Genomic DNA, 135,961 nt, shown 5'->3' with positions numbered 1-135,961 from the left:
CACTGTCCACTGAATACTGTGAATCCCCATATTTGGTCATTTTAAGGAGTTAAATACTTTATGATATGTTCACACAATTATCTTTAAGGCTATAATACCTTCTAACAAGACTACGGGGTCTAAAGCCATGCTAGCAGATCTGTGAGGTTTAGTTAGACACAGAGGAGCTTTTCAGTAAATGCAAACATCATGATGTTAAACAGGAATAATCCTTAACATGCTTATCATTTAAATTTAGCATGTTAGCATGCTAACATTTGGAAATCATTGCTATGGAGTTGTGCTGCTAGCAGGACTAAAAGCTCATTAAATTATCTAAAACTGCACTGTCGCAAGGTTTCAAACACAGCTGTTTTTCGGATTTCATAAAAAGTTGACATTTTGGAGACATATAATTTGCCAGATCTCTCATGTAACACAGTACATGAATTGTCTCCTCATTGCTCTTTGGACAGTCACATTTTGAGGTTGTGCTGCATTATTGTCTCCATGAACGCCTTTCAGCAGGAGATGCAATCATCTGCACGCATATTCTCTGTCTCCATGGAAACACAGAGGAGGAGTGGGCCAACAGGAGGGGGAGCAAGATGATGTCCAGGAGGCGTTGCCGAGCCTCATGTGGGTCCCTGAGATGAAACAATGGCAGGAAGAGAGTGGGCTGCTTTACAGGCCCTCCATGCTCTCTGACGCTGCCTCTCTCTTTGGTTTTTTCTGCCTCTTTCTGTTGATCTGCACGTTTCCCCCTCACATTCTCCCCCTTTCTCTCTCTCTCCCACACACACACACAGGTACACACACACACACACCCTTGGAATGAGCAGGACTGTCTGCAAGAATGCTGAGAGGACAATGAAAACAAAAACAGGATGCAGAGAGAATTTATCTGTCCAGGAGGAGCGATCTTTCCACCTCAAAACTGCAACTAGACACAATGCAGAGGTGGATTGAATGAGTCAGGCTGCCTTTGCAGTATGTCAGGAATTGGATATCCATGAATAAATAACTTCTGCTGCATCACTGTGTCAGCAGCAGGAGTGATTTATTTTTAAGTGCAACATGAAAGTCATGAGAAGTGAAAGCTGATTATGTGTGTAATACACACGCACACTGATTATATGCAAACCTCATACTAACATCTTAAACAAAATGGACATTAAACTTCCATTAGTTATTTGAAGTGTATTTATTCAATTTACTAAATCCACTCAAAGCTAGATCCATAAGTAATATAAACATTTCAATCACACACCAACCATAACGAAACAAGAGTCTACTGCATGCTGGCTCTGTGAGGCTGCAAAGAGGTGCTCACAGACCAAAGTGTTTGACAAATTAAAATTTTTACCTGATGGTGATGGTGTCCAGGGGATCACCAGTAGGATTCATCCTTTGGGGGGCCACAGATGCCTGTAAAAAATTTAACCTCATTCTGTCCAGTCGGTGTTGGGATATTTTAGTCCAGATCAACGTGGTGAACCGACCGGCATGACCATCCCTGGAGCCATACTGCCAGCATGGCTAAAAATAACCAATAAACACAGCTGTAATTGTGTTCAGGGAAGTGGTAGTCTATATTTGAATCAGCTGGGACTTTGCATGGGTGTGTTACATTTTAGAATAGTTGATACAGTGCTGATTGTGAATGGGAACCTGGGAATAGCATTCAATAATATTTTATGCAATGTGGAAAGAAACAGTTTTAGACATAAGAAACCAGTCCTAAATAAGAATTTGGGTGTTAATATTGTTGATATTTCTATCTTTGCTGTATTGTATATAGTGTACTTATTTTTTACAATAGGTGCTTGCACAAGTTAGATGGTGTTAGTGGGAGCTTTTTTTTTTTTTTTTTTTAAAAAAAAGAAATCATTGAGGACAAATGCAAAGTGGAATCTTCCCATCTTCCCAAACCCGGCCACGTCCCACCCCCAATCCTGATCAACAATTTGTGCATTACAACATACAATGTCTGTATATAAGTCAAATTGTTTCTTGTTTCTGTACATTGCCAACAAGAATACACCAGTGCAAGGGCTGGAATGAATATTGAACATTTCATGTAGTAGGTTACTTTAGTGAATCAGCAAATCAAGCAGGGCTGATACAAAAAAATAAGTAAGCATTCACTTATCAGTACAGTGCAAGGAAGAAGATACATAAATGAAACTGTATCTGGCATTCTCATATTTGGATGTCGACAAATGACCTTTTAAAAAAGAAGATTATGGGCTGCCAATGGAAGTAAAGTCAAGCTTAATCCAAATATTTCTCAGACTTTTTTCAGTTAAAGTGGTTGTTTTTGAGCTGTGAGTTGACTGTTAGTGTGAAAAATAAAAGCACAGGTGGAGAAACATGTTGTAGGATCAGATGCTGCTCATTATGGCACTGTTGTAGTGGAGGCCGGCGTGGTGACGTCAGGCGCAAGGTGAGAGGGACAGCGTGGTGAGCGGAAGCGAGCGGCCTCTCCCCAGTCATCCATCAAGGCAGGGCGAGCTTCTCCCCTGCCATCTGTTTGTTGTCACCGTTCACAGCCGGACTCATCACTGCTGCACTACATGGAGAAATCCTCCGTTCACGATCAGTCGAGCCCTCTCGCGCCGGGCCTGCCGACGGTGTTTTTCCAGGTGAGTAATCTGATTCAGTTCGTGGGTCTCTTTGTTTTCAGTTAGCTAGCTAATATTTTACAATTTGTTAAAAAAACGTGGATTTTCTGATCAAAAACACCGATGTAATCTTGCACAAGATGGAGTGTGTACCAGAGACAGAGAGGAAACCAGCACGAATGTGCAGTTTTTTTGAGTTTATTGTGTAATTTTGCCCTTTCTCTTTGTGTTTCTCTTCTCCGGACGGGAAGCGTTTCTGGTTGCTAGGGTATCAGGATCTGTTGCTATGGGCGTTTTTTTTCCTGACCGCACGTGCAGCCGTGTTCAGCGCGTGTTTACTGCTCCACAATAACGTTTATGTAGCTAAAAGTGTTTCTGTAGATTTCACTGGAGATTACTGCTGTAATACAATGTTTGATGGATATAGTGGCCTTTTGTGGCCCATACTGGTATTTAAAAACTATTATTTTTCAGCTATTTAAAAAATCTAACTAAGAAAGCACGACATGTTTCAGTTGAACAGTCCAATCTAATGGACGAACTATGTCATGGAGACACTGTTTATAAAATACTTCCAACATATCTTTGGAATTTCTATACCACAATGTTTTGTTATTTATTTGGTTGATGTATGTTAATACTGAGATATATATATATATATATATATATATATATATATATATATATATATATATATATATATATATATATATATATATATCTGCAATAAGCCAATATATGTTGGCCTGGCTGATTTATTGGTCTAGTTCACACACAAAGACACTTTTAAAATACATGTCAGTGAATGGATAAAGATCGTGCATGTGTTTGCTGTAGTAATGACATGTTATGCTTGACTATTACTGTTAAGGGCTGTCAATTTCAGATTATTTCAAAATAAAGAAAAACAGTATGTATGAAATGGTTTCAGAGTGGCATCCGTGATGTGTGAGGAAGCTCCAGATTTGGTCAGGCTTTTAGAAATAATTGTTGTAGAATTAGTGGTTGTAACCACAGATTTTTTCAGTTCACTGTCATTAATGTACATTGACAAGAACAGAAGGCCAAAAGGATCGTTTTAGGTCAATTAGAATATGCCACCTTGTTTTAGTACTAGTATAATACTTAACAAGCCAGGGCAAAGAGTGTGTGCTTCCGAGTCTAAATAATAAGAGTGCAAAGTACTGCTGTCCTTGTAATCCACTTTTGCTCCATATGGCGAGAGAAGTGAAGGTATTTCAGCTTTCCTTGCTAGAAGCTTAAGCTCTGCACAGCTCAGGTAGGCAGCTGCAGTGAGTCACTTTGCAAGAGGACACATTGCTTGTTTTGCTTGACGTAATAAGTTTCCAAAAGAGAGTATTTGGCTTCACACAGACACACAGAGAATTATTTTGAGGATATGATACAATAAATAATAATAAATGATAGGTCAACACTGATGTCCTCCTGACTGATGTAGTTGTGGCCAGTAGCTAATGCTGAGAAAGGACACGCAGTGTTTGTGAAATGGTGGAAGAGATATGGTCAAGGAAGTTAGTTTAACCTTATCATTAGGATAGATATGGTTACATGCCATAGATCGTGTTTCAATCATTTATCATGGGTGTTATGATCATGCAAGTGTAGGGTTTCAAATTTAGGTCAGATGTTGTCCTGTGGAGACAATGCTCACTGCGTGCTTTATTTTCTGCTCTTCATTATCAGTAAGTAAGCAGCACATTTATAAGGTACTTTATATGTCAACTAAGGTGTGGCAGTGATGTACTGCATAGGTGTTGGCTGGTAGGGACAGTGCAAGGAATTCATAATCACGTGTCACGTTGTCTTTTTAGAGAATATGATGATCAGAGCAAAGGTGGTTATTATATTTCTAAACTCTCCAGGCCTGCATATCTTTCATACCAACCTGTAGTAAACAAGTCTGAAATATAGAAGCTGAGTCTCTGCACGTGTGGCAGTAGACAGTGTTGTTATTATTGAACACTGAGCACTGAGCACTTTTGTGTTTTTTCACTCACAAGCAAATTAAAACGTCCCATACATACTACTTCTTAATGAGCTCATCTGGTAATACTCTATAAATGTATCTCCCTGAAAACAATGTCAGGACCCCTGCCTCAGGTCCAATCAGGCCATTAGACAATTTCTGAGTATCAATAATGCACAATGATAGGATGTCCTCTGCAAAATTATTCTGGATAGATAAATGAGTTGTGGATTTTGAAGGGGTTTTTTTGTCTTTGCTTTCTGTCAGAGCCTTGCACAGGGACATTTTGAACGGTATGTCGATATGTTTATATGACCAGGTAATTGAAGCTTCCTCCAACTCATTTCCCATCTGTGCTTTCAGAACACGTTCAGCTACACCGCCCAGATGAATTAATGTGCCAACTTTTGCAGCCATAAGTAGTGATGAGCGGAAACACCCTCGTCACTGTGTGTGCAAAACAGGAATTTGATCGCTACAACACAGTCCTGCCCATTTGTATGTATGAAATGAATGTGCATGTGCATGACCTATTTTTTCATGCCAACTTTTTTTTTTTCGATTTGTGACTAAGCTGGTCAATACAGATTTGCACTTTTTTGCGCCGTATGTTTACTGGTTTGTGTGGAATGGTGTTGTGGTCACTGGATTGAAAATTAACTTGCATCAGCTGCATCAAATGAACTTCAGCATTTGATGACACAGTGCATCCGAATGCATTAACCTCATCCACCTTTCTGTGTGCTTATGTGTCTTTCCACGTGTGAGCATATCCTGCATACTGGCATGCAACCAGGTTTTTAATTTTATGTGTGTGAGTTACTGGTATGAGTGACAGGCTGTGTCTTGTTAGTCAAACCATCTGGAAGTGTTGATGAGTCCGTCTCAGCCTGGTTCACGTTTTCTTCTTTCCTCTCTAATTGACTTTTTAAACATTTATCAGATTCTCTGTTGTTTTGCTTCATAGAATTAGGCTACAAATACAGACCTACAGTTGTACAAGAGACAACATAGATCACATTTCCTCCATTCTTCTCACATCCTCCTTCCTCTAATGCAATCCACCCTCCACCCTCTTCCATCATCAGCCCTCTTCTCTCTTTGTTATTTTTCTCTCTCCTGTATACTAGTCTGCTGCATTTTCCTGCCCCACTCCCCTCTCCCTCTCTTCACACAACCTCTGTGCTCTTCTTGCCAAGAGGTGGATGAGCAGGGCATGCGACAAAGCCGTCACATGCCATCTGCGGGGTCACACAGAGACATGTCATCACGTTCGCAAACTCCTCTTCCAGGCATGTCAGTGAGCCAAGGAGGATTGGCAGAGAAGGCAGGAAAGGGCTTGGCTTAGAGGGAGTGACCGTCAGAGATGATTTAAGAGAAAGAAAGAAACATTTTAAGGAGGGATGGGTTAAGAGAGGTTTGGTTTAAGGGTATGTCATGAAGTTGCAGGAGAGCAGATATGGTGGTTTTACTGGACTTAACCAGGAGGAAAATCAAGATGAAAGGGAAGAGAATGACTGAGGAACAAAAGGCACAACAGTGGGGAGATCGCAAAAACTTGTAGTCTGAAACAGTGGAGAAAAGAGGAGAGAAACAGAGAGAGCTGATGAGAAAGGCAGAATCCCAAGAGGGATCCCCGTGGTCTCCCTAATCTGTGTTGATCTGGTTAGAGACAAACTGAGTGGAAGAAGTAACTGGGCAAACTGCCAGAGAGCTGAGACACCAGCAGCACAGAGCATAGACTGCACTAATCCCACCAGATCCCTTACACTGTGCAACACAGCAGAGCTTAATTTGATCTCAGCCAAACCAAATGAAAATGTTAATTGATTCTGTATATACTGCCTGACTGGGTCTAATTTATGTTATGACATTGGAGCATTATTATGCAGGAACAATTTTGTGCAAAAAAACTCATCCAGGAACTGATTAGATTGACTGACTGATAGGCATAAAGCAGGTTTTGGTCCTTTTTTGTCCTTTAGTATGTATTTAGTGATGAGGACATATGTCAACGCAGGTGGCCACCCTCATCCATGGCCATGCACCCTTTTTGTGGACTTCATGAGCAAACCCACATTGAGAATTTACTGTGGATCAATTGAAACCTGTTCTACAATTCTACAGATTAAACAAACTTTGGCGCTATTCAAAATAAATTGAGGACACTTAACACTTTCCTTTTCGCAATGTTGCAGTGGTTCTAAAAACTTTTGCCCTGAACATCGTCTAAAGTGTCACATTATGAGATATACCACCCAGTAGCTCATGTACGTATAGGTTTCTCATAATCTTAAGATTACCCAGCACTGCTGTGGTGCAAAGTCCAATCCTTAGTGCTGAGCTTTGCAAGCTCTCTCCTAATGAGAAATTTAGTAAATCACATTGAAATTATGATATTATAATAAACCCAGCATCTGTCTTATCTAAGTTTGTACACCAACCCACCAGCTGGAGGACAGTCAGAGCCACCAAATTTCACTAAGGGGATACAGGAGAGGGTGACCTTCTCTGCCTGTAGGTCACTGTAAAAGTGCTCTTTTCAAATGGCAAATCGAAAGTTTTTTTTCCTCACACATTCACTCTTTCTGTCAAGTGTTGCAAATAAAAAGAACTACAATGCAAGGCAAAGCTATAAGCTATATTGAGCTATATAAAGGCATTTATAGAGAAATAAGGATTAAAAATAAATACAACTGCATTCCTTCAGTAAACTTCAAAGTGCAATTTTAGGTAGATTAAAATTTTGATGATTTTAAATAATAATTTAATTTAAGAATAACAACAGGCCTAGAATTAAAAGTACTCGCAGTTGCAAGTCTCAGAGCTTTTGGCAATTTGTTCCCATTAATGCATAATGACAAAACTTTAAGTTTTATCGTGTTTTAGCTCTTGAGCCAGTTTGCAGACTCCCGCCACGGTTCATACTATAAAAGAAAGTCAGATCTAAATTTTTCGCTTAAACCATGTCAAACCAGATTATGTCCAGAAGATAATGGAATACACTGGGTGTTTGTGTCTGCCTTGTGTTCCTCCCTTATATAAGCCTGATCCAAAGTCCAAGAGCCGCTGTTTTGGTATGAGACCTTGCTGCTGTTCACTGATATTCAACCCAGCTGTAAATAAGTGACAGTAAATTTGATCATTGCCTTCAGTTACTGATGAAAACCATAACGACAAAAGACCAGAGGTCAAGTTAGGAAAACAGATTCCTGTGTCTGAGTTTGAGTGAATCAGTAAATGAATATGTGAACATGTTGCCACTAACGTAAAGGATGTTTTCTAGTTTTCTTGTCCCACTGGTGGAAATGATGGAGCTCTGGTCTAACTTTATTCAAACAGTTAGTCAAATGGGGCCAGCTGGTCAGTCAGTCAGTCAGGCATGCAGCTGTTGTGTCCTCTACCTGATCCATTCTGCTCCAGCCCACGTCCATCCAACCAGCCATTCAGACGGCCTCTTCCCTCTGTCTGTGTCCCTGCCCCGGTCAGTCATTCAACCACTCAGCTCCTCTCCCTCCGCGGCCCCCCTTCATGCAGACCTCCTTTCCTGCCTCAGGATGCGATGTAGTGACGTGCCTGCCAGTGAGACTGTCCTTGTTCTAATGTGTTTGTGTGCTGAAGAGATTACAAGGAAACAGCTTGCCAGGGGCAGGCAGCTGCTGTTTCCTACAGCTCGCAGCAGTGTGGGGGGACAACAGCAGGATGCCGTGGGGGAGAAGTGGCTCGGCAGCCCTGCTGCTGCTCTCGGGCAGAACCATCGCACGGGCCAAGGCCAGGTAGGATCAGGCCTCTGCTGCCGTTGTGGACTCAGGGGCTGCTGGGACTTGAAGCTCATGTATGGATTAAGATACGGACTAAGTAGGCGAAACACTGTTGAAGGGAGGTATCCACCTGATGACCCCCAGAGACGTGTTAGGAATCACTGCTCTTTGGCATGTATAGAGGCAGATTAGGGCTCCAAGGTTCTTCACTGAGAATGAATCCTCTTTTTGAGCACAAGTATCTTGTGTTTAAATTAACTCCACCACTATTAGGCTAAGATGGGGTTCTCTGAGTGCTGAGCCAGGTGTTTTGCTCTTTGTTTCTTGGACAAAGTTAGGGACGATGAAGATTTACTGTGATTCAAAGCCATGTCTCTCTGTGTGTTGCTATATGCTCTCTCCTCCATGCTGTGACAGGGGTTGAGAAGAAATACTTTCTCAAGGCTGTATAAGCAAACTGTTGCATTCTCTGCAAGCTAAGAGGCTTGGAATGGCATTTGGTGGGAAGGATTAAACACCGTGTTGCTTGGATTACTGTATTCCTTGACCAGAGTTTTCGGTTGGGGTTACTTTATGTTAGTTCCCACCGTGCTGAGTATGAATGCAAAACAACAACTTGACATTTTGTCTATTCTTCTCTCAGAGTGGGTGATTTCCTGTTGATTCTTTCTTCTCATTTGGGGCCCATTCAAAGGAAACAATCCCAACACCCTGACATTTTCAGTAGTCCCTGTTTTTGATCGTCCATATTTCAAAGTGGAGCATGTGTTTTGTTTTGTGGCTGAGCGTTATAACTTGCAGACAAGGTGAAGAGTATTATTAGCAGGGTTAAAAACAGGACAATGCTGCTTTTCCTCTTGGTTCTTGAGGCCAAACAATAAAGGCCGGGAAAAATAGATTCAAAGCTTTCTTTATTTCTCTTTATGACCTGTCCTCTGATGGTACTCAATAGTGAGGTTGCTGACACACTCAATTTTAGGTTATTTAAGGTATTATAATCTGAGTTGTTATGAGTCTGGCACAAGAGTTTGAAACCTTTATTCCAGATATATTTTAAGACAGAAAGCAGAGTAGTATGACAAGCTTTGGAGATTGAAGTAACCGATTAGACTCTTCCTTGTAAACTGCACAGCAGGTTTTGGTAAAGTTACCAACATTGTTCCTCAAGCTTTTATTCAATCAGACAAATCTAAATCAGGCACTAGCAGATTAACCTGGGTGTCTGGTTCTGCTTACATCCTCTCCTGATTTGTAGGCTGTCATCAGCATGACAACAGAGGATGACTGAATGGATTTGGTTAGGTGGCGGGGGGGGGGGGGGGGGGGGGGGGGGGGGGGGGGGTGTTCCAGTGCTGCTCACAAGACAATGCTGACAGACCTGTTGCACTTGAGGAACTTGAGACTTTTTCTGCTGCTGTCAGTTTTTCACTCTGCCTCACGCTCATACACATACTACTGACACTTATTTATGTCAGCTGTTGAGTCAAGCTCAGGTATGAGGTTGAACTTGGATGGTAGTTGTGACAGCGTGAATTGTACAATAAGCTGCTGTCCTCTGCATATAAGGCATGATTGTATTCAGCATACCACATCAATAGTTTCCACACCGCAAGTATGTACTATTTGATTTGAGATTGCCTGTTTGCAATGCAAACTCAACCGCAGAGTTTGGGGAAGAAAATATCTTCCTCCTTTGATCCATTTGATTAACTTAATTCTCAGCTCATACAGTAAGAGCAAAGAGGTGATAATATGCCTCATCTGTTCAACAAAGAATCCTTGATTAATTGGCTCAAGTAAGGTTTTGTAGCTTTCACTATAAGGCCAATAAAGCACCACAGAAATACAGTACATGTGAGTGGACATGGCTCCATTGTTTACATCCATTTACTTTACTGGATTAACACAAGGACTGTTACTGTCGTGTGACGGGCAAGGTATTTTTTAGCTAGTTTCAAATATTCAAATATTCTTGTTTGAACCGGAGTGGAAGTTGATGGCCATCAGGCATGTGGGCAGGGCGTGTCACCTGAGAGTGGCGTGGGAGGCGACAGGTGTGAATGATGTGTCGATGTTCGGGTAGGCGTCACTCCCTCCTGCATTCCAGCTCCACTCAGCTCACAAACACGCAGCCACACACCTCCAAGCCTCCAACCTCACGTCCTGTCACTGCACAGAGAAACTGGAGCTGCGGACAGATTTACGTCGCACTCACATGGTGTCCAACCACAAGGACTGGATAAAGCTAGGTTTTGTGCTGGACTGTTATTCCTCGATTCCTTTAGTACTGTGGATATGGGAGGCAGAGAGGAGGTAGTTGTGAGCAGGTTCGAGTCCACCATGCAGTTTTCACGCACCAGGTTGAACCGTTTCAGGATCCGTCCTACCCAAAGCCCAGCGAGGAGCAAGCGCGTGAAGCCATCTTCCCGCAAGAAAACAGCCAGGTATGTGCGATGAGAGGGGGTTTGAGTTGGAGCTGGATCAGCAGGATTCATACATATTTGGGTGAAAGTTAGAATGTTGTCTGTGCTAGAAGTGAAGTTGTATAGATGGCACAACTTCAACTGTAGATGACCTGACAGTGAAGTGCAACACTATAAAAATAAACATGTCATTTAGACCCCTGCAGATGTGGTACATGTCGTTTACAGCCCATCATTTGTGGGATAGAAACAGGTTTCTCGTATGAACTTGAGTCATTTTAATATAATTTAAATCTACCTTGAATTTTTGTTGCATTCACTAAAGTTCATTTAGCTGCTGAGCTGCTGGATCCAGAGTGCACTGCTGTGTGGCAGCCGTCTGCAGACCTCTGATCTCTCAAGCTTCGTGTATTTTATCCATAAGAGCAGCAGTTTGTGAACGCATGTTATGGCTTTGGGCAACTGTGTGCAAGTTTCATAGTGAGCCAGATGTTGTATGAAAATAAGAGCATATATTATGTCTATATTTCTTATTAAGAATGCATATTGCAAAATGCATTTGTAGTTTTTTCCCCAAATCTTTCCCAAATCTTAAATTATTGGGTGATGTTGAGCACTGATCAAATAGTAGATTTATTTTTTTTCTACCTTAAATCTGTTTGGAACTGATGGAGATCATTGTTTTCTCTGTCTATAATCCCACATCACTTCTTATAAGAGACATTCATACAACCACTTTCTATTTAGGTTTGACCAAATTTTAATTGCACTCTTAGAGACTCTTAGAGAGTTTATAAACGCAATGTTGATACAGTCCTCATGTGAATAAAAATCAACATTGAAAGGGGATGCATCTAGGGTTGAAACTAGTCAATTTACAGACAATTAGTCAGCATTGTTGGGATAATTGATGAATTTTTTAAAGTAATTTTTCAAATGTTCACTGGTTTAAGGTGTGAGGATCTTCTGCTTTTCTTTGATTTCTATCATTGGATTTTGATCTGCTGGTCAGAATAAACCAGCAATTTGAACGTGAAACATCAGGATCTGGTATTTTTGGGCAAATCCGCACTGAAATTATATAGACTGACCACTTGACTGCTTAATCAGAAAAATCATCGACAGATTTGTCTTGAAGTAATTTCATGGTCTTGATATGTTGAGGGATGATGTTTTTTTTGGGAAAATCTCAGACAAACTGTCACTTCACACATTCACTGGCACTGATTCTCCTTAGTATGTATGTGTATGTTGTACAATAACTCTGTGAGAAGATAGAAATGTGTAGTATATGACCCTTTTTTTCTATTTTCTGTTTCTTTGAGGCTTTCAATGAAGTTAAGTATCTATTGACGCTCACAACTGGTGTCATCACAGCCCCCCACCCCTCCCTAACGAAACTGGTTTAACATAGCAAAGCACTGATCTGGAACATACCTGATCTGATTTGACTACGGCTTAAGTAGTTGGTGTGGGTATGTATGATGAACATCTTGATAAAGGCATCATAGCTGAAGCATGACAGGTGTTTTTCCCTCTGACACACTGGGCAACTATCATTTCATTGTCACTGTTCTTCACGTTGGCATGGCCAGTGCTACCTGGCATTCCTCAGAAATGGACAAGTACAGTTCGGTATGTCCTTTGAGATTTGCTGACTAGAAGAATGCAATTGAACTGCACAGAGTGCGTCAGCTGACCACTTCCTGTGTCTGTGGTCACATTTTAGTGCTCCAGGGTGTGAGTGTATCTGCAGCTGAGTGTGTCCCATTGTTGTTACAGAACAGTAGCCTCTGTTGTTGAGTCCTTCACAGGAAACGGTGGCTGCATTTTCCCTGCTTGAGTTTAGAAAGGAATTTAAGATGATTTATGATTCCTTCACTCAAAATGTATGTCAGAGTGATGTCCTGCATTGTTAGTGGGTTATATTCTTCAGTCTATTTCAGTATATAAAGGGGCATTACCTAGTGGTAACACTATCTTACATTCTTACAGTGACATCTAGTGGATATGTAGGGTACTATGCCTCCGGGCCACATTTTGCAGGAACAATAGAGACCCCCCTTTGTGTCCGCTCTCGCCATCTCTCTCCTCACTCCGGCCCTCCCTCCATCCCTCTCCTTTTGTCTCTCCTCGCTGGACTCTCCCGGCTGCTTCATCCACCCTGCATCGCCTCTGTCTCCACCATTCCTCCTGTGTTTGTATGTGTCTTTGTGTTTTTGCTCATTTGTTTGCATGCACGCGTGTGATTTCTTTACGTGTGTGTATGTCTGCACCAGAAATCCCAGCCCCACCGAGATGAGCGTGGAGCCCTGGGCCAGCCCGCAGGACCAGGCAGCCGCTGAGCACGCACACAGCACGCACACGCCATCCTCCCAGGATCAGGAGCAGCACCCCGACAAACTCTGCCTGGACTCGTTCTGGAGTGAGGTGGAGACCATCAGACAGGGGAGTGGCTACACAGACCTCGACTGCACCAGGAGAGACTCCAGACAGTCAGAAGGTAAAAGCTGCAAATCCTGCACTGATTGGTTAAGAATGAATAGAAGGATTGTAGACAGAAGTCATCACAGGTTTAAGTAGTAGAATTACAAACCATTAGCGTTTTACACAGCTGCCACTGAGATACTCCAGGAAACGATGCATTTGCCATGGCAACATATCAGGTTTCTCTCATGCAGCAAAGTAGAGCTCATCACCATGACAGCACTATCAAACACTCTGTGGCAGGGAGTGTTTTATGTGCACAAGACAAACGGCCATTCATAGAGGCTGACTTGATTGGAATGCTCTTTAATTACGTCCATTAATTAATTAATTCTAACCTTTAATAGATCCTTTTGATGTTATAATAAACAGAAGCACTGTTTTGTGTGTGTGTGTGTGTGTCTGTGTGTGTGTGTGTGTGTGTGTGCCTTGTAATTATGCTAAGAGGGTAAACAAAATTATGTTCCTCCTTATTAAATTTGAACCACTTACTGCTGTACTCAGCATTGCACCATCTCCTCATAAGTTCAGACTTAACCTGGTTCTAATGCAAGTGTTCACAAAGTGGAGAATTACGCATCATTAAATTAAACCTGGTTGCAGCTCAAAAATAGTTCTTACATAGAGATAAGCTGCTACTAAACATTTGCACTCATTAACTGCCAGGTGTAATAGTAGCTAACTGAATCAACTGACAAAGCCAACGTATGACCCATTTAAACAGGTAAAGATATGAGATGCATTGTGGTTTGCACATCTGATCAGACGTTTCATCAAAGTGCTGTTTAATAATGGCTGGGAAGATTTGAAATTACATTTCACAAAAATCACACAGCATACTTCAGATCACAAGACTTAACACCTTGTTTTGCTAAATTACTTAACAACATCAGTTATGTTAGCATAATCGTTTATTTCCCACTCATTCTGAATTGTATGAATACTACTCACTCTGGAACACACTTCATTCCATCCACGCAAGTATAAATACATAACAAAATCATACCCAGTTCCACTGGAGACGGGACTATATAATTTACCCCGCTTAAACTTATATTATTATGTGACAGCCTCTGAGGCTACACTGACTTTCTGTTCACAGTCGCTTGCTTTTAATTGGACTGTGCTACATATGTTTGCTAGCAACTAATTAACACAGTCTTTACTATCTAAGATATTTCTTAAGTTTTCATCTCATAAATCACTGTTTGAAACCAGCATGAGTGACTACAGACTGTACAGATTGAGGAAGGACTTAATGTACACACTTAGTGATGGATTAATGATTAGCTTTGGCAACCCAGTCCATTCATCTAGTCAAAATTTCATAAATTATATTTTATCAAAATTCTGATTTAGTATTGTATCATCCCTGTGTATTTACATGTGTCTACTCCATGTCTGTGTCTCAGAGGGCGAACAGGAAGAGCAGTGGTTGGCTGATGCTGGTTTGTCGAACCTCATCAGTGAGGACAGCGAGGATGTAGACAACGCGGTGCTGCTGTCCACTCTGACCCGGACCCAGGCCGAGGCCGTCCAGCGTCGGTTAGATTCCTACACGCTGTCCCTCCGCAAGAGGAATAAACCAGCACCGCGTGACGTCCGTGACGTCTTCAACTCCCCCATCACTCAGGTCAGGATTTCAATCCCTGAATCCCGGCAGGTGTAAGGGAAGTCGTCCTGTAACTCACCACGACCTCTGACATCTTGGTGGAGGAGGAAAAGCTAGCTTTCTATGCGTTCAAGTGATCCACAAATCTAAAAAAATTTAAGTAGAAAATATGAGAGCAATGTGTAACAACTTTTGCATCCACCCAAAAGAAAATGCAAAGGCACTTTGTGCTGTAAATTGATGGGTTTCTAAATTTAAATGCAGTTCATAATGCAGAGTAACGTGCATACATATACACATTACATGACGCATTACACATTGCACATGGATCTTCATCTTCCAGTCTCAGGATTACTGTTTGCAGCAAGCAGAGCCCATCTGAGTCAGTGGTGCATGCAGTAAAATACAAGATACCCATTTCCCTGGTGACTGTCAGGACTCAGTGAGGGACTTTCTATTGTGCCAGTGTATTGTGCTGTCATGTTCCATGCAGAGAGGCTGACCTGTGACAATAAAGGCAAATCACATGTTAAAGGCCATGCTTTGTCCTCCCTGTCTGTCTCAGCAGTCCTTGAGAAGGGAATAGAGACACTGTTCCTTTGATCCTTATCAGTCCTTTTTCAAAGGAAACGCTCTTTGTATCCATGACCATCTCCTCAATGGGCATTGTACAGCACGACTTCTAGTCCCACCAGTGGAGAAAATATTACATGAATGATATCAAGGTTTTGTCAGAAAGTGTTGTATATTTCTGTCACATGTCAATAAATGCACTCTATCTCTACAGAACCTTCTGCCTGAGTCCCAGCATAGTGAAGACCTTGCCCACAACAGCATGGCATCGGTTGCCAAGACACCGCTATCAGGTAAGAGCTACATACAGTCGTATTATTACAGTGAGAGAGAATTAAACTAGCAAGTAACTCAAGGAAATAACACAGAAGTGCAAGTACACTCATCGTCTATTAAAAACAGGTAGACTACACTTTCAGAAATGCAAAAAGCAATGAGTGCAATCATTTTAGCAATGAGTCAAATAAGACTTAACTGTTACTGAATAGAGCAACCACTCGTGTACATCCATCACTTCCATCGTTCAACTACACCTTAACTGCCTTACATGTCTTTAAAAAACACAGCTGAAGAAGTCAGGTGGGCGGCAGAATTGTGAGGATTGTCTGTCAGGATCAGGCCAGCGCCCTGTTATCTACCTTCTAATTGGTTCAGCTTAATCCCCTCAGATAACTCCTTTTCTCTACATGCTGCTGCTGGAGAAAGTCCCTGTCCTCACAGTGCTTTGTACAGAGAAATCAGTCCTCCCAAATAGTGCCTGCTGTCCTGACAGGTTCTTTCAATCTTCAGTTTCAACAGTGAAAACAGGCAGCAAGTTGCCATTTGATAGACAAACAACAGTGAAACATACACATCTTAGACAGAAAAGGGAGTGACATACTGTTACAGATCAAGTAACAGTAAATAGTTACACTTGTATTATTTTGGTCTTACTTTTTTCATGTGAGCAGTTGGGAGCGTGTGAGTATATTTCCTCTTTATTTGTGGAATGTTTGTCTTCCTCTTGTTCCCTCACGTTTCGTGCATTCAGATAAAGTTTTTTGTGACATCTCTAAAGTGGACTTCCTCAGGTGAACTAATAGATTAGTGATTGTGTGTTTCCCGCTCAGCTGTGACGCCAGAGCATCAGCGAGGTGCTCCAAAAGAGGAATTCTTCATCACCGACGTGGCTTACTGCGAACAGGCTGTCATCTTCCTCAAACAGGCCAAACTTCAGCAAAACAACAGCCAGCGCAGGAAAGAGGATGGCACCCTGCCTGTAAGCACCAGCACTTCCCCCTCTCTTGCTCTTTTTCCAGAGTGACTGTGGAGCTTTAAAAACGTTATTTCCCCACATTCATTTCTTGTGGTTGGTGTGACAGAAGATCTGAAATCTATTTCTATCTAAGAAAGAGGATTTGAATCACATAGTTTTGTGGAAGGCAGGACACATGCAGTGCACGATGAATAATAAAGCCTATTAAAAGTTTCTCTTGTGTACCAGGATGCGATTAATGACAAAGTTAGAATTAAAATTAACTGATCTGAACTCAAATCTCTGCAATTTTGGGGCTTTGGAGATCACACTACATTTTAGTCTCCGTTTGGACCAAAATATTTGAGTTTTGGGTCAATTCGGGTTTGAATTTTCATGTAAACCTGTTAACACACACACTCAAACGTATTTGTACTTGTAAGCCAGTTCTAATGAGCCCCTCTGTTGGTTAGATAACAGGGTTAAGCGGAATAAAGGACTGAGGGAATTAGCTGAAAACAAAAGAAGAGTTGTTGTGTCACAGTCCAGCTGATTTAGTTTTCTGTTTCACAGCAAAAAGGAAGAATTAGTGGTTTTGAAACATGTTAGTTATACATGCATGGATGCCGTTGCCACGTTTTATTAAAGAGTATTATTCAAGAGGATGATAAACTGATGCACAGCACATTACAATGAGCATTATGTAAATTATTTGACACTGTTGCTATTTTCTCATCCTTTCTTCTCGTCCCGGCTCTTTATCCCATTCTCTCTCTCTGCCTCTTCACCTCCACTTCCCACCTCTCAACTCTAATCCCCCTCTCCTCACTCTCCTCTTCCTCCGCTCTCACCTTCTCAGCGGGTGATCTGCCCCAAGTGCCGTCTAGGAGTGACTCGTATTCAGGATCTGTCCCACACTGACATGAAGAAGGTGCGTCAGTTGGCTCTCATCGACATGACGGCGCTGTGCGACCTCTTAGAGCTGGAGGTCAAAAGACACAAAACCAGCAAGAGGAAAATCCCAGGTATGGCAGCACAGACACACAGAAACACTGTTGATGCCTAGTATCTTTTTGCAGACAATAGCATTTTGACTTTTTTTTTGACAGTTCTCACACTTTGTCATTCTTTGTTTTGCACAAACTGTTTAATTAATTGCATCAAGACTTACAAACTGAGCATCTTTTAAATCCTAATACACTCCTTCCTCTTGACTAAATATTTTGCATCTGTTTCTCTGTGCATTTTTGCACTGAATATTAGACTGTAGTGACATATTCTTTGGTTGAACATTAATCAACCATAACTAATGGGATTTTTTTTCAAAATTCTTTCAAGATTTGACACACTGCAATTGCTCATATACACAGAATTACACGAGCAATGACATGGCAGTATGGATGTAGGCATACATGTCAGGAAAATGTCTCCCTTATGTAACTGTGGCTAAATGTCAGTGTGAGGCAGAGAGCAACTGATTGACACTTTGGTCTTTCACAGAGAGCACGCTGTTTGGGGTGCCGCTGGCCACGCTGCTGGAGAACGATCAGAAAATCAAGTCCAACACCTCAACTCCTCTCTTCATGCAGGCCGTAAGAACCCGAAACGTACATGTGTTATATCACCTTAAAATACATTGTTCATCATTTATAAGGAAGAGAACTCCCAGCACTTTTCATATGGACTATCTGTGCTGTGTGTGGGCTTGAGGTGTAAAATTTAGCCAAAAATCAAAACAGCTTCTGACATCACTTGAATTTCTGAATTTGCCTATAATATGTCAGATCTGCTTTTAATTCCTGGTTTGACACAAGATGACAGTTGGACCATATCTTTTATCTTTTTGACCATATTTTGCATAGTGCTCGTTCAGCACATTTCTGCCTTTGTTTAATCTACAAACGCCATCTTCAGATAGAGCACATAAAACCATCTGAATGTGAAAAGCTGTGACCACACCCTGTATCTAGCAGCAGTTACTGAGAACAACCAGCAGAGGTGAGCAAGAGATTCGTATCTACTGATGCCTGACTCTCTGCTGATGTCTCTCTCTCTGTCTCTCCTCTCTCTCTCTCTGCAGTTGTTGTCATTTTTGGAGAAGAAAGGAGTCGATTCGGAGGGGATCCTGCGGGTTCCAGGATCTCAGTCCAGAATCAAGGTACAATATTTGGATCCAAACCCTTTTTCTGTCTCACAACGTTGGCACTACACCACATCATTTTATCACAAAATTTGCACATCACAAAAAAACTTTTTATTTCTTATGATTGAAGCAAAGAAATGAAAAAAAAAATGTGTCATGACCCTAAAGGGCAGCCAAACTATTGCCACTGTGAAATGTCAGAAGTGCTTGAACAGCAGTGAGGAAAATTAAACTGCTTCACTGAGTTTGACTATAGTTGACATTTAGAAAAACAAGTTCCAGTTGGACAAAATCAATGTAGCTTTTTTAGCGGCTGCTGCCTGATACACCTTATGCTGCTGTATTTAAGTCAGCACATGCTCATTAGATTGGGAATCAATTAAATCAAAGCAGACAGAAGAGGGCGCCATTTGGCTCTTAAGGAGAAAGACAGGACAAATTACAAGGATAGATAAACTAAATGTGATATTTTTGGACTCATTTTCTCATCTTGACTCTATGGTGATCATTATTGCAGTCTGTATCATTCCCAAAACCATTTTTACTGAATAAAACTAAAATTAAAAGTTTAACTATCAATGTACTGTAGATGTGATGTGCATTTTCTCTTTTGCCCCAAGCTCATGACCTCTGCATATTCTACCATTTTGTCCCTTTTAGCAGAGCTCAGTATATTTTCTTACACAAATAGAGGCAGGATTCAACAGGAGTCTATGCACTCAATCCAAAGTTCAAAAAACATAAGAAACCTGTGACTGTCTCTGTTAGCAACAGGGTCGAATAAGAATCAGTAGCATGAGGTAATCGTGCTTATATACTCGCCTAAGGTACAAATAGAGTCTGAAAGCATTGTCAGGTAATTAGTTTGACCTCATACCTGTGCTGATAACATCCACAGTCATGAAGAGTTAATTTAACTCTAATGAGTCTTAAATAGATGCCCCAGAGCAGTATCAGCTCTGTGAGTGACAAACAACTCTCCATATCAAGACTTCATCATTTAAAATAACTGTAACTGGAATGTAACATTTACAAACACTGAAAACTTTATATAGAAGATACAGACTCATGAAAACCATTGTCCATCTTCAGACAGGCACAATCCACACATACATGTTTCCGTGTTGATAAGCTTAGCCAATAAATGTTACTACAGTCATTAATTGCAAAGCCTTGGAAGTGTTAATTTGTGTCCTTTGTTCTGAAAACTTCTCATTGTTTTCCATCTGCAGCTGCTGCAGCAGAACTTAGAGACCAACTTCTACTCAGGGCAGGTCAGCTGGGATGAGGTGAGTCCAAACGACGCTGCCGCGCTGCTCAAGAAGTTCATCCGGGAACTGCCCGCTCCTCTGCTCACCGCCGAGTACCTCAACACCTTCAGCGCCGTCAGAGGTCGGTGGACACTGCTTGACAATTCTTATTGGTTTTACTTTCAGCTTTTTAACACCGGCAGCTGTAGCTCCAGTTCCCAATTGGAAAAATATATTACACAACTCCTCTATAGTTGCATAACAACCAGACCTTTGTACAGTGTGTCAGTGTGCAGATGTAGTGCAGTGAGCAGGTGCGTTACTGAAGTGACTGACTGTATCTGGAAAGTTGCACATTTACTGTTTAAAATAGACATACACAACAATTCCTCTCCTCCTCCTCTGCACAACTTCAACAGTCTGCTGCCCACTTTTCCAGACAATTCAGCAGGGTGCACATCATAATTACCTAAGTCTCTTTACCGTGATGACAGCGCTGTGTGACGCTTATCTCTTCTGCTCCGGCTGAGGAATCCACATTAAGATGAACAAGTTGATAGCCTTTTAAAAGGCGTCCCTCCACTGCCACAAATATGTGCAGCAAGGTGACAAAGCAGAGTGGAAGATCTGCTATTTTCACATTAGTTTCGCCTCAATAAAAGACTGGATTGATATTAATTTAATCTGATTGATGACTCACTGATGTGTAGTTTGTGAGGAGAGTCGGTGCAAAGTGATAAACGACGTGCGACCACAGAGACATAAGCTAACAGACCTAATGGCCACCTGTCACAATGTCATTAATCTTTAGGTTTCCCATTATTCTTAGCCAAATACAGAGGAAATGAAAAGTGTGTGTGTGTGTGCATGTGTGTGTGTGTTAAACCTGTCTTACCTTTGCTTCCTCCTTCTTCAGACATTACAGAGCTGAAGCAGAAACTCCACATGTTGAACCTGCTCATCCTGCTGCTGCCTGAGCCCAACAGGAACACACTGAAGGTACGCACACACACACACACACACACACACTTTTCACAGCACTTCTGCAATGCACTTCATGAAGCAGAGACAAAAATAGTTGTCATGCTCTGACAAAGATGTACAAATTTCATGTTTGCACATTTGAAATAGACTGAGCACGAACTGATCACGTGGCACTTAATACTCCTACTGCACCTAATGTCAGAGGCAAACATTGTACTTTTACTCCACTACATTTATTTTAATTAAATTTACAAATAAGGATTTTACACGCAAAACAGCTTTTAAAAATATGATGCATTGTTGTAGATTTATCTACCCAGAAATACATCAGACATTTAAAATGAACTCCACCTTCACTAATTAAAACAAACAAACAAAATGCTCCTTGCACATTAATGCATGAGTAAAGACAATCTAATAGTATCATGTATGAAAGTATAGCACTCACAGGAATCATTTTTCTGTGTATGAATACTTTTGCTTTTGGTACTTTAAGTACATTTTGTTTATAATCCTTTATATGTACTTTGACTTCACTACATTAATAATTAGTATTATTACAGCATGGTATTGCTGCTTTTGCATTAAGGTAAAGGAAGAAACTCATTGTTCTCCAGGCACAACATAGATTTAAAACTGGCCTTAATTAGAATCAAAATTGAAAAAAAGGGATGTTCAGGCATAAAACCACAACAGGAATGTTACAGAATCTATAAATGATTAAACTGCCTTATCTTTAAAGCTGTATTTAGCATTCTTCCCTACATCCGTCATGCTTTTCTCAGGGTTGTCAGAAATGCATCCCAGTTTGTGCTTTCATGAAACTTGACATACCAAAGCACTGTTTCATAATGCATTACTATATTGTTCTGCTCTTAATCCACATTTCAAACACTCTGTTCTGTTATATAATGGCTTGCATTAACCATGACTCACTTTCACCGTCACAAGTGTGCAGTCAGCTCTGCTTATAGCATTCAGGAGCATAAAACCCACCTGAACTAATTACTCTGACTCCAGTGGAGGCAGCTGAAACTTCCTGTGCATTAACACACTTCTCAGCAGAGGTGTTGCAGATGATTCAGTCACTGTGATAATTCACTTTACTCCATTTTGTGCTTCCCTGTAAATGGCCTTTCAACATTTACAGACCGTTCAGATGGAAGCAAGAGAGCGTCTTTCAACTCTATAAAATCTGGAATGTTTGACTCCACAAATAGCTGAATGCCTTTGATTTGACGTGCCTGTATGCATGTCTCCATGTGTGTGTCCTTCAGGCTCTCCTTGAGTTCCTCAGTAAGGTGGTTTCCAAGGAGAAGAGGAACAGGATGAACCTGTGGGCCGTAGCAACCATCATGGCTCCCAACCTCTTCCTCCACAAGGCCGTCCCCAGCAGACTGACTGAGGGGGCAGAGAAAGGACACGCAGAGAAAGCAGCTGATGTTATGAGGCTCCTCATCCGCTACCAGGACCTGCTCTGGACGGTAGGACCAGCAAAAGCTGTTACAATATTTTGACTTCTTGACAAAAAGTTGTTATCATAAATTCCCCTTATTCATTAAATATATTTCTTGGCATGAAAATATAACCGTCACAAATGTTGTATCATGTTGTTTTTCTCTTCAGATCCCCAATTTCCTCATGAGCCAGGTGCGTAAGCTGAATGAGAACAGTAACCGGCGTTACCAGTTCTACGATCGCCGCATCAAGAACCTGCTGAGGAAGATCCACACAGACAGCCGGGAAAAACCTGATAAAAACACCTCAGAGGTGAGCTGCTTTGGCAAACACGTGCTGTACAGTACACTGGCAAAAAGCAGTGTCTGATTTTGGAAAAAAACATATACAATACAAATACAGCCATAAATTATTATGACAAATCTGAATTCTTGTGGTAATTTTATCTGTGGAACAAATACTAATGTTGATATAATGGTGAAAAGCAAATACTGGCAATAATATATCCACATTAGAGTCATAATAAGGCTCAATATCCACATTTTAATACATGCTGAATGCATATGATTAATCTTATCATCTGCAAAAAGCTCCTCAAATACTGATTATATGTGGAAAAACTGTTAGAAAGGTAACTTCCTGTTCCCTTTGACTGTGTTTCTGTCCTGCAGCTATGCCGTACGGTAAAGATCCAGGTCGGGGATCAGGTGAGCGGCACCATGGAGTATCAGCTCAGCATCAACTCCCGAGCCTCAGACCTGCTCACCCAGTTTCACCGGCAGTCCCTCCGCAGCCCCGATAATGGAAAAGGCAAAATACGAAGGTACGATACTGCACAAAGCTGAGCTGACTCCATGCTGACCTCAACCGTCTATTCAAAATGATCGTAAACATACAGACCAGGGCCACCCGGCACTCGATGTAGACGATGGTAACGTAGCATACGTGCCTGTTGCTACTCACAAAGCATGAAGAGAAATATTAAAACAATAATATGAAGGGTATTGACACCAAGAAATCATGAAATCATGAACCTCAAATCAGTTTGATTCCATTTCCAAAAAACAAATGATTTCACCCGTTTCAAGAAGACGTCTGATAACAACGTGTGGCCTTAATTTGGTTACATAATGATAATAGCAGTTATTTTTCAGCTTTTTTTCTGGGATTGGTGTCATTTTTGTCAGCTGAAGAATATTTAAAAATGACATATTATGTGTTGAACCAACCTTGACGGGAAAAAGGATGATACATCTGTGTAACATGTCTTTCAACAGAAACGGCTCTGTGGCGTATCCAGACTGCGCCCTGTACGAAGTGGGAGGGAATATTGGTAAGTGGAGGCGTCTGCACCGTTGTCTCTGGTCGGAGCAGTGCTGACATTTGCATGTCTTTCTGCTCACTGAGCTGATGAGGGTAGCGAGGTCTTATGTAATGAACTGTGCATGCGGCAAACAGACACGAGCAATGCATCTGCGGTTATCAGAGCAGACAAATGCTTATTACACACGTCTGTGCTGTCACAGGAGAGTTGACACGGCAAACAGTTTAAAAAAAAAAACTTGTTCAGTGAGTTCAGCTTTGTGGTGTTAAAATTCTGAATCTGGAGGTTAGAACATGAGATTATTGTTTGATACAAACCTCAACTCATACTAGAGCTGAAAAAAATTGGCAAATAATAATCTATATAGTATTTTGTGCTTTTTTCTGTTTCATGTGGCTGAAGACTGAATCTTTGACATTTAAAGACGTCAGTTTGGACACCAAATGATGGACATTTTTCATGATCTCCTGACATTCAATAGGTTAAATAATCCATTGATTAGCTAAGACAATAATCTGTAGATTAATCAGCAAGAAAAATAATCATTAGCTGCAGCCATAATTTACATTGAAAATAAACCCTATTTTCTTTTATCTCACTCAGCTGCAGAACATTCCAACAACAGAACTTTTTAGGAACTTGTTTTGTGTGCTTGCTGCAGGTGAGCACTGCCTGGACCCCGACACACACCTTCTGGATCTGTACAACAGTAACCATGGAGGAGAGTGGGTCATCAAGCTGAAACCCAACGCCAGCAGAGGGCTGTGAAGGGTGGACGGACAGATCGGGGAACAGCTCGCTGAAGAAGGACAAGGGCAGAGCCTAAAAAAACATCAAGTCCACACAGTCTGCTTTTCTTGTCCTTTTCATCCTTGGAGCAACGAGGGAGAAGGAGACAGATGGAGGAAGCAGAAGCAGATAGATGGAGAATCTGCCAGGAGCAGAGCCTACAAACTGTCTGTGATCAGATGGACATACATTGCCCTCTTTCTCCTTCTCTCTCTCCATCTTTCTCCCTTCACGCCATCACTCCTGTCCCGTGTTACCGCAGGGCTGCGACGCTGCAAGCAAAACGCTGCTGACGTGACTCATTACTTCCGACAGAGAACCTGCTGCATAGAAAACAGAGGAGAGAGAGCGGCCGGGCAGCTTGGTTCACCATCTTTTTTTATGTCCAACCATGAGCGAGCAGATGGGGATGCAGAGCACCTCTGGCTATAGAGAGTTCCACCCCTTTCTCAGGCCAGGCAGGGTTTTTTCTCTCGTGGCTTTCATTCATCGGTCTTAACAAAAAGCTGAAACATGATCCAGGAGCTTTCTACCCATATTATTGGTGTCTAAACCTGCACTGGACAATGAATTTAAATTTTCATACAAGAGAAAACAACATTTTTTTTGAGACTGAAGGTGCATTCTTAATCTTGGATACACAAACACTCAGCCAGTGATTGAGCTGTAGAGATTTTGATTGCATAGATACAGTAGACTCAAAACTAACAAAAGATTATTTAGTATCAAGCTCACATTTTGCCTGCCTTCAGTGAGTGCGTTCATGTGCATCTAAGTAACCAGGGTCCTCAGAGACAATAGTCAAATATTCAGCGATGGAAACCAACTCAAGAGCAGGCGGACGCAGTGTTAGGAGCTCAATCCGCTGCTACTCTCCCCGTATGCAGTCTTGTGTCAGGCTTAAACTCAGTTCCCCGTATACATGGCAGAGAAATCTGGAGGAGAAATCTACCCGGGGAATTCAGATGTGTCTAATCCCCCTACCCCAGTCACAGGCACCAGGTTTCTCACTTACGTGACGTTAAATAAAATCAGCTTCCTGGAGAAAGACGACAGTAACTGAGCCACTTAATGTAAAGATCACTGACTCCATTCAGCTGAGGATAGGGACAGAAAACTCTAGTATCATGTTCTGCTTTTATTAATTAAATGTTGATGATTAAAAGCTAACAATGAGAGAAAACACTGAAAACTGAGTGTTGCCTGGGATCCTTCTCATTTGCATATTATCTCCTGCTCGCACCGTCTCTCCATTGACAGTTTTCCAGCTCTGACATATTGATCACAAAGTGAGCAAAGACTTCTCTGTGTGGACTCCTTCCTTCATTTGTGCCATCCAAAGAGGGAAAGAGACCCAGATGGACTGATATCCCCTTATCTGTGAACCAATGCGATCCCCTGGGCCTTATAAAACTCCATGGACTTCCAAAGACCCCTGACCTGTTCACAACGGTGTTCAAAGAGACTTTTTTTTTCCTTTTTGATACCATGGGATTTGGTGTCACAACCTCAAGGACAGTTACCGCACCTCTAAAGGGAGTTGTTAAGGACACACAGTGAAGCTGGTCTTCAGTTCTCATTTTTAAACACGTGAATGGAGCCGAAAGTGCTGAAGTGACTCTTGGGGTAACCTGAGATTATTATTATTTATATGAATGTAATGCCATTGTTGCTTCTGTATTTGATAAGTATTCTGTAGGCTAGAGAGACTTTAGGATAAAGTGGAGTGCTGCACTCAGTGTACCAGTATGTTGTGTTAAGTCACCCAGACTAAGTGTGGGAATTTGCAGTGTTCTTGTACATATTTCTTCATGCTAAGTTGTTTTTTTGATGGATTTGTTTCTTCTAAGCAGTACAGTAAGATCAGTCTCATGTGTAAATATCGCTCATCCATACACTCTGCTGTGAAGAGGCACTGAAGTCACTGCAGTAGGACTGTTTTGTGGTGATTGTGTGAAGTATTCCAAACACATGCAAGCAGCAAACGAATGTGTTGAGCATTTTGCGCCGATCGTCAGATGTGAATCACTTACCCCTCGCTTTCGGAGCCATGTTGGTGCTCCGCGGCCATTTTGTGGTAAGCGTTTTGCACACTCCACTCAATAGATGGAGTAATGACAGCCGGCCCGGCACCAACATCCATCAACACCCTCTGCTCCGTCTCTGTCACCTCCCAATAATGGACCATAATGGCCGTGTGGTGCATGCATCAGAAACACGCAGAGGAATCACATTTCTTTGATAAAGGAGAAGGTAATAAATGGCTGTTATAAATTCTGCTGCCTGGACCCGACAACAGCAGAGGTGTGTGTGTGTGTTCATGCATGTGTGTGATGAGCTTCATTACACAAGTCCAATTGGCCTGTCCCAGGGTCCCAGGCACAGTTCAGTGCCTCGGCACAAAGCGAGCTGATGAAAACTGCCTTCTGCTGACAATCAGGAGAACTAGGTCATCCCAGAGGGCACGCAGTCCAAACGCCCCGAGGAGCCGAGCACACGGCCACGAATTGTCTAAACACACATGACACACACCGCGGACACGCTGAACAACGTGATGCGGGGGGTACAGGTTCACACACCGCACCACTTTTCTCTTGACTCTGTGTTTGTATATATGTGAATGTGTTTGTGTGTGAGAGAAAAAGAGGAAGCTTCCTTTGGGGTAGGCATCTCTGAAACAGTGTTAATTACCCAGGGAGGCTAAAATGATGGACAGCTACAGGATCATTTGTGTCAGTGTGGTTGTGGACCTCTTATTGTCTTCATCAATTTCCAGCTTTTACTGCGGTGAAGATGTCAGAATGTATATTTATGCCCTTTACACAAGTCATTGTTTTTAATACTTCTGTGAAAATACCTTAGTCTTTGCTGTAGAAAGAAAAACTTTTGAAAAATGTCCTTTTTTTTGTCAATAAATGTGAATCTAATATTGTGCTAAACATGATTTATTTTTTCAATATGGGGTAACGGGTGTGGTAGAAAGATGATTATCAACAAAAGCATCATCCATCATCCATGTGAAGCTACTCTGGCATCGCAGTAAGAAGCAAACATGCACACATATATGTGAAATACTCTGCAGAGAGGTATCGGTTTATTCTGCTGCTGTAATCAATAGAGAGATTAACCTTGTAATGTGTGCAGGTGAAGAGGCCGGTGCTGCTCAGTTCCTTGATTAATCATCGCCTTCGTTCCTGGAAAAAACCATTTGCAACTAACTGCCTCATCAACTTTGATTATTCAAGGTCTCGGCGTGTCCAAATGGCCACTTGAAAGACAAAAGAAAGAAAAGCGATGTGTGATATGGAATTCGTTGCTTTTTTTTCACATTTAGAGTTTAGAGCTGTGCAGCTTGTGTTTTTTAGAACGTGCACCATGTTGGGAAATCCAAAAATACGAATTAATTGGCAATTACATAGCTGATTACAAATGAGTTCTGGCAAGATTTAAGAACATTTTTGTTTATTGAGGATAAAATTAATCAGCATTTTTTTTTTATATTAACCGATAATTCTCACCACACTATAAATAATGTAAAATCCTTCAAATGGTTCATCATATTCTCCCTCAGTATAAGAAGAGATATTTATGTTTCTGTCAGCTTCGTCATACCCAGACTTTCTCTCCGCACAGAACACATGAATCCCACCTTTTTTCAGCGGTTTTCTGAGTTAATACTGCTTGTTTGGTTCTTTTTTCCAGCCTCATTCGCTCATTCCTGACAACAAAAACATCACTAAGCAAACCAAACTGCACCCCCCTCCCCAGACTGCAGCAGCCAGGCTGCCAGACGCAGGCCCCTTTAGCCTACTGCAGATCTAAATTACTGTAATCAGTGGATGAAAAGCAATCAGCAGCCTTGTATGAGCTGCTGGCAGAACGCCTGACCCCCGGCTCTCTCCACCAATCAGACCACTGTGTCCCATTCACAGCTAATCACGACCCGCACTCAGAGCTCACCGCTTCCCTCACATTTGATGGAGGAAGCGCTCTTCTCCTCCTTTTGTCTTTTTGTGCCGGGCTGACCGGAGTCGACTGGATTGATGAGGGATGACGGTGCGAGATGAAGCTCTTTCCTGTGCTTACATGGTGGCGGCCTCGGCTTCCCTCCTGGCAGCAGCTGCAGAGGCTCCGACCACTGATGACACAATGCGCACAAAAGTTTCACTCTCAGATTTAGACTCTAATCTGTGCTGCTAATGATGTGTTCAAGTGAGGCAGGAAGCGGATGGAAAAACAACATGTTCTGGTATAAATTTAACAGATTTACAGGACTCGACATGAGGTAATCACTGATGGAAATGATGTGACCGGATGATTGGAGGGTTTGAGCCAGAAGGCTTCAAGCTGGTTCTGTTACATATTCTCATGTCAAAGTGTAATTTACTGTGATTTAGATAACATTTTTTTTTTATCTATTTTTTATCATATATTAAACAAATATCTCATTTCACATATAATCCAATTGGTTTCTTAGACCGATACTGGTAATGATATTTGAGTTTAAAAAATCTGATAATGACATATTGTTCAATGTTCATTTTCTTTACACAACCTGTCACTTAAATTAACATTTTGAAAAAACAATGTTTTGTTGTTTTTTGGACAAGAAATGTCCTGAGCATCCTGCTTTTTACAGCACAGTATAAAAATAAACCGTTCATCAATCATTACATCATTTCTGTGCTTCTGATTTATTGTTCAAGTTCTGTTACATTTGTTATTTATATATTATATTTATACATGGGTGTATTACATATAAACATGTACAATATATGTACATGTATAGACATAGATACATCTCATATACAGTACATTTCCAGAAAATGAAGTGTCAAGAAAATACTCTGTTGTTCTTTAATGTTCTGGAGTTTTGTTGCTTTTAAAGCCCCTGAAAATGTATGCTTTTCTCAATAACATTAAATATTCCGCAACAATAAAGGCTCAAGTTTGGTAAGAAAAACCATCCTGAGACATTATTTATCATGAGTTTAACGCCTCAAACCTCAGCGAACCCGCTGTGGTTTGATCAGATCTGATTGACTTGGAAACATGGGAACACAACCTACAGCTGACATCATGTTTAATTCAGTTGTTGACAACCAAAGCTGCTCTCACTTTAACAGAAAATGTTGTGTTCGTGGTTGTGATCATGTGGGCCTCCATCGCTCCTGAAGCTGATCGAGAAAATGTGTTTCACCTGAGAGCACAGGGAGCTCTGGAGCCATTCCTTTATCGATGAAGAGGCTGGTGTGCCGACAGTATTATCTTCTTCTAGTATTTCTTATGTCTTAAAACATGCCTGCATGGGATTTTTAAAAGCTGAGTGGATAAAATGTGTAAAACCGGGCCCTGACCAACTTTTGTGTATAACAGAAGAGAAGGTGAAAATAGGGGCTGTGGAGGGAGAAAAGAAAGCTTATCTGCCACAAACAAGGACGCCGCCGTCTTTGTCACACGACTCACCCCCTCTCCCTTCTTATCTAGACTCTCCCTTTCTTACCCTGCGCCTCCCCGCCTCACTCTTTCCCACCCTCTGCTCGCCGCCAGGGGTGGATCCCAGCATTTATCTCTACCATCCAGCCCCAGTGTCTCCTAGCAACCGCACACGGATCATTTAACTGCCCCCTGCATCCTCTGTTTTATCCATCCCGTTACATGCAGTGTGCAAACTGCCTTTATTCACATTTTTTCTGCATTTATTTTCACCTCTTGGGCCCTAAAACTACCCTCTGAGCCTGCTTGTTGGTGGGTTTTTTTTTTTAGTGTAGCACTCGTCTTTCTGGTTTGGAGCACTCAAACCGTATCAGTGCCACACTTGAGGCAGACAGACAGGCAGGAGAGGCTGTTCTGTCAGGACGTGTCACTCCAGGATCCAGCAGGTGCACAAGACACACACTAACACACACTAACACACAATCAATGGGGAAGACGGGACTTGGCCCTCAGTCTGAAAGGCCCTCGCAGAATCAATTAGCATTTAAATTAATGAAGCGCGTAATGAAGAGAGCGCTATCTTTCCCGCAGAAAGCCGACAGACAGGCGGATGGCTGATTGTGAATCTGCATCAGGAAGACTCTCTGAAAGGAACATCAAAGATATTCAAATAGCCACTTCTTTTTTTGTCGAAGGAAAGTGCCAAATTAAAAGCAGAGCTGCTTTAAATAAACCTACAATATGTATGTAGCGTTAATATAATCACATTTCCATATAAAAAGTGCCATTAATAAAACACATAATTAAAGATAAAATGATTGCATGGAAAAGGCCGTCTTTATCTTTCAATACCCATCAGTGCAAATATGCTTAAAGGAGGCTGCTTCCGGTGCAGATAACCCCAACAGATTTACTGATTTCAGCCATTCAGAATAAAGTTCTCAATTTAGAAGAGATTATATTGAAATTTGCTCAAAAACTACCAAATGAATATTATGATGAGGAGGTAGGGTGGACCAGATCAGAGAAGATCAGAGAAGACACAAAATATAAATACATCAATAAATAATACAGATAGTTGGATGATTAAATTAAAATAAACATCTGTCCTTTAACTTCAATTCAGTTGGTAAAAATGAGAAAAGGCTTTTTTATTTTTTCCTCTGGCCTCCTAAAATGAATGAACAGATTACATAATTTGATACTGATATATTCATATTTAACTGATTTTAAGATATCTAGCTTAACTACCGCAGTAGCTAGCTGTAGCTACTGGCCACCCGTATATACTGTGTACTGCTGTAGTTCCTCTGTAAACTCATGTGACTTAGCATTAGCGTGTAGCACTTTAACGAGTGAGCTAATGCTAACACAGCTGGCAACTTGGTAGCTAGCTCGCTCCACACACATCGGATGTTTTTTATTTATGACTATTTGTCGTCTCTTCAGTGAAACGTCCATTAGCCTACACTTTTTGTCTTGTTTTCTTTTTTTACACCGCCTTTTCCACCCCAGTCAAGTAAGAATTTTTTTCCTTTATGATATTTTGAGGGATATTTTCCAGATTTTCCCACTTTTTTTCCTTTTTTTCGCATGCAAATGGTAAATGTGCATAAAAGCAGGAGGGTGGAAATGCGCTGAGCGGTTTCAGGTAAACTAGCTGGCTTCACAGTTCTGTCCATCGTGCCAGCAAGCTGATGTTATATTGACAAACCTTGGACCAATCAGTGCTCTGGATATACACCTCATTATCATAATACATGCATGAGGAAAGTGAGAAAGTTTGCTGAAGGCAAATAAAAAAAATAAAATTGTGCCGAAACCAGATATAGAATAAACTGAGTTAATGATGAGCTAAGTTTTTATTTACTTTATCTACTGATGAAGTTGATCAGATGGTTGGGGGTTAAAGGAAAAGTAAACATTTTTATATTTCTCCATGTTAATTAATCAGCTATTTGTTGATGTATTCAGTCTTCGGGTTGAGGGCAGGAAAAATGCTGTTTGAGGCTGCAGCTGCTTTTGTGTTTGTGGCAGCTGATGATGTTTGTGAAACACACACACACATACACACACACACACACAGTGGTGACATTTCAGACTGACAGCATGTCTTACACTGAACAAATCTGTATTCACAAACTGATGCTTTCATACTTCAGAAAGGATATGGTGGGTTTCTGTGTGTGTGTGTATGTGTGTGTATGTGTGTGTGTGTGTGTGTGTGTGTGTGTGTGTGTGTGTGTGTGTGTCTGCATGCCTGCGCACACATGCTGACAGCAGCTACTGAGCGGCACACAAACCTTATCACTACAACACAGTGACAAAGAGAGCTTTTTGCCCAGAGCATCAAAAACCCCACTGAGAGAGGGAGGAGGGCTGTTCTTCCCTTCCTCGACATCACCCCCCCACCCCTCACCCCACGTGTCACTACCATCAAGACACCCACCAACAGCATTACACACACATCAAACACCCCCCAGTTTGACTGTACATCATTATGTGAGATGACATTTGTTTTCTTTTAATTGTTTGCTTCCACGACGTCTTTATCTGTCACCTCGAACTAGACCTTTGTGTCCTCTGTGTCTGAGGTGGAGAGCTGAAGAAGAAAGAACATGGAGGGAGGGAAAGAGAGGAGAGGAAAGAACAGGAAGTGAGAAACAGAAAGGACGTGGAGGGAGAGAGGAGAGGAAGGAAAGCAAGGATAAGAAAGAAAGGAAAGGATAGAAGAGAACTAAAAGAAACAAAGCAGTGAAAGGAGAGGAAGAAAGGAGAGAAGGAAATGAGAGTTGAGTGAAGATGAAGAAGAAGAAGAAGGGACACACACACCTCCCTGTCCTTCAGGTGTGCCCTCAGATGTCTAACAGCTCCTTTGCACCATTATCGTGACCGTGCACGGGCAAATCCGACATCCAATGAAGAACCACAAACTCAGCACACGCCCACCGACACGGCACGTCATCACTGCCGTTTCCTTTGCTTTACGCCATGCGTAGTGTGGAGAAACACCCATGATGCACCGCTGCACCCTCCGGGGGGCTTTTCCTGACCACAGCATGAGGAAGGAGGAGAGAGGGAGAGAGACGTGGGCAGACAGTAGTAATGATGACAGTGGGACGCCGGAGGTTAGAAAGCCAGCCGCAACTGAGTGTGTGTGTGTGTGTGTGTGTGTGTGTGTGTGTGTGTGTTGCGGTGAGGGTGGGGGACACCCCTGTGATCTCAGTGTGTCAGAGGATGATGATGCTGCTGTTGTGACAGAGAGACGGGACAGAGCGCTTCATTCAGCTGCAGACAGACTGTGACAGGGCCGACAGCAGACGCACACAGAGGCTTACACACAACACAGCGAGCAGAACACACACTCTGAATAACACGAGCGGGGTCTGCAGGCTGGACGCCAGACTGATAAAGGGGCACTGGGCTAGTTTGAGCCCACTGCTGTGGAGCTGAATTTTAACAGGAAGCTTGTGTTGCAGCTGGAGGCGCCTCTTTAAAGTCTGCCTGTCATCAGTTGGTTGATTTTGCAGAATATGTGAGTTTCTCTTTATCATAAATCTGTCCTTGTGTTTGCACATATATGCTCATATATGCACATTTATAATAGCAATGATAATAAGCTTTATTTGTACAGCACTTTTCATGCAGGAAATGCACCTCAAAGTGCTTTACAACATAGAAATCACATGCACCGAGTGCTTTTTTTTCTCACTTATCCCCACTGGTTTCTGGTCGTGCAGACAGGTTTGGTTTAATTTGTTCGGGTTTTGACATAATTGTCTGTCAGATTTCTGCCTGCGGCCCAGCAGGTCTGTGGAGGCAGGAATCTGACAACAGATGAAGCCAAAACTACTAAAGAGGAAGTGCTTTGCTTTTTGTAAGGTGGGTGAACCGAGTGAAGAGACCATAGTTTCTGTTGTTGCACGGCTTTGTAATGTAGCGAGGTGTTCCCATTATTCTGTCCATCCTTTGTAGGATGTGTTTTTTGTGGATGGCGGGCGCCTGTCAGCAGCTGTTGATGCAGTACCATTTCCTGCTGCTAGTCTGCAGTGTTGCCTCAAGCCTCCTTTTCTCAAAGTCAATCATTCTCTCTGTCTGCACACACACACACACACACACAGACACACACACACACACACACACACACTCACATTCTCTTTCCTCCTTTTCTCTCTCTCTCAGCTCTGCCTCCCAATTATTGTGACCATGGCAACTATCTTGGAATATGGCCGGTGAATACATTCACTATTACCAGGTCACTGCCTTGCAGCCTATCTGTCCCCCTATTGACACACACACACACACGCGCCCGCACATACACACACACACACACACACACACACACACACACACTGTCTCCCCACACCCAGACTCTTTCTAGCCGCTGTCGCCTCTAATCATTGGCCGTGGAGGAGACACAAAGCTTTAAAAAAAAAGAGAGGAGAAAAATAACCATGGCAACAAATTTGAGGCAATTTCAGTAATAATATGAATTAGATGCCCAGTTGAATTATGTTGGGCAGGGAAGAAAAAGCTCTCAGCTCTGCCTCTGAAGTGACAGGAAGAAGAAAATGCTGCAGTGCCAGTGTTTGTGTTTACGTTTGCAGCTTCATGAGTAAAATGTGAGTTTGATGTTGTTTCCAAGACGCTCTGATGGCATTGTTTCTATTTAAAGCTGGATGCCACATTATGCTGGCCAAAATAGGACACACACACACACACACACACACACACACACACACACACACAAACACACACAGTCACTCATACAGAATGAATGTCTGAGCATAAATGGCAGCTGGCAAAACAGGTTTAGCCATGCATGAAATTCAACATGAATTCCCACTCGGCTGGAGCTCGATGCCCTGATGCGGCGCTGCCTGCGACCCGTGTCCACGTCCCCAGACACCCCTTCACACAGTGGAGTGGAGAGCCACGTCACTCCGCGAGGCGGACATAATCTCAGAGCGTTTGAGAAGAGAGGATGATCTAACACGACAGTATATCACAGATCAGATCTGATCTCAGATAGCATGTTTGTTTGTTTTTTTAATCTGAAATACATTTTCTCCATAATGTTTTCTAAATGAACTGTTCATAATGTATTTTTTTCCTGTACTCAAAAACTAAAAACTTAAATTTTACCTGAGGTTACAATCCAACATGTTTGCAGACATCTAAAGTTTGGGTGTGGTTGACGTGTTTCTGGAGTTTGTCCTGTAGATGCAACATGTTTTTTTTTCACTTTTTTAAATTGATCTGGTCCTCCTGTTCCCTTTCACAGAGTTTGCAAACATCACTAAAGAAAGAAATGTTGCGAATGGGTTGAAATGTTTAATGTTTCTAAAAAAAAAAAAATAAATAGAGGGAATTTGTCTCTTTAATCATTTGCCGATCTCAAAGAGAGATTATCTCAATTTTATTACTGGAAAAGACACCTGATTTAACTCCATATAAGTTATGATCCACAGCTCAGAACAAATTAAAAATAATAATTGAAATATTCTGTAAGATGTCACATGTCTGTACCCAAACTGAAAAAAATCCACCACATCTGCTGCACACATCAAACACACCTCATCCACAATTTCTCCTGCTCTTTTGTTAAAAGATGCAGGTGAGAAACTGAGTCTCGCAGAGAGCAATTCAGCAATGAGACTGAGGCTCTGTGAAAGGTATCTGCTTTACATGAGTTAGGATGGTGAAATAACAGTGAAGCAGGTGACCTGAGAGCATTCTTCGAGCAGGGATATGGATGAAGGGCTGAGAGCTGCCATTTCAAACCCTGCTGGATTATCTGAAAGATGCTTTGCCATAAAACTGAAATGACTCAGCTCAGGTTATATTTCTCACAGCACGGCTACGAGATGCTGTAGAGCTGAAAGCTGAACCTGACGGATCACTGGAACTGAATGGACTTAAATGGACAAAACTGTAACACAAAATGTTGTAATCCTGTTAATTAAAGACACAGTTACACAGTTTTCCCGTTTTCTCTGAAGCACTGGATGCAAATCTTGAAACTTGAATCAGTTTTCTGTAATTTGAGCTGTTAGAAAGAGGAGAAATCAAAAAAATTAATAAGTCTTCCTGTTTGATGCTTGCAGAAAAGGACAGGAAGTCGCTACAGGTTATAGCACGGATCGTTTTTTTTTCCCCCTTTTTTGTCTGGGCCAAGGCAAAGTGCTTTTGTTCAACCTGCCAGTGTGTCATTTACACAGAGCCCTGCAAACCGCTGCCCCCCTGTGCCGTTTAAATCACGCTGTGAGCTGCGCTGCCTTGGGGTCAAAATTGTCCTTTTTGTAACTGCAAGAGCAAACGGTTCTTTTTAACAGCACCTCGCTTCTCTCACCTTCCCTTTAAATACACAGCACGTTAATATGCGTCTGGAAACAAACATTTTTAGAAACAGTAGAACTCTGAAGCCCGTTTTAAGAGTAAAGAAAGGTGTAAAAACTGAACAATCAAAGGGGGACACTGTCTGAGCCTGTGAAATCCAGTGTGCAACTCCATCTGTAACAAGATCATCTTCTCCTCCTCAACAGCCTATAATTTCCAGCTGCTGTTCAGCATATTCAAAACGGGGCACTCAAATGGAGCTGGGTCTTTTCACCCTTCAGAAAGCACCAGCTGTAGGAGACAGCATTGACAGAAAGTGGAGGAAAGAGGGGAAAAAAAGAAGAGGAGAGAGTGAAGGGGGGAGCTATTAATCTCCCCCCTTCATTCACGATTCTACAATGAATTGCAGCTGTGGCTGCAGATAAAAACTGAGCTTTTTTTCCGCTTTATTCTCGGGTGATTATCTGCAGTCAGGTGCTTGGGTGGAGGTATGATCACAACAGAGCAGAGGGAGAGAGGACACCGCCAGGGAGAAAAAGAAGAGGAGGAGGAGGAGGATGGAGACAGGAAGAGGAGGAGGAGAAGGGGCAAGCGGGGGAAAAGGGAGGATGAAGTTAAAATAAGAGGACAATGGAAGAAGGTGAGAAGAAAAGGTGGCGGAGAGGAAAGAGGAGATATGAAGGAGACGATGAGAGTAAGGAGGCAAGGACACAAGAGGCACAACTGTCAATGGCTGCAGATGATAGCGAGGACCTGAAAGAGAGAAATAAAACCTCTGACAGGAAGGCGAGGTCACTAAACCAACCAGGGCCGCAACTAACCTTTATTTTCACTGCTGATGAAGCTGGAAGCAGAGAGCGTTTGGGCTTGAAAAATGGCCTGACGCCATCATGTGATTATCATTATTCTGATTCATTAAAGGAGCAGACTGTGCACATGATGGTGATTTCGCCCCGCTGCACATAAACATAACAAGTTTAGGTTTTTTAAATGCAGGTAAACCTGCTAAAACTAGCTGATTGACCCATTTTCCAACGCCAGTAGATGAGTTCGCTTTTTCTCTTGTGTCACCTTCAACATCACGAACATGCAGGAACACAGAGAACAATAGAAACCAATATTTTTTTCTATCTTTTACCTCAGTCTTACTTTCAAACTCAACACAGACCGAGCGATGTTTGAGTGTTTTGAGTCTCCTGTGTATTTGTGCTCCAACATCCGCAACGTCAATGCGGAAACGTGGCAAAAATTAGCACGTCCGCCCGCTTGTCACCTTGTTTCCATCACTGCCGATGGGAGCCGGAACTGATAAATAACCATGACGACTGCTGAGTCATTTGACCTGGGAGTGAAGGCGATTCTACCGTTTCCCACTGAAGACAAAATCCAGATGTTAGTGGGTTTTTTGTCCAGTGTGAAAGAGTCTACAGCCATGCTAGCAGCTCTGTGTCCTGTGGATGCACTGAGCTAAATGCTAACACCAGCATGCTAACATGTTTATGATAACAAAGCTAACAAGCTGTATTATGTTTACCATGATCACTGTGCTGGTTATAATGTTAGCATGCTAGCATATGCTTATTAGCACTAAACACAAAGTACAGCTGAGACTGAGGGGAACATCATCAGTTTTGAAGGTGGAGGTGGTGGACCAATCAACGCTGGCCCTGGCATGGCTGAAAACAAAGAGCTGGAAGAAGCAGGAAACACACACTGATTGGAGGTACAAACTAAAGCAACGCCGCTGGGAGATACCACTACACACAGGGTGAAGGGGGGTGGAGGGGCCACATTACAGGAGAATACAGAGAGCTGTGAGACTGAAATGCAATAAGGCAGCAGTGAGAGGTGGATTGTGTGGGGGGAGAGAGAGGAGCTGCAGATATGGAGGTGTTTAATATTGTTTGCTGTTTATCTCAACTAAACACAGCCGCACAATAGAGATGTTATCTCACCCTTCCGAAGGGGGAGAAACATTTCAGATCACAGTGGAGGCGTGATAAGCTACATTCAAGATTGAATTAGGGAGAGGTGTGATCTGATAGCTTGACTTCTGCTACTGCAGATATGACCAGAAGAATATTTACTGGTTTTGGTAGGAATTCCTCAACATGGACACGACCTTACGGGCCTGTTTTTATTCTTAAAGACAGCAATTTGATATCCTACGTCAAAATCTAAACACAAAAGAGAGGCACAATGTCACTATTAGCAGAGACACTGTAATCCTGTTGTGTGTGCTCTATTGTCTTTATAAAGGCCACAAACAGACTGCATCCTCACATACAGTACATTGTGATTGCAACCATTATTGGCCCAAACTGCAATTTTTAATTCTAAATAAAATAATTTACTGTATCCTTTTAACAGTTTTGAGATAAAGTACAGATTTTGGATATGAAGTCATCCTTGAGCACAGCAGTGCCTGCTTGCTGTAATACCACATGAAGATGATGTAGTAACATTATTAAATAAATTAATTGTCTACCTCAACTAGCCAAGATGTCTTCCTTCTCTGCAAACTGATTTTCATACCACTCCGCTATGAACTGGAATTAATGGCTAGCTGGACGTTAGGAAATTAGCATCTTGCTTGTTGAAAATGGATGGCAGTAATGTAAGTATGTAAATTCTAGATAATGGGCTAGAATGTGCAAACACGCTGGTATGGTCCTTCAAATTCTGTTAAATTTGGCCCTCAACACTCTCATGGTAATTAAACCAAACGCTGTGTCCACCAATGCCACAGTGCTAGCAATTGTGTGAAATGTGTCATCTGGAGACCAAAACAGGAGGCTGCGGTCAGACAGCAGAGAGGCTGCTGACAGGACCTGATTAGTGTTTCTGTCAAAAGCCCAAAGATAGAGGGGATGGAGAAAAATGAGCGTGGAAATGGAGACGTTCTGCTTTGCATATCGCAGGTTGCCGTTATTTTAAGCACATGACTCAAAGTAATCACCAACACTGACCTCTTTCTCTACATGCCGGTTGTTTCATTGATACTTCCAGCAGGGAGTGGCTGCAGGACGGCATGTTTGCAACCAAAGGTGAACACAGAAAATGTTGCTGTAATAATCTGGAGAACGTAAAACCTTTGTATGGCACGGCAAAGATAGTAAATCAAGATGCATTCAGGAACTATAATAGAAGGATTGACAAATAATTTTTCTCATATTAAACATGTATGATCAATAATGGCTTCTATAGCAATAAAAACTTGACCTTTAGTGGACTCTTGTGAGAAAATCCCTGAATATCAGTGTGTTTCCCATCCGGCCAGATTGCCCTCTGCAGCCGTGCATGTGTTCCTCAATGTTCTGCTTAAACAGTACAAGAGGAGATCAGAAAGCAATCAGTGGTGAGTTGTAGACACACAGGGAGAGAGCCCGAGGGCTGCTGTTGAGAGGAGTGAGAGAAGTTGAGTATATTGACAGGTTTGTATGAGACGTGTTTCTGCAGTCGCCCTCGGGGTCGCGGCTCTCTGTAGCACAACTCAGGCAGAAAACAACAGGCTAGATTAGCTTTTAGTCTCTCAGTGGAAGTGAATGAAAGATGCATTTGAGAGACTAACAGAAACATAAGTGAGTGGGACGTTACGCTGTACTGTTTTGATGGTATTTTTAAAAAATACATTTTCTCAATTAGCCTCTTACTATGAGAACGGTTTCCAACATAAACACTAGTTTTTGCAAAGGTTTTGGCTATTTCACATGACAGATATCTGTATTTCAAGGTTTCTCTGCGCCTCTCTAATGAAAACAGGTGATGTCGTGTAATTCAGTAAACCAATCAGAATTTAGCAATGTTTGAATCAGAATCTGAGCACATTTCACTGGTTATTTGGTCACTGACAATGAAACTGTGTACAACCACAGCCACATAGTCCTGTTGGTCAAATAAAATTTGTGTTTTTGACTTTGTTGTGTATTTTGTGGGAATATTTAATGTTTTAGAGGAATACTGAGATTTGAAGGTTTCCAAGGCTTTGAAAATGGACTATAATAGAATAATAAACGTGTGGGTCCATCAAACTCTGTACACTTCATTTTTAGATCAAATTCAGGAGGCAAAAAAAAGCTGAAGACCTAAATTAAACAGCTAAAAACATCAAGGATCCAAAATCAATGACAGAAAACCACATTAAGAAAGGTTATTGCTTTTATTAATAAGAGCTCTTTTTGTTACCTTGCAGGCCAGCAATGTTTAAAACCACTGAACTTTATTTTTTAATTCTAGTGGAGCTCAAGTTTCCGTAAATACCAAATCTGTGAGGCTGAATTTGGGGGGAATGTGTATAAAATAATTAATAAGACAAGTAGAATATAAACATTTGGTGGATGTATACAGCATCAATGAATAAACTGCTGAAAATGTGCTAAAATGTGATTCAGTGGAACAAGATACAGTTCGCCATATTCTATATATTTGTTACTGTCAGCAGCGTCTATCAGTACTCTCTGAGTTCTGTATTATAAATGTGGGCATATTTTCAGATTTTTTAGTCACTGTAGATTTTAGCAAACGTTAGTCAAACAGAAGTAAACAGTGTATTTGTTTGGAACTATTTTCAGCCACATTTGGAGCATTTAAAGCAGCAGGAAGAGTGTGGGATTGACTGGAACTAAACTATGCAATGAAGGAAAACATCAGCCTGTGTAGCAGTGAGGCTCCTTGAAGTGTTTATAATAGATAATAGTGGAGGTGTATGTATCAGACAGTTATCCTACCCGTTAGTAAGATCAATTCATTGCTGGTTTTGGTCTTTCATGGGATTTGTTGGTAAGAAGAAAATCATCACCAGATGCATCCTTTAAAGCAGGATTTCAGATGGGGTAAAATATGTGACGCTGATTGATCACACCATCTTTTCAGCACATTTTGTCATATTCATTCTTTACCGGTTACTTTACTGGGCTCCTGTATCTATTACCAGCACCACCTGAGGGGTTGGGCTCTATAAGAAGTGTCGCAGGTAGAAGTGGTTGAGATTGAACTGAAGATCGGAACGATGCAGCGTGTCTCTCTGTTCCACGGCTGTATTGACCTGCTGTCTAAATATAGAGCCAGTCACTGGCCTGGTGTTGCAGAACGATTATAGCTCTTGAAAGACAAAAACACCTTTTGTAGCCGGGCTTCTGTATTTGTGCAACGTCTCGCACATCCACCCAGAAATCAATAGTAACATCCATTCTCCTGGTGTGTGTCGTGCATTTTGCGTGTGTTCCTGTGGGTGTGTATATGTGGGTCCTGTGGCTGAGATCATGATAAGTGCTGGAGTATTTTTTTTCCTGCTCTTGATTGTGCCGCTGACAATAGCAGTTAATGACAGCCCAGAGTGGCTGCACGGTTCGACTGTGGGGGATGGGAGCACACGGAGGGAAAAACCCATTTTCAAAAAGCATACATGGTTTTTATTCATAAACCTGTATGCAACATGGCCAGCGGTTGCCTTTATTAAGCTCAGAGCACTCTCCATGAGCGCTGCGAGTTTCAATTAAATCAAAGCTGTTTGAAGGCCTGCCGACATCATGGGGACAGAACAAAAAGCTTTCAGCAGGTTGTGAATGTAGTCAATTGCAACAAGATGTGCATTTCAATGAATCATTCAGGCTGGATGGGGAGAGGAAATGGATGGGTTATACTAACAAAAACACAGGGATACGTTAGAATAAACAAAGCAGCAATGCTAATGTGAAAAAGGGATTCCCTGGGCTGTACGTGTTTCATCTCAACGTCAAGTTCAAAGAAATGAAGCAGTTTATGCTCCTATAAGAACACTTATTAAGAAAGTGAAAATGATTTGGGCTTTTGAATGATATGAAAAGATTTTCGCTGATATATTGCTGTAATCAATATGCTGCTAGGTTTTGTCTTTCTGTACCTAAACACATGAAGGGTTTCACCTTTCATTCACATTTTTCATTGATGTCAAAAAAATGTCAATGACAGATGATAGGAAGTGTCGCTTGTGTGATTTGAATGAGGGAGAGAATGAAATTGACTTTTGATTCTGTCCCGCTCAACATATCAGACGGGTAAATGTAGACCTCATGTGGTTTCATGTAGCTCATATTTATTTAAGTAATAACATTTGGGAATTACATTTATTTGCTTTCTGGATAGGAGCCAGATGTGAAGATCAATATCACTTACGTCTGTCTGTTAAATATAAAGCTACAGCCAGCAGCCACTTAGCTTGGCTTAGCATAAAGACTGGAAACAGAAGGAAATAGCCAACCCGGCTTGTCAGAAGCTAACAGGTCCAGCTTTGTGATGATGAATGTTTATATATATAGTTGCATACATAGTTTATTTATCTAAAGAAGTGGCGGTTAACACTTAATCCTTCAGTTTATCAGAAAAATTTTAAAATCATCAAATTTGGAGATACTTGGTTTTCAATGGATGGGGAGGGTATGAAAATTTGTAATCTGGTAATCAAATGTAGTTAAGTAAAAAGTTCAATTATTGCCTCTAGGATGCGGTGGAGTAGAAGTATAAAGTTGTATAAGAAGGAAATACTCAAGTAAAGTACAAATATCTCAAACTTGTGCTTAAGTTAATGTACTTAGTGACATTCCACCACTGCTGTTTTGCCATCTACTCATTAATTCATTGATACATGAAAGCAAATGTATAGAGTGAAAACATGATTGGCTAGTATATGACACTGGTCCATGTGTCCAAACTGAGCTTTTCAGGCAGGTCGCCCTGATGGCAGACTCCCTGCGACTCCTGACTGTGTGGAGTGCTGCTGCAGGATGAAACAGCGAGAACCTTTCAGCTCTCAGTCAAAGTGTCAGAGTGACTCAAATGTGTGTGTCGGGGGGGGTCCCTGTGAGAGCTGACAACATGTCTCTGCCCTCCTGACATAAAACTTTAATGAGAACAAAACTATTACACATCAGTTAACCAGCCACTGAGGTCTGCTCCAGTATTGACTGTGCTCTGGGTGACAAGACCACACACACACACACACACACACACACACACTTAACAGGTACACATGTGCACATATTCAGACACACACACGCTGTTGTACATGCATTTGCACTTATGCACACACACACACACACACACACACATCAATACTGCCAGTGGAAGGAGTTCTACTGTAGCATTGTAGTAGATTAGGTGTGATAGATATTGATGATTTTCCATCGGTTCAAGTCCTGATCAATACGGGAGACATGTTCCTTTGCTTTACCACTCACTTGCACCTCCAAATTATGTCTGAGATCAACTGAGAATAAAAGCGTTCAAAGTCATTAGAATGTAATTTAAATCAATGATTGGTTCTGCTGTTCCCGCAGTTTATTTTATTCGCCCTGAGGCAGGCGTCAGATGTGCACCAGATACCCTCCATCAGCTGCAGAATCTCAACTGGAAAAAAACAGAGAAAAACACGCATGTCCAGAGCTGACTTTGTTGATGGCTGACTCTTTTTTTTTCCATTATTTACTGGCAGTGTGTGAAAAATCGATGGCATAGCTTTGTGCCAGCCCCGGGCCGTGCAGGTCCCCGCGGACTGGCTCAGTTTATTGTGCTCAAAAAAAGGCAATTACAATGTTAATGTGTCGCAGCAGGAGAGTGAACCCGACCCGCGCCGGGTGGAGCAGGACGGGAGAGGTTGATGGAGAGAGCGGAGTCACTGTGGGTTAACAGCAAAGCGGCGTCAGGGGAGCGTTTCATATCAAACACACACGGAGGCAGGCAGGAACAAACGCACCTCACCAAACTGCTCAGACTCTTTCGGGGTAGAAAATTACCCCAATTAGTATTGTTATTAATTGAATTGCCTGTTATTGGCCTTGATCACTCAGATAGATAGATAGATAGATAGATAGATAGATAGAAGAATTTGTCAGTGTGGTTCTCAGGCGGACGCCATCATGCAGGACTAATACAAACCCCTCTCCGTGGAAGTCTCTGGGGAGCCCATAATAAGCCATTAAACAGGCGCATTAGGAGTAATGAAAAGGCTCTTAGTGGTTTACCACTGCGGGCCACCTGGATGTTCACTCTCTGTGCGCAAGTGGGCGGCGGCTGTGATTGTCTGATGGCTCGGCTGAGAGGAGGGAAAACAGTGGAGATGAATGTGATGATGTTTGCATGAAGAACAGGCTGTTTTCGGTTATAATTTCCATTCTAAAGTGGACAATAACAGATGGGGGAAACAGCTCTATTGTGGTCGCAGCCAGTGTTTAGACAACTTCTAGATACAGGCAAGTGTTTGTGCATGAGAGGTTTGTGGCTGCTATGGTATAAACAGTTTAAATAGGACGGGGTTGAGTGAAAGTAGACCCTTGAATTGAACCATCCATTATGTTTTTTCCTTCAAATGTTTCCAGAGCCAAGAACGAGCCTTCAGGCGCAACGTGGACGCGTTTTAGGGCTGATTTTCCCTTTAAAGAAGCTGAACGCTGTCCGTGGTCCTGAAATCTGGACTCCATGGCCAGGCTCCGAAATGTTTTTCTCTCTGCTTTCAAAACGATTTGCACAAAACTGTCTAGCGCAGGCATCACGCAGTCTAGTCGATAACACAGACAGGCTGCTACCTGTGATTGTGATGCAAATGTTAATGGACTCTGAGGTCCTCTGATTAGCCTGATGTGGGCTAATTTCCCTCCTCTGCAGTCCCCAGAGAGCCCAGAGTGCCTTTCCACTGTCCCTTATTAATTGAGGAGTGTTGGGATGGTGTTTCTCTGCCTCGCCGGGCTGGCGGAGGGACGCAGCAGCCAGCCAGTCAAGGGTTAAATGATGATGATGATGATAATGATGATGCAGGATGGGTGCTTCTGGTACGGTGCAATATTAACAGAATGCACATTGCATCATCTTTAAATAAATCATCAAAAGGCCCGCAGGACGTATGGATCAGGCCTTTTTTGACAAATCTTGTTTTTATCCTTTTTATATGCTGCGTTTTACCTCATGATAATCACATGAAAGCAGCCTGCAGACCCCGTTTTTGCAGGTCTGTGCAGGCTTCGTTATCAGAATGCTCTTTCCAGGAGAAATTTTCCCCCGTAATCGAGAAAACTGGGCTTTTATTTTTGTGATTCGAGGAAAAGATGGGGGTTGGGGGTGGTTGGGAGGCGTGGCGGGGGTTACATGAAGGCGGAGAACCTTGTGCCAGCTCACCCATGTGTGTAATGTGAAAAAGGAGAGCCGGAGGTGAAATACTGAGGAGGAAGAGAAGAGGAGGAGGAGGAGGAGGAGGGGAAATGTGTGTGGGGGTGGGTCCACTGGAGGAAACGAATTTTAGGACACAGTGAGATCACAGTGTAATTCTTTTGGTTTTACTTTCTATCACCAGGGGAAAAAAAACAGAATGGGTGGACATCAAACCTGCGGGTCAAACACAGAAACAGCGACACAGATAAAGAGCTTTGATTGGTCCTATCTGAATCGACAGGGACGAGGGTCCTCCTGGGACGTGGCACCCTGACCCCCTGATGACTCCCAGGGTGGCTGATGATAAACTGAGAAAATCACTTTCCTCCTCTTTGCGCATGACGCATCTCCCACAGATCACACACACGATTAAACGTGCGAAATGATTTCCAACACTGCCTGGAAAGAGTCTGAACGTGTATCGTGGATTATTGTCACATGTGTGTGATGCAGGTCTGAATCCTCAAAACCTGCTAAATCAGTCACTATTTCACACCTTTTCACATCAGTATGGGCAGAAACGTGCATTCTAGCCCACGTGGTGAAACAGAGGCCTCAAACGAGTCCTGAGAGATGTGTCGTCCTCGTGCACGAGCCCGTGTGCGCGTGCAAGCGTGTGATTCACCTTATGATCGTAATGAGCCTAAATCTTATTGTGCACTCAGTCTAAATACCCGCAGATTCGTGACAAACCAAATATTTTCCATTCTCAGTGTTGGTGTTGTTGTTATCGTGCGTACAGCAGGTCCTGGGAGGGCGTGCAGCCGCTGTAACCTGCTGGCTGCCGGTGTCACGGCTGCTCTCTTCATCCTGCAGCGCACTCCATCAGACAGCGCGGATCAGACGAGGGCTGCAGCCCACTGATAACAGCCTCTGTCATTAACTCTTTCATTCAGGGCTGCGGGAAAGCAGCCATTTTCGTTCCCACAACCGAAAATTTAACACACACACACACATGCGTAAAAGGCGCGCAGCTGGAGCGCGTCAGCGTGAGCGATTTGATCGCGTTTTAGGATTTAAAGCCCCTCGTTTAAAATCAGGTTTAGGATTAAACAAAGGCCCGACGCAGCTCGGCCTGTACTCTCCATCTGAACCTGTCAGTGGCATCATGGCATCGCGATGCAGCTTTGTTTCATCTTGAATTTAGATTATTCGATTCTGCTTAAAAAATAAAGCAGATTATTCTCTGATCACATTTTCTCTGTCTGCTTTGGATGCATTTTTCATCTACCATTAGTGCAAAATCTACTAAAGGGGTCAATTTTTCTACTTTTAAGAGTCACACATTTATTTATCTTTAAACAATATTTGATATCATCAGCACAGACAGGCGTATCTGCGCTCTTTTATCCTCGTTTAAACCTCTGACACACATTCACACTAGGCCTCTCGTACTGATTGAAGTGGCTGCTGTTTGATCACCAGTTTACTCTTCTGTCGCATCGCTGCTCTTATCAGGTTACAGCCTATTCAAGAAACCAGGTCCGCAGCTTTCAATACGACACATTACTGTTTTTTTGTCAAGTGCAGAGCAAATAGCCTGGATGTGTGCAGCAGCAGCCCGCGTTACAGTAAACTGTGTGTTCAGGTTCAGGCTGCTCTGGTGTGCCGAGCGAGGCCGCGGCTTTGTACCCTGGTGATGAACTCTGATACTGCAGCCTGAGGAAACACTGAAATGGTGGACACAAAGTACAAGTGACAAGGCAATGTCAGCAGACTGTTTACAGCACTTTGGGCGCCGGTTACTAAAACAACCAGGATACATTCATGGAAAACAAAATCTTTTTTTTTTTTTTTTTTTTACTTTTCAGAAAGTGTGAACAAGACACATAAAATGTGACAGTGATATTAAGAACAATAGATTAATATTTATCAGTTTATTGTTCAGACTAATTCTGTACAAACCGGATATTTTACTTTTACTACATTTTTAGTTTATGATTTGTTTGATTGGAAAACAAGCGGAAGTACTCTCGACTTCCAAAGAATAAAAATAAAAGCATAACGCATCCAGACTCCAGAGCAAATCAGGATGCAGTTTCACTTGAGGTAACAAATATTCTTTTTAAAACCGGCCGGTCTAGTTTTTTAATTAATAAATCTAGTAGTATGCAGATTTTTCTGAACGGAAACACCGCCGTGGCTCAGGCATCATCTTCACAGACACAATCAAAGTCACTGAATGAGCGAGTGAGTGAATGAAGGAGCGTCCTGAATGAAGACTTCACTGAAAATAGAGCCGGCGGAATAAAAGTAGATCAGTTTTCATTCCTGAAAATGTGATTAGCGACAACTTTCAAAGCCTGCATTCAAAAAAACGTGTGATCTAAAGTTCTAGATCTTACCATCATTAAGCAAAGACAAATGCACGACAGTATTTTTTCCCTCATCAACAAACGCAACACGGTTTTTAAACCCGGTCCTTGTAATCCCGGAAACAACTTCGGGCACTATGTTGATGCTCCACGTCCTCTTCTCGTTAAAAAAGAAATTAAGACTTCTTAAAAAAAACAAACAAACAAAGAACCAAACAAAGAAAAAACAAATCCTAGTTTTGTATGTTATATAATCTGGTCCAGAGTTTTGGGTTTTCGTCAAATTCCAGCCTCCTTTTATACGCGTAAAGTTATGCAAGATTTGAGGCCCCCGGAATGTCATTGGATGTTAGGATGAGGTATTATAGATTATGGGTTGGGGAAGGGATGGTGGGGGTACTACAAGCACCTCCCCTAGAAATGCAGCAAATCTCTCGTTTTCTCCTGGTGGGGCACTGGGAGGGCTGGAGACGTGCTTTGCATTGGCAGGCTGATGAGGACACGTGTCTCCTCCCTGCCTCCCCCCCGGGCTCCACGGTACCGCATTGGCATCAGTAAAGGCACCTGAAAACCGACAAGCAGCTCCTGGAAACGCTGCCTGCCACCTTATAACCCAAAAGAAAACGATATTACAGGCCATACAGAAACCTGTGGCTCGCCTTTTTTCCCGTGCGTAAAGCTTTTGCGCACACAGCCACACTGCCTCTGACACTGAATAGGTGCGCTACTCGTCGAGCATCAGAGCGCAGTGCCAAGATGCAGAAACGGAGCAGCGACGTCTGAAGGTGACATGAACCTGGGGATAATCAAGAGCAGCAGGCGTACACTGAGCAAGAAGTGGAGATAGCAACTGAAAACCGACGGTGTCTTCAAACCAAACTTGCGCTTTTGCTTGTGGCTTTATCTAATGCGGAGAATCAAGAGCTGCCATCCAAAGTAGCCTCAAATTTTCACTGACTGGAGGAGAGAGAAGAAAACCCCGCTAATTAAGCTGCAGGCAGATTCAGGAGAGGGACGAAAAATGGCGACGTTAATCAGAAGCAAGATTTCTAATAAACTGTCTAATGCAGCCACCGCTGTTTCCAACAAATCCCAGGCGAAGGTGAGCGGGATGTTCGCCAAGATGGGGTTCCAGGCCGCCACCGACGAGGAGGCTCTGGGCTTCGCCGCCTGCGATGACCTGGACTACGACCACCGGCAAGGCATGCAGATGGACATTTTGACATCCGATGAGGTGGGAGGAGAGGGGAGCGGGGACGGAGGCGTGTTGGAGGGGGACAGCCACTACCAGAGGGACGGCACCGGTCCACCGCACTCAGCCTCCAAAGACGGAGGCTCGCCGAACGAGTTGTCCGAAGTGAGACCAAAAATCACCGCTTGGGAGGCGGGCTGGAACGTCACGAACGCCATCCAGGTAAAGACGCACTTCGCGGAACATGAACGGGCGGCTCCGGTGCTCGGTTCTAATTGGCTGAGTCGCGTCCGGAACAGCTGCGAAATTCTCACACTTACGAGCGCATAAAAGGTTGATCAAAAGCACAGCAAATAAAAATCAGCAGCTTCTGTCCCTTTGAAGCAACTTCGTCAAGTTGCTGTTATTAATGTAAATATAATAACCCTAAAAACCTTTCGCTTAAAAATGGAACCCGTTTTTATGTACTTTTATTGGAGGAGTGCAGAGATTTCAGAGCTGCTAAAGCGTCAAGATGAGCTGAAAAAAAGGGAGGCAGTTGATTTGATGCCCTGTGCCCCCCTCCTCTTCCTCCTTCCCTCAACACACATTCTTTGTCTGTATAGTGATGTCAAGTGTCACCGATGCACGTCCCTGATACTGCTCACCTCATACTCCGCATGCCAATGAATGAATGAATCTATGAAGACAAACGCCATCATTTTGTAGACTTTGAGCACAGAGACGATTTTTTTTTTCAATTTACTTGGATTACTTGGGTTTTTTTAAAGACACGGAAATTAACTGCAGCTATAATTATAAATGTTATGTATGGAAATGGGCTAAGATGTCTGGACCCACAGGCCTACATTTTTACGCAACATATTAAAAAGGGGAATTCAGTAAAATATTACGCAAAATTGTCTTTGCATTTGCAGACAGAAATAAGTAGCAGAAAAGATACAGATTTCTTGTTATACATTAAATATCCAGTTACGCACAAAGAGCCGTCTGTGCGCGCGGCTGTTTCATCCAAAGCGCGGTGATGGAGACGGAGGATTTACTCGAGAGTGGAGTCTGTGTGTGTAGCCTATGCGACAAAAATCCCTAGACGCAATCCTTTTCATGCCTTATCACGGCCGCGGTCACGGCAGTCACCGTGACGTCAGAGTGTGTCTCCTCCAGCTCGTGGTGACGTCAGAGGCGGGCGGATGCGCTCAGAGCGAAGTGGAAAACCCACAGCGTGAATCCACTGAAGGGGGAGGCCGAGCGCAGCCGAAAGCCCGCGTTAAAATACGATTTGGTTTATTCAAATGCGAAGATGTGATTAATACGTTATGATAAAGCTGCATCAATTTAACCAGTTCACAATGTGTTTCTGCCTTCTTTTTGTGTTTCTAGGGGATGTTCGTTCTTGGGTTGCCCTACGCCATCCTGCACGGAGGATACCTTGGACTCTTTCTCATTATTTTCGCCGCCGTGGTGTGCTGTTACACGGGCAAAATCCTCATTTCCTGCCTGTACGAGGAGGACGAAGACGGGCAGCTCGTCCGTGTGAGGGACTCCTATGTGGACATTGCCAACGCCTGCTGCGCGCCCAGATTCCCGTCTTTAGGTGGCCATATCGTGAATGTAGCCCAAATCATAGAGCTAGTCATGACTTGCATCCTGTACGTGGTGGTCAGCGGTAATCTCTTGTACAACAGCTTCCCCAACATGCCAGTTTCCCAGAAGTCGTGGGCCATCATCGCCACCGCCGCCCTGCTCCCCTGCGCCTTCCTCAAGAACCTGAAAGCCGTCTCCAAGTTCAGCCTTCTGTGCACGATGGCCCACTTTGTCATCAACGTTCTGGTGATAGCTTACTGCCTCTCCAGGGCGAGGGACTGGGCCTGGGACAAGGTCAAGTTTTACATCGATGTCAAGAAGTTCCCCATCTCCATTGGGATTATCGTGTTCAGCTACACCTCGCAGATCTTCCTGCCGTCCCTGGAGGGGAACATGCAGAAGCCGAGCGAGTTCCACTGCATGATGAACTGGACTCACATCGCTGCCTGCATTCTCAAGGGCCTGTTCGCCCTGGTGGCCTACTTGACCTGGGCTGACGAAACCAAGGAGGTCATCACAGACAACCTGCCCCCAACCATCCGAGCTGTCGTCAATATCTTCCTCGTGGCCAAAGCTTTGCTGTCGTATCCGCTGCCGTTTTTCGCCGCCGTCGAGGTATTAGAGAAATCGTTTTTCCAGGACGGGGGACGTGCCTACTTTCCAGATTGCTACGGAGGCGACGGACGCCTAAAATCCTGGGGACTCACTCTCCGATGTACCCTTGTTGTGTTCACCTTGCTCATGGCGATCTATGTGCCACATTTCGCTCTCCTCATGGGTCTCACCGGCAGCCTAACAGGCGCGGGCCTGTGCTTTCTGCTTCCCAGTCTCTTCCACCTCAAGCTTTTATGGAGAAAGCTGCTTTGGCACCAGGTTTTCTTCGACGTCGCCATCTTTGTAATAGGAGGTATATGCAGCATATCTGGTTTTATCCACTCGATGGAGGGGCTCATAGAGGCTTTCAAGTATAACATAGAAGATTAGATGCATCGCTGAAACTAGATGTTAACTGCGAATCCCCATTTAGTGAAAAAATAAATAAATTAATAAATAAAACACACAACTTTGCCGGCAAGCGCAGCCCCCTTTGCTTAATTCATGCGTAAAACACGCGCGCAGAATACACGCGGACATTTTCGCAGTCATACAGTCTTGCATCAGTTCAGTAAAATTGCGCGCATACACACACGCATACACACACACACACGCACGCACACACACACACACACACACACACACACACACACACACACACACACACACACACACACACAGAGGGAATCCAATGCATACACACAGCACACTATATGGACAGTACATGTTGTAAAAATATGCGAACAAACGTACATATACATATTTTCCAGTGGAGTGAACGTTTACAATATTGACCTTAAACAAATTTGCAAAAAGGGCAGTCTGTCTTTTCGTCGCTCTTGTGGTGCTTCCCCACGAGACTTCACTTCATGTAACGCTCCAGTTTGTGATGGACAGGGCATAATGTGATTTAATCATGATTAAGATAAGTTTATTTTAAAGGGGGAAAAAAGTTAGGAAATGCCACTTTCTTCTATTGGTAATTTGCAATATGATTATGGGCAATGAATGTGGTGTTAAATGCAGAAAAAGCCTGCGGACGCACAAGACGGAAAAATAACACAACGGCAATAACCAGCAGTAAAAACACATATAGAATACGTTTCGTCAGACATGAGGAAATTGGACCTTCCCGGAGCAGTTTAAATACTGGAAATGCAAAATATCAAAGTACACAGCAGCTATACAAACTATGCATTGAATGTATGTTATTTCAGACACACAGAACATAATGAAGCTGGGAAGTGGAAATTAAAAACAAATCCTGCAAATTTCGATTCTTCTGCGTGAAAGTGTTAATACTTTGATATTCTTTCCAATATTTGAAATTTGTTTTATTGAGCTTTCAAATCGGCAATAACAAAATTCGCCTAAAATGCTAAAAAAAACCCTTAATCCTGGCCCAAATTTCATCTAGATGGGGACCCCGAATTGAAATCCTGCACACTCAATTTACCATAAAGCTTTTCATTACAATTACATGGCCTGTTCTGAAATTAATTTGAAAGTCTCGAAAATTCGGTGTCTGAAAACCTAAAAAAAAGAGAGATCATTCAAGAGGAAAATGTGCATACAGACATTTTTCATTCTGTGCAATCCAATGGGTCCTGTGGAAATGTTATAAAACCGTATGTGTAGTGTGTTATTGTGGTTTCAAAAAGATGGAATGTATATCTCAAAGTCGTTATCATATATCGTGAAATTAATATTAAAGAATAAAGAAATAAGTGAAATTATATTGTAAAAATGTGTGTGGTTTTATGTAAAACGACAAACGGTCAGAACATGTATTTTTTTCTCTATAATAAAAGACAGAAAATGGAGGAAATAGTCGCATTCATATTTATTTTTAAATCGAAATTGACGTTAATTGAGACCGTTTAAAGTCTGCAAAGCCTCGTGGCTTAGAAAAAAATAATTTAATGTGTGTGTCTCGGTGTTGGGGTGGGGGTCGATGCAGGCCTACTGTCTACTAAAAATACTACTATTTTTTCTAGACCGTGTTCTGTGTAGAGAAATCCATGCATGTTGCTCACCGGGCCTTGCACTGCTGCGTGCTCAGATGAAGAGCAGCTCCACAGATGTTCTGCTGCAGGCATCAGGCCTTGTGGTCGACCTGTTCATCCACTGTGTTGATCTCCCGCGCAGACAACATCTGGACAAACCGTTTCTTCTCTGCGCGGGCTAATCTCCAGCTGTTGAACCATCAAGTTACCTGGTGCAAACGAATGCACGGAGTTACTGAGTGCACTTTAAAGGGCCAGTTCACATGCAGCGATCCTGCAGGCAGGACAACTTAAAAACTTAAAAAACTAGAATTATTTGTAATGCGATCACCGGTTTAAAGCGAAGCACGCGCATGTAACCTTTGACAGGTGATGCTGCATGAATGTCACTGCACAATATCTTAGATCATTTAGCCCTGAATTTATCCTGGTCCAATATCCACAAAAAAGCTCATCTGGAATAATGCTACCATTTCCCCCGAGTGCACACCAAAATTTATGTTACAATATATTTTCTATCAAAGCCAACACTGTGTAGACGCATCTGAATAAAACTAAAAAATAGTTTCACACACAAGACTATGAACCAAGAGGAGGAATTGACCTAAGTAATAAGACGTATTTCCTACTATAATTATCTCCCTGTCACTAAACATGTCTTTGGCGCCACCCAGCGGACAGGAGAGTAAATGGTTAAAAGCAAATCAGCACTATGCAACATGCGTGAGTGAGTGAGGTTAGAATTTCTTGGTTGGATAACTTTACACCTTTTACTGGCCTAAAAGGCAACAGCTTTAAGCCTTGCATAATATCTTTACTTTACCCACTGATCTTTAATTGTCTCTCAAATAAAATTGTGGCTCACTTCTTTAATTGTTCATAAGTGTTAAGTGTTGTGCTGACTACTACACACTTAACGACAACCATTTTAAAGCAGGATTACCAAAATTATCTGAAATACTGCAGTAAGACAATGTTGTGTTACCCAGCAAAGTTATTCAGAGAACTCACATCTGTTTCCACTTCTTAAAAGTATGCTCACTTTAATTCATGCTGATCAATTTCAGTTTACACCCATTTTTGATGCAACCTTCTGGATACACACATCCTTTAAATTTTTCACTTATTTAAAAAAAAACAAAAACAACCCCCCCCCCCCACACACACTTACTACTAAAGATAAAGACACTGACTTCTTTACATTTCAACATTTTATTGTGACAGAAATTCACTGCACTGAACAGATATTAACAGTCAGTAGAATTAGTACTGACTAAAATCTGCAGCATGCTCCCAATTCAATCTAGTGGTGTGCTAGCGCCCTCTAGTGGCCAGGTTAAACGGTACTTGGATGAAAATGGGAGCATCTCACTCATAGACATCAGTGCAAAGTCTTGTAAGCAAGTACTTAGAGCTTGAAATGCACAGAAACATAAGTCTTCTCCCCAACAGAACACATATACAGCCTCTTTCTAAAGTGACATATTCCACGAAAGATAATTTATTTTTTATTTCAAGTAATGGCATTTCAAAAAACTTGACTCAATAAAATTTCATAATTACACAAAAACAGTGAAATATTTACAGGCAAAAGAATGCCACTGGTAAGACAAGGAAATGTGGTAAGAAGATAAAAGATAAGAAAAAGGTAATCCTGTGGCTCAAGATGCCTGCAGACCTGCAGACAAAAAACACTGACATCAAGGGATTTTGTTGTCAACATAGCAGTACAAGCAGATTCTGAAGGTGTTCATGTTTCACACCTTTGTACAGCTGGTATTCTGTATTACTCCACCCTAACATGCTCGGTGGAGGTGGAGAGGCTCATTGTCTGGGCTCCTCATTGTTCAGGGTTGTGGGCTTCTTTGTGGAGGACTCAACCACCCAGGGGTGGGACAGGACTCCCTGGATGGGCAGTCTGTGCATAGGGTTGTGCTTCAGTAGCCTGGCAACTAAATCTTTTGCTCCAGCACTGATATTGGCCTGTGCAGGGTAAGTGTACTCCACCTGGATGACAAATACAGAACAGTACAAAGATTAAACTTTCAGCAGCAAATATATGACAAACTGTAGTGCAGGCCTGCAGACTCAAATGGGATGAAAAAGGTGACAGTTCTGAAATGGTCCAAGCGGTGTCCTGCGTTAAGTGCAGGTCCTCCAGATGGAGCTTTTCACCTGCTAAGAAGCCACACATGTAATTTTATGTACAAGTTTTGTTATTTATTTTTTGATTGTTGGGCAGGCACAATGTCAGGATTTCAATTCTGGATGGCTGAAGTAATTTTGTTTGGGCTGTTTAATTACAGAAGTTAAAACAGTTTGCCTTCCTTTGATTTCCAACTAGTAGTCTCACTGGTATAGAAATGACTGATATGCTGTGGAAGCTGAGAAGCGCATATGGTTGATTAAGGCACTTTATAAAGTTTTTCTAAAACACTTTCATGCAGATAGCTTTTATTCATGATAGTTTGTATCTATTACATGTAGACATTCTGTTCAAACTGTGCAAAAATAATGTTTGCTGTGGATTGCATCCATTTGGAATTCTGGAATTTTCAGCTCCAACTTCCATTTTTCCTACATTGTTCTCTATGTTCATCTAGTCTCAAAATTCAAGTTTCTTTATTGTCACTGAGCATGACATGTCAATGAAATTTGCATTGCAACCCCCATGTTAGAAACAAGATAATAAGAAAGATAAGAAAGAATAAAATTAAGATAACTAGAATAAAATAAACCAACATGCAATAAAAATATTCGTAAATGCAATTAAAAATACCAGAATGAAAATATACTAAGGCAATAAAATATACTAAACAATAAAATATACCAGTTGTCTCAATAGGCAATGCATTTGTAGTAGCCTGTAACTTAAAATAGCCTGCTGTGATTTGTCCAGACTGCACATAATATTAGTGTAAGAAATGTTTTCTTTTGATTATAAAGTTGATTATAAAGGGAAACTTTTTGTATTTATTGTGCATGTAATGTTCATTTTAGTAATTAAAAATAAAAGTTAAGAAAACATGTTTTGCTCTAATCATTTAGGATGGACCAGTTGTACAAGTGGGTGGGCTCAGGCACCACTTGTTGTTGGGGTGTCTAGCTATCCTTTGCTCACCCTCGATATCCTGCGGTAGGTCTCCTCGTGACTTTTTGATTCAAAGGGGGGCCTTCCAACTAGGAACTCATAGCAAAGGACGCCCAGACTCCACAGGTCCACCTTTTCGTCATGAGTTTTCCCCTCAATCATCTCCGGAGGCAAGTAGTCCAGTGTTCCACACAGCGTGGATCTCCTGAGCAAGAAAACAGAGATGGATAACGTTAGTTTGTAAGCTCTCAGTGACGTAGAAAGGCAAAAAAAAAAAAAAAAAAAAAAAAATTCGAGAGGAAAAAAAAAAAGGAATTTCCTAACCTGAGCACAGACATTGAAGCCAAAGTAGTGAATTGCAAATACAGGCCAAAACATTATTCCTCTCCAAATATTGCAATACCATAGTTTTGCTTAAAGGCTCTATAGATACAATACTTAATTAAAAGCTTAAAATCAAAAAGGTGCAGTTTGTACAAAAGCATATGCACATACCTGGAGGAAGGTGTGTGAACAGACCAGCCAAAATCAGCAATTTTCAGCTCTCCATTGGCCCCTAGCAACAGGTTCTCTGGTTTGATATCCCTGTGGATCACATTCTTGGAGTGGCAATAGTTGAGGGCATCTGCCAGCTCCATGATGTACTATGATGGCACATAAAACAGTGAAAACAAGACATGAATCATTCGTTCGACAGCACCATCTTAATTTTGAAATGGTAAACTCAAGGAACTACAGTGAACATTAACATGTTCGTGGAATTAGTTCACACCTTAGGAGAAGAATGATCACTTTCATTAAAATTATACATGTGTTTAAGCTGGTCATGTTAACTGCTCAGAAAAGGTCTTGAATTGGCAGACTTACTGTGGCACTTCTGTCCTCGGAAAAACTTCCACAGCGCTGCAGTTCACCGTACAGTTCACCTTTAGGTGCAAACTCAAGGATGAGATACACACGAGACGGGTCATGGAAGTAACCATAGAGACGCAGGATATTGGGGTGTCTGTGGAACGCCGGTGAGAATTTTTATGAGATTTTTTTTTTTCAGATCCAACATCCCAATGATACTTGAAAAAAAACATAAACATTTGTGTTAACCAATGTCTCAGCAGCTGCTCTGTGGAGGAGGACCACAGTCTCAGTTCACACTCATGTAACATGCACTCACCCTTGACTAAGCTTTCCAAAAGTAAGATTTTAACTTATGACAAAGAGAAGATGAAGGAAGAAAAAGTAACATAAAATAAGCATGATTCTGCTTGTCCATGAATTACACAGATGCAATAAATTACCTGAGGTGAGATTGGATTTCTACTTCTCTCCTCAGTTGGTGCTCCACCCCGGCCTTCTCCAGCTGCTTCTTGAAGAGCACCTTGAGGGCCAAGATGAACTTGCTCTGCCGCTCTCTGGCCAAGTAGACATTGCCAAATTTACCCTTTCCTAAGGGACGGCCAATTTCGAAATTTTCCAGGCTCCATCGCTTGCTGTGTGAGCAGAAATGTGCACAGTTACAGACAACAATGGTGACAAAATGTGCAATCTTGATGATAATGATAATGATGATAAAGTAGAATCACACTTATTAGTCATACCTTGATGCAGAGGAGTTTGAGGAATCCTTCTCGGCAGGTTTGTCTAATAGATATAAAGGATTTTCTTTAGCCTTCACAACACACATACAAACACACTAGTGATAATTTTGTCCAATTTTGTATTACTCTTACTCTGTGGTTTCTCTGGCTTCGCGGATTCTGATGGTGGTTTGGCCGACTCTGGGTTCACCTTGGGCACATATGTCTTTGGCTGGTTTTGCTGGGAGGGACGCTTGGGCTGTGGTGCAGGATTTCCTTTCTGAGTAGCAGGATTTCCTTTCTGAGTAGCTGGGTTCACATTCTGATCAGCGTTGTATGTGGACTTGACAGCAACAGAGACATGAGACACTGGTTTCTGATGGCTCACAGGACGCTGAAGGCGCTGAGGTCCATTTGAAAGACCTAGGACACGCTGATGCTGAGCTGGTTTAACAACGTCCACCTGTGGCTGTTGTGACACAGGAACCCGCTTTGGTCCATCACAGTTGTACTGCAATCATAGGGAAAAAAACAAACGCTGATTATACTGGCGGTTAAAGGATTTTTAGATCTGACAGAAACAGAGTTCCAACTTCTATGTGCTTTGGCCCCTCACCAAATCACTAGCTGGGTAAAGACTGATTTCTAATTTGACGACTAGGTAACTAACTACCAACTACATCTTAATTATGTCATTATCATTCTCAGCTGCATGTTTATTATTCTGCCTGTGTGTGTGCCGACTCATAGTTGTGTGTCTGATGTAAGAAAAAAGAACATCTCATACTGCTGTTGCACTCGAAGCAGTTCAGCATATTTGATGAAGTTGATGTACTTGGATGATTGTTGCAATTTTTAGGTTGTATCCATACGGTTGGTTGAACACATTTATTGTAAGCCACTTTGGATTAAAATGTCAGCTAAATAAATGCAATGTAATGATGTTGATACTACAAAAGTAGGGGCTGAACAATTAATTGAAATATGGCCAAGTACAATATCCAAATTGCAGGAACTGTAGTTTTAAAGGCAAATTTTGTTACAACATAACAATACAAATGAAGCATTGTGGCGCTACAGAGATGCCCAAGGCTACAGATCATACTTCAAATAAATCAAAGTTGAAAGTCACATCGGCATCAAAATACAATGACAAAGGTCAGAAAAAGTGAACACACAATCTGTGACAGCAGTGGTTTTATATTTGACAATTTTATTTACCTTCATTTCAGGCCTTTGAAGTTTCAGGTCCTTTGTCTGCTTCAGCTTGGCAGCAGAGTCCATATTCTGAGAAAACCAAGTGGAGGGTGTTTCTTTAATTTTTAATCAACATAATATTGGGGTTGAACAAAAAAAGGTGTTCGTTAGTAACGCAAAGATAGAATTTACTGAGTCGTTTTGGTCACTCTAGATTAATTATCTTTGGCTATATGAACAGTAGCGTTATCGCCACAGAACTAAGAGTGTAACATAGCAGTGATGAGCCCTTGTACATTTCACAGCAGGAATTAACAAATAACTGGGTAAGAAATATAAAAACTACACGCATTAGCCTTCAAAGGAGAATCAACGTTAACAGTCTCGTGGTTAGCAGTATCGTGACGAGAACGTTAACTTCAGAGCTTACGTTTGATACCATCAACTATGGCAAAACAGCACATGCAGCACAATAATGTTGATAATTATTAGAGAAGACAACTTACCTAAATATGTTATTGCACAATGACCGAGAGCAACCACTGACCGATAGTTTATGCAGAATTTAAACAGAGTAGCTCTCGAGCTTACTCCTTAGCTAGCAGCTAGCATACGTCGACCAGTTGAAGGAACCGTTAGCGTCTAAATGTCTACTTTTACAGCGAGTTGAATTTTCTAACAACGCAGTTACAGAACCCCCTTCCAAAGCCGGCCCGGTATTGTGAAAAGGTAAATACTGAAACTTAAAAATCAAAGCAAACTACAATGTGCGAATTCCACCTCAAATGTGGCTGGCTAACACTTGTCCTAAACACTGCTTATTTGATTTCAAACGTCCCTGCATTCAAAACCTTTAAATACACCACAGGCTCCGATTGGCTGAGGGAATGCTCTTTACTCGCTCATCATTGGCTTAGGTGAATGACGTAAAGGAAATCCTCCAAAGCAGCAGGGGGCAGCAGCAGCATCCCTGAGCCCTCTGGTCTTTAACATGAAATCAAATCAACAACACGATCATTTACACGTTCTGCATATATTAAAAGTAGAATAAAAACACACTTATGCATATAGGGATTCAGCCAGGCCGTGGAGGGATTCAGTTCTAAACACAGTCACACGAAGAAACCGATACAGCAGCAGCAAGGCCTGGATTATAAGAATTTAGGATGCCGATCAACACTCCTGTTGTGGAAAGGCTACAACAGGTCTGGAGGCCCTAAACCTGAATGAAACAAGACATGACAGACTCATCAGTCTGCTGGACATCAAATGTTGACAGATTCATTTATAGTCTAGATATTTCATACTAGTTGAAATGATACCCTGAACCAAACTTAAGTCCACTTCTTGTATGATGTGTGAAGTTAAACAAGCTATTATAAACATACTATTTTCACTTTAACCCATTGATGAATTATATTTGTTCTGATAGAAAGCTGTTAAATACACCCATCTGCAAAAGTCATATTTGTGTGGTCTTCAACTGGGTCAACCATAAGACACTGAACAAGCAGTCTTTCCTTCACAAGACTGTAACATGTATTTACTCACTGCTCTTTTTTTCTTTTTTTTGATAGAGCAATCTTGAAAAAACATTTCCATGTTGCCAAGCTAAAAAATTGACAAAATGCACTTAACACCCCCATTATCTACATACACATAAAAAACAAGAATGGCACACATAACACAGGTAATAATTGAAATAACTTTATTTTCAATCATTCACATCACACTTTTATTTCAGCCAGTAAAACCGCAACATTTAACTCACTGTGGCCCTAAACTTCTAATTTCTGTCAAGAGAATGAATTTAGTAGTCATACTAAATATGACATTGCAAGTCCAGCATTTGGCCACAGTGTGGCAGCATGCAGCATCAATGCATGATCAACGTTAAAAGAATGCAGTCGAATCGGGCCACACCTACAGAAGGTGTTTCAGTGTGTAGACTCTGGTTCAACAGAGGAGCACTGCAAGACCGTTTAGCTACCAATGACTTCTGGAATGCATACATTCAGTGAGCATCTCATGACTGAATCTACCAAAGGCAATCGAGCAGAATCACATGCACTGGACAGTTCATAGTCCATGTTGCGCCTTGAAAAAAAAATAAAATAAAACTATTTGCACAAAGATCCACTACGTTTAATATTGTCTAAATTATATTGAATGCCAGAACAAAAACCAATTTATTTTTCTGAATACATTTGATTTCCATTGTAACAGCAACCTTTTTTATTTAAAAAATTACTGGCAAAAATGTTCAGTTTAACAGGTAAAAATACTTTATTTTATTGTCACATTCTGCAGTTGGTGAAACCTTTTTTTCTCCAGGCACAAAATAAACAAATTAGAATTTCTAACTAAGGATGTGATATCACAATTCACTACTTCATAACCAACAATTTCTCTAAATAAATAATCCTGTTACAAGTACAAAAATATATATATATTAAAAGAAACTAAAGTTTTCACCATCACCACACTGCTGTGTTACATGAAGACCTTCTCAAATGCAAACTGTAACCATTTAACCTGTCCAACAGTGATACCAAAATATTCACAGGTTACCAGCACCCTCAGATTGTGTAGCAGCTTTTCTTTTTTTTAATTCTGTAAGTGCAAATAGAAGTTGATGCGTAGGTCTCAGCCTTTACGCTGAGAGGACATGCTGTGAGGACTGTTTTAACTGGGGAACGGTAGTCTTGTGTGCATTGATAAAACTGTTTGACTTCAGCAAACATGTTCAGGTACAGAATGTAACTACAAGTTTTTACCGTTTTGCTCATCTCCACGCATCCAATTTCCAACCTAAGTTATACTAATGTAGCTTTTGAGAAGGTCTTCTACTGAATATAAATATGGCAATTATCTTGATCCCGTCATTTCACTTAAACATTTTAATAACAATATTAGTTATCACATATTAACAAAATGCAGTTTTATTCAGGCTCACATACGTTGCCTGGTACAGAGTGTCATGTTATTAGAGGTCCCGCAAGAGAACATTGTTGAGGAGACAACCTTTTTACAAAATTAACCTGACAGTGAAACATTTCACTGTGCCACTGTCGATGGCTGTGTTAACGCAACCATTTACTTTCTGACACCTAAAACCACTTCCACATACCCCTGACATGCATTGCACTTGACCCACGCCTCAAAAGGCACCGTTTTCTGCCATCATATTACAACCATGTCTACATATCTCACCATAACGGTCTTGCTCATAGCAGCTCATGCCAGAGGAGACTTGCTGGCATTCTGAGGTCTGGCAAAGGTACTTTTAAGGGTCTGGACACAAAGTGGTGTGTCTGCTTTGGCACTTTTCTTGTGATTTCAGTTCATCCAGTGCCTCTGATACCTCTTTGATAATTCTACATGTTTCCAAACCCACAGATAACAGTGGTCTTGATCCTGAACGTGCCACCCACTTTTCTTCCCCAAGTCTCTCATCACTGCAGTCCTGTCAGGCAGCATCACCTGAAAACTCTCCACAGAATCCTTTTATGTTGCTGCTTGGTGTTAAAAATATATCTAATGTAGATAGTAAAGTATGTGAGATGGATGAATTATGCCCTTACATAAGACAAAAAAAAAAAAACCAGAGCACCAAAACAACACTAGAGCACCATAAAGGGAGACTGGTTGTACCGGTGTGCAGTTTCTGTCAGACTCTGCTGGAAAAGAGAGGTGGGTGTCATTTCTCAGTGACCGCAGCAGCCATGGGCGTACGTATGGTCCCGCGTGCTGTGGCTGCCAGCTCCTCAATTTCTGCATTCAGTCGCCTGATTACCCACTCCATGGCTTCACGGCCCTGATCAAAAACAAACATAAAGCATTTGTGAAGAAAATATAAAGAGAATTAGATCAAGCTGAACTGGAGGAAGGATAAGAATTATCTGTCGCCATTAAAAGAGAGCAGTGGTTGCCAACTTTGGGGTCAGGACCCTTCCAAGGAAAAAAGAATCCAGGGTTTGAACTCTCTGAAGATCTCTTAGTTCACTTCTCAGAACATACAGAATGTTCCTTGATTCCTTAATAGCAAAAGAGAGTTTATATTCAGGCTTGTACATGACGCCTGGTACAGAGTGTCTTCTTAAAGCTGAGGTCCTGAAAACACTGACTACATTCACATGCACACTAATTGTCCAATGTTATTCAGAATATGACAATGATCTGAATGTTATACAGATCATGCAGACAAGCCTTGTTCTGATTGTAGCATTCTCCAGATAAGATGTGGCATATGCTGATATTATTCGGGTTTTAGGAGCATTTTTTGGATATGTTTACACTGCACCTCGAATATGTGTCACTGGGGGGTTTACTGCAGTTTGCAACACACAGCCTCTTGGCTATTTACAGTCAGCTCTGTGCATTGTCTAGCCAACAGTTTGCAGGGCTGAGGTAGAGATGCATGCACAAAAGAAAAGTCCACATTTCTGGTTGGACAGAAACTGACCTACTTTTAAAGATTATGAAAATTTGGATGGTATCTGCACAAATATTGTAATGCGGAACTTTTCAAGAAGTGGGTTAAACAAATAAAAGAGGGAGGATGTGCTTGTTAATTGGAGTATGCAAAGCTGAATGTAAATGGAAAAGTACGTGGAATATTCATGTTCATTAGCTATATAAACAGCTTAGTAGAAATACTGTTTTTTTTTTTTGAACAATCGGAAAAACTGACAGTTTTGTGCATGTAATGCAAGCATGACAGCAAGTCAGATAAAACACCATATGAATGATGCATTTAAGTTAACCTTAACAAAGAAAAATAATTATTTCCATTACATAAAATATTTATTTTTTTCCTGACTTTTCTTTAAACTTGTGGGGGTTTTTTCTTGAGAAATAATGGATATGTTTCATGGTTTCAGGCACTGATAAGTTACTCTTTGTCTGCAATGCTCACAACTTGGCAGAAATCTGATTATGAATGTCCTGATGCAACAAATTCACATGTTTTTGATGTACCAAGATCCAAAGAACATCCAGCCTAGATGTTTCGTTTAACATTTGTAAGGTTGGGAACCACTGGAAAATGAACCTCACAAATGCTTTGGGTCCTATTTGAAAGCCAGTTCTGAGTAATCACTTACCTTTCCAGCATTAGTAGAGATGGTGCTGGCCATAACTCCTTCCAAGTAACTGCTGAGACTGACTCCTTTCACAGAGATGATTGCCTCCTGAGTCAGTACTGTTCTAGAATTTAAAAGGATTTTAAAAATCATGGTCAAAAGGCCTGAATGCTTTAGATATGAATATCATTTTATTTAAAATTCCTGCCACTGTATGTAAAACTTACTTCTCATGATCCTCAGGGTGTGGTTTGTACGTTAACCTTTCATCCACAGACACCATGTTTGTGAAAGTGATCTATAGAGGAAATAGCACAAGAAATAGTTAATGTTAAGATATGAAATGCCTTACATCACAGTGAGAGCATGTGAATGCAGCATTATGAAAGTTCATTGTTGAAACATGAGCTATCGACCTGTGGGACAAGCAAGACTTCATTCCACCGTTTGGCACACTAAGCCAACACTAAGTGTTCAGACAAATGGAAGTCACGAAAAAGTGGATCTAGACAGCATATGGTTGCTTTGGGTTGACACATCCAAAATAGAATATGTTTTGTAAACAGATGAGAGGGTTTCATAAGAGTATGTAGGTTAAAAAAAACAGGTAAAAATCTGCCTTTAATAGTTGCCTCATGCTGTAACTATAGGCAGAAACCAAAAGGGCAGGTGTTATGTCACCAGTACTCACATTTGAGGACTGAAGTTCGAAAATCTTCTCTTTGGGATCCACAACCGAGTGCTCCTGCACATATGTGTATGTCCGTGTGTTACCAATGATCTGATGGCGAAGATAGAAACATGCTTTACTACAAACTGAAATAAACAACTATAACCTTTTTTTTGCAGGCATTGCTTAATTTCAAATGGTGCCTTTAATTATTGATTGATTTACTAATCGATTTATTTTTGCCCCCTTTGTAGTTTGGCGTCCCCAAAAAGTACACAAAGCTTCTTCTTTACGCAATTAAAACACAAATCATCCACTGGCTTGAATTCATCCAGACATTTGAAAAATTATTAAAATGACATTTTAGCTCATTTTCAGACTCAGTCTGCCTAATCCACATTTAGCTTCCTCGGGCAGACCTCTGGGAACAATTTTATGAACTTCATGAACATTAAAAATAAAGATTTTCTGTCATTTAGCAAACATAAAAGAGTTATTATTTTCTTTATCGTAACATTTAACATCTATAGCTCTGATGAGGCCCTGAAGACAGCCCTTTCATGTTCATGTGCCTTATGATTAGGGTCATAATTGTCAGGTTAAATAAAAATGTGAAGATTAATACCTGGTTTTGCTTAGAGAGTACAGAGGTAAACCAAGAGGAAGACATCTTCATGATACAGCCAGTTTACACGTGCAGACTGAGGCTCAGGGGTGATTTGCTTTGAGACAATCTGATTAACGGTTACCTTCATATGCTATCAATCACTGGGACAACCTGTGTCATAGACCGCCCTTGGAATTAAAGGGGCTATTCATAGACGTCGTCACTGCCTACAGGCCTGTCCTCAGACATCTAAGCAAAGGTCAGTGCTGGAGAACAGCAGCTGATTGGCCAATGTTTACACAGGCTGAAACATGACTGAGTGGCAGGATTTTATCTCTCTCCAGCCTTATCATGACGGAGTTCAGACAGTCAAAGAAACAGGGGAAAAGTTCAAATGGCATGCTGCAGAAATCCAGAGGCCGCCTCCGCCACTGCTTTGGATTCTAGTGCCCTCTAGTTTCAACTCAGTCAACAGGGATGGAAAGTTACATCACATGCTGTCATGGGTTACATCTCAGCCATGACAGAAATGGGACTACTGTGTTCTGTACAACACGAGCCATGGCACACAGCCATAAACTTGCCTGGGCTCCTGTCAGCAACCACCTCTGCTGCTACTACCCCTGGACAGAAATAGCCCTGCAGGGTTAGGGTCACGCTCGTGCACACTTGACCCAGGCTATAACTGGATTATTGTGTCATGTTCTATGACTTTTAAAGTAATTTTAAAGCCATTTTATCAGCAAAATATGAGATGGTTGTGTGTTTTTTCACCATGCTGCATTGATTAACAACGTCAAAGAGAAGCACGAGCACAAACTTGCACTTCAGGTCATGTGCTGATTTTAAATATTACCAAAGGTCAACAACAAGGTTGCTGCAGCAAATTTGTTGACAGTGATGGCAGACTGCAGACCAAAAATGCTGACACTGGGTTTTCAAACTTACAGATTTCACTATAGATGGAAGACCCCACTCAGTGCTGAGTAGTCTTTTACTATGGAGGCGTCCCTGTTTGTCGATGCCTCTGTCCAAAACATCCACTCCGATCACACTGGGGTTCATGGGGTTGGGGTACTTCTGCATAGCAGCCTTGGTCACCGTCTCCCAAGGATGACTGTAGAAGGACAGCCAACAAACAAAAATATTATTCTGACATTACAAAAACAAAAGCCATACGCATGCACACGCTGATGAACTGACATCCTGATAGTCAGCTGCAATTTTTGCAAACATGTCTTTTGGATTAAATCATGCCATCTTTATGATGTTGAGACAAAAGTGAAAACAAAAAAAACCTGATATTCAAAGTCAAAGTCAGCTTTATTGTCAATTCTGCAGTATGTACAGGACAAACAGAGAATCGAAATTGTGTTACTCTTCAACCTTTTGTGACAGGACATATATTAAAAAGAGATAAATAAAAACTGTACAATCTAAATTAAAAACTGTACAATCTAAGTAAGAATTATATATTCAACTGAACTTGCTTTTTGTATTTTCATAACGAACACATATCTGCTAAGAACTTAGTACCATACGTTCTCAGTTTTTAAACAAACTACTTTTGTGAAGGGGTGGAATGTCACTGAGTACATCTACTGAAGTACTGTATTTCAGTTCAATTTTGAAGTATTTGTCCTTTACATTAGTATTTCCCTTTCATAGTACTTTGAACTTCTTCTTCTCCACCACACTTCAGAGGGGATTGCTGTACTTTTTATTCTATTACATTTATCTGACAGCTGTAGTTACTTTACAACTATAATTATTTCATATAATTTATAGCATAATCTTAAAAAATATGATGTATTGTTACAGATCTAACTATCCTACAGTATATAAGATAGTTATAATAAGTCCCACTCTGACAACTACAAGAGTAAGTTACTACTTACACATGAACGCTTTAGAGGTAGTGTCCCATTAATATAAATAATAATAGCATACCACTTACTGGGGCCATGTTTTAATTAAGTAACATTCACAATTCTGGACCTATGAATGGCTGTCCACATCTCCAATTTCTTTCAAATACGAACGCGTGAACGAGGTAAAACGAAATGTCATTTATTCTCGTTAATATCAGGCTAACGTTACTGTTCGAATAGCACTGAGGAGTAAAGATGGCGGTCTTCCGAGTGGAAATACAAGGCGAACGCAGCCGAGTGGTGAACGGTTGCCACGGAGACACGTGAACGCGCGGTGTAGTGCAGTGACGCGGCCAGACGCGGCAAGATGTAGGGTAAAGGTCGCGCGCTGGGGGCTGGTTACGCAATTTGACAGCTTTTTACAGCAACTTGACACTGGCGCTCTTGTAATCACCTACGCATTAAGGCTCGTTTTAAAAATATGTACGTTTAAAATATGTACGTTTTTTGTGCGTACAGTGATTCTTGCAGTGTGGTAATCATTACAGCAAAAGGCAGCGACGGCGTTACACGGAGGGAAATCTTACTATGTAACGTTATTAGCTTCTACTACTAGCATCCTAGCTAGTAACACTAAAATTACAGTTGACAGCTTTCTCTGGTAAACGTTTTCTGTCATAAACCATACATACATTGTTCACAGGATTAAATACGAGGCCAGTTGGCGTTAACGCTACTAAGCTAGACACTGAACCTCTGACAGTCGGACCATCTCTAAAAACATCGTCGGAATACAAAAACAAAGTTATGTAGCTAAACAGGCTACGTACTTGAATATGTGCTCTGATGTCCAGATCTTCATGATTTAACTAGCTGACCGATGCTGGGGATGCCGGAAAGTGAAGGGGTGAATTAGCCGGTAAGGAGCTACAACCACTGTGACTGAAATAGGCGAACCACGTTCAAAGACAAGCGCAAGTCCCCTCCCACTGTACCAGAGGAGTCACATGAGGAGGATTAGTGACGCACTTCCGCTAGTAAGTAAACGCCGCATGAGTCTGCTGACACTAGAGACAGCTGACCGAAAAATCTCTTATATTTAATTTGATGACCGACCTAACTGAAAATAGAAACCGTATGAATATAGCCGTTCACTTTAACGTCTGTCATGCAATATATTCCACATTTGGCTATTTACCGTTCAATGGGCATATCGGCCATTTAACCTTTGATGTTACACAATTCAGCTCCGTCAAGGTTGAAAGTCCTCTGCAACCTTGGAAGAGTGCGAGACAGAGGAGTGTTGACACATGATCAACTCTGGTTATCTCACATTATTATTTCATCAGTATTGCTCTAAAATATGTGTTTGTGGGCTATTTAGGTGCAGTACTTAATGGGCCTTTCTCTCTCTCTCTCTCTCTCTCTCTCTCTCTCTCTCTCTCTGCAGTTATTACCTGTCAGAGGAGATCATAATTAATATGACAGAAGTTACAGAAACCAGCTTTGAAGGTCAGGACTTGAAATGAAAAACAAGTTTCTGCTGAAGAAAGTTATGTTTATTGTCTCAGACTTTATGATCATGAATGACTTATAAAAACAAGTTTACTTATGGACTCTTAAAATATGAAACAAGAAAAAACACTCTTTGGCTGAGCCTTTGAACCGGTCACACTCAAAAGACATATGCAACCTGTGAAAAGGGGTCAGAAGTAGACATTGCATAATTTAAAGGTTAAATTAGGGCAATTAGAGCTAATCTTTAAGCATCATTGTCATTCTTACATCCTAACAAATAACAAAGTTTTTTTTAAATAACATTTTTACATGTCACAAAATCAAGCACAGGTGTAAACAATAACTTCTTGTCTGCTGAAAGCTATCTGTTGAGTGAGCGCTGGCTTCTTGACCTCACTGCCACCTTGTAACTTTAAGCCTATTGCGCTGCGTCTGCCACCATAACCTATATTCACATGTGGCTTACATACAGCGTGATCTCCTTTATCCCTGTAAATGAGTCTAGTCAACTTTACTGCAGTAGAGCAGAGGCATCTCCACGTCATGCGTGCTTATCTCAGAGTGCAGACACCCTGGCCAAGTTATGTATAATCTCTATGTTCCAGACTTGTAACAGCGGGAGGAAACTGTGACAGCCTTGAACGGTATCATTATCACTGTGCTGTCAGAGTACTGTCCATCACTGCAGCTGAGTTGAATAGTTTAACTACAAATTACTAAACTGAATGAAGTTGGAAAACATTTTGCTATTTTTAGTGCTGTAATGACTCTAAGACTCTCTGGTTTTACTGTTTTTACCGTCACCGTCATAACTTAGAGACAAAACACTCAATGCAACATTTACTTTAGGTCATAAAAAAAGATATTTCACAAGGAGTGTTAACATCACAATTTCATTCTTATGGATTATATAGAGCTGCCATAACAAAACCTTTCATATATACATGCAAAATTTTCATGATTTAAAAATATTAGTATAATAGTATAAAAGGAAAATCTCTTATTTTTTAAAAACAAATATACAAGCTTATGAAATCATTTGAAGAAAACATAAAAGACAATAAGCACTATTGTTTAAATGTCACAGCACCTTTTATCAAGTTAAGTCTATCTAAATCAACCAAATGCATAAATTAAACAACAGAATAATAGTTCCTTTTCAGATCCACAATCCAACATTTCAGCATCCTTGCAACAAGGTGTCAAACCTACACGCCACACTGTATGCCCTATGTCTTCTACTCATCTACAGTGTCTTTGCTTGTTTCCGGCACTGTTTCCTTTTTAACTTCCACCTGAGACTGAACTTTTGTTGTCAGTAGTGATGAGCCTTCCTCCTCTTCCTCATCCTCTGCTTCCCAACCTAGATCAGCAGTGGCATCTTGGTACTGCTGGTACTCCGACACCAGGTCGTTGAGGTTGCTCTCTGCCTCAGTGAACTCCAGTTCATCCATACCTTCCCCCGTATACCAGTGGAGAAAAGCCTTGCGTCTGAACATCAGGGTGAACTGCTCGCCCACACGGCGGAATATCTCCTGAATGGCCGTGTTATTCCCGATGAAGGTAGAGGCCATTTTGAGGCCTCGGGGTGGGATGTCACACACAGCCACCTTGACGTTATGGGGGATCCAGTCCACAAAGTAGTTGCTGTTTTTCTGTTGCACTGCAAGCATCTGTTCGTCCACCTCTTTGGTAGACATCCGGCCTCGGAACATGCCCGCAACCGTGAGGTAGCGCCCCCGCCTTGGGTCGCACGCTGTCATCATGTTGCGAGCATCAAACATCTGCTGGGTGAGCTCAGGCACGGTGAGGGCTCGATACTGCTGGCTGCCGCGGGCCGTCAGAGGTGCAAAGCCTGGCATGAAGAAGTGGAGGCGAGGGAAAGGCACCATGTTGACAGCCAGCTTCCTCAGGTCTGCGTTGAGCTGTCCAGGGAATCTCAGAGAGGTGGTGACCCCGCTCATGGTCATGCAGACCAAGTGATTGAGGTCCCCATAAGTCGGCGTGGTCAGCTTCAGCGTGCGGAAACAGATGTCGTAGAGGGCCTCATTGTCGATGCAGAAGGTCTCGTCCGTGTTCTCCAAGAGCTGGTGGACTGACAGGGTGGCATTGTAGGGCTCCACCACTGTGTCAGACACTTTCGGGGAGGGCATGATGCTGAAGCTGTTCATGATGCGGTCGGGGTACTCCTCTCGGATCTTGTTGATGATGAGGGTTCCCATGCCAGAGCCGGTGCCACCCCCCAGTGAGTGAACCAGCTGGAAGCCCTGCAGGCAATCACAGCTTTCACTCTCGTTCCTCACCCTGTCAATCACCTGCTCCACCAGCTCCGCTCCCTCTGTGTAGTGGCCCTTCGCCCAGTTATTCCCAGCCCCTGAGTTCCCTGTAACACCGAAATAAAAGAGCAAAGGTTAATCTAATTCTACCACTTGTGAACAGAATTAGTATTAATTATAGTATGAGACAAAAGTTGTGCCGCTTCATTACAGATGGGACACTGCTTTGCATAAAGATTCACAATTCTATGCTGCCAATAAATATTGTCACACTTTTCTTTGCTTAAATGCCTGCATCTCCAATTTAGGTGATTTTTTGTTTTCAATTTGACGTACTACATGCTCTAAACTTCTAACTAACTCTCACAGATCTATGAAACATTTTCAATAGCACTGGATAAAATAGAAAATGCGCTATAAGAAGGCTGAAATTTTAAAAATACTCAATTTTCACCCGACGTGGACATGATCCAACATAGATGCAGGATTTATTCGAACAGCAGTTGGGAGGCATTTGTTTCCAAAGCACCAGATATTGCAGCACCACAAGTTTTTATCGTTTATAGTTTCCTTTTCCACATAACAATAAAAAATGTCTTCATATCATCACATAAAAGCAGGATATTCTTAGCAGGTATTCCCCAGCATGACTGTTTTGTTATTTGTCTCACCATGGATGAAGTTGTCTGGCCTAAAAAGGGCTCCGATGCGGCTTCCTCTTATACTGTCCATTGTGCCCGGCTCCAGGTCAACAAGCAGGGCCCTCGGGACATATTTACCACCTGCAAGCAGAATGAAAATCTTTTAGCCAAGTTCGCATCCTGAACTTAAACATGCCCTCATTTGGTGTCAACGTTTAAGAGAGGTAATATTTGGAGAGAGAATAGTTGGGTAATGAGTAAATATGTTCATGAAATAAGCTGAATTAGAAAGAAAACTGCAGCTGTTAAAGCAACAATTTGTGGTCTATGTACAGTAACCTCTGTTACCATGTGCCTCATTGAAGTAGACATTGACCCTCTCCAGCTGGAGGTCGCTCTCTCCCTCATAGAGGCCTGTTGCATTGAGTCCATGTTCTTCACTGATCACTTCCCAAAACTAGACAAAGGCAAAGAAGGAAATCATCACTGTAATACTGACAGAACCGCTGGTGTTTACTGAAAGACGTCAATTGTAGCCAAAGCTTTATAAGGTTAGCTGTTTAGCTGAGATAACAGAATTATCTACACAGATGATATTTTCATCTGACAATTATCTTAAGATGTTTTTTCACCTTTTACCTAAAGGATGTCAAATGGTTGCTTTCTCATGTACACATCTATGGAGATTTGCTTATGCACTTGGGCATAATTGTTTTAACTGTGTGTACCTCTTCAGTCAGTGTTTGGCTGCCAAATCTATTCTTACACTGACTTTCTCACGGATGTTAAAATGCATCCCTGCTTATTGATCTCTGAGCTGAGGCATTTTATGATGACTAGATTAAGAATCCCGGCTCCAGGATTAAATGACAAAGATACTCAACAGAATAATAACTGCTTGATTTTTAGACCGCCACATTCTCTGGCTTTAAAAAGCATAATGTGTCACTTCAGCTGTTTTATCTTGTAGTTCCTCTCTCTTGTTTTGTGTTAGCCATGATAAAAATGTCCCACCCCTGCCAGTCTCGCTTTGGCCCTTATCTTCTCCCAGAATGCTTGACAGGGAACACCCTGTGTCACTCACAACTGTTGGTGGCACCACACAAGGAAACAGTGCAGGGCAAAATGTGCATCATCATTGAAATACAGTAAAATAAAATGCATTTTTGTAAAATTTACATAATTGATGTCACTTGAATATTTTAGTTAAAACTTTTCCTAATTTAGTCTCAGATAAACACAATAATGAATACATTTTATTTGAAATGGTGACTGAAGCTTATATTTCTGTCGTCTCAAAACGACATAGTAGGGGGCCATTAATATGAGAGTCCCAACAGAGGCTACTACACATTATAGCTTTAACAGTGAAATAAGGATTTTATTTTATTACCTTTGAGCCGATCTGGTTGCCACATTGTCCAATTTGGAGATGCACAATTTCACGCATGATGATCAGGCTACAGTACACAGAGCAGCTGGGAGTCTCTGATAGGTCTCAGTCCTCTTCAGCTTTTTATACAGAACCACAAATGATGTCATCAGTGATGTCAGGAAGTCACCCTGGTTCATAATATGTGAGGGCCCCCGATACACTATGAAAACCCTTAGAAGAAGAAGAATTAAACACATGTAAATTAACTTTTGCATGAGGGACTTACTATACTACTACTACTTACTACTATACTTCTATACTCTTTGAGTTGGTAGGTAGACCTACTGTGTCTTCCAGTATGATGTCTGTTGCATCATCCAATATGCTGCCTTATGTTTTGCTATATACCTGTATGTTTAATTTTCATCATGCACTGTATTTCATATAAATAATTCAACAAAATTATTGAATGCATTAGTAAAGTACTGTTATTGATGGAAAAGGCCTATGAAAAATCCTATTATGTAAAACTGCAAACTTGTTGAAAGAACGCCTACCAGAACAATATGTCATAAATCAATGAATTATCAACTGCTGCAGATGACAACAGTTGGTGCAATGATGCACAACAAAGCATGATTTTGGCTTCACATGGCTAAAACCCATCTGTGAGCTGTACCACCAACCAATAACAGGAAGGAAGAGGATGAATGAAAGTAGTGTGCTTCTCTGGCCAATTTCAGATAACACCCATTGGATTAACTACATTTTATGTTAACAGTCTACCCACACACACAAATACCAGACACATTGTTCCCCTGGCTGACAGGAAGGCATAGTATTAACTGAAAAAACTGCAGAAGTACAAAGTTTTCCATTTTCAGCTACTAGTCAGCAGAGGCGTCATAATAATGGAGCAAAAATGTGCAGCAGTTGGGAGATAATGTATGAGAGATGCTACCATCTAGAGGCCAATCACTGGCATAACACGATATTACTGGAGCAAGCTGATTTCTGAGACTGATAAGAACTGCGTGATAATTGTATTAATACTTCAGCATGTGGCTCAAAATGTTAATAATGCCATACAATACAAATTAAAAAATTGACTGTTAGGGCTAACGTTGAAGCAGCACTGCTGTTTTTACATCCTAACAAATATAATTTTCATGATATTTTGGCATATCACAAAGAAAGCACAGGTGTAAATGATAACATTCATGATGGCTGAATTCCACTTAGCTTCTTTCGGTTTCAGGGTCCTGGCACTGTGTAGACTGGCTCACTGTCGTGTCTTACTGAGATGCTTGAATAGAACAGAGCCGTCATTAAGTTATCAGTAACACTTTTTTTTTTACTGTGACATGTCAAACTATCTGCTGCGAGCGGTCTTATTGTATTAACATTAGAAATAGTAGTCTGGACATGTATGGCAGGATGACTGAACGACTGTAACTGCTCCCGTCCTCGGTTCAAGGAATTTGCATGTTCTCCAAATGTGTGCACAGGTGACCTCCATCTTCTCCAGGTTCCTTCAACACACTGATGACACGAAGTCTGTCACCTGACGATCTGTTGACATCAGAGAAGCTAAATTCATGAAGGTTGACTAACACTGAAAAGGATAAGTTGATTTAGATGGGGTCCACAAACTGAATAAATAGATATTAACTAACTAATAAGTGCTTCACATGTTCCTTATCTCTCTCTCTCTCTCTCTCTGTGTGTGTGTGTGTGTGTGTGTGTGTAATCGAGTTAACTATTTAATATCATATGAAAATAACCAGTTTAAACCAGACATTGTATTGCCTTACATGACGTAATACAACACTATTAAAGCGCAGGATGATGATAAGGATAAAGCATTGTGAAATCTCTGTTCACACTCACACACACACAGGTGCCACATATTCTTACCATTTGTCAGTTGTTGCTGTGGTTAATGTGTGTAATGTGTGTGTGTTTCCACCACCAACCTCTTTGGGCAACAGCACAAAAAGGTTCAGTGATCACTGGTTTTCCAGCAGTGGTGGAAAAGTACTTAGATCTTTTACTTAAGAATAAACACCAACACAACAATGTAAAAAATCCTGCTTAACTAAAAGAACAGTATCATCAACAGAATGTACTTTAAGTAGCAAAATTAGAAGTACTCATTAATACAGATGCATCAATGCAAAAGCAGCATTTGACTATTAAAGCCTTTTAACTACTTTATATACAATCAGCTGGTTTATTTCAGTTTTTCCCAACCTAGAGTGACAAAATAAATCAGAAGATACATTTGATTAGTTTTGTGGGAACCGACACTAATTAAAAGGAAATATAAAGTGTGGAGTTTAGGGGAAATGTCTCTTTTGTGGAACTGAAACGTGAGAAAGAGTCATAACTAGACACTGCTGCTTTGAAACAGGTCACCACAGGTTTAATCTTTAACAATACATTTAATTAATAAACTTACATACGTTTATGATGTAAAATATTATTTTGATAGGGGTTTACAGCTGTCAGGTAAATGTAACAGAGTAAAAAGTCAAATTTTTCCGTCTGGATTTTAGAGCAGAAGTAAAGAAAGTAGCATTAAATAGAAATGCTCATGTCAAGCGCCACAAAGTACCACAAAATTATACTTATGTATAGTTTTCGAGTAAATGTACCTACTTTCCACCACTGCATGCCAGTGAGACAGTTTGGGTATTTACCAGATAGTGAAGATTAACTTCCTGGTCTGAGGACACCACGTTTGAGTAGAGAAACCACAGAGGTATGAGAGGAGGTGACAGGCCAGGAACACTGTTTGTTGTTCTGACAGACATGAATGTTGTCTTTAACTTGCTTCTAAGATTGAAATCATAACTTCTTTTGCCTCCTCACACGTCTGTTGAGGTTCATTAGCGAGCCACAGCAGCATTTAGTTGTCATTGATGACCTTTATGTGTTTTGCCCTGAGCTTCTTTCCCCTGCCTTTTGACGTATTTGGTGAGGGAGGTGTGTGTGTGTGTGTGTGTCAGTCTGTCTATTTGTCTGCTGCATACTGTGTCCGTGGGTGTATGATTTGTGATGCACAGTGTTTGCATGCATGCGTGTGAGAGGTGGAGAGGGGGGGGGGCTGAAAAAGTTCAGATCACCGTCAGAGGCAGGACATCTGGACTGAACGTATCTCAAACTGGATTGATCGGGTTAAATAATGGATTAACAGTCTTGCCATAAGAGTTTAAAGGGAGGACGTGGAAACTTTCCAGTCATTCAAACCTAAATATATGTACTGTAATATAATACCATGGATCAGGGTGGCGGAGTAAACGTGTATGTATATGTACGAAAAGTTGTATTTTTGTTTGGCGAGAGGACCTAAATCTCAAAACAAGGTCAATATTCCCCTTCAACCGCATCGCGTGGTCTTCCTATAATAATAAAGCTGCTCAGTTGTCACTGCGATGGTTTAGTTTGTTATCACATGTCCTAAATATGGAGTTTCTGTCATGTGACTAACAGATTGGGTATATCCCAATCTGTGCAAGATAATACCTTTTACTGAGGCTGAAACAAGAGCGTGTGAATCAACATTTGGGCACTTTAGGTCCTCGTCGTCCAGTCAGATGTGTCACAATTTAAAAATCTGTAAGTCCTGACCTGTTTTGGGTCCTACAGAAGGTCAACAGATTAAAGTAAACACCAACATAATGTGTTTTAGTTAACTGCCACCAGGAGCCTCCAGTAGTGCCTAAATACTCTTTTGCATAGATTCTGTGAGCTCCACTAGACACCACAGTTCTTTCATATCTCTCACAGGTGCTCATTCAGGTTGAGATCTGCTGACTTTGCATGTGATTCACATCAGTTTCATACTTCAAACCGTCCAGCTGCTCCCTGTTTCCTGTATCATCTGCATTTTCATTTCTTCTCATCTATCAGCTGTCTTTTACTTCATATCTCTCAGTGTGGCGTTTCCCTTCATAGTTCATGAAACCAGATGCAAACAGGATATCACAACTCTACTATTTACTTTAACACCAACAACCTTGCACTTGGCAGAATGACCTGACATCCTCCCCGAGACCGAGTTTTCAAATGTCTGTTCTAAAACTCTGTAGCTGCATTCTCACCCAAGAAGTTGAACACTGGAGGCAAATTGGTTCAATGAGGGGGTTCAAACCAGATTTCAGTCACAGAAATAATACCTTAAGGCCACTCGGGTTATTTTGCTTTTAAATATTCTGAAAGTTATTTAAAAGAAATAACTAAGAAAATGAAAAAGCCTCAATTTTTTTTCCGGATTTACTACAGACATACTTAGTGCTGGCCTGTTTGGAGAGCTGGCATTAAAATGTGACAAAGAGTGCATAATGACACTGGGGCTTGAAACACAAAGTTGAGGACTTGGACTTGGGACTTGACACAGACCTTAAAGACCAAGACTCGACTTGTAACAATGACTTTGTTCCACCTCTGCCAGGCCCTCATACCCTGCATGGAACAACTTGACGGACGAGGTTTGGTGAACAAAGTAGGCCTCTCCTTCACTTTTTACCATCATCAGGCTGGTATTGTATTACTGCTACTCAATGCAGGGCTGAGTGATGGAATTTACTGTTTTTCCTTAAGAATACGGATATTTTTTAATAACTTAATTTACATGTTTTCAGTATTACTGATTGATACCTCTTGGGTGGATAGGTTGATATTCATTTTGCTTCAAAGAGGGCGCCTCTCCCCTTCTGTACCTCTGCTTCTTGACGCTCCGGGCAATCATGTGATCCAGCCCTGCTTCATTCCAGATGCGTCAAGCGACAGCAAGGAGGAAACCGGAAGTATCTTGGTCTTAACTTCAAACTAAAGGCGTAACATTTACTTGGCCTTGCTAATAACAGACTGATAACAGAGCGCAAAAAGCTTTCCATTGTGGATTGATTGAGTTTGTGGTCTATTAATTGATTTTGCCTTGAAGTATGAATTTGCACAGTGTTGTTGGCATTTGTTTTACATTAGCCTGCAAGTGTTGAGTGTGATAGGGACGTTGTAGAAAAAATGGCAAAGAAAATGAAATCATAATTTTTATTTGTAACTACAGCTCCATGCCAAAATGCAGTCTTTGTGTGTGTGTGTTATTTGACTTTTCAGATTGAGATTTGATGCTAGTTGTTGCAAATCTTTTCGGCTTTGACCAGAAAAATGAACCCTGTGTAGTTGGGGCCCCTACCATGTTTTTGATGTTGTTTATGTTGTTTTCTATAAGTTATTACAGCTTCATCAAAGCAAAAATTAGAGAAAAGTGGAACAAAAGGAATACAAAGTCTTATTAGAGAACATTGTTTTTTTCTTCATTCCTCTCTCACGAATAAGCTCATAAAAACAGAAAAAAATGGATTTTGAATGCAGGGCTTTATCTTATAAGGTTTACATGGTTGTACAGCTTTATTCAAACAAAAGAGTGGGGCACTTCTACTCCTCTTTTCAGATTGCTATCTCTACACAAAGCACAGATTTTTTGTATTTTTGACTGTGAGCATTTGCACATTCCTTGGTTAAGTTTTTGCACATTACAGCCATGCATTGTAAGAAAATTAATTACCAACATTTCTGATATTCAATTAATCATTTCAGACATTTTTCAAGCAAAAATGTTAAACATTTACTGGTTCAAGCTTCTTAAATGTAATAATGTGCTGCTTTTCTTTGTTATTTATGATAGTCAATGAAGGTTAGTAGCTGTTGGTTGGACAAAAGAAGAAACTTGCAAATTGAAGACATCATGTTGGGCTCTAGGAAATTATGCTAAGCATTTTTCACAATTTTACGACCCAATAACTAATCGATTAATCATGAAAATAATTGGTAGAATAATCGATGATGAAAAAAACAATCTTTAGTTGCAGCCATTGTTTTGAATACAGATTTTTACAGAAAATTTGTTTATTTAATATTTATTATTATGAACTTTCATAACACTTGTTTTTTTATTTTCTCTTGCCATGGTTATTGTCAAGCACCAAGATACCAAAGCAAATTCCTTGTATATGACAACCCATTAGGCAATAAACTTCAATCCATTCTTCCATCACTGTGAAGAACTCAATGAATGAATGCTACATCTTTTCCAGAAAAAAGACACTTTTGTCTGTATTGCAGATATCAATTTTCTCATAGAGCGCAAGCTTGATGGTCCTAACCACTGAAAGAGTTTTTCCAACACAGACATGCTATGTGTGCTGGGCATGAAGCTTCCACCAGGGCTTTATTATGAAAGCTCCAACCGGAAGTTAGATTTCTCGTCACGAGAAGCTTGACCGCCGTTCTTCGTTCCCAGGGTTCCGTGAGAGCCGTTTGCCCCACCCCACCTCTTCAACGCTATCTGTCTCAATGTACAATTCGCAGAGAAAAAAGGGGGCAAAAATAATTCAGAGTAACACTGCGAAGAAGCGATTCTCATCTCCCCGACCGGTTCATCGGAGCGGACGCGGCCTCTCGGCGGTAAAAAAAATAAATGGCTCGCCGCTGGATCAGTGATTGAAAACACCGCGGTATGTTCATGTATCATGCACATGTAACCATAATCTGCCATACGGATTCAAAGGGAATACAAAAAGCTGAGGGACTTGACAGCGGGCTGTACCTGCGCCAAAGGAGAAAATAACGGAGGATTTCCACGAATATCACCTGGATATTGCGCTACATTCAAGGACGCCCAGCTGCCAAAAACCGCCTTTGGTCGCGCGGAGAGGCTTCCCGATGTGAGGAGAAACACAAATTAACGTTACGGAGAGAAAAAGGACTGAGAAGGGGCCTTTTTTTTGGGTCTGGTCAAACCCTCCGAAAGAGCAGGCACCAGCTTCTGTTGACGGGGAGAGGAAATCATTTTGACATCGGCTAAAAACAGGATATTATTGATAAGCTTGCTAACATCGGCGACGACAACGTCCAGAAAACGGTGTATAATGTGACGGATCGGAAAGACGGTTGTGATAGAGAAAGAAGCCCCGGTGTAGCCCGATGATTCACATGCCGTCATTTTAAGAGGAAATATTTATTTTTTAATTTTTTTTTCACCCGCCCTCTGATGTGCTTTGCTTAGGTGGAGAACGGACCGCGAACAGCCCCCTTAAAATCTTAGCCGAGAAGATATATTTAAAGGGGGAGGGAAAAAAGGGGGGGTCGAGGAGAAATAGGGCTTTGGTTGCGAGTGGAAATGAATTGAATGGCAGTGTGAGATATCTGCCGAAGATGGGCTCCGGAGGAGACGTTTGCTGAGAAAATTAAACACGATAGCGTGATCAAATATATCTGTTAGCAAAAGCCAGCGTTTAAATTTCAAACGCCTTCACGGAAACAGGACCACCGACGTTCATTCATGTACATTGCAAGGCTGGAGATTTCACATTCACTCTCGTATCAATGTTGATGACTTCATTGCGGATTTACAGTGAAAAACACAAGAATCAAGCGTCTGAGAGGGCGGCATCGGTGCTTGCTCCCCCTTTTTTTTTTTTTTTTTTTTTTTTTTTTTTTTTTTTTGGAGTGATCCATTGTTGATAAATTGCCAGTAAATAGCCACATCCATCCACACATATCGTGCCAAAGCCTGGTGGAGCCCACCGTCTACTACCTGACAGGTTTCACGTCGCTTTCCTCCGCATCTGGCAACATAAATGCCACCCATTTTGAGCCAGGTGTTCCTCTGCTGGGCCTGTCTAGGAATTTAGGAGATTGATTGTTCTTCTGATCAACACCCTCCCTCCTCCCTCCCTCCCTGCACCCACCCACCCAACCTAGCCACCCACCCTGCCTCCCCCCTGAACCTATCACTGGGTTTTTGGGAAGATGGGCTGTCTTGGCAATAGTAAGACCGAAGACCAACGAAATGAGGAGAAGGCACAGAGGGAAGCCAACAAAAAGATAGAGAAGCAGCTCCAAAAAGACAAACAGATATACCGGGCCACTCACCGGCTACTACTGTTAGGTAGGTTTTGTGAGATTTATCATCAGTGTGTGTGTGTGTGTGTGTGTGTGTGCGTGTGCGTGCGTGTGTGTGTGCGCTCAGTTTAGGCCTGAAGGTCCATTTTGTGCTGAAATGTTGGACCCACGAGAACAATACATGTGTATTTTTCACCCATTTGTACAAATGTGATGGCCATTGTTTCAGATTGTGCCCCAAAATGTTTTGCAGCGGGTAACAGTGAAGCATCAACAAATGATGCAATGACATGATGTCACTACACCGCTGGGTTTGCACCGTCTTGACACAGGACCGTTGAAAAGCAGGCCTGTCTCCTGCGTTCACGGGTTATTATGGAGCATGATTACAGAACATGTGAGGGACGGCGGACGGACGGACAGACGGCGTTTGTGTGAAGGCAGCGTGCAGCAGCTGGGAGGCCACCAATAGGCGTTTTGCACAGCTGTGTCTTTTCTCCACACGAGACACACAGGCACAATTTGTGATGTGGTGTGTTTGTGTGGATCCGGCATACCTTCACCTTGAGTTATTTAGGCCTACACTAGACTCCATGTTTGATGCTGTTTCTCAGACTGCACACTCACCTTTTGCATAATCCTCGCCACACCAGCCACCCTGGAAATGGATATTCTGCAATCGGTTGTTTAAAAAAAAAAAAAAACTCTACTATTTTTAATTCGATGAAGCTATTTCTGGCTTTATCATCTAGGCCTCCATGTCATGATACAGTCTGAACCTCAAGGCCAGGGCTAGTATCCTGCTAAGACTCTTGGAGTAATGAGAGCAAATTAGGATTACTATTAGGATTACTAGCTTCACTTGAATGACTGTCCCATTCTCTCTAATCTGAAACTGATCCTAGATTTGTAAACTTACACTTAGGCTCTAAATAGCAGGCCTGTAGCCTAGCTCCTTGTGTCCAGGTGAAGAGATGTTATTGCCCGACGTCTTTTTCTGTCATGGTCACTTTGCTTGGACACATTATAGGGTTTCTCCTCTTTTACCCATTTATCATGCCAGAATTATGGAGAATGACCTTTTATTGATTCTTAAAAGTGTTCATCAGGGTCTAACAGGTTTTATCCATCTGTTATGAATAACATTTCACTTCTGCTCAAAGAAAAAAGACGCTTGGAAAATAGTCTGAGCTGATCTGGTCTACCAGTAAGACCAGTTCCTCCCGTCCTCGTCGCTGATGCTGAGAGTCCTCCTCACATCTGGAAGCAGTGGCTGAAGAAGATCCTTTACTTCAGTACAAGTGCCAAAAAATATGTCATTCTCAAGTACAGGCATATTATCTGCAACAGTGCATAAGTAGCATTTTATTGCTGACGGTCCTTTTATATGTGTATGGAATCACAAGATAAAAATGTTGGGAACTACTGGTTTAATTGTTAACAATGCATTGTATTCTATAATCTTATCATGTCAAGTCTCCATCAGAAACATAACTAGCTGTCAGATTACTGCAGTAAAGAAAAAAGTCCAGTATTTGCCTCTGAAATGTGGTGGAGTAGATGTAGATGAAGGAGCATAAACTGGAAATAGTCAAGTAAAGTTCAGGTAGCTCAAAATTACACTTAAGGTACTTGAGTAAATATACTTGGCAGCAGTCCACCACTGCTAAGAACAGTATTGATAATTTCAGCCTCACCTGGCCCTTTGATTGGCTACCTTGAGGTCTCACCATCTCGCTTGGCCCTAGTGGCGCTGCTTTGTGTAGCACTCAGAACTGTGTAGGAAAGGGGAGCACAGGCGTTGCAGATGGAGGGACGGTTTGTGAATCGGGACAGCGTCCTCGGCATTGAGGCGGTGCAGAGAAACAAAGCCCTGAAGTTCAAACCATTCATGGATAAAATCAAGTTTGTAGCTCTTTCACTTTATCTTCAGCTGGTCTGATCTTCCACCAAGACACCAACATGCCTAAATCTTCCTGCATCCAGTATCCAATGACAAGCTTGCGACTGCTAGTTTAAGGTGGATCTGGATATCGTAGTCGGCGCCTTTGAAGAAGCTTTGTACAAGTCTTAATAAACAGTGTCTGACTTATTTTTCTGTCCTCTCTCTGCTTTCAGGGGCCGGTGAATCCGGGAAAAGCACGATAGTCAAACAGATGCGAATATTGCACGTTAATGGCTTCAACGCAGAGTAAGTGTTGGATTGCTGCATGTTTAATGCCAAATCTTGGTTGTTAATCACACACAGCTACAGCACATTTTGATCACCAAGCCACCGTCGATGGTTCTGATGGTTTTATTGACTGATTGAGCGTAGGTGAAAAACTAATGATCAGGATTGGGTGAGTCTGACAGGACCAGATACGAAGATGTTTGTTGACCAAATACCTGGATAATGTGTTGATGTTTTGGGGAGGACTATTGGTGCATTCACAAGATACAAACGATAGGAGTGACCTTTAGTACTACCGATGGCATGCAGGTAGAGGGATCCGCTGTTCATTCACTCAGCTAGAACGGTAAAATTAGTTGGTTAGTTTTGAACTATATTGTCAACAGAGTGGAACATTGTCAAAAAATGACAGTAATGAAGAAAGGCATCAGGATGCAGAATCAGGCAAACAGCATGACTTTTAAAAGACACGAAGACGGAAAAGGTGCAGCCAGTTGTATCGTGTTAGTGTTACGCAGCTTATAAACCATTGTTTAAGATGTATTACACTGGAGTTGAAACAATTAGTCGATGAGTCAATGGACAGAAAATTAATTGATAACTTTGTTGTTAATTGATGAATCATTGGAGGCATTTCTCAATCGAAAATGTCCAATATTCCCTCTCTTCAGCTTCTCAAACATGAGGATTTTGCTTATATCATTAGATTAGATAACATCATATTTATTCAATTGATATCACAGTAAATGAAGTACAGATAAGGACTGTACTTTGCCAGAAAGAAGAGAAAAGTAGCCTTTTCCTATTGTTTTCTAGACATTGATAAATACTCATTCTGATTTTTAGAAGGAAAATGTTTCTTGAATTTCGTGATGTGAGGGATCTTAATCAGCTGAAACTGATCACCTGGCAAATATTTGCTTTTCCCATTTCAATTGGCACTATGGGATAGACTGTAAAACTCTCCAATATGACCTAATGACGAAAATGAAGTCAAATGTTTTGGGCAGATTTTTGTAATGTTTTGGAGTAAATACTCAAAGTTTGTGTGACAAAGGAAGAGCTCTTTATCTGTTTCAGGTTTTCATGGAAACATTGCCCTGGGTGTTTTCAGTCCACCCTGTCTTGTGAATTTCCTAAAACTCGATCCCAAATTGATGCAATGGAAACAAAAGTCACATTTTTCTATTCTTAATCATCTGTTTCCTAGAAAGGGGTTTTGGGGTAGGAGCATCATCATGTGCTTATTTTTGGGTCGCGTCGAACAGATGCTCCTCACAGCTCCAGACGCTCTGGTGTAATGACAAATCCCCGGTTGCGTTTAGCTCCGGGGTGTGTTGCTCTCTTTGGGCCGGAGGGTTTCACCTTGCTGGGTTTCCCCTACTGGAGCAGGGCAGTGCCAGTCAGCGCAAGGTGCTGGGAGGATGGGGACTGGAGGAGATGATGGGGAGTGACACAGTAATATAAGAGGAGGGTGGGGGGGCTGAGGTGAGAAGAGGTTGGTCTGGTAGTTCGTTTCGAAGTGGGTGTTCTTTTTTTGTTTTGTTTTGTTGTGGAGGTCCTAGTGTGAGGAATGTAGTCTTCCTCTCTGCCGTTCTGAGGCCGCTCAGAGTGAAGTAAAGGAGCGAGGAGCAGAGGAAAGCTCTGGAAGCCACTCTTAAAAAAGTTCAAACATCTCCTTCCTTTAAGGAAGTAACCAGATTGATGACATTCTTAGCTTTTTTTGTTTGGCAGTCTAAATTATTTTAAGTGGGTTCGCTAATTTCCCTGAATTTGAAAACTTTTCGCTGCTGAGTCGGTACTGATAAACATAAAAATATTCCATCCCAGTTACTAGAGACCAGAGAATCGAGGTCCTCTATTACCTCAGTGCATCTCTATTTATTGTCATAAAAGCAAATGTTGTGAAATAGGGCTACAGCTAACAACATTATTAATAATCTGCTCATTATTTTATCATTCATCATTATACATCATACATTTTATGGACCAAATATCATCATTTGGTCCATAAAATGTCAGAAAATAGTGAAACATGTGCATCGGTCTCCTGGAGCCTGAGGTGACATCTTGAGATGACCAGCAGTCCAAAATCCAAACATAATCAGTGCATGATCTTAAAAAAATAAGAAAACCAGCAGATATTTACAGTTGAAAAGCTGGGACGAGTGAGTTTTTTTTCCTTTTTTACATTTCTGCAACTTAAACTATTAATTCAATTGTTTATCAGAATTGTTGCCATTCAGTTTTCTGTCAGTCTGTGAATAGATTAATCCACAAATTGATCAAATCCACAAGGGCTGTTGTAAAATTAGTTGTATCCCAAAACACTGCAGCAGTGTAATCAGTTCGATGAGCTTATTCCCTTTATTCCTGGATAATCATCTTTGGATATCACAGGTCCTCTGTCATAATTTTTCCCAACTTAGTTTTTGCTGTTAGTCTCTGTGCTAGTTCAACTTCTCTTGGTAATCTGGTAAGTAAAGCATAAACAGGGTTATAATATCTAAATGTCCTGCCAATCTGGCGCCAAATACTTGTCAGGATTTTGACTGTATTAAATTTATACTATGCTTGGTTTTAAAGGCGGTATTAGAGTTGTGATACAGTTTTCTATCCTGATAATCAGACTGAATTATGATCATGTTGGCCATTTTCACAACAACATTTCAACATGAAAGCTGTTGTATTAATTAGTAGGAACAGTTGAAAAATACAATTTCAAGGCTGAAACCTTCGTTGTCCTCCCCAGCATCCTTTGTCAGGGTTAAGGTTCGATTACAGCAGCATGGAGTGATAGTGCTGCTTTTTCACCAAAGTCACTGAAAAACAGAACACATTCATTACCAGAATACATTCATCTATGCCATTAATTTGAAATCCTCCTGCTCCACATAATGTCTGCAAAATATGCTGGACAGTGCACTCAAACGTAACACACACAGGTATACTATGCTTTGTATTGCTCTGATATACTGAGATATTTGGCCTTGGGTCATTCAGCAGAAATCACACCATGCAGGTACCTGATTGTGTAAGCAGCTCAAAGGTTGTTTCATTTGGGAAATTTCAGTATCAAATTTGACTTTCGATTGTCGAACTTTTAAAGGAATTTAACACGCAACACTGTCAGCCCTGGTTTCTGAAAGGGCTGTGTGACGTTAGGCCTTTACTACTGGTATCAGCGAAGCCCACAGATTGCATAAACTAGTACCATGCTGAAATCCTGTTTATCTTTACAACAATAAAAGGACAAAATACGCAGCATGTCATTGTATTTGTGAATACTTCAGGTTCTGCTTTGTGCTCACGGTAAGTTGCAGGTGAAATTGGACTTAAAAACACCTTAAAATGAGCAGTCTGTGTTGTTCTCCATGACCGCAACCCCCACTCTGCTGTTTACCGTTTAATAAATGTCATTGCAAAAATTAAGACAGGTTCTGCTGTTCTCATTTGGTATCAGCAAGTACACAGAATTCAGGAGTTGCACTTGGTCAGCAAAATGAAGGTATCTGTGCATCTGGAGCAGGCATAATACTGATGTCTGATATAATTTACCTCCCAGCTGACACAGAGAACCTGGACAAGGTTTATGTTACGCAGCAAATTCCCACCAAAACCTACAGGCATTGAAACAGTAGAAACAAACCATTATTTTACTCAAGCTGTTTGTTTTATATTGTAGATCTAACTGTCTAATGGATTAGATCTAATGATCCTGGTTTAGGAAAGAGTTTTTTCCATTTCCTCACAGAGCATTTTTTTTTTTTAAATATGATGTTTTTAATATAATTTAAGCAAAGCAATGGACTGTATTTACTGTTGATAATGCATAAGCCTTGTAATTTCTGCTTTTGTGTTAAAAAAATAACATGAAGCCTTTTTTCTTCTTCACAGGGAGAAAAAGCAGAAAATTCATGATATTAAAAACAACATTAAAGAAGCTATAGAGGTAAGAAATTGATCCTTTGACCCATTTTGATTTATGCATTGTGAAGTGTGGGACTCTTGAAAAGTTTGTAGCACTTTTCCTACCATATAGGGAGCAGTGATGAGAGATCTGCTCGTTTTTTAGGGCTTGGCAGGAAAAGGCCAAATGCATGGAGTATTACCACCACAATGCAGTCTGTTTACCTCTGACAGGCTTGTGTGTGTGTGTGCCCGCGTGCGTGCGTGCGTGTAATGCTGTCAAAATTAACTCACTATCTGTAAAATATCTGATCATAACGTCAAAGTCACAATAAAAGACAGTTAAAGAACTTTGCTAAACAACTGACAGCAATTTTCTGAATGCTTTTAAATATCGAGTCATTAACTTCAGACGGCACTTTTTCCTCCAAATAAAAATGTAGCACATTGAAATGAAGCGCCCTTTGTCACATGGATGTATGGGAGCTTTAAAACGGATAAAATGGGTTGAATATTAACCATGTTGTTCTTGATAGGTTTTCAGTTTTCTTCTTCTGCTCTCTCCATCCAGACGATCGTGGCTGCTATGACTACGCTCACACCGCCATGCCAGTTAGCCAGTCCTGCAAACCAATGCCGAATCGATTATGTCCTGAACCAAGTAAACCAGAAGGATTTCGAGTTTCCTTCGGTAAGTTGCACCTTACCTCCTTGGGCTGCATTGACTCTCTGACTTCTGCACTAGTTTCTTTCCTTCTTTCCTTTTCAACTGCAATGGTTGCTTAATGTAATAATTAATTGATGCAAACCTATTTGGATATTTTGATATTTGATTGATTTTTTCAGTAATATAGAAAAAAAGAAGAAAAAAAACAGAACATCTCTGGTTCCAGTTTCTTGAACCTTGCTCTTAGACAATATGATTATCATGAAAATAATCAATAGATTAATAATAAAAATGTGATTAGTTGCAGCCGGAAACTTGATTCAGTTTTTTTAAATCAAGACTTCAAAAATATGCAAATCTTCATCGCAGCAACATATCAACATGTCTATGCAAATCTTAAAGCTTAAGTCTTTTGCTGGTTTGCTTTCAAATTGGTCTGAAAGTGTTATTTTAGCTGCTATTAAATGTCGTGGAGAATCAGATGCAGCCTGATCAATCGTGCAGGTCCCCTGGCTTAGTGTGCTGTGCGTGAGTAAGGTACCTCACGTGGCAGCCTGGTGTGTTTGCGCAGTGATTCAGTAATTAGCAGGTGTGCTTCCGCGTGGGAGGCCGTCAATTGAATGAGCCTCTCACCTGAGAGAACCACACCGCCTATTAACACTGATTGTCTGTAATAACCCCAAATGTGTCCAGAGGGACCTGTCCTCCAGAAACACAGAGACTCAGAGGGATTCCCCTCTGAGCTGCAGTCTGCTCTCGGCGGCCCGGAAGGGAGCCACTGCAGGTCATGGTCTGGCATGTGACTCACTACTCAAGGAAGTCCAGTATACTTCATTGAGTAGAGAGTGGCCATAACCATCAGGGATTTGATCACTTTGAGTATGCTCTGCAACAAAAGTGAAGCTGTACTCATGTATGACACTCGTTCCCTCAGTTGAATGTGCCATTCAGTTAAGTCCAAAAACAGTAATGAAACCATGACTGAGCCCTGTTACAGTGGAAAATGACATGTACATGTATGGCCTGCCATCAAAATCTGGTCAATCACTGTTGCATTTCTGATGGAAATTTTTAATTGAGTTGTAACGATTAGTTTAATAATCGATTGTGATAACTGATTTAACATTTAAGTGATTTTCAAGCACAAATGCTGGAAAGCCCCTGGTTCCATCCTCTTAAATGTGAGGATTTTCTCCTTTTCTCTGTTTCACTGCAAGTTGAATAATTTTGGGATGGACTGCTGTTCTGCTCGTCGAACAAAAACAGCATTTCAGTATTTTGTGTTGTATTCAGGAAATTCTTTTTCCCTTTTTTCTGACATTTTGTACGCAAATGATAAACCAAATGAATCGAGATAAAAAATGTTAGTTGTTCGTGTATTGTCAATCTCTATTCTATATCTCTAATCAGTATAAACTCCAGCTATGCCAACAAGCATATAAGCACATGAATCCCATCGATTTGTTTAAAATCCCAGTCAGGATCAAAGGGGTTTCAGAGACACCTGGTTGATTTATTGGAGAATCTGCATAATATCATGCAAAGTACATCTGGATTTTTTGATTTGATATAATGGTCCAGAAGAAGTGTTTTTGCATATTTAAATATTTGATGAATTTAAAGAGTGATATGTAGCTTTAATCAATCAGTGGAACAAACGCTTATAGAATAAATGTGATGTTGTCAAACTGTGGAAAATGACGAATCTCACTTTGAAGCTATGGAATTACAAAGTAATATTGTGGGTTATATTCGTAATTTTGTTAAGAAGTATTTTATCAGTGTTCTGATATGGGAAAGGTTACATACAGAGAAGAAGAACACAGAGTCTTCCCCTTTTTTCCAGCTCGATGGCCTCAGTGTTTAAACTGGTCGTTTCCACATTGTAGATTTGTACACACCAGCTGAGTTTCCAGTGAAGAGTGTGTGTATTTGTGTGTAAGCTAAATGAAGTCTCCTGATATTGTCTCTGTTACTTCATGGCAAATTTATGACGTGGGCCTGTCTCAAGCTGACCCTTCCCTCGGGCTGGACGAGACTTCCACTGTTAGACCTGCAGGGTCTCCCATCGGGGGGAAAGACCAGCACTCACGCTTTGATCCAATATTGAGTTTGGTCGTTTTCATGTGGGATGTGGGAGTGTTAGAACATAAACGTGGTTTGATTTTGGAGTCGTTGAAGTGCCGCTGTTGTTTTAAGGAGTGATTTCAGCACAATGGCAACTGGTTCCCTAAAGTGATGTTTAATTAAAGCATCGCTTCCCAGTTTGGTTTAGTCTCTTAACCGACTCTGCCCGTTGAAGTGAATGGGTATTTCTTCAGGGAAGAGAATACAGTTGAAAACTATCTGATAGGCTCGGCCTCTCCGCCAAATCCTCCTCCTCAGCCCGCTCCCCCTCGCCTGGCCTTAGGGCCTACTGGAAACCAGTTGGACTGGTTGACTCTGCCCTAAGCAGAGGAGGAAGAGAGAGAGAGAAAATAAGCACAAGGCCTGGATTGAATCTCCACAGTCTTGTCTTGATTTCCTTTTCAAGCTTTGTTTCTAATTAATAATCGTGGTCGTTATTATTTACATTCCCCTCAAATGTTAATAATAAAATGAACTCCACCTTTATGCAAGATATTTTTTTGCTTCATCCAGCCTTTTAAATCCTTGTAGACTGATTTCTGCCATGCCCACCTGTCCTGAGCCTCTTTCTGTAGTGCAGTACAATACTTCTACTGTTAGTCGAGTTCCTTTTATTTACTGTAAACAGCTCAAAATCACAAATTTGCCTCACAGGGCTTTTGCAGTTCTTACAACGATGCAGATGAGACAAAACTCTACAAATAAAACGTTCAACAGGACAAAAGGAGAAGAGAAAATCTAGAAAGACTCTCTGAACTCACTTCATACTGCAGTAAAGACTTGGCTTTCAGTCCATTGTAGTGCATATGCAGGAAATGTATAAATACAAAAAATGTACAGTGTTTAACATTTTAGTATGTCCCTACACATACAATATAAGTGACATCATACCTCAGATATGTCACCTGGCAGATTGCTTAGAATACCAGAATGTGCAGTTGAATTCAAAGTCAATCATATGACATGACAGCATGTCTGTAGAGCCCTGACTGTTTTCACGCAGGATCTCAAAGTAGGTCTGTACTCAGGTCACAGCCATTCCTATTCTTAAACTCTGCACAGAGCTGCACAACCGCTGGAGGAGGCATCATCAAATAGCTTTTTTCTTTTTCTGTCAGAGTCTCTCAATTTTACATGCAGCCATGAATAAACTTTATTATAGGAGTGCACTTCTCAAATTGCAGAGGTTATAAAGAGAAACTGATTAATGAGCCTGAAGTTGACCTTGATGACCTCTGATCATGAAAATTCACCACCTCTGTCTCTAAGCTGGAAGATGAAAGAGAAAAGCTCAAGCGAGGCTGTGGTTACTCACTCGTGTTAGAAATGAGAAATGTGAAGCCCCTCGCGTATCAGCTCATGTGATTTGTGTAATGTGGTTCTGTGAAAACCATTGTTCTTGATTCTTATTTTATGTTTTATTGATTAACTCTTAAAAAAGTTTCACTTTTTAAACCTGTTCTTCTCAAATAATAATTCACAACTCTTAGATTCACTGTTATCCCATTATTTTTATTTTACAAAACATCTGTTAAATATAACTAGAAAACAATTATTTATATTAAGTGTTGATTCATCTATTAATTGTTTCATTTAGGATTTTTATAATACCAGCACCTAGAGCCCAAGGTGAAGTCTTTAAATTGCCAAAAAACCAAACTATATATTTAATTTCATTATGATAAAAAACAAAGAAAAGCAGCAAATTCTTACATCTGAGAGGCTGCAACCAGCGAATGTTTGGTATTTTTGTCTGATAAGTCACCTAAATTATTGTTGATTGATTAGTTGATTGATCAGCAAATGAACACAGTGCTCGATTTGTTGTTAGATAGAAGATGAATCAGCAAACATTTTGGTAATCAATCGTTGTGCAAAAATGGCAAACATTCATCCCTTCCGCCCTCAAGACGTCACCTTTTTTTAGTCAAAACGAATCAAAGAATTGAGAAAAAAAGGTGAATCAGTAATGAAAATAATTGTGTTGCGGCCTGACCTATAAATATGAGTTCATGTCACAGAAAGTCTTTTTCTCATTTACTACGTGCTGCTACTTTCCTCTGGTTTCTTTCAGGGTTTTTTTTTTCTGAGTCTGTAAATTTACCCGTAAACTTTTGTGATTGGTTCTGTTTGAGGCCTCATAGTTTTAGCTGGAATCTGACTGAACTCATAAGAGAGAAAGAAAATTAGAGCAGAGGAAAATAAAGAGAGCATCAATGAGAACTACCGCTACATTTTTTGCTAATAGGTAAACTCATTGATCAACTTGAATTTCTATAACTTGTCTCCTCAGTTTTTCTGCCTGCAGCATCAAGACGAGTAGAACTCTTTGTAAACCAAACTCTGTTCCCCCTCCTATTTCACTCCCCAGTCACTCGTAGGTTTCCTTCTGACTCGTTACTGGGAAGAAATAACAAATAAGGGTACTTAAGCGTTTGACAGTGATGGTCAGTAATTACTCATATTTGAGAATTTAGTATTGTGGTGTTAAAAAATGACACTGCTAGTTTTAAACAGTCCTCACCTCGTCCTTCGCCGCCCCGTCTATTTCCCATCTATACGTCTGTGTATCTGTCAGTTATACAATGGTCATTCTAAAACCTGCTTACTTTCAGTTAAATAAGTGTTTCCCAGGGTTTGTTTGTTTGTTTGTGCTTGACTGCATTGTATGTGACCAACTAAAGATTGTAGTGAGGAGATAAACCCCTGTGTAGTGACAGCCAAGCCTTGTGTCAGTACAAAGCTCTCCATTTCTTCATGAACTCAGTGAACTGTTCCGTTTCCTGCCTCTGTCAGAGCCCGCTCATCTGCTGCTCCTCTCCGAGCCGGCCTTTAACTGCAAACTAAGCGAGGGAGTATCGCTGCCTCCCTCCATCTGTCCTTAAACGTTGTCACCCACTGAGAGTCAGATGAGAAATAGACTCACCCAAAGATACCAAACAGCCACAATGTTTTCCTGTGTTACGGTCCACCGATCATTTGTTGTGTGCTGCAGTCACTGTAGTTTGTCTTTGAGCATTAGCAAGTGTTTAAACGTGATTTCTCTTTTCTCTAATGAGTATTTTCATAGAGAATAATGTGCTGATTGTTTTCTTGATTAATCGCTTTTTCTATAAAATGTCAGAAAATAGTGATTCATGCTCCCACAGCACAAGATGATGTGTTCGGATGTCTGCTTGTGTCCGACCAATAGTACAACATAGCCAAAAAGCATCAAATCCTCACATTGGAGAAGCTGGACCCAGAAAGTGTGTTTGGCATTTTTGCTTAAAAAAGTGACTACAACGATTATTGAATGATAGTTGCTGATTCATTTTATTATTATTATTATTATTATTATTATTATTATTATTATTATTATTATTATTATTATTATTATATAACTAATCAGTTTAACTCACTGAAAAATTTGTCTGTTCTTCCTTGTTGCTGTGGGTTTGTCAATTCTTACAAGCTAGCGAGTAGCTTGCTAATTAGCAAACATTGTATAAATAAATAACCCGTACTTTTATCCAGCAATTTATGTGACACTGTGCCAAGCAGCACATTTTTGTTTGTATAATCTTGGAGGCCCAGGACATAGAAAAGAGGGATCCCAGAATGTTCAATAGTGCTCTTCTCCTTCATAGACATGTATCCACTGCAGACCACGGCTTCACTGACTGGACCACCACTGCATTGCTTTTTTGTTGTCAGTTTTGTTTTGTTTTTTTGGCAAAACACTGCATAGGTACCACGCAAATTTCACCCTAATTTGCATCAAATTTTCATTTTCAATTTCAATTTCAATTTTCATTTTTCAACCCCTTGATCGTTCCGCATCTCTGGTCCGTCCCAAGTTGCCTGGATTCCTACAATGCTCAGGTCCCATAGAAAATGAATAGGAACAAACCTTGCATTGTGTTCAGAGCGTCTTGGTTTATTGTAACAGCTCTACCTTTCTTCTCTCTCTGAAAAACCCAAATACAACAATACAATTTTCCTGTAGGTCTTTGTGTGATATCATACCTTTATTTCAGGGATTCTCGTGAGATACAATGAGAGCCTGACTTGCAGTTATTTCTAGTCGTGGTATGTCATTGATCCAGATGCCTCTTTCTCTTTCCAGGAGTTTTATGACCATGCAAGGATCCTCTGGCAGGATGAGGGTGTGCGGGCCTGCTGGGAAAGGTCCAACGAATATCAACTCATCGACTGCGCACAGTAGTGAGTCTCTTTTTTTCTCCTCCTTTTTTACCTCCATACATACACTTGCAATTAAACATACATATTTCATACATAAGGGCTCTCGTGAGTGCAGGTGGACACAAAGACAAAGACGTACTTCCTTTTTCTTTCTGTGACTCTTAATTTCACACATATATGATCACAAATATCATTCAACTTGCACACTGTGGGATGTTTGGATGGTTTTCCATGTGAGTGATGTGAGTGCAATTTGACAAGGTTCATGAGGTGACCGTGGCTACATTTTAGCTTCATTTTCTAAAATGACAAAATAATTTTCTAGAACAGCTGGTTACTGTTGGACTATTTTTAGTCACAGTCTTGGTGTGTTGTGAGTGTTAACAGCAGCAGGATGGTGAGATTAACTCAGAATAAGATACAGTGTCCATGTTCATTGTTATGTAGCAGCCCAGTGCAACGGTGTGGCTCATTGATTGATTTTTGGCTATTTTGGCTATGGGTTGACTGTCATTCATCGTCCAATACCTTGATTTACTTTGGTTTATCAGCAATACTTTGAGGATCTCTTCATTGTTTGTCTTGGTTTTGGTCTTTTAATTTGATTTATTTGCAACAAGAATTGTACAGATTATCACCAGATTTATCATCCAAAAATTTGTGCTGCTTGATTGCAGACTGTCCAGCTGTGTACTGAGCTGTAGCAAAGTTGCGATATTATGTGTGTGTAAATGAGTCGACTTTTGTATTAGGTTGCAGTCTAGTTAGCAGTCCTGCCAAGCATCTTAAAAAAATTGACCTGGTGGTGTGTGTGTGAGTGTGTGAGTGTGTGTGTGTGCGGTTGGTGACAGTGACTGAGATTGCATCCTAGCCCTGCTGACTCTTGAATGTTTCCATTGCTGGTGTTGTGGCTATCGAAATCATTTGTCACAAAGGCTGAGACAGGGTCCCCCCCCCAAAAAAAAAAAAAACCTCTGCCTCCTCTGTTCCAAAGTCATCCGCCCTTTGATCAATCAAGGCAGTGGTCACGTGAAGCCGGAGTTCTTGGAGGGCGAAGGCTTGCACACTGTCTGGCATGTGTAAATGTGTGTGCTTGTGTACAGTATGTGCAGGTGCATCAACATGCAACTGTGAGGTTGTTGTTTTTTTTTTGTATATGTAGCTTTATGCAGTGGTGAAAGTATCCATTATGAGTACAAGTCCTGTATTTAAACTCCTATTTAAGTGAAAGTACAAAAAATATTAACATCAAAATGTACTTAAAATATCAAAAGTCCTCATTCTGCAGAAAAGTAGCATCTTATTACATTATTGAAACTGTAATACTGATCCATCAATTTGTGAGTAACATTACACTGCTGTAGCTGAGCTGGTAAAGGTTAAGTTACTTTGAACTACTTTATATATAGTTAGGAAGTTTAGTCCAGTCGACCCCAACTAAGGGGTCGGTCCCCTCTAAAATGTCACAAAATATATCTGGGTGGTTGTGAGATAATGAGAGTTAGAAAAAAGCACAGGCAAAGTTCTGCAATTTGTTTTCATATTTTTGACTTTTGTCTAGTATTTGCTTTTTTAGTGAAATATTGTGTAGAGTATCTCTTTTGTCCTTAAATAACAATTTAAATGAAACAATCTGAGAAGTTTAGTGTGGAAATCACTCCTGCTAACATCTGATAGACAGCTAAAACTACACACTGCTTTTTTGTAAGAGTTCACAAGACAAAAAGGTTGGGGACCACTGGTTTAATTTTTATCAGTATATTGCATTATATAAAGCCCCTTTTGGCAAATAATGATTTTTGATACTGGGTTATAAAAATTGGCTTGACATTTAATAAGCATATCCTAAGTTAATTTAATGTAAAATCTTTGTTTGAAAGTGACCTAGTCACTGCAGCCTTCACATAAATGTAGTGTTATAAAAAGTAGAATATTGTGTCATACTATAAAGTAAATGTACTTTGCACCACTGACCTTAGGTGTGCGCATATTGCCGTGGGTACGCATGTGTGTCCTTGTCACTTAAACTGCATGCATGGCCACAGGTGTTTCATTGCTTATGTGTGCGGTACTGTGGGTTTTTCATGGGGAGGCGGAAGCAGAAGCTGATCATGAAAAAGCTTCCTTGGAAAGATGTGATTGTGGATGGAGAGAGTTGCACGCTAACGGAGAGACAGAAAAAGAGAAAGTATTGAAGAGACAGATTAAATTGAGAAAGAGAGGACTTCCCTGCATTGCGGGATCTCTCCTCTCCTCTCTCCTTCTCTCTCCTCCTCTCTCCTCCACTCTCCTCCTCTCTCCTCCTCTCTCCCACACCCAGCAGCCCCAGTGTTATGGATCAGATGCTGGGCTGGGTGGCCAGACCGGAAGTGCTCCCCTCCCCCCTCTGTGTGCTTATGTAAACGGAGAAGCAGAGAAAGAGAGAGGGGAGAGCTATTTTTAACCCAGGCAGGCTGCAGAAGGAGAAAGAATGAGCGAGTGTGTTAGGAGAGAGACAACTTCAGCATTATTGATGAAGGTTGTTAGAATTAAATGAAAATGTCAACCCTGGATCAGCACGGGAAAATTCAGGGCCACCCAAAACACCCCTGCCTTCATCTTTAAAAAAAAAAACGCATGATACACGATTCATGTCATGATGAAGATAACAAAAAGGGAAGAAGAAGTTGACGGGGTGGTGATGCTTTGTTGCCTCTGTCTGACGAAAAGGAAGTCACTGAAGCTTCCCTGGCTGTCTTTTTGCTCCGTCATGCTCCTCTCTGATGTGTTTTTGTTGTTTTTTATTAACCTGTCTTGACTCATACGGTCATGCACTTTGTTTGCAAGCATATTGTTGTCTTTGAGTGCATGTGCATGTGCATGTGTCGTGTTCGGTACGTGTTGGTTATGTTGCTGTAACTACAGGGAGTTGACATGCAAAGTCCGGACATTATGACCGTGTCCCCTAACAGAACCGAGGCAGAGAGTTTGTTTTGTTTCAGGAGATGAGGCCTGTTGGTCAGGTTTCTTTTGTTTTATCCATGCAGAGATCATAGTGTTGTAAACTGAACATTCTGAAAGACCCGTGCACTTTCCCCCGATCGTACGTCACTTCTGAGATCTCGTGAAAAAAAGTGTTTCTTTTCAAGGAGTCATCCATAATAAATCACTCATTATTTGCAAACCTTTACACGTGCATATTAAAGTCTTATGAACTCTTCTTTTTGTAATTTTAGTTTTAGACATTTGATCGCTGATCACATTGCATTCAGTGATTAAATGTGCAATGTGTGACATGGCCAGAATTTTAGTTTAAAACATTCCAGAAATGAACTGACATCAACAGAACGTGGAGAAGTAACAGAACTGATGGCATGTCAGAGACATCTGTGTATATGTGTTGCAGACATCTACTAAACCTAGCATGCTAACCAGCTAGCCCCAGCCTGTCCCGTCTTGTAATACCACTTTGTACCTCAAGAAGTGATCGCTCTTGGCTTTTTTTGGTCTCATAAGTTAACAAAAGAAACTCACAAAATATATTTATTGAATTAAGAAGAGCCTTGGTTAACTCATCGTTACTCACACTTCATTCAGACTCGACAGAAACACTCACCTTAACTGTCTTGGTTCGTCTTTCAACTGTTCCCACAATCACCCACTCTGCAGTGTCCTGGTCATAGCCGCTGTAAATCACACTGGTGCTGTAATCCCGGTCGTCAAACTGGCCTCCGTCTGTCTTGGAGGCTGCGTTCAGTCAGGCCTTGTCCGCTTGTAGGCTGCTGAGCCAGGTTCTGTTGCCCGTTGTTTAAACTCCAACAATCCCCCAGTGCTTCGAGCTCTGGGTCTGGGTAGAGTCAGACAGCGAATGGGGCCCCCAGCAGCGTGGCTAAAGCCAGCTAGAAGCTACAGCCGTAGATCGCTAGAGCAAAGAGTATAGTGAGCAGCTGTTAGCGGTTACTCCTGACTGTTAGCGCTGACAGGTGAACATATCTTACTTATTGTGCCTTTACGTGCATTCCTAAATAACTACCTTAAAAACAAAGACATACTGGAGAAACATAGTTGGGATAATCAGGATTTCTAAAAATGCATTGAAAAATTGATTATTGTGCATTTATTAGGAAAACGTTTATCGCTCTCGTGCTGCCTCAGAAAGAGAGAAGGGATTCTGACCTGATTGACAAATACGTGTGATTTTATGTAGTTTTTGCTAGTTGTTAACTTTCTAGATATGCAATTGAACACACTATTGAATTAAATCATACAGTACATATAGTACAACTTTCATAAAAAATTTCAAAGCACCCCTCACATCCTGAGTCTTCAGGAGGTAGCAGCACCCGTCCAAAAACTAGCCCAGCACATAACCCTACGTAAAATTTACACAAGATAAGATGTGTTAATTCAACTGCCTAACAGCTTCATTTTTTTACCTTTGGACAGAGCCAGGCTAGTTGTTTCCCCCGTTTTCAGTGTTTATGCTAAGCTAAACTAACAAGTTGTTGGCTGTAGCTCCATATTTATTGTATGGCCATGAGAGTATCGATCTTCTCATCTACCTGTCTGCAAGAAAGCTAAAAGCGCACCTCTTAAAGTGCAAAATATTCCTTTGAATGAAATGAAGACAGTTGCGAGTGAAATGTGACATAAACCAAGACAGTAAATGCAAAAACATGGCCCAGAGAAACGAGAAAGAGCCAATCGTCGGAAAATTAGTTATTGCAGGAAAATGCTCTAAAAAACATCCTCCATCATGGTATCATGTGTGTAAGTTTATATCACTTTGTTTCTTGAAAATTCTAAAACAGTAGAACTGTAAATTGTAAGATAACCAGAAAAGAAGATGACTTGTTTTTGGCTAATCCTGCAAATACCGTGTGTGACAAATCAAGGTGCTTCATCACTATGACGCCAGAATCAATTGAATTGATTTTTTTGCAACTAGCTAATAATCTCACTAATAGCATTAGTTGTCAGTTATTTAGTAGCTGCCAATTAATGGTCAGTTAGTTAGTATTGGCCTGTCAGTTATTCAGTAATAACCATTAGTTGTCAGTTCAACTCCTCCTGGAAACTCTTGGGAAGCGAGCTTTGGGGGCCGACAGGATTTTCTTGGTTGTACTTTTTCGGCCTTGAACCAACTTTTTAGACAGAGTCAACGTGGAGACGAGAGGAGGAATGTGACTGAACATCTCTATAGATTCACTAACTGTGTCTGTTTGTGTTTGCGTCGCCTGGCTGGGACCAACCGAGCGGTACCGGCGTGTTTAGTATCTGTCGATTCTCTGAAAGCTCGTCCAAGCCCCCCACTCCACATTTACTTCTCCGGCATACTCCCCTGAGCCTCTGCTTTCTCCTCTCCCCTCTCTCCTTCCTCTCTCTCTCTCTCTCTCTCTGATGTGTAGTGGTGTTTCTGCAGGGACAGAAAATGGCTCGGATTGAGTCTCTGACTCATCGCGAGGAGAGTGAGAGGAGTGGGGTGGGGGGGTTGGGGTGAGACAAACTGATTTTTTGGGGAGGTTTGTAGTGTCAATACTTAGTGTGGTGAGATTGTGAATATGTTGTGCGCAGGTGTGTGCAGGCAGCAGATGTTGAACGTGCTCTTGCTGTGCTGATGTGTAGCGTGAGTCAGGTCCATTTTACAGTGTTTAAGGTGAGCTCACTGGGAGATGTCTTTGGGAAACTGCTGCTGCTGCTGCTGCAATCTCACTGTATTGTGATTTTGTGAATGCTGTGTGTATTCAGTGATTGTGCCGCTCCCAGTGTTCAGCTGCTGTTTAACAGGCCAGTGTTCCCAGTGTTAGGTTTACTCTTGTCTTTATTTATTTCTTTGCTTTTCTGTTCTTTCTTTGTCTCTTGTTCCTCAACTTATTTTTCTTTTGTCTTTTCTCTCTTTCTCTTTCATTCTGTTTTTCTTCCTCACCTGTATTTTCTTTGGTCTTGTGTTTTTTTGTTAATTGAGTTCTTAATCTGGGTTTTTTTTGTTTCTTTTTTTCTTTACGTCTTATGCTCTGCCCTTATTTTTTGTCTTTCTCTCTGATCCTCTGATTCTCTCTGTCCCTCTTTTTTCACTGTCTTTTTCTTGGTCTTGTCATTTTTTTGTTGATTCTTATGTTCTTAATTGTCATTTTTGCTTCTTTTCTTTCCTTAGTCTCTTTTTTCCCTCTTCCTTTCTGTCTCTGACTTTTCTGCTGGTCTTGTCTTCTTTTATTTATTATTGAATTTCTTAATATGCTCTTCCTTTTTAGTTTCTTTTCTTTCATTCTTTTCTTTCTGTCTTCTCTCGTTAAGTCTTTGATTCTAACTTATTTCATTTTTTTTCCATTTCTTTGCCTCTTGTGTTCTTTTGTTGATTCTTAACTTCTTTAATTTGTTCTTTGTTCCTTTTTTCTTCTCTTGAACTTCTTCCCCCGCTCTCTCTAACCCACTCCATTCCCTGCATTTCTCTCTCAGTATCTCTTTTGTTGCTCGCTCTGTTTCTCTCCCCCTCTTCTGCCATTCTCTCTTTCTTTTCTATCTGTCGTTAGTGTTCTGTATTTCTTTCTCTCTCCCTTTCTCTTTCTTCTCTCTCCCTGTCTGTCTCTCCCTCTTTCTGGCCTCACTCCAGTCGCACAAGATTTGGAGCCGATTGTCTATTTATAGCGCCTGTGGTTCTGTCGCCATGACAACCAAGCTGGAGGCCAGGGCGCCAGGGAGCTATTTTTGGAGCAGCGCTGTAATGTCAGACACAGCCTTCTCTCTCTTTTCTTTCCTCCTCTTTCTCTCTCCCTCTCTCTCTGGTGTGTGTGTGTGTGTGTGTGTGTGTGTGTGTGTGTGTGTGTTTGATTAAGGATCGGCTGGTGAAGCCTTTGGTTTGGTCGGCTCGCAATGTGAAAGCGTTAAACGCACAAAGAAGCAGTAAGCCCCTCGAATCGTTTCGCTTGGCGGGCCGTGCACGATCTTTTCCCCCCTTGAGGAAGCGCCAAGACCGTTTTCTGACTTGACTTGTTGTTTCAAAGGCTTGTGAAGCCTCAGTTTTCTCTTGTTCAGAGGTTGATTTCAGTATCCTGAAAAGAAAGTTAAGTTTTTTAAAATCAGTGTTTGCACTCATTTTCTTTTGAATTTTCAATTTAAACAATTTATCTTGGGTATGTCATGATAATGGTGAACTTTAATGGTGAATAGTGAGAAAAATGTAGTGAAAGCTGCTCTTTTCAGAGCATTTTGTTACTTTTTTTGGCGCATTTTGTTACTTATTTACTTAACAAGGGAAAGGGTATATTAGATAAGTAGTAAATTTCAGTATCATTAATAATAAACTTTTTAATTTAATAGTTACTCATCTCACATATATAAGGAGATTTTATATTGTGTGTTTATATATGTATATATATTTTAACCCTCCTACCTGATGCTTTATTAAGATTTATTTATATGACATGAACAATTGCACTTTTTTATGATGAGCTTTTTAGCCAATTTTACTGGGTTCTCAGTTTGGCATAAATATCCCATTTGTTTTCTTTGTTAATGAACAAGCCTTTATTTGAAATGATTTTAGTGCTGTTTTAAAGGACAATAAATTGCTTGTGGAAGTTTTGAAAATCTGGGAAACATAAACAGATTTTGGCAGATGTAGAAAGAGGGGCTTTTCAGGGACGTAATCTTGCCGGCCAGCTCGAGTGTGTGTGTGTGTAATGTGTGTGAGTGTGGGTGTGGGTGGGGGTGTGTGTATGTACATGTATGTACGTGTATCACACAGCCGATCAGCTGCTCGGATGCAGGGCAAAGGTCCCCAGATGTTGTGTGTCTGTATCACATTAAGCCAAAAACCCGGTCAAGAAACATACTTAAAGTCAGTGTTGTTAAATTCGGTATTACAGTTAATTTCTTGGTTATCGATAAATGCATAAATGTTCACATGAAGTGAAAATTAAATTATGACATCATGATTTAAAAATAAGTAACCAAATGTTTATTCAGTAACTTGAAAGACTCCTTAGACCTGCACATGCTATCTTATTCATACAGCTTATGATGTTTTTTTAACTAAGTACATGAAGCTAATAATTCAGCACATTTTCCAGTCCCAGCTGTGTGTGTGCAGGCCAGACCAGCCAACACCGTAGTGCAGCTCAGAGTGGCCTAATCCCATGTTGAGCTGAAGATGTATACTAGCTCATAATCTGGGTAATCCTTTGTCCTAATACTGCCACTTTAACGGGATGAATGCATTATGGGAGTGTTATCAGATTTATTGGGCCGGTACGCTGCTGCTGAAGCTGGAGCCTCTTATGTCCTTCCAGCACGGGACGATTGAGTTTGGCTGTTGATTGTAGGGGGATTCTTACCACAGGAAAAAAAAAATCAAACTCATATTTAGTTGCTGTGGTTGAGATGTAGACAGTACAGTGCAGAGAGGTTTTAGTACAGAATTCCTTTTTTTTTTCAATGAAAAACAAGATGAACAAAAAAGTAGATTTTGTGACCTCTTCATTTTTGAAAAGTGGATTTTAAATTAAGTTTAGATTAAACATTTTTTCTTAAAGTCTAAACTGGTGTTTTTATTGTAAATTTGACCAAAATTGAATTAAAAAAGTCTTAAGGGTTGTTAATGTCTATACACAAAAAATAATTCTATTAAAAAAAGCAACTTTTTATAACATATAAATAACATGCTCTTTTTTTAGCTTGTCCCCCACAGTTGTTGAACCTGCAAACCAGCAACAATGATACCAAAATAAAAAGTACACTATAAAGTTAAAAATGTACTTTATCTCTTCTTGTAAATACTGAGTTATTTTCAATCACCAGACAAGAGTCCTGTGTGTATTTCCAGAGTTTAAGTCAGCCTGTCTGCCACCCCAGAATAACCCTGACAGGTTATACATAACACCGCAGACCTCTCTGTTACTGGGGCAGCCACTATTATTTAGTTCAACTTACTAGGCATGGTTATTATTGGCACTTCTCCTATTAATAGGGAGAACTGCTAAAAATTGAGCAGTGTGTTTGTCCTGGGCGTGTCGACGCCTCAGAGCCGTAGATAAACAAGAGTTTGGTCTCGGCAGATGTCGGCGGCAGCCATGTTAACTCTGTCATCATCTGAGCTTTTAGATTCTGTCACATCCAGGTTATTTATGTGTGCGGGAGCTCAGCGTGGGGATGTTATGGGAGGATGAAGTTAGACGCTCGCAGGGTCAGAGCTGTGGATACGGGCCGGTAACGGGCAGCTTGGCTGAACAGTTGTCCACTGAGGGCTCTGGCTATGCTGGCACAGCGGAGGCTCTGTGGTGTGGGAACAGCTGAGCCACTCGGCCCCTGCAGAGAGCCCATGGTACTAGACTGGTTGGCTGCTTAATTGCCTCCGTGTGTGTTTTATATGAATATCTGTGTCAGTGTGCATTTGTGCAGAGATATGCACATGGGCGTCTCTTTGTTCCCCGAACTGTTTGTCCTCTTGTGTTTCTCTTTCAGTCTCGCGCTGACTCTCTCTTCTTCCTGACTCAGTGTCTTTTCCCTCTGTCTGTCCGTCTGTCCAGTACTGTAGCTTCCGCAGACCCAGCCCCCTGTTCCTCTCAGTGTGTTACCTGCAGCCCTCCTGTCACATTTCACCCCTGCCTGCCACATTCCTAGTTATCTCAGAGGGGGCTACATACCTTTGCCCCGAGAGGCAGCTACTAGCGAGAGTCTTGCCGTTCTAGCCGTGGGCAGAGGATCAGTCAAAACAGCCATGCAGGAATCAAACAAGGTGGGAAAGTATTGCGCTTGTGTACGTTAGCAACCACTTTAGTAGGTAACCAGCCATCACTCTGAATCAGAGGTTCACAACCTTTTTAGCTTGCAAACCCTGACAAGGTTTACAGAGGAAATTAATTTGTTGGTGGCAATCTCTGTCTTGGGCATCTACTCTTCTTATCAGTTTAGTAGTTGACCGTGTAAACAATCACCTCACTCATTTAATATGGGTTCTTGTTGTGTGAATAAGTACCTATTAGAATTATAATTAGAAGCCTAATGTTATATTTTAAAAAAATGTAAAAAAAAAAATTCAGACATTAGTTCAGGTGGTGTTAAGTTCAGGCGAGGTAGTGCACCTGTGCTGGAGAACACAACAGGAAGCCTTGCCTTAAAAGTTACCTGCTGTGACTTGTTGAAGAGCATTTAGCTTCCTTGGTTTATTTGAATCATATTTTAGAGGCCCTAAAATGTTAGATAATCTAGTAATTCACACGAAAACACAGTGAAGATTAGAAGCAATTCTGTGTAGCTATATATATATATATATATATATATATATATATATAATCTCTGCTTTCCTGTGACTTCAATTGTATTGCAGCAGGATTTTTAGGGATGCCTCGTTTCATGAGGCACTGGGTTTGGGGACAGTGTGACTCAGTCAGTGATTCTGAAATGAACCAAGAAAAATGAATCGTTAAACAGGCAATGCAAAAAAAGAAATGTGGCGCAATAATCCGGCATGGCGTTGCAGTCTTCACCTCACTGCTGTCTGCTGTAGTTTATGTTCCTGTTTATCCCCAAACTGTCGCTGAAGTGGCCCGTTTCACCATGATGGAATTCAAAATGTGGTCCTGCAGGTAGTTTACATATCAGTAACACTTGTTTTACCTTGTTTTTAATGATCTGTCTTCATTTTGTACTTTGCAAATTTGTAGTTTAATAAACTGCACTCAATGAAGTTGTACTGGTTTGTATTTTGGGGTTTCCTATGGCAAAAGTAATCACACTTGACCAAACTGAAATTTTAAAACTTTTTTCTCTGTAAATCTTAAACGGTGTTTAACAGGAGCCAATTAATGATAGGACTAATCTCGGGACTTTAATGCAGTGAATGGTATTTACCCCGTAAAGCCTGTTCAAAGCATGCCCTATACGTTTGTAAAGATCATCGTGTGTTGTTGGCTGCACGCAGAAAGTTAGTTCAGTCCTTCCCAGAATGCTCATGGGCGTAGCCGTTGTCGATGTCCTGCCTGTGTAGGTGATTCCTTCACTGCCGTCTTGTTGTTGCTTCACCCTTTAGAGGAACTGTTGTAGGAAAACCTGCAGTACTTGTGTCTGATGGATGCAGGCTAGTGGGACTCTTACAATAGTGTTGTTGTAGCTTAAAGATAATAACCAAATTCCTCCCAGTGTAGCAGTTCAGCCCACTCTTCTTTCCACTGTCGGAGCAGAGCAACTCCTGTTCTTCTTCCTACACAATGTTTCCTTCAATACATCTGAAAATTCTGTCAGGATATATGCAACTCTGCCTTTTTTGTCTGTGTGTGTGTAAGTCGTGTAACATGTATAGGACAGCAGCACACGTTAATACATGAGGAGGGACATTTAGTCAGTTTTATTCTCTGTTTAACACAGATTCTTAAACCAAGTATCAGTAGTCTTTCTTTACGCCTGTCTTGAGTCCTGACTTGTTGCAGCAGACACCTCCAGCAGGTGACCCTGATACAGTCATCATGAAAACATCAGGGCTGCACACACACACCTTGAAAAGCGGCAGTAATGTAGGCCAGTTCATTGGAACAATTAACATTCATTTGGGTAGGCGCTCTGCAAATCTGAACACCGTAGGCCTGTGTACCCGCCCACGCACATACACACACACACACACACACACACACACACACACACACACACACACACACACACACACACACACACACCTCCTGTGCAAGTATTACTACAGCAGCTCCATTGACGAGGCTTCTCTGGTCTGACAGAGCAAACGGCTGCTGGTGACTCAGACTGGCTGCCTCTGATCTTGCTGTGAATTAAAGCACACGCCCCCTGGTGGCCGTTCAGGGACCAACATCCTCCATCTTTCTCTTGCTCCCACTAATGTACTGGGATATATGTGTGTGTGTGTGTGTGTTAGAGGCCATACTGTTCTCACCATACATTAGCCCAGCAAAATGGGTTAGTCAATAATAGAATTTTAAAAATGGCAGTGCATTTCTAAGTTGCATTTATTTTGATGATTACTGAGGGTCGCCAGTGGCATGATTTACCGCATTATTAAGCATATATAATATTGTTTTATAGTGTTATTATGTTGTTGTTGAATTATGTTTTAAGATCTAACCCAGTGTATTTTTCTTTCTTTTTGCAGCTTCTTAGACAGGATTGAGGTGGTCAGGCAGAATGACTACACACCCACTGATCAGGTGAGCCTGCAGTGTTATATCAAAGCACTGCACTTCTGCTCTGTATCACTGTCTCGTTCAATGTTTTCCATGTTCTCCTGTTCCCTCTCTATTTTTCAGGACCTGTTGAGATGCAGAGTACTCACATCTGGGATCTTCGAGACGAGGTTTCAAATAGACAAAGTCAATTTCCAGTGAGTCACCGCAGTTTATTTATCACAGTGCCAGGTGATAAACTTTAAAGAAGTAGTTGACAGAAAGACAGAAGCTCATATAAAGACAATATGCAGTTTGAATTTTTTCCTGTTGTCATGTTGTGATTCACACCGCTGGTAACTGTTTCAGTATGTTAAGTCTTTACTCTGCTTGTACAATGTAAATTAAATGTTGAACTTCCTCTGTTTCTCAGTATGTTCGATGTTGGAGGTCAGAGGGATGAACGTCGAAAATGGATCCAGTGTTTTAACGGTAAGATGTTTGTAGCTCAGTCTGTTTCATTGTAGTTATAAAACTCTGCATTATTTATGAATTGCTATAGAATTATTGACTAACTGATTGGCTCAATCATTTTTTATTATTTTCTATGTATTATATGTATAATATTTGCATTCAGGCAAGTGTTTGGCACTTGGCTCCATCTTTGGGGTGTTAATCCTAGTCTCTGGTGTTTTGGTGTGTGTGTGATGCAGATGTGACAGCTATCATCTTTGTGGTGGCAAGTAGCAGCTACAACATGGTGATCAGAGAAGACAATCAGACCAACAGACTACAGGAAGCCCTCAACCTTTTCAAGAACATTTGGAACAACAGGTCAGCATCAACCTCCTGAGCTTTTCATCAAACGTGTCACTGTCAAACATGAAACTGGCAGCACTTCTTTCAACACTTCTTTTTTGTGACCAATTTCAATACAGTCTATCTCTAGGCAGGGAGATAAAAAAGGAGAAGTGAAAGGCATTCAGAAAATGCATATAGAATAAAAGTGTATATATACACTGTATAATACAGTGATCCCTCGCTATAACGCGGTTTACTTTTCACGGTTTCGCTACTTCACGGATTTGCATCGTGCATTGTGTTCTGCATTCTGATTGGCTAAAAAGTCACTCCGCTTCTTCTCTACCTGTGCGTCAATAACGTTGCAGTTTAATATGTACGCGTACGTAAAACAGCTTGCCAAATTTACATTACGTACGTGCAAATTCTCTTGTAATTTCGAGTTTTGCCTATCACTGTGTTCTTCTCCCGAACAAACACACCTGCACCAGGTTTCTTCAAAAGAAGAAAACACTGCAGAGCGGAGTCAGGATGCAGCGGCTCAGTCTGAAGAGCAGTGAAATACACCTGAGTCACTATTTGTCCGACTGTACTTTGTATTTTTTTCATAATAATTTTTAATTTTCTCCCGTTTAATCCAATTACTCGGGTCGCGGTGGGCGGTGCTAATCTCCGCAATTTAAAGCCTTCTGTTCACATCGATGATTAAAATTATTATTTGACAGTACAGAAGTTATTTGTTAAAAAAAAAGTTTCTAAAGTACTTTTATTTGTGAAACAAATGCTTGAGCCTGTAAAATGGTTTGTTCTTTCTTTTCAATGTATAATAGAGTATTTAATTGTATAATAATTGTAAAAAAAAATTAAGGTTTCTACTTCACGGATTTTGCCACGGGTTCTTTTTGGAACGTAACCCCGCGAAAAACAAGGGTATACTGTATATGCATATTTCCTTTCGATTTTCAACACCAATACAATCCCAGTGTCTACACCCTCCTGCACTGTGTCCTTTAACCCAGTGGCTGAAGAAGATTAACAAAGTTGAGCAGCAGTGGGAGTTTTTCTGGTTATGAAGCTTCTGATAATATTCATAAGCATAAACTCAAACCAGGTTTTCAGTGGCGGCCGTAGACGCTCAAACAGAGAATGTACTGCTGGTGTTTAACTGGTGGAGTATAACTCAGTGAAGATCTACTGCAAGTTAGACATCGCCTCAGCCACTTCTTGCTCGTTGCTGTGTCAACACTCACAAAGTGCTGATTAAACATTGTGTAGAAAACGTGCAACGTTCTCTTTCAGTTTGTGTGACTTTGTGCCAGGCAGACTTTAGTTTTGCATCAGTAATCTGGGAGGTGAGAGACGTACAAAAGAGGAATCCTACAGAGATTAAAACAATGCTCTTCTCCTTCACACACATGCAGGTAAAGCAGGTAAAGATTCAATTTCTTGACCCACCATTGTGTCACTTGAACTTTTTTTTTCCCCCAAAAGTTAAAAAAGCTTAACTTTTGTCCCCTTCCTTCTTTTTACCCCAATGATCTCTGCCATTGCCTGTTATCCCACCATGCCTCGAGAAGAGAATAGCTCGTGTCCCATAGAAAATAAGTGCATTCAGTTGGTCTTGACCAGGGGTCACCAACCTTTTTGAAACTAAGAGCTACTTCAAGGGCACTGAATAATGCAAACTGCTACCACTTTGATAATACACTTCTGAAATAACAAGGTTACACAGTTTACCTTTAATTTTATATTATCATTAATGATATTCTATGTGAAGACACTGATCGCATATGATCCATCAAAATAGTTATTCAGAATGATTAAACAAGGTAGGAAACAGATACATTTCAATATGCAGTATCCAATTGTTTCATTTTCAAATGATCGCTTCATGTGACATGTACTGAAGTGTCTCTCCACGTTGTGCCGCTTAGCCGTCGCCACAGTCGCACCGCAAATGAGACACAAGCAGTTTTCTTTCACGTTAGTAAAAAAAGAACTCTTCCTCCCATTCACTGTGAAAATGATAAGTTTTCTTTCTTTTTTCTGCCATGTTTTTGTGGGTAGAAAACGCGTTCGTCTCCTCATCTTTGCAGCGCTCACGAGCTCGTCTCAGCAAAGCTGGTTTGTCATGCGCTGACCTCCGACCCATACTACGTCAGAGTTCGTATATTAAACTTTTTTTATGATATACATTTTTTTTTACGTTTTTATGTATTCGTTTTTAAATTTATATCACTGTAAATGTAATTCAAAAAGAATAGCAACACAATTAAAATAAATAAAAAAATAAATAAAATTTTAGACAGAGCTAATTCGTGATTAGTGCTATTTTTAGAACTGGCTTACGGGCGACTGATGTGGATGCTGCGGGCGACCTGGTGCCGGCGGGCACCAGGTTGGTGACCCCTGGTCTTGACAGTAAAGCGGTTTGAGCTTTTGAGCAGCGTTCCGCTGATACGTACCAACCAATTCAATCTGTTTGGTTTGTGATGCTGCGGGCGATGTTTGTCTGTTTTTGGGTTGTTGTTTTTTTTTTTTTCTCTTTTCTGTAAGTGGATATTCTGATGTCAGTGTAAAGACAAGTGTGTGGCATACCCACACAGCATGTGATGAACGCAGCCCAAGTAAAGAAGCAAAGTTACACTGTCACTGCTGCAGATCCTTGACAATTTATCTGCTTCTGTTATACTCAATGTAAAGCAGCACAGTGGGCTGCCAATCCCAGCTGTGTGTTCGCATTGGCAAACGAGTAAACATAGTCTCCATCAACCCACAGTTATCTTAAAAGTAGTGCTTGGGGTAGTACGGTTTGGGTCACACTATGGGACCACACTTTGCCATTTTTATTCTCTTTTATATCATCTTTTACTCTATTCCTCTGTTGACCTCTTTTTAATTCTGTATTCTTTTTTGTTACATTGTAAAAAGAAATATTTAATAATTTGTTTTCTTAAGACTGAAGCCACACCTCACCACTGGCATCTGTTCATGGCTCTTGATTTTCATCTGGTTTGATACTTTTCAAATGTGTATTTCTGCCACAGATTAAGACCTTTCTGTTCACTTTAGGTGCATTCATAGTACCACAGTGTCACTTCTGTGCTATTTACTGTTCATGTACGTAAACGGCGTCCTCCCTTTAACTCTTTTCTTCCTGTGGGAGCATATGGACTGTTTATGGCAGGAGCTCTCTGACCTTTTCAGCCCAGAACTCCAGAAAGTAAATTATTCCCTTGTTCTGAAGCCAAAACCTATTAAAACATAATGCCGCTTGAAAAGTGGGGAGTCTCCAGCAACAGACCTGTAATGTATTTTGGGTCCTAGACCAAAGCCCGAAGAAATCTGGCACTGAACTCGTTCTTCATTTCCCTCCACAGGTGGCTACGGACCATTTCGGTAATCCTCTTCCTGAACAAACAGGACCTGCTCGCTGAGAAGGTTTTGGCAGGAAAATCTAAAATCGAGGAGTACTTCCCGGAGTTTGCACGCTACACTACACCTGATGATGGTAAGAGGTCGACACTGATATCTGTGGGTGTCCAATACATAACACACAAATCAGTTTTTCTGCGGTCGTAACAGACACATTCAAATGGTTTAGTGTAGATTCTGGATTGCTACAACTTGGATCTTATTTTCACAGCTGTCATTTCTCGATAAAGTTGAGACCTACGATATCATCGAACTCACCAGCTTTATTACTGAGATCTCCAAATATAAAGAGACGAGAAACACAAGTAGTCAGACAATCATCCACATTTTAAACTAATTGAAAGTGAAACTTATTTGGCAGAGAAAACAGAAAATTTATTACCTTGACTGTCCGTTCTAAACATCCATCACAGTTTATAGGCCAACTTTCTGGTTCAACTTTGAACTAATGCAATTGCTGTAGCTTTGCACAAAAAGTTAACAAGGAATTATCACTGACATTCTGGGTACACGCACTTTGATTTCCCCTAAAATGTTTCCCATAATCTGCCTAAATCTGCTCCTGTTCCCTGCCCTGTTTGTCTTCATTGTAGTGATTTTGTTGTTTTCCCAAATGTCAGGAAGTACTGTGGTGAGTGCAATGTCATCATCACCGATAGACAAGTCAAGTTGACGTGGGAAAGCTGCAGACTGTTTAAGTGACGAGATTTCTTCTTCTCCAACAGCAATACTAGAGCCAGGTGAAGACCCCCGTGTCACAAGGGCAAAGTACTTCATTCGGGATGAGTTTCTGGTATGTACAAGGCTCTTGGTTCACCTATTTAACTGATATTGGTATTTTTTATAATTTTACCTGTTTGGTTCACAGAACTGTAAAGGAAGGTGTGATAAACGAAGGCGTAGCCTGACAATTCGCTGTTGGGCTTTACTGGTTTCATCCTTGTAGGGCTGTGTATTGGCTGATTGTCATGGATGAGGTTTCTGAATTGGCTCCCACTCCATTCTGCTCCTCTGTTTCACTCTTCGAAAAAGGATTTTTTGCTTTATCATCTGTTAATCTGGATGAAGTTTGACCAAAGAAATGAAAAATATAAACAAAATAACTAAATCATTAGGTTTACTGTCTGCTTTCAACCCCATATAAAAGAAGTTGTTAGTGGAAATATATTTTAATCTTATTTTTTCCATTACACATGTTTGCCGTCTTCCAGCTACCAGTCCAGATTTTACTTAATAAAGTGTTAGATTTTTTATTTTGCCAGCTGTATCACTAACAGATACTCCTGTATAATTCAGTGGTGATTCATGCAGTGGATGTGGTTTACTGATATAGATGAAGTGCTGAAGTCCAGAAGCAGCAGCAGCAGTTAACAGAGAGTCCAAAGTAAAAGACATCACACTTTCATCCCGTGCGACTGGCAAATGTTTTTCTTGGACGCACCACACAAAACCACACCAGTGACAGCTGAGCACCAAAGATGTCACCAAAATCAAAACAAAATGTTGCAGATGGCCTCTTCAGTGTTCCACACAGTTGCTGTGTACAGAGGATATTTGCCGACAAGATATTCTCAGTAGATTTCAGAGGAAGGTTGTTGTCGCATGTCCTATGATCACTAAAAGTATAGTGGTGGAAATAGTTAGCATAAAGTAGTGGCTAAGTGGTTGTAGTTAACTAAAAGTAATGGATCATAATGGTTCAATCGTCCAGGTTCTGACGCTTTAAGTGAAATGCAAACTGGACCAAAATAACAGCTGAGTTGTAAGAATAAAATATCATAACTCAGTTCTTTTTTTAAATAATTAATAGTGTTAAACAACATCCTGTTTAAAATTCATAAAAAAATAGGTGGTGTCAATAAGGGGGCTTGAGTTTATCTGACAGGGCTCTGGGGACATCGGCACTAATATACAACACTAACTTGACTGTGCTTTTGTGTGTTTTTCAGAGGATCAGCACAGCCAGTGGTGACGGACGCCATTACTGTTACCCCCACTTCACCTGCGCGGTCGACACAGAAAACATCCGCCGCGTCTTCAATGACTGTCGCGACATCATACAGAGGATGCACCTACGGCAGTACGAGCTCTTGTGATTTGCAGCGCCGTCCGGTCTTCTTATCTACCTACCAACCTACCTATCTAACCCCCACGACCAGTTAGCCTATCACCCCCTCCAGTTCCACCAACTTCACCAAACAACCGAGCAAAGGAGCGAGCGAGCGACCGCCTGCCCTCCCCTCCATCCCAATACAGCTCCTACTTCTCCCAGTAACACGATTTCAGTGGAAAGATTTTATTTTAAAGGAAATACATTTAAGGATACACCAACAACAGTTTCATCAACAATTAGTCAGGACTGACTGCTGTACTCAGCTACACTTTGACCCCGGAAAGAGGGTCAAGACTGGAACCCCTCAGTGCAGGCTATCCCTCCTTTTAGCTCTCTTTCTCTCTCTCAGACATATGAACACACACACACACACACACACTCACAGGTACACACACACACTACAGCATAAGACATCCAGAACCCTGAGATAGGTTTTAATGTATCACGGTCACTCACACACACACACACACACACACACACACACACACACACACACACACACACACACACACACACACACACACACACACACACACACACACACACAGACCTTTTTAAAACCACGTCCTCCTGCTTTTAACAGTTGGCAGAGGCTGAATTGAATAATGCATTCTGAGAGAGAGGAGTTTATTCACCGCGTGCTGAAGACGAAGGAGGAGGAGAGGAGAACGATGGACATGGAGGGTGGCAAACTGATAACAGAGGAGGGCTGTGAGCGCTTTTGTGCCCGAACAGACGGACTAATTGACTAACGTCTGCCTGTGGACGTGAGCGTGACTCGAACATAAGACCACACGGCTCACATGACATGCTCTTCAAGAAACCAATCGAGGAGGGACGGCAGAAAAAAAAGGAAAAAAAACAACAACAAAAAAACCCAAGAAAAATATCATACAATGCATAAATTCATGCATACCAGTGAACTTCATGCAGTGCAAAAAATCCAAGCTATATATATAGATATTTATATATGTGTGTATATAAATATGTATATATATATATAAATATAAATATTATATATTCCTGTAATAACACAATTCAACTTTTAAGTTTTTGTTAGTTTTTACCCCATGTTGTGTGTTGGTGTACACTGTGTGTGTGATCTGCCTCTGTGCGCCATTTAAACCTCCCTACCCACCCACACACACACACACACACATACACAACCTTGCCCCCTGCCCCTGCTGCTATTTGACAACTATTCAGCATATGGAAAATAAAGGAGAGGTTTTATTTAATGAGGAAAAAAAAACAACTTAAAGGAAAGCATGAAGTCAGAGAACTGACTTATCAAGACTGGACGCAACATTTTTACCTGGGAACACACACACACACACACACACACGCTAACAGACACACACACACGCTCCAGCTCTCATCAGTCTCCTCCCTCTCCACACCACGTCCTCCCCCCACCTTTCGTCTTCTTCTCTGACCTCTCCCAGTCCCTCTTCCTCCCCTCCCGGCTTTCAGTACGTCTGTCTTTATTTTACTGCTGGACTATTATTCTTGTACAGACTGTAAAATGTATTATTTTGTACAACTTTATTGAAGAAAAAAAATAACTTGTAGAAGATCCCTGTGCCTTGATCACGACTGTACGTGTAAAAATGAGCTAATATGTAAGTTATGTTTCACTGCGCTGTACAGCTGGACGGGTCTGTTGTCCCACCTCGTCCGTGCTAGCTCACCCCTCCGCTGGAGGCTGGGGGGAGGGGCATCGGAGCGGGGCAGAGGCCTTTCGTCTGTTGCTTAGTTTCCTTTTTTTCCCCCCCACATTTGTTTGTTCGTTGATTCATTTGTTTTGCTTTGACTCTCCTTTGGTTTATATGATAGGATTTGAAAAAAAAAAAATGAAGAAAAAAAAAGATAATCAGACACACCACCTTAATGCTGTGTAGTGAAAGATACTGAACCCTAACACAATTTAATATATATAAAATATATTTCAGATTTTATATTTTATATATATGTACTGTACACTTATATCTATCTCCCTTGTGAGCTGTCCCCCAGGTTTCCTTTGCTTTCTGTCAGTAACACCTGCATACATTTTTGGAAGGTGGCGATTCTGGGTGCAATGGGATGGGTATTCATTTCTTTTTTATTTTAGCTTTAACTCTTTTGAAGGAGAGGGAAATATCCAGGTGCAAAACATTGCTTGTTTCTACATAAACCAAATTCTTTTTGCTTAAACAAGAAGAAACAGTTGTATTAGTGTTTGGTTCATTCTTAGGCTGAGTGACCTGAGGTCCACATCACATGCACTTAGTTGCCAGTTTATTCGGTACGCCTATCGTAGTGCAGTGTAATACAACAGTCCTGCAATAAACCCTCCCTTCATGAATGTCCTGTGAGAGGCCTTTCTTATATTTAGCCCATCACTGAAGGTACAATAAATATTAGACCCACCTCTCAGTAAAACATGATAAAATGTATTCATCCAGCATGTATCAAAACCAGAAAGTGCTTTACAAGGAAATAAAAGATGAGACACACACATTCATATGCAAAGAAAGAGAAACGTAGACTGTAAAAATTTCTTCCACATGTATACATACACATAAACAAAACATCTCTATACAGTTCCAAACAGAACTCAACATTAGAACCATAAAGTAGGATTTATTGCTGTCCTGTTGTATTAGACTGCACCCGTTATAGCTAGGTGAACCTATAAAATGGCAACTACTTGTAAACTAATCTGTGTTTCTGACACCTGTTATTCTGGAGGATTATCACATGTTTTACCGTGGAACTTTTGCCAGTGTCACATCTTGCACAACTCACTTTTCACAGAACATGGGAGGTGCAGTATTTTGTTGGAGCAGTAGTTTGAGGCAGACACTTCCACCATTCTTGATTATTCTGCTGTTCCCTAAACTGAGTATTTTTTGTCAGATACAAATATGGCCTCCACCATGGCCTTGTCATCAAGACATCGGGGCCTTATTTCTCAAGTCTCACAGAGTTGGATTGTTTAGAAATAGACTCTTATTATTATTCCCTACAGTCTGAAAGACAAAACTGAGCAAGGGTGTTGTTGGTCTTGGTACGTTAAAGACACCAGCCAAGGAGAGGGGACATAACCAAATCCATATTTAGCAAAAAGAAAAGTTGTCAGTCATTGCTGTGTCTCTTTGGCTTTGTAAACAGCCACAGAGAGTACATGAGGTTGTCGACCAGCTTTGCACACACACACACACACACACAACGTTCCAAAACACTTTGATTAGCTTTCCTGAAACATGCTATCATTGTAATATTAAGGTATATAATTATTTTACTTTTCAGAACGATTTGAGTCCCCACGGTTGCTTCTCGTTTTAATCCTTGGGATCTGCACCAGTGATAATGTGAGAGAAGAGATTACATTCACTGTTTATTTTCCTCACCTGTGTTCTCCTTAAAGCCACACAGGCTGCAGCAATAAGTGAGTTTGCAAAAGCAGTAACACATTGGGATGTTTTTCAAAAGCCATTTAAAGCTCCTGAATGAAGAAATTTAGCACCTGAGAAGACTGAAGCTCACTGTCAGGAGATTAAAATGTAAGAAATTAAACAATGTATTTGCAGCGAGATGGGAAAAGATTGTCTATCCAGAGAAGTCTCAGTCGTGGAGGTTCAAGAGGAGACAAACAGTTTGTCACGTGCTCGCATCACATTGGTGGAAATCTTGCTGATGCCCCATCTGTCACCTTGTTGGAGCAACAGGATTATGAGGTGAAGCTGGTAACGAGACCCACTGACACTTCCAGAGTTACAGCTTGTGCACACTGACAGTCACGGCTCACAATGAATTGCACCATTATGCCACCTCACAGTGGTTTAATGTTACTTTTGTCTCGGTAAAGAGTGGAGAAATGAGAAGTAATGAAAGCTCAGGTGAAACTACACCTGTTAACAGAAGATGCAGGGAGGAAAATTGCACCCCATTCTATTAATTTAAACTAAAAGTACACAGCATTGCAGAAGGTATGTGGACACTTGAGCATCACAATCATATATATAATGACTGATCATCTCATTCTCAAACCATTCTTATGGGAAGGCTTTCCACAAGCTTTTGGTGCCTGACTCCTGGAGTTTGCTCCCATGCGTTGGCCACTGATGTTGGGCAACAAGGCCTAGCTTGCAGTGGTCTTCATAACTCGTCCCAAAGGTGTTAGCTGGAGGTCAGGCTGTGTTGAAACAAAAAAAGGGTATTCCCCAAAGCATCAAGATTTCCCTTAATGGGAACAAAATTGACTCGGTCCAATCCACAAAAGTGTGTGAACTGGGATGTCAGCATAATTTTGGCTTAATAATATATACTTGCATTTATGGCTACAACCTAATCAGTGATGTTAAAGCAGGTGTTTTCTTAATACATTTGTTAGATATGGAAACAAATAATGGTCATAATTTTACATAGGTGAATACCTAGTTTTGAAAAGTAGTCACTACTAAACACTTGATGCTGACATTCAAACACCACTGCATTTATAGTACTGAAATGTTATATTTTGGAAACCATCCGTCTGGATTTATAAGGTCTGTTTGAAATTTTCAGTAGTCTATTTGAATTTCAAACCCTTCATTTAGCTCAATAATTTGCTTCTATAGTGACCCGGTAATTTTTCACAGAGCTGTGGAAGGTATCATTTTCCCCCGCTCCACAGGAGGGAGCCAGAGGTTGGAAAACCAAAACAGACCTAAAAAAACACGTGGGCCAAACCGGACGACAAAATGTGCTTCCTCCCTCCTCCCGCAAAGCCCCGCCTCCACGTTTCCATGCATTGGCGCGCTTCGGCTCCGGCTGTGGCTGTCTGCTCCTCCCCGGGTGGTGGTCGTGGTGGACTGACTCTTTAGCGGGCTGCAGGTGAAAACAAAGCAGGCATGAGTGCGCCGGGTAGTGCTCGGTCCGGTCCGGCCGCCGGCCCGGTCCAACAGGGATTGAAAGAGGCTCTGATCGAGACGCTGACGGCCATCCTGTCCCCGGTTCAAGAAGTCCGCGCCGCCGCGGAGGAGCAGATCAAAGTGCTGGAAGTGACAGAGGGTGAGTGGCCGGCAGTTTCTGAACGCTACTTTGACGAGGGTCAACGGCGGCTAGCTACCCGGTTTTCTCCCTCATGAACGTCATCGGCCTCTGCAGAGACAAGCTCCATGCGGACGGCTGTCTCCTGCTTTTACCAGTGCTAACTTCGGCTGTATTTGCTAGGCTGAGAAGTAGCTAACAGTCAAAACGTTAGCCGGGCAACTGTCTTGGCTCAGTAGCTAACATAAGGCCGTATTTCTAGAAGTAAGTGATGACCAAGTTAGCTTGAAAGCTCACGAAAACGTGTCCTCCTTGCCTCAGCTTATGGGGTGAGTTGCCTCGTCTTGCTTAAATCAACGTGATCGGACAAGTCACAGCTAACAGTGTCACACAAGTATAATCATAAACGTTTGCTAGTGAGCAAGTTCTATTAAGCACATGGAGGCTGTGTGGACCCCGGCCCCAAGAGCACAGCAACAGGGTGGGCACTAGTTTATCCTTATACCTTGGTGAACACGTGAAGTTAAGTTAAAGTGAGCAAAATTTGCGTGAATTTAGCTAACGTACGTTAACAATTCTGAAGCTATAGCTTCATACACACCGGTTCTGGTCTCGAGCGCATGGGAGTTAAATAACGTCACTTGGAAACAGGAATGACAGCAACAGACAGAGCTTTGTCCGCAGCCGTTAGCTCCCATAACCAACCGTTATTACTTCGCTATATATCTTAAGGGCGACGTATTGTAAAGTGCCAGCCGACTTCCAGCGGTCACAAATATAATACCAAACTGAGTCCTATTAATTTATCCCTCGGTCACTATGGCAACCACTGAATGCCCGATGACAGATTTTCCCGCGAAGACATTTCTCAAGGGCTTTTTCCGTGGATCCCGCCTAACAGGCTGCCAGTTTCCTGCATCATCATCAGCACCATCAGGAAGACAAAGAGAGGGATAACTGTCCAGGTTTTTCTTTCCTGTTACTGGAAGGCAGAGCAACAGCACCCAGACATTCTGAGACATTATGCTGATCATCAGTCCATGCACACATGAAGTACATGTTACTGAATACCAAGTATTCTAAAAAAAAAAAAATTTACCTCAACATGCACATCACTGTCCACAATGTGCTCCTCCAGTCCGAGCTGTTTTGACTGAGTTAAAGTTTCCTCCTGTATACCATCATTTGATTGATAGTGTATCAAGACTCGAGGCTCACCGGTGTAACAGCCCCTTGTATCTGAGCTTTATGATTAGTTAAGAACAGTGTTTGGAAAGTGTCTGAAAGCCCTGAAAACATCTTGAAGCTTAAATTGTGTGATTATTCAACACCCGTTTTAGTTGCATAGTTAAACCAGTGAAGTACCATATCCTTTGGGAGGAAAAGAAATGACAGATCAACCAGTTTTCCAATTCTGTTTTTGTTTATCTGTGACAGAATTGTTCCATTTTATGACATGAACTTGACAAAATACCTTACGTAAACAATTGGTGGCAGTTGGTGTATTTGGGAAATACTACCCATAACAAACCATTGTTGTGGGTATCATTTCCATTGAACTCAAATGGGACAGAGGGATACAGTACCTAATGGCTGTAGCTTACTGTATACTCCACTAGACTTCCCATTGTCCTGCGATCCTCGTGCCCCCGCTGAAAGGCTAATTGTGCACGCTGTCTGTCGGCTGCGTCGCAGCGAGGCCGACCCTTTCCGCTGGCCCCTCTCTAAGGCAGCCACTTTGTAGGATTGTCAGCACTAACATTGTCTTCTGGCGCCTGATGTCACCCTTAGTAAAACCCAGTGAGAGAGAGCGGGTTCAGAGCTGAGGTTGATGCTGATCCTGAACTGTGCGTTAATCTCGCCGCATGCCTCTCAGCCCAGGTTCAAACCAGTGCGCTCTGTAGCTGTAAACCTCCAATCGGTTTTTCCAATGTTAGTGGCCTTGGAACCAAATGTGGCAATGTTATTTACTGTAGAACAGTTAACATACAGTGTCACGTTTGTCTGGAATGCTAATCTGGTGTTAAATTTGGCATAACACAGTACATTGGTGCCATCATGTTCTAAGGAATTCAACATGAAACATAATTTCATGTTTTGACAGGAAGAAACTCTTTTAATGTCAAACATCCTGAAAAAACGATGTATAGACTCATAAAAAGTCATCCCGCACAATTATCAGTTATGACCCACTAGAAGTGTGGTGTCGTGTGGTGGTTCCTGCTTGGCTTTTCGTATTTGTGTCTTCTGTCGCTGTGGTTGGGACGTTTGTGGCCTGTAACTTATGAGCAATCGATGTGTATCCCCCAGCCAATAATGCGCAGGTGAGGTCAGGACTTTAAAAAAAGGTGGTGACCTGGTGCCAGATTGTAATCTAAGGGGAAGCTATGAAAAAGATGGACGCAGTGCTGAAAACGGTTTCTTTAAAAACTGTGACCCACAACTCCTGCGTAGTATACCTGTAAACAATGACAGCAACAGGTACTACTACAAAAGAACATATGTGAAACACAAACTGTGTTCAAGTCAGTGTTTAGCAGAGGCGTCTTTGGCAGCAGTAACAGCGTGGAGCTTGTGTGGGTAGATCTGTTTCAGCTTATCATGACACTAACTGTTGTGTTTTCCTGTTTATCGATAAAATCCTCATTACACACCCACAGTAATTCATCACTGTGGGAAAAAACATGAATAATTGTTTAATGTATGTTACGAGGTCTCTAGCTGTTTTGTTAATGTTTTTTTTTTGTGGATATGTTCATCTTGTAGAGTTTGGTGTCCACCTGGCAGAACTCACAGTTGATCCTCAGGGAGCACTCGCAATCCGTCAGGTGAGCATGAAACAACCAAAGTCGACATTTGCAGGGGAGCAAAGGATGTCTGACCCACAGGCGTGCATGTCAAATGAGAGTCTCATGTGTTTATTCTGACATAAGTACGCTGTCCTGATTTGCATGCCTGATTGTCATTACCTGTATCACTATGCAGCTTAACAGATATCATCCCTCATGGCTGTCTTGTTGTCTGTGTTTGCAGTTAGCATCAGTCATCCTGAAGCAGTATGTGGAAACTCACTGGTGTTCCCAGTCGGAGAAGTTCAGGCCACCTGAAACAACAGAGCAGGTAACGCCCTCTTCCTGAAATACATTTCTTTTGTCTGCTACATGCAGAAGTTCTGTCTCTCAAGGGTTTTCTTGCACGCAACATGTAATTTGACCACAGGGCTTTTTGAGCTGAATGTAGTCAAACTCCTGTTGTTGCCCTCCAGGCTAAAGCTGCCATCAGGGAACTGCTGCCAAGCGGTCTGCGAGAGGCCATCAGCAAAGTCCGCTCCAGTGTTGCGTACGCGGTGTCGGCCATCGCCCACTGGGACTGGCCAGAGGCCTGGCCGCAGCTGTTCACCCTGCTGATGGAGATGCTGGTCAGCGGAGATGTCAATGCTGTGCACGGGGCCATGAGGGTCCTCACAGGTATGATACACACCCACACTCTGAAGCTGTCGGTGTCCTTCCTCTAAAACATTATCCCATCTAGATTTTTAGAATGCAGCAGTCATAGTTTTATATGTTTATTCTTGAGAATGCAAGTGAATTTTCTATGAGCAGAAGCAGTGTTAATGTGTTACATTATTAATTTTCTTATCCTCAGTGGTATGAGTTCGTGTAAATTGCATCCATTTTATACGTATTTTAACTCTTGAAGTGTGATCCCAATCAGTTTCACACATGGATTTTAAACTGGGAAGTAAAAACGAGCAATAGTATTGGATCCGTAGTGGGTATCAATCAGTACCCTTAAATTAGGCACCAGGAGAGAAAACATTATCATCATATTCAGTTAAATACATGTTTCACTCCCAGGTCTTACTGTACATAAGAAACCCCAAACTTTCATGTTTTCTAATGGTTTTTGCAAACCTGTCTTTTGGTCTTGTTTCACTTTTTGTATCTCTTGTTGATTTTGAAAAGAACTAAACACTTGAGCTAGAAATCATTCCCTTGAAAAGTAATAACTTTAAATGTAATAAGTGTAGGGAAAAAAACACGTGTTTTAAACGTCTTCTTGTTTGTGTAACAACTTGTCGTCTGATATGTTCAGAGTTTACTCGGGAGGTGACAGATACACAGATGCCGCTGGTGGCTCCAGTCATCTTACCTGAAATGTACAAGATCTTCACCATGGCCGAGGTATTGCTACAACTCTTATCTCACAATGCAACAGTTTTTGTATACATCTGGCCAAGGAGGAGCACATTCACTGTATAATTAGCATTTCATTTTTCTCTTGATGCACACATTCAGTCAACTAGCAGTAGGAACTGTACTGTTTCATGTTACATGTATCATCTATCCCTAACTGCTCTACACTGTGTTTGACATGAAGTTTGGGCTACCTTTAATGTTAGTCTCAACTGTTGCAGGTGTACAGTATTCGTACCCGCTCCAGAGCAGTGGAGATATTCACCACCTGTGCAAACCTCATCTGTGCTATTGAAGAGCTTGAGAAGGTAAGAGTCACAACAAGACGTATGATGATGTTCTTTCAGATATTATATAAATTATCATGTAATAGATTTAGTTTGAGTTAATTATACAATGGAACATTTTCACTTTTAATGAACTCCCTTTTGCCATGGAAAAAAGTGCTAATGTACTTTAAAAGAGATTAAAAAAAATTTACAGCAGAGGATGGACTGTTTGGACATCTATTTAAATCAGTGTTTTTGAAGTTTGAAGTGCTCATGTTGTGCTGGTTGCTTCAGTATCACTTAAATTTTTATTTACTGCACCCCCCTGTCCGTGCAGGGTGCAGCTAAGGCGTTGATCTTCCCCGTGGTGCAGCAGTTCACTGAAGCGTTTGTGCAGGCTCTGCAGATGCCTGATGGACCCTCATCAGATAGCGGTCTTAAGATGGAAGTCCTTAAGGTGAGAGGCTCTTTGGACCCTGTGTGACCCTCAAATGTCTGAAACCATGAATGGAACCCCGTATGTTTAGCTGTGGAGGACAGAACTAGATAAAGGTTAGAGGGAAAGTTAACTTGTTGAGTAAGTAAATCTATTGGCGTTGGAAAATGTTGTCCTTTTTAAAGTTTTTGAAACTATAGGGCGATTATGTAGTTAGTCAGTAGTTTAGTTATACTGTATTTATTTACTCAAGAAACAAGATAAAATTACTTGTGTTTATTTTAAAAATGCTCCTCCATGGTATCTGCAATTAAGGTTTTAAACGTGTGTTTCTTCTTTTTCATCAGGCAGTAACAGCGTTGGTGAAGAACTTCCCCAAACCCATGCTGTCCTCCATGCAGCAGATATTACCCATTGTATGGAATACACTGACTGAAAGTGCAGCTTTATATCCTTTACAGCTGTGCGTTAGCCCATTTCTTCCTGGAATAACTACTGCTGTCTGTGTTGTATCAGCGTTGTATAGATCAGTGAGTAAGAGTGGTTTTCATGTGAGGTGAGAAAAGCATGATATAACCAGCAGTTTTACTTCCTTTCGGGCATTTGTCTCAAATACGTGTGAGATTGGAGATTGTGGCCTTCCAGCTACAGGACATCCTCTCTAAACTACCAATCTACTGGTTCACAAAGTGAAGGAAGATTAAACTGCTTTTTTAGTCGAGTATTCCTTAACCAAACGTTCACTTATGTGCGAACAGAAGTCAACTACACAGAGGAAGTGGATGACCCTGTAGACTCAGATGGTGAGCAGAGTTCACATCATCCTAACCACTTCTTTTTATTCATCTTCTCATAATATGCCTCTGAAAGTTTTTATTGTCTAAGCGCCTTTTTAACAATCTTCTTGTGTTATTGGCAGGTGAGGTTTTGGGTTTTGAGAATCTGGTGTTCAGCATCTTTGAGTTTGTCCACACGCTGCTGGAGAACAACAAGTTTAAGAGCACAGTGAAGAAAGCCCTGCCCGAACTCATCTACTACATCATCCTGTACATGCAGATCACGGAGGACCAGGTGAGCAATGACCTGAACGCATGAGGCTGAACTGGCTGTTGCGTTGGTGGGTGCATACATGGAAGCGTGTGTAAATCCGGCATGCATATTTATCTTGATTCACTGGTGTTGAGCCTGATTGTTTGCCCTTTGTTTCTTCAGATCAAAGTGTGGACTGCAAACCCTCAGCAATTTGTAGAAGATGAGGATGATGACACCTTCTCCTACTCTGTCAGGATCTCTGCTCAGGACCTGCTGCTGGTGAGGCTGCTTTTTACTCCTTGTTCTGCTCAGTAGAAAGAGCATCTTTCTGTTTGTCCTGGTGTGAATGCCGTCAGTCAAACTCTGGACCCCTCTCGTGACCAACAGCAGGACAGTATGAAGAACTGTAATTCTAGCATTAATTAAAAATCTAAGCTACTAATGAATCCATCTGCTGATTTTGAAGTCTTAAAAGAAATCAGTCTCCTGATCTGTATAAGTGGTGTGTTGCTTATATTTAAACAAAGTGATTTTGTTAGCATAGTAAAATGGAGGCAACAAGTGTCAGTGTGTGATTAATAGGAATGTGAAAAGGATTTAAACCAGAGGTGTGTTGAGCTTGTGTCCTCCATGTATTGTAGCAGGACCACACAGAAACTATCCTCCTGGATACAAAATGCCTCCTATTAAACCTCCACGCCAGCGACAGCCGTGGCCAGAGGCTTTATATTTTCAGGTTGTCCGTCTGTCCCATTCTCGTGAACGTGATATCTTGAGGAAATTTCTTTATATGTGGCACAAATGTTCACCTGGACTTAAGGATGAAGTGATTAGAATTTGGTTGTCAAAGGTCAACTTCACTGTGGCATCACAGTGTTCTGCAAAACTTCTGGCCATTACTCAACACCATAACTTTTTTTATGGATTGTGACCATATTTCACATTAGGCCAGACACTGAATTGGTGACACAAATTTTGGGTTTCCACCTTGAAACTGCAGTGATTGTGTTGATCTTCTGTGCTGCCGGGTTGAAGACGTGTATGTGAAGCATCCACGTTTTACAATTTGTAGCTTCTTTACAGCAGCATCCATATTTGAAGCATTGTAGTCACCACAGGCTCATTGGTTTAGCTGATATTGAGCTTCAGGTGATTGTTGTTGCACCATGTGATGAAGCTCTCTATCAGTCCTCTGTGCTCCTCTGTGAAAATAGTCTCTAAGTGAAGACAGCATGTTCCTCACAGGAAATTATTCACTGGAATCTTACATGTGAACATAGTGATAACTTCCATTTTGCTTAATTCCTTTGATTCCTTCAAAGTCTTCACTATATATATTATATGAGTCTGGACAGACATAGATGGAAATGCAACTTGAGTGGTGGGCGAAGGCATACAACTGCAAGGCAGTAAATCTACTTTCAGTTATATTCTGCTAAGTCAGGTCTGCAGAGGTTGGGAGTGCACTCATGCCTGCTAGGCGACTGTTTCTGCACGTCGTACGGGGGAAACACACTTTCTTCCTCTCCTTTTTCATCTCCTACACACAGCCTCCGCAAACACTCGAGGCATCTGTTAAACCACGTTGCCCTTGTCCTCGAAAAGGACTGGAAATGGTTGTTTGCTTATGAACAGAGATTTTCTATGCAGTGCTGAGTCATAGGAATGCTGAACAGTGCAGTCACGTGTAAAACAGGGGTCAGAAATGTCCAGCATGTATAAGTTTGCAGTGGTTTCATAGCAGCTCTGCTCATCAGCTCACTTCGTAGCCTCTGGTCCGTCCTGAACGTGTGTATAATGACGGTAACCTTTGACCTCTGCTTGCAGGCTGTTGCTGCAGAGTTTCAGAATGAGAGCGCAGTAGCGCTGGCAGCGGCAGCGACCAGACACCTCCAGGAGGCAGAGCAGGCCAAAAACAGTGGCAATGAGCACTGGTGAGGAGTAACACAGACTCTGTCTCTTGCTGCATCACAGCATGTGATCTTAAAGCTCAGTCGAATCCAAGCCAGATACCTGCTGCAATATAGGACACACTAAAAACACTAAATGTCAAGCATGACAATAACTGCCACCCTGCTTTTATTGTATCAATTATTGTGAAACCTTTAAGTCAAAAAGTTTTTTTGTTTTTTGTTTTAACCAGGTGGAAGATCCACGAAGCCTGCATGTTGGCACTCGGCTCTGTCAAAACCATCATCACAGAGAACGTGAAGAACGGTCGCATCCAGTTTGACATGCATGGTTTCTTGGCCAGTGTTATCCTCGCCGATCTCAACTTGGCCGGTGAGTCTTAAACTGACCCTTTGTTTGTATAGACATCAAATCACTCTGAAGTTCGTCTGTAATTGACTCAATGCCTCATGAGGAATCACTACAAATGATTAAATTATTGAATTAAAATGACATCACATTGTTGTGGGAAATAAACCCCTCTCCGTTGTTTCTCGTGCCTTGTTCTTCACTGCTGCCTCTTGCTGTTTTCTCTTGACCAGCGGCGTCTCCGTTCCTCCTCGGCCGAGCTCTGTGGGCAGCCAGTCGCTTCACCGCAGCCATGTCTCCTGAGCTCATCCAGCAGTTCCTCCAGGCCACCGTCAGCGGCCTCCACGACAGCCAGCCACCCTCCGTCCGCATCTCCGCGGTCAGGGCCATCTGGGGGTGAGCAAGCTGTGTTTTTAGCTGTGCTACCACCCAAATACAGAGTATTTCTGTTTTTGTGAATGTGTGCAGCTGTGAACCAACAACTTAGCATCTTGGAAAAACATTTAAATTGGAAAGACTGATTGTGATTGCATTTGAGGCTGAATAATATTACATATTTTCTGTAGACAAATCTTATTATTCCCCCTGGTATAGGCAGCTCAGAAGCAACAGTTTCAGATTTTAGAGCATATGCTTATTTGTTTTCTCTCTGAGAGTAAAATGAGATGGTACCACTCTCATGCCTGTACAGTACATGTGATGCTACAGCCAGTTAGCTTAGATTAGCACAAGTCGCCATGAGGTTGCCAGGCAACTGCAGACAACTCCAGGAAGTAAGTGCGCTCGACTAAGAAATCGTTGAGTACAAAATTCCCCATGGTTTTTACACTTCGTCACGGACACAAAAATTCAAATTTAAGCTTCCAAAGCTCATTTCAAGAATTTGAAGTGTCATTAAATGATTCTGAAGATGATGGGTTATCATCCGTTCACTGACGCCTCTTGTCTGCGTCATTCTGCAGGTATTGTGATCAGCTGAAGCTGTCGGAGAGCACCCACGTCCTTCAACCGTTCCTCCCCAGCATCCTCGAGGGACTGGTCCAACTGGCAGCCCAGTTCAGCTCAGAGGTGCTCACCCTCGTCATGGAGACTCTGTGCATCGTCTGCACCGTCGACCCGGCCTTCACCACCAGCGCCGAGAACAAGATCTGTCCCCTCACCATTGCTATTTTCCTTAAATATAACAATGGTACTGCTGTAGCTCCTCTAACCACATCCTCTGTCAGACTGTAATATTACATTTACACGAGGAGGAAAAACATGTTTCTCTTAGCAAACATTTCCAGAGAATACATATTAAGTTAAGAGACACATAGGTATGATTTGTCTCTTACTGCCTCTCAAGCCCTGCCTCCTCTCTTCTCCTCAGACCCTGTGGTGGCATCCCTGGCTCAGGACATCTTTAAGGAACTGGCCCAGATCGAAGGCTGCCAGGGCCCAATGCAGATGCGTCTCATCCCAACGCTGGTCAGCATCATGCAGGCTCCCCCTGACAAGATTCCCTCTGGACTCTGTGCTGTAAGTAGACAGAGCCTCAAAAAGTAGGAAAGATGTATAGAAAGTCTGACCTTTCAGATGGTTCAGGTGGCACAGTCATGTATGTTTGTTTCCCCATGAGCAGCAGAGCAGCGGTCAGCCATTCTGTCCCGCTTTGGCTGAGAACCAAGGATGATGTCTCAGTAACCATAGGAAAGAATGCCATGAAATTTGTCAAATAATGTCCTTAAGACAGGCCCCTCTGGCCTTCTGTCTCATGCCAGCTTTTCCCCTTCATCAGCGCTTTCAGACACATTTCAGGTAAATTTTCAGGGAATTACTAGACGTTGAATGATGAGTAATTTGTGAAACATGGGCTAAGGAAGAATCCATTAAATCCTGGAGCGGGTCTGAATCACAGGGCAGTCACATCCAAATGTGGAATTCTAAACGTTTTAGAGATATATCCAGACATGGTTGTGCTTGCAGATTTGCATTTCATCAAAGAGTGAACTATTGGCCTTGGTGGAGGTCTGCGCTCTCCGAGTGCCCGTCTTGTTTCTGATGTTTGGAATTTTACAGACTGTAGTCAGTTTAACAGACTGGACACAAGCTGGTGCTGAAAAGAAAAACTCCCAAGTGTAGCTACTCATAGTGTGTAAAGCAGTCACCTCAGGCATCAAGCACACAGTCAGAAGATGAATGTAACTTCTGTGCGGATAAATCCTGTCATTTACTTTTGTATGAATGTGATAGCTGTGTTGGGAACCAATGTAGCGATCTGTTTTGAACACAGTGCTATATTATCATTTTAATATTTGTGGATCCTTTGCCTTTGTTTATGATTTATATTCTGGTGTTAGTCATAATCTGGTTAAATAATTTCAGTCAGCAACCAAATGAGCAATAAGCCACAAAAAAACAGGAACTGACCCATTTCTTAATGTCCTCACTCAGTGTTTCCCTCTAATTGTGTATATTAATGACTCAGCACTTTGACTTTGTTTATCTGAAACTTGAGTTTGTCTAGACATGACATGCCTGAAAATGGTACAAACAATCACATCAAGTAATAATTTTTTCTGAGATTAAAAATGGAGTCTGACCACTCTTCTTCTCCTCTGTCTGTACCACAGACGTCCATAGACATCCTGACCACAGTCGTCCGAAACACCAAACCTCCGCTCTCAGAGATGCTGGTCTGCCAGGCGTTCCCTGTGGTGGCACAGTGCACCTTACGCACTGATGACAACACGATAATGCAGGTGAACTAAAGATTTTTAATACAAAGAATAAGTATTTGATTGATGAACTGCAGTATGTGGCTTGTGATTTATTCTGTGTGATCTCTTACATATTCTTTAACGCCACTCTCCTCTCACTCTCCTTTACCTTCCACTGTTTCACCACCTCCCTCCTCTCTCAAGAACGGTGGCGAGTGTCTGCGGGCGTACGTCTCCGTCGCCCTCGAGCAGATCGCTCAGTGGAGGGACGAGCAGGGAAACAGCGGCCTCTGGTATGTCATGCAGGTGGTCAACCAGCTGCTGGACCCCCGGACCTCCGAGTTCACGGCTGCCTTCGTAGGCCGGTTGGTTTCCACTCTGATCTCTCGGGCAGGAACTGAGCTCGGGGAACAGCTGGACCAGATCCTCCGAGCGATCCTGAGCAAGATGCAGCAAGCTGAGACTCTGAGTGTCATGCAGGTAGGGGGGTAATGTGTGGCTGAACCGTCAGACCTGGTCTTTATCTGTTGATGGACGATTTCCTTCACTTCATGATTATTTCTCCTTCCCTCTGCCTCGTGTCTCTTCTTCTGTCTGTAGTCTCTGATCATGGTGTTTGCCCACCTGGTTCACTCCCAGCTGGAGCCCCTGTTGGAGTTCCTGTGCAGTCTGCCCGGACCAACGGGGAAACCTGCTCTGGAGTTCGTCATGACAGAGTGGATGAGCAGGCAGCACCTCTTCTATGGGCAGTACGAGGGTAAAGTCAGGTCAGATGGCATTTTCATTAATCATTTATGTATATCTATAGGAAATACTTTTTTAACTTTGAAATGTAAAGCCATGAAATAATATTGAGTTGAAGCTAGCAGCCATGCTTGTCCCAGCTGTCTGTAAATGCTAACCTGCACCACCAATGAGAACAGAAAGCACCAGGAGTTTAGAGCCATGTCCAGTTTTCAGTGTAGGCAAAGATGCTGCAATTTTACCACATTTTTCCTTAATATTTATTTTTAGTCATTAGTTAGGTGATTAATTTGCTTATTGTTGCTTTTTGGTTTCTGCAACCATATGAGTGTCTGCACACACACACACTAAAACAAAACCTGTGAAAGAGAAAAGCTGCAGTTATTTATTGTTGGCAGCTGGCACAAGCCAAAATTGTAGCTGCAATACTTTCATTGTCTGTAGATGGCGACATCAGCACGCCTGCATCTGTTGGAGGTACTTGCCAAAAGGTGGGCCAGGTTAAGCTGCCAGAATGCTCCATGAAAAGTGCTTTCCAATGTCAGAATTAGTGGTGGGGGCGCTGTGGGTTTTTAACTTTTCAAAATGGACAAGCTGTTATTCACACCCACTTCACACCCTGATTGGCCGGCTGTGTGTGGGCAGCGTTTCAGCTTCTCTCTTGATCTTTCTTCAGTCTTTACACAACAATTTCTGTCATTTTGTGTCGTGTTCAAATGAATACAACACTATAAATACCACCAAATCCCCCAAATTTAAACAATTAATGTTAATTCACATTAACTGACAGTTTCTGCTTCCAGTACAGCTCTAAAACAGAGTTGTGCTTATGGCAGGAGCTGAAATGGCTCAGTTTGGGATATATCATTGAAAGTCTTCTCACAAACCTTGAACTAGTTCTCTGTTTTCTCCACCCACACCACATATCTCAAACTGTCACCATCTCTGTTTTTTCTTCCCTGCAGCACGGTGGCGCTCTGTAAGCTGCTGCAGCACGGCCTCAACGCTGACGACAAACGTCTCCAGGACATCGTGGTAAAGGGAGAAGAGATCTACAGCCCGGAGGACGGCATTCGCACACGCTCCAAATCTGCTAAGAGTAAGGACCAAACAACCTAGAGATAGCTGAATCTCCAAATGCATGACCATTAACACCTAATAGATATTCTTAACAAGGCTTTTAATGTTGCAGCAATGACTTTACACACACACACAGTGATATCAGGAGATGTTTCTGTATCTTTCTCCTCTGCAGACCCAGAGAGGTGGACCAACATTCCTTTGCTAGTGAAGATCTTTAAACTGATCATCAATGAGCTGTCAACGGTAGTTGAGGCAAACGCCAGCCGGGCGAACGCAGCAGACTGGAGCCAAGGTGAATTTAAATATGAATTTTAAATAATACACAGCTTTACTAAATACTTAAGACTAAAGCTTTGTAAGATTTTGCCGTGGCCTGTAAGATAAAGAATACGACGGCGGACATTTCAGTTACAAGCTTTTTTGCGTCTCAGATTCCAGTGGTATGTGGGAGGACAATGAGGCGGACGAGGGGGAAGATGATGAGGAGGAGGACGAAGGGCTTGCAGGGCAGCTGCTTTCTGATCTCATCGCATCCAACAAATACGGTACTCGTATCTCCCCAGTGTCTCAGCTATTCCTGTAGTTCGTCTTCTTGGTTATACCAAGTTTTCCATATCCTGGTGTGTTCCTGTCTTACAGATGATGATTATTACGAGGATGATGAGGAGGATGATCCAGATGCCTTGAAAGACCCCATATATCTGATTGATCTGCAGGTACAACTACTCTAAACTTATAGTTCCATGTGTTTCATGTCACGTATTTCCATTAGTCCCCATGGCAAAAACCTCAATGGTATATTTTCATATTGACCAGCCCCCATGTGCATTGAATGCAATATACAGCATACAAGTGTGCTTTATATTACATCCAATGCATATAAAGCCTTTTGGTCTGTCTTGTGTGTGAAAAATGCATGGAAATCTCATTGTTTGCAAACAGATTGAAATATAGATGTGAAATCAAGAACTTAAACAAACAAAACAGAATATGATAATTTGCTAATCCTTTTTGACATAAACTGAAAACAGTACAAAGACAATATATTTAATGTTTTACCTCATCAGCTTCATTGATTTTTGTAAATATCTGCTTATTTTGAATTTGATGTAGCAACATGTTTCAAACAAGTTGGGACAGGAGCAACTAAAGACTGGGAAAGTTGCAAAATGCTCAAAAACACCTGTTTGGATCATTCCACAGGTAAACAGGTTAATTGGTAACAGGTGATAGTATCATGATTGGGTATGAAAGGAGCATCCTGGAAAGGCTCAGTCGTTCACAAGCGAGGATGGAGTGAGGTTCACCACTTTGTGAACACATGGTTGTATAAAGGATGTTACTACATGGGCTCAGGAACACTTTGTAAAACCACTGTTGGTAAACACAGTTTGTTTGCAAGTGATTGCATTTTGGTTTTATTTACGATTTACACAGTCTCCCAACTTCTTTGGAATCGGGGTTGTTTGCTATTGAGGAACATCGAAGGTCCTTTGAAAGTCGCTGTAAATGTTTCCCAGGCAGAGCCGGCCCCTCAGAATGGCTGCTGTAGTCGCTGCGACATGCAGCCATCGTCGACAGTGTTAGAGTGTTTTCTGTGTCAAAACAGATCAGACAATGCTCCAGTTATAAAGGGGCTTTAGGGTGAAATGGTGCCAGGCTGGTTGGATTAGTCTTTAAGGATAAAGCATGCAGTTTGCACCAACTGCTGATGAATAACTGTCGGACTTGCGTACATACATACATTGGGTGACTTTCTTGAAACAGTAGATAATCAACACATGTAAAAGTAGCTTAAAAAAAAAGACATATACATGAAAATAAAGTTTAAAAAATAAAATTAAAGCAAAAAGGAAAAACATTTTTTGATTTTAATTCATGGAGCTACGATAGGGCCAAGACAGGGTCAGTCACCTTTATTTATTTATTTATAAAATGCATCAGCAAAACACGATTAAATGATCATATTTTTACGACTTCATGGCCAAGACGATTGAGCAGAAACTCCACCACCGCCTTCACTCTGCACATTCAAAAAATGCCCATACAGCTAAATATGGACTGTGTTTCCTGAGCAGACATCAGGCTGGTGTCTGCAGGTAGAGACAGACTGAACACATTAGAGTCTGTGCACTGATCAGCTGACTCCGTGGCTGAACCTCTCATAACCAGAGATACTGCATCATACAATTGGCACCAACTAGGAGCTCAGATCAGTGTGCAGAGACGTCTGAAGTCACGACTGCCCAGTAAACTGCAGCAGGCGTGCATACAGTGTAATCAATCACATCACAGTTTACCAGACTCACTTTCAGACGCGTGCATGTTTTTTTTAATAGCTCAGTTTTTGACATGCAGACATTTTTACACATTGTGCAAAAACCAGAATTTGAATTAGTTCAATATATTGCTCAATGCAAAGCGAGCTGAGCTTGTACCGCCTCCTCCAGGCTCGTTCTACCCCTCTCCCTGTGCTCTGATTGACCTGATAGAGAGAATTTCCCTGCAGAGATCAGTTTCTAACATTTAACCTGTTCTGTATCGTCTGTCTTTTCCCAGGCCTACCTGACAGACTTCCTGACTCAGTTCGCCCAGCAGCCATGTTACAGCATGTTCTCAGGTCACCTCAACAACACTGAGAGACAAACCCTGCAGTCTATAGGCCTCTAGCCCCGCCGTGTGCCGCTCCGACGCTTCTTCTTCCATTTTACAGCGCCCTCTCTTCTATTGCCCCATCACTTCTGCTCTCATGATGAATTTACAACATAGCAAAGAAAAGGGAGAAAAAAGCTTGGGATGATGGGCCTAGCAGAGGAAGGGATGGACATGCACTTACCCATAACTCCCCTTTTTCTGCATACTTGTGATGGGATGAAGGACTTTGCAGATGTTAAACTGAGGAAGATGAAGAGGTGAGACTGCCCAGGTCTGTTCCTGCAGACGGTCAGAGGACTCACCATTTTAGAGTCATTTCAGATGGGACGAGAGGACTGAATGAAAAGTTTGAGGCCTCACAGTGGGACAGGCGATCCATGAAATATGAACGGACTATTTTTCCATGTCCTATTTGTAATTTAGCCCGTTATTTTTGTGTTGTAAACAGAGTAAAATACAACATGGAAAACACTTCCAAGAGACTTTACATAATTGAAGGAAAGTCCTAAAAAAACAAAAAAACAAAGACATCCCGATGTTTGGAGAGAAACATTTGGCGGCCTTATACTCCAGAAAACGTCGACTGTTTCTGACCTGAAACGAAAAGCTCTTTGACCAGCTGTCATGTCTCGGGGTATGGTGGGTATTTTGGAATTCACACTGTTACCATGGTGATACACAGCCTTGTCATTTCCTTGTACCCACTGAGAGTTGGGATGGAAAAATTTCTAAATAAATGTCTCAAAAGGACAATATTTCTAGATTGATTTCCAGACTCCTCTCTTGTCTCCCTGAGCTGGGTTTAAAGTCTTAAATTTAAATCAGATAAATACATGATGTTATTTCTACTCCTCGCTCACTCTTCGTGCTGCCTCAGACTGGTGCATTACTGTGCTGCATGCTTTGTTTTAATCTATTTATTTTCAGATTTGTGCTCTTTAAAGTCGCTGTGCATTGCGAGTTGTTGCTGTATTTTTCTCAGTAACCTTCAGCTATGACAGCCCAAATAGAATATTCTGACAGTATGAACTTGTTTTTAAATGCACATCATTTTAAATCTGATAAACCAACAATCAGTTTGCTTAATTTAGAGAATGAGATTGCCAGTGAGATGTTCAGCAATGTTTGAGTGTAAAGCCACAAAACATACAAATTTAATTTAATTCTCATATGTTGGTAACACTTATGTAGCTTTAGAAGCAGTACATAAGCATTGAGTGTAGTTATGAACAGATAAAGGGACATTTATTAGTGTTTATTAATGAACTATGACATTTTATATTACATCTATGTTTTACTTTATTGTCATTATCTGTTTATACACCAGCATCCACTCACGGGAGCCCACAGGAGGAGTTTAAGTTGCTGACAAATACATTATCATACACTTAAATCTGCTTGCAGCTACATTATGGTGTGTTATTAACCATTTATTAAATATGTATATGCTGTTCAGAAATGTTAATTAGGGGGACGTAAAGTGTTTTATGTCCTGGTGTGATGTGTCCTTGAGACAAACGATGACGAACATGAAGAAGGCTTTTTTTTTGTAGCGCTGTAGTGAAAATAATCCATCAGAACAGAACAAGTTGCTGATACTCGTGTTTCACATTCTGTTCTTCACTGATAAAGTTAAAACTTGATTGCAATGCTGTATTTTGTCAGGCTGGAAGTAGGGGGTAGAAATCTTAAAGGTATAAATTGCCTTAGAAAAAAGAGGGACTACTTTAAGTGCCCAGTTTAATGGTATACATTAATATAATATCCTTAACGCTTAATGTTTTATGAGAACATTGGTTAGCAGAAAGTGGCCAAAATGGGGGAAAAACCCCACAAATATACATTTTACACTGAATAATGCAACTTAGACAAATATACTGAACAAAAATTGTAGCTTGACTTCCTGGACTTGCTGCCTGGACGTGTTGTGAAACCTTAAAGCAAACCTCGTCAGGTTTGATCTGATAATAACCCTTAATAATAAAGAACACATAGTACAGAGACAGACAGGCCTTGTTTAACTGTAACCATAGATCTTCCGTAAATCATAATGGCTTATAACCCACAGTGTCACTGAGTTAATAAAATCAAAGCAATTACAACAAGCAACTTAAAACACCCACACAACTGATTTGTCTTATTCTGGCTAATTAGACCTCTATATTAGGAGTGATGCCAAAATATTGTGAAGTCATCAAAGTTAGTCAGAGTCTGCTTTATTGGCCCAGTACATGTGCACATACAAGGAATCTTACTCAGGTGTTTGTTGCTCTGAATGTTTCAAAGTATTTCTATAAATTGTAAACAAGTAGAAGTAGTGCAAAGAAATAAATATTGAATGGGGATTGTAATAGGTTATACACATGAAGCAGGTGGTGATGTGCAGTACATTCATGCACATGTCTCTATGCAACAATACAGCATGCAGGCTTTATAGCTGGATAATATGTACCTATTCAACAGTGTTTTTTCTTTATGTTCTACCTCCTGATATTAGTTATTGATCATACAGTTTTTCATTTTTAGATGCAGGGCACCTCTGGGATACCAACAGACAGCAGGCTTCAGATTCACCACAAGGGAGCGCTGTTAGCAGTTATCTTTTCTTTGCATTCACCATTAATCTTGAATACAGAGGTGAACTGAGAGTTTTGCACCAGCCTTACATAGCCTTATAGCCATCTGGAGGTGTGTTGGTGTTATTTATGTATTTATTACAGTCAAATCAGTGTTCAGTGATTTCTTTATGACGTGTAGCACCACCACGGGAAATACCTTCACACTTTGTTCTCAGTGCGTAACATGATGAGTGGCTGCTGTCTTCATCACGTACATGGTAGAATCCGGACTATGCCAAGTCTGTCTCTCTCCTCCAGGGCGGGGCGGAGAAGGGAGGGAGGGAGGGAGGGGTGCTCTGACCTCTGAAGGCGCGTTCGTAGCTACTCGTAAATAAGACTAACTAGTAAACATGGAGC

General features: G+C 41.4%; 7 protein-coding genes across 7 annotated transcripts; 4 read left to right on the top strand and 3 right to left on the bottom strand.

Annotated features, from left to right (window-relative positions):
* The first annotated feature begins 10,469 nt into the window (after nucleotides 1-10,469).
* Nucleotides 10,470-27,557, top strand: LOC121624456 (rho GTPase-activating protein 40). The gene is made up of 15 exons (XM_041962109.1): nucleotides 10,470-10,795; nucleotides 13,054-13,277; nucleotides 14,674-14,894; nucleotides 15,661-15,739; nucleotides 16,556-16,704; nucleotides 17,540-17,705; nucleotides 18,181-18,272; nucleotides 18,761-18,838; nucleotides 20,056-20,215; nucleotides 20,990-21,072; nucleotides 22,335-22,541; nucleotides 22,684-22,827; nucleotides 23,187-23,338; nucleotides 23,793-23,848; nucleotides 24,501-27,557. The coding sequence occupies exons 1-15, from the start codon at nucleotides 10,647-10,649 to the stop codon at nucleotides 24,605-24,607; spliced, it is 2,067 nt and encodes a 688-aa protein (XP_041818043.1). The 5' UTR covers nucleotides 10,470-10,646; the 3' UTR covers nucleotides 24,608-27,557.
* A 21,359-nt stretch (nucleotides 27,558-48,916) lies between these two features.
* On the top strand, nucleotides 48,917-51,655 carry slc32a1 (solute carrier family 32 member 1). Its single transcript, XM_041961998.1, has 2 exons — nucleotides 48,917-49,309; nucleotides 50,468-51,655. The coding sequence occupies exons 1-2, from the start codon at nucleotides 48,917-48,919 to the stop codon at nucleotides 51,653-51,655; spliced, it is 1,581 nt and encodes a 526-aa protein (XP_041817932.1).
* Nucleotides 51,656-54,498: 2,843 nt separating this feature from the next.
* On the bottom strand, nucleotides 54,499-59,937 carry aurka (aurora kinase A). The gene is made up of 9 exons (XM_041955552.1): nucleotides 59,640-59,937; nucleotides 59,158-59,223; nucleotides 58,090-58,447; nucleotides 57,958-58,000; nucleotides 57,658-57,849; nucleotides 57,230-57,368; nucleotides 56,858-57,006; nucleotides 56,393-56,567; nucleotides 54,499-55,278 (listed from the first exon to the last, which is right to left on the bottom strand). The coding sequence occupies exons 2-9, from the start codon at nucleotides 59,218-59,220 to the stop codon at nucleotides 55,096-55,098; spliced, it is 1,302 nt and encodes a 433-aa protein (XP_041811486.1). The 5' UTR covers nucleotides 59,221-59,223; nucleotides 59,640-59,937; the 3' UTR covers nucleotides 54,499-55,095.
* A 1,458-nt stretch (nucleotides 59,938-61,395) lies between these two features.
* Nucleotides 61,396-68,327, bottom strand: prelid3b (PRELI domain containing 3). The gene is made up of 6 exons (XM_041951131.1): nucleotides 68,196-68,327; nucleotides 66,443-66,611; nucleotides 64,909-64,998; nucleotides 64,445-64,515; nucleotides 64,239-64,341; nucleotides 61,396-62,950 (listed from the first exon to the last, which is right to left on the bottom strand). Exons 1-6 carry the CDS (start codon nucleotides 68,225-68,227, stop codon nucleotides 62,834-62,836), a joined length of 582 nt encoding a protein of 193 aa, XP_041807065.1. The 5' UTR covers nucleotides 68,228-68,327; the 3' UTR covers nucleotides 61,396-62,833.
* Nucleotides 68,328-68,908: 581 nt separating this feature from the next.
* LOC121616227 (tubulin beta chain-like) lies at nucleotides 68,909-73,287 on the bottom strand. The gene is made up of 4 exons (XM_041950935.1): nucleotides 73,194-73,287; nucleotides 72,149-72,257; nucleotides 71,831-71,941; nucleotides 68,909-71,266 (listed from the first exon to the last, which is right to left on the bottom strand). The coding sequence occupies exons 1-4, from the start codon at nucleotides 73,248-73,250 to the stop codon at nucleotides 70,122-70,124; spliced, it is 1,422 nt and encodes a 473-aa protein (XP_041806869.1). The 5' UTR covers nucleotides 73,251-73,287; the 3' UTR covers nucleotides 68,909-70,121.
* A 7,423-nt stretch (nucleotides 73,288-80,710) lies between these two features.
* On the top strand, nucleotides 80,711-114,173 carry LOC121621437 (guanine nucleotide-binding protein G(s) subunit alpha-like). Its single transcript, XM_041957913.1, has 12 exons — nucleotides 80,711-81,132; nucleotides 83,205-83,277; nucleotides 87,157-87,211; nucleotides 87,740-87,859; nucleotides 94,071-94,168; nucleotides 106,239-106,293; nucleotides 106,393-106,466; nucleotides 106,682-106,740; nucleotides 106,962-107,082; nucleotides 110,430-110,560; nucleotides 111,210-111,277; nucleotides 112,434-114,173. The coding sequence occupies exons 1-12, from the start codon at nucleotides 80,994-80,996 to the stop codon at nucleotides 112,578-112,580; spliced, it is 1,140 nt and encodes a 379-aa protein (XP_041813847.1). The 5' UTR covers nucleotides 80,711-80,993; the 3' UTR covers nucleotides 112,581-114,173.
* A 3,203-nt stretch (nucleotides 114,174-117,376) lies between these two features.
* ipo9 (importin 9) lies at nucleotides 117,377-133,840 on the top strand. The gene is made up of 24 exons (XM_041954435.1): nucleotides 117,377-117,634; nucleotides 120,380-120,441; nucleotides 120,647-120,733; nucleotides 120,879-121,080; nucleotides 121,709-121,797; nucleotides 122,031-122,117; nucleotides 122,416-122,535; nucleotides 122,862-122,962; nucleotides 123,259-123,317; nucleotides 123,434-123,585; nucleotides 123,727-123,825; nucleotides 125,374-125,480; nucleotides 125,690-125,829; nucleotides 126,039-126,201; nucleotides 126,768-126,994; nucleotides 127,175-127,323; nucleotides 128,418-128,546; nucleotides 128,709-128,984; nucleotides 129,105-129,271; nucleotides 130,214-130,347; nucleotides 130,504-130,623; nucleotides 130,763-130,876; nucleotides 130,971-131,047; nucleotides 132,891-133,840. Exons 1-24 carry the CDS (start codon nucleotides 117,475-117,477, stop codon nucleotides 132,999-133,001), a joined length of 3,132 nt encoding a protein of 1,043 aa, XP_041810369.1. The 5' UTR covers nucleotides 117,377-117,474; the 3' UTR covers nucleotides 133,002-133,840.
* The last annotated feature ends 2,121 nt before the right edge of the window (nucleotides 133,841-135,961 follow it).

The sequence above is a fragment of the Chelmon rostratus genome, chromosome 2, assembly GCF_017976325.1.
Source record: "Chelmon rostratus isolate fCheRos1 chromosome 2, fCheRos1.pri, whole genome shotgun sequence".
Taxonomy (NCBI): domain Eukaryota; kingdom Metazoa; phylum Chordata; class Actinopteri; order Chaetodontiformes; family Chaetodontidae; genus Chelmon; species Chelmon rostratus.
Note: the sequence above shows the minus strand (reverse complement) of the source record. Positions and strands in the feature narration are given on the sequence as shown.

Excerpts from the sequence above, each read along its gene's own strand:
- LOC121624456 (XM_041962109.1), top strand. The coding sequence starts at position 10,647 with ATGGGAGGCAGAGAGGAGGTAGTTGTGAGCAGGTTCGAGTCCACCATG. Across the intron at positions 17,706-18,180 it reads CAGCAAGAGGAAAATCCCAG|AGAGCACGCTGTTTGGGGTG; the intron begins GTATGGCAGCAC and ends GGTCTTTCACAG. Across the intron at positions 20,216-20,989 it reads CACCTTCAGCGCCGTCAGAG|ACATTACAGAGCTGAAGCAG; the intron begins GTCGGTGGACAC and ends CTCCTTCTTCAG.
- slc32a1 (XM_041961998.1), top strand. The coding sequence starts at position 48,917 with ATGGCGACGTTAATCAGAAGCAAGATTTCTAATAAACTGTCTAATGCA. Across the intron at positions 49,310-50,467 it reads ACGTCACGAACGCCATCCAG|GGGATGTTCGTTCTTGGGTT; the intron begins GTAAAGACGCAC and ends TTGTGTTTCTAG.
- aurka (XM_041955552.1), bottom strand. The coding sequence starts at position 59,220 with ATGGACTCTGCTGCCAAGCTGAAGCAGACAAAGGACCTGAAACTTCAA. Across the intron at positions 57,369-57,657 it reads GAAATCCAATCTCACCTCAG|ACACCCCAATATCCTGCGTC; the intron begins GTAATTTATTGC and ends GGCGTTCCACAG. Across the intron at positions 55,279-56,392 it reads CCTACCGCAGGATATCGAGG|GTGGAGTACACTTACCCTGC; the intron begins GTGAGCAAAGGA and ends TTTGTCATCCAG.
- prelid3b (XM_041951131.1), bottom strand. The coding sequence starts at position 68,227 with ATGAAGATCTGGACATCAGAGCACATATTCAA. Across the intron at positions 64,516-64,908 it reads TCGAACTTCAGTCCTCAAAT|ATCACTTTCACAAACATGGT; the intron begins GTGAGTACTGGT and ends TTTCCTCTATAG. Across the intron at positions 64,342-64,444 it reads CACCCTGAGGATCATGAGAA|AACAGTACTGACTCAGGAGG; the intron begins GTAAGTTTTACA and ends TTTAAATTCTAG.
- LOC121616227 (XM_041950935.1), bottom strand. The coding sequence starts at position 73,250 with ATGCGTGAAATTGTGCATCTCCAAATTGGACAATGTGGCAACCAGATC. Across the intron at positions 71,942-72,148 it reads CTACTTCAATGAGGCACATG|GTGGTAAATATGTCCCGAGG; the intron begins GTAACAGAGGTT and ends TTCTGCTTGCAG. Across the intron at positions 71,267-71,830 it reads GCCAGACAACTTCATCCATG|GGAACTCAGGGGCTGGGAAT; the intron begins GTGAGACAAATA and ends TCGGTGTTACAG.
- LOC121621437 (XM_041957913.1), top strand. The coding sequence starts at position 80,994 with ATGGGCTGTCTTGGCAATAGTAAGACCGAAGACCAACGAAATGAGGAG. Across the intron at positions 107,083-110,429 it reads AAGAACATTTGGAACAACAG|GTGGCTACGGACCATTTCGG; the intron begins GTCAGCATCAAC and ends TTCCCTCCACAG. Across the intron at positions 111,278-112,433 it reads TCATTCGGGATGAGTTTCTG|AGGATCAGCACAGCCAGTGG; the intron begins GTATGTACAAGG and ends TGTGTTTTTCAG.
- ipo9 (XM_041954435.1), top strand. The coding sequence starts at position 117,475 with ATGAGTGCGCCGGGTAGTGCTCGGTCCGGTCCGGCCGCCGGCCCGGTC. Across the intron at positions 121,798-122,030 it reads AGATCTTCACCATGGCCGAG|GTGTACAGTATTCGTACCCG; the intron begins GTATTGCTACAA and ends CAACTGTTGCAG. Across the intron at positions 122,536-122,861 it reads TTAAGATGGAAGTCCTTAAG|GCAGTAACAGCGTTGGTGAA; the intron begins GTGAGAGGCTCT and ends CTTTTTCATCAG.